The sequence below is a fragment of the Antennarius striatus genome, chromosome 22 (assembly GCF_040054535.1).
Source record: "Antennarius striatus isolate MH-2024 chromosome 22, ASM4005453v1, whole genome shotgun sequence".
Classification (NCBI taxonomy): Eukaryota; Metazoa; Chordata; class Actinopteri; order Lophiiformes; family Antennariidae; genus Antennarius; species Antennarius striatus.
This window is the reverse complement of record NC_090797.1, coordinates 1,764,051-1,887,500: the sequence shown is the minus strand read 5'-3', so window position 1 is coordinate 1,887,500 and position 123,450 is coordinate 1,764,051. Positions and strand designations below refer to the sequence as shown.

General features: G+C 46.3%; 10 protein-coding genes across 16 annotated transcripts; 4 read left to right on the top strand and 6 right to left on the bottom strand.

Moving 5' to 3' along the window:
- Positions 1-8,154: 8,154 nt before the first annotated feature.
- Positions 8,155-17,931, bottom strand: il17rel (interleukin 17 receptor E-like). The gene is made up of 18 exons (XM_068307475.1): positions 15,368-17,931; positions 13,904-13,931; positions 13,402-13,551; positions 12,989-13,095; positions 12,796-12,910; positions 12,483-12,527; positions 12,265-12,404; positions 11,997-12,068; positions 11,865-11,919; positions 11,617-11,777; positions 10,944-10,988; positions 10,524-10,581; positions 10,258-10,403; positions 9,856-9,915; positions 9,721-9,778; positions 9,349-9,468; positions 8,608-8,661; positions 8,155-8,530 (listed from the first exon to the last, which is right to left on the bottom strand). Exons 1-18 carry the CDS (start codon positions 15,461-15,463, stop codon positions 8,412-8,414), a joined length of 1,629 nt encoding a protein of 542 aa, XP_068163576.1. The 5' UTR covers positions 15,464-17,931; the 3' UTR covers positions 8,155-8,411.
- Positions 17,932-18,184: 253 nt separating this feature from the next.
- Positions 18,185-29,161, top strand: LOC137589557 (protein phosphatase 1H-like). The gene is made up of 10 exons (XM_068307395.1): positions 18,185-18,857; positions 21,702-21,891; positions 22,071-22,442; positions 22,624-22,736; positions 22,818-22,902; positions 23,073-23,191; positions 23,995-24,058; positions 24,517-24,624; positions 25,613-25,764; positions 25,866-29,161. Exons 1-10 carry the CDS (start codon positions 18,622-18,624, stop codon positions 26,011-26,013), a joined length of 1,587 nt encoding a protein of 528 aa, XP_068163496.1. The 5' UTR covers positions 18,185-18,621; the 3' UTR covers positions 26,014-29,161.
- Positions 29,162-32,270: 3,109 nt separating this feature from the next.
- On the bottom strand, positions 32,271-44,792 carry LOC137589010 (ubiquitin carboxyl-terminal hydrolase 15-like). Of its 2 annotated transcripts, XM_068306371.1 has the most exons (22): positions 44,699-44,792; positions 43,873-44,000; positions 43,431-43,561; positions 41,519-41,645; positions 41,264-41,409; positions 40,414-40,475; positions 39,981-40,070; positions 37,553-37,700; positions 37,207-37,380; positions 36,963-37,121; positions 36,639-36,863; positions 36,479-36,562; positions 36,207-36,301; positions 35,941-36,129; positions 35,744-35,862; positions 35,382-35,663; positions 35,223-35,293; positions 34,997-35,112; positions 34,764-34,913; positions 34,572-34,675; positions 34,137-34,225; positions 32,271-34,039 (listed from the first exon to the last, which is right to left on the bottom strand). In XM_068306371.1, exons 1-22 carry the CDS (start codon positions 44,785-44,787, stop codon positions 33,701-33,703), a joined length of 3,117 nt encoding a protein of 1,038 aa, XP_068162472.1. In that variant the 5' UTR covers positions 44,788-44,792; the 3' UTR covers positions 32,271-33,700. The 2 variants fall into 2 exon arrangements, with proteins under 2 accessions (XP_068162472.1, XP_068162474.1); XM_068306373.1 differs by lacking the exon at positions 39,981-40,070.
- A 737-nt stretch (positions 44,793-45,529) lies between these two features.
- On the bottom strand, positions 45,530-50,727 carry LOC137589011 (sodium- and chloride-dependent GABA transporter 2-like). The gene is made up of 15 exons (XM_068306374.1): positions 50,571-50,727; positions 49,965-50,156; positions 49,303-49,437; positions 49,086-49,226; positions 48,924-49,011; positions 48,707-48,839; positions 48,498-48,632; positions 48,286-48,389; positions 47,316-47,440; positions 47,127-47,239; positions 46,886-47,023; positions 46,608-46,710; positions 46,434-46,534; positions 46,179-46,349; positions 45,530-46,097 (listed from the first exon to the last, which is right to left on the bottom strand). Exons 1-15 carry the CDS (start codon positions 50,575-50,577, stop codon positions 45,951-45,953), a joined length of 1,833 nt encoding a protein of 610 aa, XP_068162475.1. The 5' UTR covers positions 50,578-50,727; the 3' UTR covers positions 45,530-45,950.
- A 396-nt stretch (positions 50,728-51,123) lies between these two features.
- On the bottom strand, positions 51,124-62,778 carry kdm5a (lysine demethylase 5A). The gene is made up of 29 exons (XM_068306997.1): positions 62,108-62,778; positions 61,628-61,973; positions 60,560-60,637; positions 60,226-60,348; positions 59,968-60,138; positions 59,699-59,884; positions 59,530-59,608; positions 59,337-59,428; positions 59,077-59,235; positions 58,871-58,990; positions 58,613-58,771; positions 58,336-58,517; positions 58,085-58,247; positions 57,869-57,988; positions 57,595-57,789; positions 56,974-57,155; positions 56,779-56,903; positions 56,414-56,685; positions 56,153-56,329; positions 55,897-56,075; positions 55,657-55,795; positions 55,393-55,572; positions 54,758-55,318; positions 54,528-54,686; positions 54,274-54,402; positions 54,027-54,174; positions 53,718-53,938; positions 53,163-53,633; positions 51,124-51,926 (listed from the first exon to the last, which is right to left on the bottom strand). The coding sequence occupies exons 2-29, from the start codon at positions 61,772-61,774 to the stop codon at positions 51,588-51,590; spliced, it is 5,256 nt and encodes a 1,751-aa protein (XP_068163098.1). The 5' UTR covers positions 61,775-61,973; positions 62,108-62,778; the 3' UTR covers positions 51,124-51,587.
- A 504-nt stretch (positions 62,779-63,282) lies between these two features.
- LOC137589328 (aldo-keto reductase family 1 member D1-like) lies at positions 63,283-65,592 on the bottom strand. The gene is made up of 9 exons (XM_068307004.1): positions 65,367-65,592; positions 65,072-65,239; positions 64,860-64,976; positions 64,674-64,751; positions 64,305-64,427; positions 64,071-64,180; positions 63,748-63,913; positions 63,590-63,672; positions 63,283-63,508 (listed from the first exon to the last, which is right to left on the bottom strand). The coding sequence occupies exons 1-9, from the start codon at positions 65,457-65,459 to the stop codon at positions 63,466-63,468; spliced, it is 981 nt and encodes a 326-aa protein (XP_068163105.1). The 5' UTR covers positions 65,460-65,592; the 3' UTR covers positions 63,283-63,465.
- Positions 65,593-66,021: 429 nt separating this feature from the next.
- On the top strand, positions 66,022-73,689 carry trim24 (tripartite motif containing 24). 3 transcript variants are annotated; one of them, XM_068306999.1, is made up of 19 exons: positions 66,022-66,741; positions 67,099-67,214; positions 67,304-67,451; positions 67,796-67,928; positions 68,023-68,139; positions 68,230-68,344; positions 68,420-68,566; positions 68,653-68,767; positions 69,365-69,507; positions 69,584-69,835; positions 69,930-70,055; positions 70,159-70,309; positions 70,392-70,437; positions 70,553-70,679; positions 70,766-71,055; positions 71,492-71,603; positions 71,690-71,764; positions 72,238-72,399; positions 72,488-73,689. In XM_068306999.1, exons 1-19 carry the CDS (start codon positions 66,465-66,467, stop codon positions 73,010-73,012), a joined length of 3,177 nt encoding a protein of 1,058 aa, XP_068163100.1. In that variant the 5' UTR covers positions 66,022-66,464; the 3' UTR covers positions 73,013-73,689. The 3 variants fall into 3 exon arrangements, with proteins under 3 accessions (XP_068163100.1, XP_068163101.1, XP_068163099.1); XM_068307000.1 differs by having other exon boundaries at positions 67,096-67,214; positions 67,799-67,928; XM_068306998.1 differs by having other exon boundaries at positions 67,096-67,214.
- Positions 73,690-74,377: 688 nt separating this feature from the next.
- On the top strand, positions 74,378-81,145 carry LOC137589327 (fibulin-1-like). 2 transcript variants are annotated; one of them, XM_068307001.1, is made up of 16 exons: positions 74,378-74,503; positions 75,060-75,168; positions 75,479-75,614; positions 75,701-75,854; positions 76,211-76,276; positions 76,389-76,478; positions 76,592-76,729; positions 76,808-76,945; positions 77,008-77,151; positions 77,240-77,362; positions 77,445-77,570; positions 77,646-77,897; positions 78,233-78,356; positions 80,011-80,153; positions 80,276-80,416; positions 80,492-81,145. In XM_068307001.1, exons 1-16 carry the CDS (start codon positions 74,440-74,442, stop codon positions 80,629-80,631), a joined length of 2,088 nt encoding a protein of 695 aa, XP_068163102.1. In that variant the 5' UTR covers positions 74,378-74,439; the 3' UTR covers positions 80,632-81,145. The 2 variants fall into 2 exon arrangements, with proteins under 2 accessions (XP_068163102.1, XP_068163103.1); XM_068307002.1 differs by lacking the exons at positions 80,011-80,153; positions 80,276-80,416; positions 80,492-81,145 and adding an exon at positions 78,576-79,069.
- A 2,527-nt stretch (positions 81,146-83,672) lies between these two features.
- Positions 83,673-89,761, top strand: atxn10 (ataxin 10). 2 transcript variants are annotated; one of them, XM_068306710.1, is made up of 11 exons: positions 83,673-83,812; positions 84,158-84,343; positions 84,473-84,558; positions 84,667-84,763; positions 84,841-85,005; positions 85,095-85,175; positions 85,379-85,532; positions 85,640-85,757; positions 85,847-86,025; positions 87,874-87,937; positions 88,439-89,761. In XM_068306710.1, the coding sequence occupies exons 1-11, from the start codon at positions 83,679-83,681 to the stop codon at positions 88,561-88,563; spliced, it is 1,389 nt and encodes a 462-aa protein (XP_068162811.1). In that variant the 5' UTR covers positions 83,673-83,678; the 3' UTR covers positions 88,564-89,761. The 2 variants fall into 2 exon arrangements, with proteins under 2 accessions (XP_068162811.1, XP_068162812.1); XM_068306711.1 differs by having other exon boundaries at positions 88,391-88,495.
- A 139-nt stretch (positions 89,762-89,900) lies between these two features.
- LOC137589166 (protein Wnt-7b-like) lies at positions 89,901-95,624 on the bottom strand. 2 transcript variants are annotated; one of them, XM_068306712.1, is made up of 4 exons: positions 95,391-95,624; positions 94,213-94,439; positions 92,031-92,305; positions 89,901-91,592 (listed from the first exon to the last, which is right to left on the bottom strand). In XM_068306712.1, exons 1-4 carry the CDS (start codon positions 95,471-95,473, stop codon positions 91,113-91,115), a joined length of 1,065 nt encoding a protein of 354 aa, XP_068162813.1. In that variant the 5' UTR covers positions 95,474-95,624; the 3' UTR covers positions 89,901-91,112. The 2 variants fall into 2 exon arrangements, with proteins under 2 accessions (XP_068162813.1, XP_068162814.1); XM_068306713.1 differs by having other exon boundaries at positions 95,401-95,624.
- Positions 95,625-123,450: the final 27,826 nt, after the last annotated feature.

Genomic DNA, 123,450 nt, shown 5'->3' with positions numbered 1-123,450 from the left:
TTCGAGGTGGGGTCGTGACGGATTCCCGACGACTCACCTAGGGGGGCCCCGAGGCCTTCCAGGGTCGCGCGGGGGGGCGGGGGGGGCGTATAATCCCTGGGTTCAGCCGGGTTAGCGGTAATGAAAAGGTTGGGAGGAAACAGAAATGTGAGGCACAGCTGATGTGTAATCAGATGAGAAAATGCCACCTCAGCATCCCTGAAGGTGTGTGTGACCTCAGCCCTCCCCCCTGTGCCCCCACCTCACCAAAATGGCAATTACCAACAGTCCATCAGTGCTGTGGCATTAATGGGCTACCCCCGTGCCCCCGTGTGCATTGTAGTATGATTAAAGGGCAGTCACCCCTGCGGCCGCTCCGGCGTCCAATCAGAGAGGTTTTCTCGGGGGGGGGGGGGGGCGTTCGCAAGCGCACCGGTCGGAATCAGGTTTGTTTAAGCCCAACGTGGCCGCCGAGTGACCACGCCCACTGATCAGCAGGCGAAACATTTGCCCGATCGGAATGCGTGCAGGAATACCCCAGCAGGGGGCGCGCCTTGGAAAGGTCGGGGGGCCAACATGGGGCCAAATCCGGCCCTCGAGGATAATAGTAACAGTTTGGAGGGAGGGGGTGGTGCAGGGTGCAAAGCATGGGGGGGGGGGGGGGGGGGGGATCTGACCATCATGATTACAGCGGCGTTGAATTCCCACTGGGGTTGTATATGAAGGGGGGGGTGGGGCTAGAATATAGGCCAACCATATGGATGCGCTGTGATGATGAAAGGAAACACAATGTGCGCCCCTCCAGCCAAACAAAGCGGCGCTCGGCTTTTCTGTTCGCCATTTACTCCACAAAGGCCAAAGAGTTCATCCGCCATTCCGCCAGCGCCGCAGCGCCGCCGTAGCGTGTGATGGCTGTCAGGGCGCGCCGCCAGCGCCGGATCGTATATCCCAGTACACTCCGAGGACTGGAATGTTGGAACGCGGCCCAAAGCTGAGTCATAGCCTGATTTTTTTTATTTTTTTTTACTGCAATAGATCATCTGCGTAAATGTTTAGCGAAGCCGTTCAGGATGGGCTCGGCTTTCGGGAGGCGAGTCCAGGCAGGTTTTTACGTCCACTTCCACATTTTTAATGCAGATGATAACGAAAAAAATAATATTTGATAGTAGCATCGACGGGGATCGCGGCGGTAGATCTGATCGCAATCCAGAGCGTACTGCAAGCTCGCTGCATCATGGGAAGTCCCCACCAGTCTAAGCGTGCAACATCATAGCTAAGCGCTAGGCTAAGCTAGCTTTTGGGCTGCTAATTCCTAGAGAACAGCTCCACGGGAGAGGAGGAGCTGCCTCCTGTTCTACTTTTAGGGCCTCTCAGGGGTCATGAGTGACCCCTGCATCCTGGGGGGTAACATTCTGGGAGGGTAATAGGGTAGTAGGAGCTCTTTAAGGTATGTTAGTGACTCACGATTGAGCTCCGGACGAGACTTTCGGAGCTAAAATAAGAGAGAGATCTGAGCAGCAGCTGGGGAGCCTTGAGAGGTGTTCAAGGACAGTAGGGAAATATAGGATTCCAATCACAGGGGCCATAAATAAAGAATAAAATAGAGAGCTCTGCCTTGTTATTTACCTGCAAAATGAAAACTGACTGCAAAACACTTATGACACAGATTGCTCAATTGATTGCCGATATTTGACAAGCGAGGAAATGCAAATATTGACCTTTAGAGTATTTAAAACAGGTGATCATCGTTTTAATCAATCACTTTTATCCTTTCGTCAACAGGATGTGAATAAATATTCAATAATTAGGAACGAAGTCTTTTGTCTTTGCGAATTGATGTGTTTTGGAAGTCGTGAGGATTTCAAGGTTTCATTCGTAAAAAAATGAGCCAATAATTTACTTGTGTGGATGAAAACGTGTCGCGCTGGCGGTAAAAAATAGCTGCGTGTAAATGCTAACAGCCCATATGTCCGTATTATGTGATGTGCATGAAAAAAAGGCCCCCATATGGAAGCCTCTTTGGCATCGCCTTGGATTTTAGAGTAGCAGTATATCAGTGTGATAAAGCCGCCGGTTGAAGTCGGCGTCACATGACCACCAGCCTCCAAGCCATATGTGAATGCCGCTGCGCGTGTGTGTGTGCGTGTGTGTGTGTGTGTTTTCTCTCTTCCTCTATCGCCAACCCATCCTGTCTCTGATAGGATCTTTGTTTCTGAGGACGACTGGGGTCCAATGCGGCGGGCCTGTCCTGACAAAAGCTACTGTGCGGGGGGGGGGTAGATCCCTCTGAAGCCATGCCAGTTCCTGTGCCAACGCACACACACTCACACACACATACACACACACACACACACAGTGATTATCAAGAAAAGCCCGACAAGTGTGGAGCTTATGGAACTGCAGGGAAGGCCTGGCACTCCTCCACCCACAGGCCTCTTACCCCAACCCCCACCCTATCTGCTTAGCACGCAGTGGGGGATCAACACACACACACACATACACACACACCATCCACCCCCTGTAAGAAAAAGCAGCATTGTGTTTCCGTGTTATTCTTCTTTTCCGACCAATCCCAGCGAAGACGGGAACGTTTATGATTTAGCTGAGCTTTCGCTAACAAAGACGGGATAAAAGTGTCCGAGCGCTGACACACACACACACACACACACACACACACACACACACATCACATCACTACATCCAGATTGTGGGGTGTTAGCGTAGCGTTAGCCGACTCCAAATCAAACTTTTGAAAATGGGTTCAGGTAGGTTTACTCTTGAAAATATCGCCATGCCGTTCCCATGGAAACGGGAGGAACACATATCCTCAGTGAACTGATTTGTGAAGGATTCCCGACCCGCGACACGAGGGTAACAACAACCTGACTTCATGCTAGCGGACAAACACGAGGGCGGCGACAGAATCCGGGATGAATTCCTCGGCATCTTCAAACTAGCATCTGATTGGCCGATCCGGCCGCTGGTCAACGCCCTCTCTGTGGCGAACAATGTGATTGCTGAGTGCGCTCATCGCTGGTCCACCTTCCACCTCCACAGCTGGCCGGTTGCCTGGCGACCTGACCTCCAGCGCCAAAATGTCACTGAGTGGGAGTGGAGGGGGGGTCACAGGTTGCCTTCCGACAGATGGACTCTGAGTGTGTATGTTTGTTGTGGTGGGGGGTGTGGGGGGTGGGGAAGGACACGGCTTTAACACGGCGTCAAACGCGAAAGTCAGGAGCAAGCCCGGCGTGTGCCGAGGTCAGCAGGGGTCAGAGGTCGCCGACCTCGGGGGCGTTCGCTATTCCCAGTCGTTTATCGCTGCGCTGTAGGGGGGGGGGTTGGCATTTGGGGCGTGATCCCTGAGGTCCTGTCAGAACGAATGATTCCGATTATTAGAATCAGAATCGGAATCGCCATGGCGACAGGGGGCCGAGGAAAAGGCCCTGCAGCATCGTTCGCCACCTTAATCCACGAAACCCTTTCCTCATCCGCCTGCCTCACATTAAACCCCCCCCTCCCCACACACACACACACACACACACACACACACACACACACACACACACACACTCATCCGACTGTTTACCGATGACTCAGGCTTGCCGTTTCTTTCCGGACAGGCGGTCGGCGCTGCAGCTCTGGCACCTCGGGCCCTAATGGACCGATCTGGACTGTTTACAGCTGTGCCCTTTCTAGAGTGACTCACAAAGGAACAAAGAGGCCTCTGTGTGCGGGAGAGCTTTTCCCATCCCTGTCAGGAAGACCCACCGACGAGACGCGTCTTCAAAAATCCCTCCTGTCACTCGTCTTTTTCAACAAACTCCAATTCTCATCATCCTTTCGCCTTACATCTTTTTTTTTTCCATATTAGTGCAAAACATTCAATTTTCTAATTGTTTTTGCATCATCCGGTTCAAATCCATCTTAAAGGCATCACTTTGGAGTCTCCTCACCCCTCCTCCCCCAAATCCATTCCCTTTATTTTCCCCACCCTTGAACCCTTCACCTTTATCCCAGTTCCCCAGCTGTCCTCATGTGTGAGCCTATATGTTTTACTGATACGTGTCTTTCCATGCGTGCCCCCGGGTTGAGTGCCTGATGTTTGCCGGTTGACATCAGCTTTCCACTTTCCACGGCTCTGGAGGCCCGTGTTTGTTTGTTTAGCGCAAAGCCCCGGCGTGAGCTCGCGCTGCGTCGGCGCTCGCCGATTAACCCGCCCGTGAACAACACCCCGTTGGAATGTCTGGAATTACACACAACAAGGATTAGCTCATCCCTGTCTGTTGTCTCTGGCTCTCCCTGTTTGCCATTCTTTCAGGCGCAGAGATGGACGGATAGACGCAGGGTTGCTGGGTTGTTGTTTTTTTTGTTTTTTTGGGGAGGGAACCTGGAGGCGTTTAGTTTCCTTATGAACCGGCGCAACCCAAAAGAAATGTTGAATCCTTTTGTTCTTTCATTCTTTTTCTAATTGTTTTGAAGGAAAACTTCACCAAAGACAGCTGTTGGCACGGCACCTGGCTTTTTTTTTTTTTTTTATCCCTGTGGATCAGCGGCGATGCTTAGACAGCATGACATCATGTGCAGACAATTCCAGCATAGTTACAACAGGGGTTCACTTCAGAGAATGTTTAGAACAGTTTTACACTCAGAGATAGAAATATAGACCTTAACAATCCACTCAACAAGGAGGAGCGGGGATTGTTGATTCGTTACTTTTAGTCCTATAATAAACTTACGAACATAATCGTTCCGAGAGGTTGTTTGTAAGTCGTTATTTATTCAATTTCAATCTATAATCTCCATTCATTTCAAGATCTTTTAAATTTCATTACTACTCTAAATATTAAATTACTATTCCCTAAAGTAATTTTATTTTTATTTGCTTTACTTTACTTATTTTAGTTTTATTTCCGTTGTTTCTCAGGTAACTTGGCCGATAATTGACAAAACAAGACATTCAGAGTTCATCGTTAGCATCAGTTAATGCTTCCGGGCAGAAACCTGACGCAACAACATTGGTTCCGCATCAATTAGCTTCTTACTGAGAGACAACCTGACAACATACAAACATGTAAACAAAAAAATAAATAAAATAAAATAAAATACAGGTCAAGTTGTTCATGATTATATGTCAGTTTAAAAAAGAAGTACACAGAAAAAGAACAGTAATTATCATGTTTATGTCATTTCACCCGACTTTACGTCTGTCCGTCACAAATACTGGACTCTAAAAATTACTAGAAAACCGTTAAAAGCTCATAATATCATGTTACTGTAGAATACTTGATATTAAAAACGTAATTATATTAAAGAAGAGGAAGTTAGCATATAGCTTACCTTTAGCGTGAAGAAACGGGAGGTCACCACTGCCATCATTTTCACTAGCCTTTGCTTTATCATCCATGCTAAACAGTAAATTATCCAAAGTACGAAGCATGACGCTCTGAGACGCTAACAGACAACAACAAACAGCAAAGAGTGTTGGAGCAGCGTGCACGCAGCGGTGCTGCCCCCCGCGGAGGCTGTGGCAGAAGGCGGAACTGCAGGACAATAGTCAGATATGGCGGAGCGCGTCTGTTTTTGTAGACTACCCGTATTTATTTGTTATATATTACTATTTTTATCACTGTTATTATTATTATTATTATTTATTATTATTATATTGTCATTTATTTATGTCAAATATTTTTTATTTGCGTTTTAATCATTTTTTTATAATTAACTATCGTTATTGTATCTTACTATGTCTTCATATTTTTTAGAATTATAATTTTAGAAATTTTATTTTTCATAATTACATTATATAAATACCGTTGGGTTTTCCTGCGTTGCTCAGGTGCGTCTTCATCGTGATCGTGGAGCTGTGCTCCAGGTGATATCTGCTGTTTGAAGCCTCGCCGCCACCTGTCACAGATAATCCCTCATCAATCATTAATCATTCACTGTTCATTTCACACAGATTTCAGGCTTCAGCGACAAAAGACAGAAGCTGACAAACGTTTACAGATTGAAGCGAACGATAAAAACTAACTGTAGAGAATCAGCGCTTAAGAAATCGTTTGATTTGTAATATTTTTATCATAATTTTCCATCACTAACAGAAACGTTGGCGCCTCTTTTGAGGGTTTTTCTTTCAAGCCTTGGTGAACAGCGCCATCTTGTGGTTATTTATGTTCCTGGATTAATCATTTGAGATTATCCATCAGACTTCGAATGCAACTCATATCATTTAGAATAAAATTATTAACATTTAGAATAAAATTATTAAAACACAACTGACCGATAGCCCTATCAATGATCAATAAATTCATTATGACACGTGTATCTGATAGAACAGAATTAATTAAACGACAACACATTTCGTCCCTAAAAGTTAAAAAAACAAATCAAACACTGAATGCTGAATTTCAAACAAATACTTTTTAGTTATAAAGATCTGTAAGTTAAAAACCAGCCAGCAGGTGGCGCTCACAACCAATTCATAGATTGATTAGGACGTATCCTTCCTCTAGTCCAAATCCATCAGATTTCCATTCCTTGAGTAATCTGCAGCGGGATTACGAGGAAACAACTTCTTTCATTCATGCGGAGAGTAAATATAGAAACGCACCAACAAAAATAGAGGATTTATCACGACATGATGGTGTTTAAATTGTAACGGACAAATAAACAAGTGTACTTATTAACTCTCCTGTCATTTCATATGCATCTCCTCCCCTCACCTGATTTTCCCGCCAATCTGCTCACCTCCATTGCACTAAACAATATGGACTATTTACACTGTGCTGTTACTTTAACCTTTCAGCTCAGTTAAGCCAAATTTCCGTGTGATTCCGATCTAATTTCTTACAGGAAGTTTAGCCGCTGTTGTTTCTCCAACAGGTTCAAACCTGCTTCTCTTCCTTTGATGGGATAACAGAAGCTCTGGAGCTTTTCAGGGATTTTTTTTTTGATCGGCGGTGGTGACGGCCCTGACTTTATCGCCCCCAAGCTTCCAGCGGACTCTTCCCACAGGTAGGCCAAGATCTTCATTCCCCGTGGCAACGCTGCTGGAATGTGTTTATCTGCTGTTTTCTTTCCACTCGTTTTTGTCCCTGTGACATTTTTCTCTTAGTTGGAACCTGCTTGGCGTCAAAATCCATCAATCCAGGAATCTAGATCCCGGGAGAACCCGCTAACCTCTGCAGAGGTGTTAGCAGATAGGAGCTAACGGCTAACAATCAGGTCCAGTTGGCCTCCAGATCCTGGATCCTGACCCATGTCATTGGATCCATTATAATCCATTACAACGGATCCATTATTAATGTTTTGCATTTTCCCTTTCTGGAGGTGAGTTGGCAGAAATCCGAGCCGAGGTGTTCCAATCAGGTCCAGGATCTTTGGAGATAAAGCTCCTGCTGTGTCACGATGACAGGCGATAACATAACAAACACAAGCAGCTAAATTTATTTCCTCCAGGTGACTAAGTTCTGATTAAGACATCATAAAAATACCCCGCTAGGAGGAAGCATTCCATCGATAGGAGACGAGAAAGGGGCCAGATTAGACCTCCTCCTCCCCCTCTTTGAGTCATGTGATGAAAGACGTGATTATTTTCTGCTTGTGTTTACTTGTGGTTTACGTTCATGCTTGTTGTGCATTCAAAGCCAATCGAACAAGGAAACGTGTGAACCCGCTTGGGGTTTTACAGTAACAAGTTCCTCGTACATGGGGGGTAGAGGGGGGGGTGAACATAGAGGCCTCAGTTCTGTTTAAAACAACATCATGAGCCTAAGCAGGGCACACAAAGGACAGAGTTAGAACAAGTAAAGCAGTAAGAGAACAGCCCGAGGCCTTCCTTATTACCAGCTTGGGAGGGTGGGGGTGGGAGGGGTATTCCTTTCCGCCTCTTCATTGTTGTGTCGCAGTGAATGTCATCCTAAAAATGGGTTTTAATCTTGGGGGCGGTGGGGCCACACAAATTAGTTCGTTTTTATAATATCGCCATTGTTTGTCTCAGCAGAGTCATCAGCCGCCACCGCCACTGACTGGACTCTAAAAGGGGGTTTGGATCTACACATTTATCTAGATTTTAACGGAGCCGTTTCAGCACAAGAGCCGTGATTTATTTTCTTGTTTTTTTGTAAAGCAAAAAAATGACATGAAAAATAAATTTTCTTTGATATTTTTTATTGAAAATAAACATTTAAATTATAACACAAATTGATGGTTTAGCCGCCAGCTGGATAAAGAGTCTAACTTCACACACATTCCCTCCCAAACGAATCAACACCACGTGACACACGCGAACAAAAACCATGACAACCACACATGCTCAGTAACATATTTGAAATATCTGCGCCGACGTCGTTCGTGGCGTCAAACCGACAACCCGTTCAGTCTGTGTAACATCTTTAGAGTCTCAAACGGAAAAGCAGAGCTCGGTTCTTCAGTCAGTCGGAGATCAGGTTAACTTTCTCGGTGTTTCCACACTGGGGCAAATCTGGGATGAGGACTTCACGGAGGACGGGATTTGATTGTAATACAGGGACCATGCAGTCAAAGTCGAGGTCTGACAAAAAAAAGTTCAGGTTTTAGGTATTTATAGAAGTGTGAGTGTTTGGCAAAGAAATATTGTGAAAATCTCACCTGTTTGTTTTTCAGACGTGCATCCCTCGTGTTTTGATTTCCAGCTTTTACACACTGAAATATAACAAAGGCGATGAGAACAACAGGAAGACAAAGCAAACGGTTCTTCCACTTTAGTGAAATACTTTTAAACAATTCAAAAGCAGAGGAAAATATTGTCATTTTAATTTTTTTCTTTTCTTTTTTCCCCCAAAAAGATCCCCAAGAAACGGATGAAAACATTAAAGAGAATCCTGGCTCCACCCCTTTATCAAAGGGGTGGAGCCTCTCAACCAATGAACTAACAGACATGGATGAAAACATCCTCTAATTTTGATTTGATGCTTCAATTTTCTACAAATTTTTGCTAAAATTCATTGAGCATGTAAAAAAAAAATCTTGATTTATAGAAAGTTTTACAGCGAGGGACCATGGGAGTTGTAGTGTTCACTTTCCAACAACCACCAGTTGTGATTGAATACAGTTGAAGATCCATATTTGAGATATTTTGTTTTGAAAATGTAAAATATTGTATATATTATAACTTTTTAGGGAATCATTAATAGTCTCTTCCGATCTCAGAGCTCTCAAGCCGTTGCTAATATTATCCAAATATTCTCGTACTTGCAGCGACGTCCGTGATTTGGAATAGTTGACACTGTAGCCGGGCTAACATTCAAGTTGAGAACAAGTGCTTTTCACGAGTGTGTCAACAGAGAGGAGGGGTTTGCAGGCCTCAGCAAGTGCAGACTTTCCACCTACCAGTTAACGCCAGCATGACGATTACGATGCCAGAGAGGAAAACAGCAGCTGGGACAATAACCGGGGTCAGATCCCAGGTGGCATGATGGGATACGACGGGTCTGGGGAGTGACGAGTGATCTGTGAGGAGAGATGGGAGTTCAGGATCTGGGTGCATAAATCAAATGCACCCTACATACTGAAAACGCTGTTCCAGGCCAGCTGTTAACACCTGTGTTTCTGTTTAATGCTAAGCTAACCGATTAAGCTACATGGAATGAATGATGCAGGTGCAATAAATGACTTTAACTGTGTGATAATTATCATATAATCTAATGGAGAAGATGACCTCATCTTTAATTTATCATCCCCAACCAGGAGAAACAAACTTACTGCATTGATGGAGACAGTGAAGGATTGTGGGAGCAAAGTTGACATCGAGCCTTTTCACCTGTTCAGGTACAGAACGAGCATTAAAAGCCTGTTCAAAGGCGACAGAGTAGATTAATCCAGATGATCTATTGTTACCTGGAGACAGGCGTCACATCGCTCCCCCATCAGCTTCAGGCCGACAGCTTTATTTTTCTCCTGGGAAACAACAAAAGGCGCCAAAAAACCGCCGTTAGAGCGTTGCCGTGTGGTTTGGTTGTTGTGTTGACAGTTGACATTATAAACTCTTTCACGTATCATCAATCAACCAGCCATTCAGCACCGATGATTGATTCATGAAGCATTACATCTACATCCATTCCAGGAAAAGATCTTACAATTTTTTCATGCGGCCAATGGATTGGCAAAACCCCAAAAACGAAGACAAAACATGACTTTTGATGTATTATTACTTGTAACTGCCTCACGGATGAGTGAAAACCCTGGAGATGAGACACATCCCCGCTGTGGTATCATTAGTTTACTCCGTGTGTTACCCACCACATGCATGACGTGTGTTTCCGTGACCTGGCACCCAACCGAGTCTTCCGACTTCCCGCACAGCTCCACAGAAAACGTAGCGGAGTTGTGCGATAACATCGTCACGTCTTCGTGACTTTCTCCGAGCGTGGAAACCACCTCCCACGCTGGAAGAGATCGGAGAGCCTGCGTCATTTCAACCAATCTGATATCGGCATCATAAAATCTGAGACTGCTATCAGTCGGGTGATTCAATGATACCTCAGATGTGATTAAAAAAGCGGTACCTTGGAATCTGGCATCGGCGAAAGGACACCTGGTCCAGGATCGAGAACCTGCGGTGAACTGAGGAGGAAAGAGGAATTTGATTTTGTTGCAGCTTTCGCGCAAAAAATAGAGAACAGGGTGCAAATAAACAAAAGCATTATCGACTCGTCTGACTTTGAAAATGAACGCTCATAAATCAGCTGCGTAGGATGAGCTTCCCCATTTTTAAAGATGTGATAACACCGCAGAGGAAATGCTAACGGCGTTAGTTCTTCAAAATAAATGTCATCAAATAGCATTTAGCGGGAGGAAAACACCTCTCTGCTGTTTTGTGGAACTTTATCCGACCTTAAAGGTCAAAGTGTCAAGCATGACCTTTAATCCAGTCCTAAAACGAAATTAGCATTAGCATGAGTGACACTCGGCTAATAATGACTTACCTTCATGCACAGGGATGGGTGTGGATCCACTCTGGTGAATGTGATCTGAAAAGCAAAGATTCATTGAATGGTTGTTGATGAAGAGAGGCGGGACAATCGTTAAAGCAACAGGGAGTGACTCATGTTTGAGGTGTTTTTTACGCTAGCTCGAATTAGCTCACAACCGGACGACCGCGTCAGAGGCTATTTTTATATTAATAGAGAATTACCCTCTGAGGTGACATAACCTGGAATTTAGGTCAATGACATCATGTAAAGATCAACGTTATGAAGCTATAATTCAGTAAATACAAACTCAAGATACGAGTTTAATCCGAATCATTAGTCAACATTTCATCAGTAAAAAATAACTAAAATAATTTTAATTTGTTTGAGCCTTGTAAAATAAGTCCCAAAATCCCAAAATTAGAGATCCGGTCTCACTGAAGTTGTATCCATCCGCCAACTAGCGGTGGTATCCTGAAGCATGACTCGTATCTCAGATTTTTGCTTGTATGTTGAACGAAAATATTGACAAATTGATGACTCGTATCTCAAATAACTCTTATCTCGAGGTACTACTGTATGTTTAGAAGAACTACACTTTGACTTCATCATCTGGAAGTCAAAAGTATATTTTTCCTTTCAAGAAGAATAATTTAAAGGTACGTAGAACTCCTGAGGGTACTCGTACCTTCTCCCTGCCGATGTTCCTGGAGGTGTGAGGTAGATCCTCACAGACTTCCTCTCTTTGCTGACACAACGCCACCACGGCGGTGATAGGACAGGACGGCTTCCAGGACAGCGTCCCCTCCAGGGGGTCAAAGTTAATCCCAGACCACAGCTCCTCCAGGCCTACGTGAGTAGCAGAGGTCACAACGTTTTCATGGAGGGGGGACCTCAAACAAGCCGGGGTTACTACAAAACGGGACGAGGACTCACGGTCTTTGAAGGGGCAGACCTGGACTCGGGGGGCGTCCATCACCATCGACCATCCCTGAGACACATTGGGTTTTAAAATCTGAATTCACAAGCTGATTACAAATGGAAAACATTTGTGGGGGAGGGCGTTACCTCGATGCAGAGGCAGGGCAGCGGTTGGGAATACGGGAGTTTGACGACGCGTTCAGGTTCGTCCTTCTTGATCTGGAAGGAAAAGACACACTTAATAGTCAGGATGTACGAGACTCCGATGAGTCAGCAGGTCAGTAGGTTTACAGTAACAGCCGACAAATAGAATGTGAGTCACTGTGGATGTTTTTAGCTTTTGGGCAGACGAGGAATCTCCAAGACTGTCCCCAAACGCAACCACGTGATTCTGACGCTCGGGTTTTGGACTCACCAGTGCGTCGACTCCGGTTCCCATGCAGATGAAGTCCTTGTGGCACAGGCGCAGGCGGTAGTCGTGGTCCTCCAGCATGTCGGAAACACCGACCATCAGCTCCTTCGTCTCCGGGTTTATGTCGTACGATAGTGTCCCCGCTGGGAGAGACACGTCGGCGTGAGATCGAAAGGTGGAACCCCATTACAATAAATCTAGAGCAGTAAATGTGGACTTACTGATGCATTCTGGGATGTGTCTCTGCAGATCTTGGCTCGTGCATTCTGTGGAGGGAAATAACGATATTTACAGTAATAGCCTCGAACGACAAAGCCTGCAACTCCTCGTGAATCATCGCCGCGTTATTGGGAATTGCCTATGTTGGCGACTTCTTTCACTACAAGGAAATACTCGCGCCGCAAGACAGACGTGACTCATGATTTGACTTCCATGCTATTAATAAGTCGCAGCTTCTGCTCGTTCACTTCCTGCCGACTGGCTGTCGCGTTCTCATGGGTGTAAGTTTCCAAAATGATGCAAAGTTGTTCTCACCTGGAGCTTTATGGGCACCCGTCCAGGTTACGCCACAGTAGCTCGGCGTCGTCTTTACCGTTACCGTGACTTCCTGTCCCAGGGACACGTCGGTGCAGTCGCTCTGGACTTCCACCTGCAGGGAAGGACATCGGCAGTGACATCACGGCGTGTAGGGATGTCCAAATGCCAGCGGACGCCGCTGAGAACTCACCTGTAAGCCAGATAGTCTCTCTCTGGACGACCTCCTGAAGGTGATGTTTCGGCATTCCTCCATCATCCCTGGGGAGACGGTGCAGACGGACACGCCGTGGACCGCCTCTGCAAACAAACGAGGGATTGCGGTCTTCAAAAAAGAGTTCGGGTAACGAACAGGAAGTACAGGCTTTATATGATGAGCCGGCAGGAAGTCGTAAAGGTCAGCTGGGCTTTGACCCCTTACAATCAGACGGAACATCGGCTGATCCGTTTGTTTTTTTATCAAAGAGATGTCCTTCCTTGTTGACATGTCTCATCATGATAACCGTCTCAGGTCATTAATCAGCTGGACCGCGACCAGACTTCCTCATTATGGGAGTCAAACCGTTGCCGGGCTGAAGGATGTTGGGTCACGGCGACAGACGTTACCTGTGAGCTGCAGCTGGATGCCGATCCTGAGGTGAAGCCAGCACTTCTGCCTCCCCTCACACCTCATGACGGTGGACAGGCTGACGTTCCTGAAGACGGAGGAGGCGTCTAGACCTTCCGGACGGTTTTGACACGGAGGAGGGAAGAAAGCTGAGGACCACAGAACGCAAAAGTTACATTTCAGCATGTGTCAGAGATTGCCCAACGTCTACCCAGCGTTCCAAGTTGGCGTTTGTTCGAGGACAATGAGACTATCAAAGGGTGTGTTCCACATCAATTCACTTTCCCAAACTGTCCCAATTTAATCCCTGAGATAAAACAAACACGCCAGTATTTCCTGCATCCTCGTCATGCAGCGCTTTGCACTTTGCTTTACGACTGTGCGTGTTCCACTCGTGTCGGGAGTCCACAAAAACAATCGCGTTGGTTGCAGCAATCGCTTTTTCATGCATCTATTGTGCAGAATTGCATGCAAAAGTGCAGATGTAGTCTCTCTACTCACCGTGAGGCTTCGTCCTGCATTGAAGGCCCTACAAGAAGGGGAAAAAAAAGAGTTGTTGGAGCTGCAGGAGCAGAGGTTTCATGAGATAACAGGGAATTCCCAGATAGCAAAAAAGCGTTTTACATCCTCATTGCTCCTCCAACCCGGAGGAGAGCAGTTTGTTTTTCTGCGGCTCCACAGATTTATCAAAGTTCTCAGCTATTAGCTGGGATGTCGGTCTTCAAGCTTCAGCTGCAAGAAGAGTGTTTACACGCAGTTTATTAGCAACACAGTTATGTCGAATATGCAACTCCGCAATTTGCGTCAGTGGATGATCGGCGGTGAGTCACCAGCAGGAAAGTCAAATATTTCAGATATTTCCATGTGGTGCCTGAAGTCAGCGAGTGTTTCCACCACCGTGATGCAACAGAAGCAGTTCCACAGCAAACACTCTGAAATATTGAATAAGAGTTTACGACATTCTTGACAATAAAAGTTGTTTCAGTACCGGGGAGGCAGGAGAAAACCGACTTTGACCTCATGATGCATGTCTCAAAGGGTTTTCTCTTCCCATAAACACTGATTGTCTACCGATTTAAGTTTCTGGGTAGATTTCATGTGTAAAGGTCACAAAAGAGAGAAGGAGAGAGTTTGTTGTGTTTTTGAAAAACACACGGAGAAAAATGGGTTTAAATTGAGTGGATTTAATGACAGTTAGAGCCTTTACTGAGTTTATCAAACTACAAATATGCTCAAAGTTAATTCACGTAAATATTATCAGTTATCTCAACTTAAAATCTGTAAGGTTTAGATATCCCTTAGTAAATCAGACCTCGACAGACTTTTACGCCTGAATAGGATGTATTATTGTTAATATGACTCCGACACGTAATTTTATTGCTTACGTTTGATTTAAGTGAGATTACTTTAGACTTTGTTGACTCCTTAAAACCATTGAATATTTTTAGCATCTCGATCCCGTGAAATTCTCGCTTTGTTAAGAATTTTGTCATAATTCAGTCTCAGATTTTATTATTATTGCACAAATTTAGAGTAAAAAATCCAACTCTGACGTGATTTAAGAAGAGGAGCTCTGGTTGAGACTCAAGTTAGTCAAAGTCTTCTTGACTTTCTATCACTGCTGAGGGGGAAGTAAAAACGCTCCTGTTGTCTGTAACAGTTTGGTTACCTCTTCGGACGTGAGGAATGATTGATAGCTCAGCTGTGTGTGTGTGTCTGTGTGTGTGTGTGTGTGTCTGTGTGTGTGTGTGAACGCGGGGAACCTTTGAGTTCAGCCCACACACTCACCTTTGACACACATTGTAGAAAACACTCCAGGTGAGCCAACAGGGGAGTCATTCTGTGGAGTCGGGTTTTACGGCGTTTCACAGGAGTGTACTCATAAAAGTCATAAAAATATCAGCTGCAAGCGTGTGTGTGTGTGTGTGTGTGTGTGTGTGTGAGAGAGAGAGGATGCAGATTTACCTGAGAACACCTGACCCCACATGATTCTATCCTCTCCAGTTCTGCAGCTCCAGCCAGACCCAAACAGCAGAGAGATACCAACAGGATCATCTTCATCACGCAGATGTCTTCCTCTTCTTCTTCTTCTTCTTCTTCTTCTGCTGTTCCGCCGCTCTTCCTTTATCCTTTCCCTCCCTCCTCTTTCTTTCGTCCCCGGCCTGGATGAGCGATGGGGGTCAGACGGCAACGATGATGATGATGATGATGATGATGATGATCTCCTGCTTGTCTTCTCAGCGTGATGAAATCCGGTGTTTGGTGCACTGTGGCCGAGCCCAGCGCACAAAGTGAAGCAGAAGCAGCAGAAAAGCCTACTTAAATATTCCTCCTGGGGGGGGCGGGGCCTTTGGTTGTCAGGGGTTACATGTGAGGAAACATCAGAGCTTTTCCTCTTTGGCAACGCTTCCAATAAATTAGAGGTGTGATGAACATCCGCTTGCCTACTGATGGCTTTTTAATGATTGGCAGCAATGAAAAAAGGACAAGTGTATTTACCTGTCAGCCATTAAACCAAAGTCAAGTAGCTACAAGCGGGAATTCTGCGTCAGGATTTACTAGAAAAGAAATTTCCCAATTTATGGCACTGAGTGGGACAGAAAAGGTCAGATCCCAAAAGGTTTATTATCTCGTTGGCACTGCCTTTAGAAATGAACAATAGGACTACTTACTGCAAAACCATAATTATCTTAATTTGGAAGGTTGTAAAATAATTTTTTTTTTTTTTAAAGCGAGGGGTTTAACAATTCTATGACTTCAGAAATGCTTTAATTCAATCAAATAATGATAATAATGGGTCTTCATCATATAAATCTTTGATGATTGCGCAGAAACAAGCCCATGCCCTTATATGGGTAACACACGTGCAGTTTGGACCGAACAGGACCTCAGATTTACTCTCCTTTGAGTCGTCATTCAGCTCCAGTGGGAAATTTTAAATGTCAAACTGAGTTTCATCTTATAAATCCCACAATGAGACCGGCGAGAATGAAACCGAACAGGAAAAGCCGGTGATCGGTTCCTGCTGGCTCATCGTTACTCATGACTTTAACACCACTGAGACATTCGACCCGTCGTTGTTCTCAAATAATCATTAAACCCTTTCAAATTAAGAGTATCAAGAACCAAAATGTCTGCTTTTGTGAGGAAGACGGGCTCAAACCAGGTTTAAAAAATCAGGAAAGGCAAAGTAAATTCAGCAGCAGCAAAATATAAACCCCCTATAGGAGCCCAGACACTGGTGGTGGTGGTGGCCGATGACTCTGAAGAGAATGGCATTGTCTGCATTAATTGTGCGCCGTTAGAAAATGCAAATGCTACGCTATGCAATCCAGCAACAACCCCTCTTGTGTTTACCCCCACACATTGCTCTTCTTTTAAACACCGTGTTGCCCAATAACATCAAAAGTCACGACCATAAAAAGACAAGACGGCGCAGATAACCAGGTGACTGTTATTCCCAGTTTCAGTTCTAACACGACACATTCCTGGAATTTCTCACCTTTGAAGCAGGGATGACTTCCATCTGATGAGTACACCTTCATAAAAACAACACAAAGGCGTATCATCACATTACACAAGGCTAATAATAGCACCGTGATGAATACCCATCAACGCTATGTTGGGCGAGCTGCTGAGCCGAACCCTGCGCTAGACGTAAGAAACAAAACACGCACATGGATGCCTGAAATTAAGAGTGATCTCGCAGACGTAAATAGAAATACTGTACGCAACAGTCACACAACAAGCACCCCGGGCGATGGAGTAGTTTCCATCTGGCGCCAAGCCCGGCTTCTGTTCATCTCAGCTTCCACCATTAAAAACAGACAAGATCTCAACCCGACGACAAAAGGACTGTCAACACAAGAATTTATTTACTGAAGCTCCTTCACTTCCTATTGGCTCAATCAAGAGTCCAATAACGTGTTTCCTGAAAAAACACTCATGAAAACAAGTTCTTTGATACCTGAGACAGGTGCTGGGGTTAAACCAGCTAGTTTGATGGCGCCATCTACTGGTAGAAAAGATAAGCTACAACTCAGTGATGACTTCATTTGTTGTGACGATACTAATAAATATAATTGAGTCATTAGTAATTACTCTCATTGGTTTTTAATATAAAACTATTTGGTCTTGAGTTGGGGGGGGGGGTCCCTGTGACCCTACAGCCTTCAGACCTACAGACCTGCTTGACCTTTGACCTGCTGTAGACCTGTAATCTGCTCTCCACTGTAAGAATTATCAATCTTTACTTATTCCACACTGCAAAAAATACAGTTCCTTCCCCAAGATAGATAGATAGATAGATAGATAGATAGATAGATAGATAGATAGATAGATAGATAGATAGATAGATAGATAGATAGATAGATTGATTGATTGATTGATTAATAATCCAGGAGGAAATTGTACATATCCACTGCTCAGGCATTACATAACGAATAAATACTGGATTAAACACCAGGAGAAAAAGAAACACTGACATCACAGGACATACCACAAGACATACACTACACTAACAGACACATGCAGCACTAACAGGACTTATATACTAAACTATAACTAAAATATAAACAGTATAAAATTAAAAATATAACAGTATTACATTAAAATATAAACAGTATAAAATTAAAATATAAACAGTATAAAATTAAAAATATAACAGTATAAAATTAAAATAATAACAGTATAAAATTAAATTAATATTTATTAATTAATTAGATGAATATTTGATTCTAGAATATAATCATCTTGAATTAAAGACGTCTGATTCCTGAACGTTATACTGTAATTTAAATCATAACACTCCAGCCAACTTCAACCACTCCCCCCCAGGAAGGATTTAAATTTAAATTTAAACACGGCTGCTGCACACGATGACCGTATTTCTTGCAGTGTGCTTCCCCTCTGTTGGGTCACGTGATCAGATAATCTTCCGTGTATTTCCGCGTTCACGACGGCCGAGCTGTTGTGATGACTTTCCGTGGGGGCGTGCGGGTTTTCACCTGAAGCCTTCGTCGTGCCCCCCTCCCCGGATGATGCACCAGGATGAGGCTGTGACCGTCTGAGGGTCTCCTCCTCCTCTTCCTCCTCCTCATCTTCCTCCTCCATCCAGCCTGTCGTCGATCAGCGCGGCCGAGCTGGGGGGCAATCCGGGGAAAGGGAGCCGCGGCGCCGCGCACCGGCCGACGGACGCCCCGCCGCGACGCGCCACCAACATGCTCACCCGGGTCAAGTCCGCCGTGGCCGGCTTCATGGGTGGAATGATGGCCGGGGGCGGCTCCGGCGGGGGCGGCAACAACGGATCCGAGCTGCCGATGAAATTCCCCTACATGCGACCCCAGTTCCTCGGACTGTCCCCGGATGAGATCGAGTGCTCGGCGGACCACATCGCCCGGCCCATCCTCATCCTGAAGGAAACCCGGAGGCTACCGTGGGCCACCGGATACGCTGAGTAAGTAAAGCCGGCTGCAGCTGCTCCCGCTGCGGCTGTCGTTGTCTCCCAGGGTGCGCTGGATGGGAAGGCAGGCCCCGGGTGTCTGCAGGTGCCGCCGGGCTGCACCTGTTCCTGGGCCTCCATCCGCCCCCCCCGCGTGGATCCAGCTCCACGCCTGCTTGTTGCAGGTTTGCAATTGCGTGTTTGGTTAAATGCATGAACGCATTCATCCACGGGGATGAATGTGTGTGTGTGTGTGTGGGGGGGGGGTCTGGTCCAGTTGTGCCTCCGGGTTGGCGGCTGGTACCACCATCTAGGCTGGAGATGCAGGACCAGACATCAGTAACAAGGCTTAGCATGTCGGAGAAGTTCAGCTGAAGATAATCTGTTGGCTGGCTGGAAATACATGCTAAATAAAGCAGAGGATCGTCTGCATAGTGTGGAAATGAAATATCGTGAGAGTCAGTCAAGAACCCCTTAAAAGAATTCTGGACCCCCAAAATCTTAGGGGTTGTTCTTTGGGCTGGACGCCGACTCTCCAAAAACAATCCATTCCTAACTTTTTGGGTATTTTTGCCAATGAGGCTCCTAGCTGGAGGTTCTGGGGGTCAAAAAAATTAAATCTTGGCTCCAAATTGGGACATGAAAAGTGGCACTTTTTTTTATTTTGTGAATTTAACGATGCGTCGCATCTATCGTGCGACAGATTGTGGTGTTCACAGTTAGCTCTGTTTCGTAACGTTACCGTGCCTCTGTTGACACGACTGAAGGTCACATCGGCACTGAATGTGATATCGCTTGGAGCTGATAGGAAAGGAATAGCCCCAATATATAGTGTAAGGTCGTGTACACGACTACTGTAACCATAGTAACCGGTACATACTGAGTAGTCAAAGAACTGGACATGATGGTATTTCTGAGAACACATTCGACTTGTTGGTAAACTTGTATTTTGGCAGAAGCTTTTAATCACCGGATTGACGTCCCTTCGAGCACGAACGTCTCCACCCCGATACCAGCAGCGATATCCGAGATTAACGTTTCCCAATAATCCTGAATGGCTCTGATAACAAAAAGCAGATAACAAGGAATAAGATTACGGATGTCGTAGATACGATGGTGAAGTTACTGATACTATTATTGAACCATTTTCTGATAATGACATCTTGGCAAAATGTGCCTCTTCAATAGCATGAATCAGAACATCAGTTGTTTTGTTTTCATCCCTTCCAATAGGGAGACATGTAGCATTAGCCTCATGGATGGTACAACCTTTAATTTATTCTAAAACGAGTTGTATTTTCTTATCTAAAACAGTCACGTTTTCTCCTTCCTGCCCAAAACCACTAGAGAAAAAGGATTTGAAATATGTCTTAGCGTCTCGCTAAGCTTTGTGCATCAGAAAATAATTATCCCATACTTAGGGCAGAGAAACAAAGAGGCCATTACATGTTTGACAATGGAGGCGGAAATTAGCTTTCACCACTAATGGGGGGAGGATAATTGCTCTGAACGGAGCCAAAAATGATCGGCGGGGACATGAGGCCGTTCTCCTCGCGTGTTATTTGGTTTTTACGTTCGTTTTGTGCTGAATCAACAGGACGGTTGTGACATCATTGCATTTGTTGTCAGCAGATTGCGCTGAAGCTGACAAAGACGTGTTCGACCTCAGTGTGGCGGATGATTCAGGGTGTTTTATGGCTGCAATAACTCAGAGGGCATCTTCTGGTGTAATTATGGTCCTGAGGAACCAGAACTCTTTCATACGCAGCGTGCGTGGTGGGTAACGCTTCAAAAGCAAAGTAGCGACGGTTTTAGCTCCGGATGTCCTTCGATACCACCACACTCAGCATAGCAATCAATTTGTTAACACATTACACTCCATTTTCATCAAATTCAAGTGATTTTGAGGCAAATTTAGAGCTTTTCTGAAAGGCAACCTTTTGTAACTGTGATATAAAAAGGATAGACTTCCTCCGCCTTCTTCTTTTCCGTCTTGAAACCCAGAGAAATCGACTCCGATATGGAGATATTTATCTAAATTAGACATTCTATTCTGGGCCGAGACTCATCATTCCCTCCAGGTTTCTGACAAACTGACGTCAAAATAAACTCGGATGAATTTTGTGCACATTCTGAAGCAGAGAACCAGACAGTTGTACATCCAGCGCCTGTCTATAAATAGGTCGGTTTCTCAGCCTCAACGCCTTCGGGAGACGTCTGTCAGATTCATCCGTCGCCACAGTCTCACCTCGGGGTCCATCGGTAACCTGGTTTATTTGTTACTCAGCAGGTTTAGTCAGGTTTTTTGTTATTTTGCGTGTGTTTTCTTTAGATAGTCTTCCTTGTGTCCTAGAGACACAAGGTAGACTATCTGGTCCCAAGCTCGGATAGTCAAGAAGGGTATCTAGCATAAATACTGTGTGTCGTGAGAGGGGAGGTCAATGTCTGGGGCAATTACTACCCATGATCTCAGTATCTGTGAAATCCCGGCCACCACCCATCTCAAAAAAACATTTCAGGCAAACTGAGTCCAGTTTTTGATTCCTATACGAAGCAGGACATAGAGATGTCGCAGCTGTCACTACCTGTAAGGTATCATGTCCCTTTGTGACCCGCCTCATTAATTAAGGGCATCACAGGCTTTGGGCATGAATGTGACAGAGATAGGCCACCCTGTTTGATCTTCATTGGTAAAATGAACGTACCTTAACCGGTGCATAGCTGAGAGCAAAGTCATCTGATGTCGGCTTTCGTTCAAATGCGTAGCTGTCGGATCAGAGAAAAAAAACTGTGTCGCTTTGGGATATTACCCATCAACCCTTAACTGTGAGTCACCCCGTGCATGCACTCCTGTTTCAGGGTAATTAACGCCGGTAAGAGTGCGCTGAACGAGGACCAGGCCTGCTGCGAGGTGGTGGTGGCGAGACGGAGACCCATGAGCTACTGCCCTCCTTCCACACCTAGCAAGAACGCCACGGCCAAGAGACGCAACTCCCTGCCCAACGGCGAGGGTCTGGGGCTCCGCGTGGAGCACAGCATGCTGGGAGAGGTACGCAACATGAGTCACAATGTCGTGCTGAGTGGCAGCAGGCTGGGCAGGTTATTCCAGACTGTACGTCACCTCGAGGGACGCTCGCCGACACCTTGGCTCCGGATCTACCCCGGAGACATTTGTGTTGTTACTTGATTGGGCGTAATTGTTCAATCGATGTGTGTCTTGCCTGACAGGAGAGCGAAGGGTTCGTGTTCCACTACTGGGCCTTGTTCGACGGCCACGCCGGTTCAGGCGCGGCGGTGGTCGCCTCCCGTCTTCTGCAGCACCACATCGCCTGCCAGCTCCAGACAGTCATCGAGATCCTGCGCAACGCGGCCTCCCCGCCGCCGACCATCATGGGCGAAGAGCCTGAGAACAACCCTTACCTCCAGGGCAACACCCCGGGCCCGCACCGGGGCCTGACCCGGGCCACGTCGCTGCGCGGGGCCACCGGCGCGCCGGGTTCCCCTTGCAGCACCCCGCCTCCGCCTCGCTTCTTCACCGAGAAGAAGATCCAACACGAGAGCCTGGTGGTGGGGGCCATCGAGAACGCCTTCAAAGACATGGTGACTGCATCACAGATACTGAAATTAGTCACCACTAGATGGCAGCAGAGCAACGACAACAATCCAACCTGTTCCAGACCCAAAACAAACTGCGTTCAAGATGAAAAAAAAGCACTTTTACATTCAGTCCAGGACGTGATCTTCGTCCTGGAGGTCTGACAGGAATGTTTTTGTTTCGCAGGACGCCCAGATCGAGAAGGACAAGCAGGTCTACAACGTGACCGGAGGATGCACAGCCCTCGCCGTCGTCTACCTGCTCGGGAAACTGTACGTCGGGAACGCGGGGGACAGCAGGTGAGTCCTCTCATCCATGGGATCTATCTGGAGGGTCTGTCGGGGTCACCCCTGTGTTACCTTCACTTTGTGTTTCCGCAGGGCGATCATCATACGGAACAACGAGATCATTCCCGTGTCGGCGGAGTTCACCCCAGAGTCCGAACGACGGCGACTTCAGTTCCTGGTAAGACGGTTCGTCCTTAGAAAGTCTCTACAATCGACGTTTCAGGTCCATCGGTTGTCTGGAGAGGCTTGACCCAACAAAAACGTTCTCAACCGAATGCTTCCTTCTATGCCGATGACATCATCGTCTACGCCAAACGTTGACCCGCTAACACCGTTGCTGTCCTCCAGGGTTTTATGCAGCCTCACCTTTTGGGAAACGAGTTCACGCACCTGGAGTTCCCCCGCCGCGTTCAGAGGAAGGAAGTAGGCAAGAAGATGCTCTACCGAGATTTCACCATGAACGGATGGTAGGAGCCTTACGTTTGCTTCACTCTTGTGCACGAATAAAAAAGGGAAAGCCTCTGTCGGCCTGGAGTAATTTAAAGAAAATCTGATAGTACCGAGAGGAATATCAACAAAGACTGGAGGGAAAAGAGCCAGACGGAGGAAGAAGTTTAGAGGTTTGGGTCAGGAAAAGTACATGTCTGAGTTTTGAGGCAGGAAAATGGGCAGAGCAAAGCTCCGTCCTGATAGACGCCGCGAACCCCGGCCTGATAGGAAGCCGTTTGAAGTGCGTGGTCTCCACTGGCTGGCGACGGCTCTAATCTATCCACTTTAAGCACATCAGCGTCTTTCAGTCCGACATCAAAGCTCCGTTTCGAAGTCTCTGCTTCCATTTGTGCACTTAAGAAGTCCTTTTTTTTTTTTTTTTTCTTGTATTCTCTCGCTGAATTTTTCAGCAGCAAAAACACTTGTTATTACGCTCTGAAGAGACACTTGACGAGAGGACGACGGCGGTGGATGTGTTTCCCAGCCGTGTGATAAAATGACAACCAAGATGTTAACCTTGTACCTTTTTTTTAAAGGTTGAAGCCATTATATTCACGCATTAGCAGCAGATTATTCATCAGGCAGAGCTTCTAAAAACACGTTTATAATAGTCGGCGTGGCAGAAGTGAGGGGCGTCCCCTCAGGTTTACCTCGTAAAAGCCAGGTGGCGACCTTTAACGTGTAAAAAAAGCATGAAAAGACTCATGCAGCTTTAAAATATGTTCAGGTGCGTCATTGAAAGCGTAAATCCATCGCTTTTCCTGTCGTTTCTCAAACGCAGGGCGTACAAGACCATCGAGGAAGAAGATCTCAAGTTTCCGTTGATTTACGGGGAAGGAAAAAAGGTACGTGCGACCACGCCGAAACAGAAAATCACTTCCTGTGTGAGATGAAAGGAGTCATGGACGAATACGATGGAAGAGAAGAAGACGCTAAAACTGGGGAGGGTTTTTTTGTATTCCTTTTCATTTCATTTTCACATTGTCGATTCAGTTTGATGTGAAGTGAGTCCACAAAGAGGTGTTGTGATTCAAAGAACGAATAAAATGAAGACGTTCAAAGAATCGGATGATTAAAAGAGTGGAAAAATAACGGTTGTCGTTCGATTCAGATCAGATTTAGTTGCCATCATGATTTCACATTTATTTAGCAGCCACATAGTGACTCAAAGCTAACCTCAGCTTGGTAATGTGAACCTAGAAAATGACATTCGGTGCACTTTAAACACTTCAGACCGCGGGACAATGTCACGTGTTGGGAACACGTACGACCTCCCTAAATTAAACGCGTCTGTGTGTTCCAGGCGCGAGTGTTGGCCACCATCGGCGTGACCCGTGGGCTCGGCGACCATGACCTTAAAGTTCACGACTCCAACATCTACATCAAACCCTTCCTGTCCTGCTGCCCGGAGGTGAGAATCAGCTTCCTGCAGACTGTCTGTAAATATAAGTTAAATATCGCAGAATGTTTTTTGTAGAATGCTCAGTAGGGCGCATAATATCACTAAGGCACTAAGGCATATAATGTATATGTCAGAAAAAAAGGGTAATATATATTTAAATATTTTTTATATTTTATATAATTTATATTCATTTAATTTATATTAGTATAATATATTAATATATGTAACAATTGATTTTAATAATATAAAAATATAAATTTTATATTATATATTAAGATATATATAATATTACTAAAACATTGCATTGTATGAATGTGCAGCAGCGACAACAAGCTTCCCTCTACACACTATTTTTTTAAATAATATGCAGGGTTAAAAAAAATCTTATAATTCCTGTCGGTGTCAGAATTTGTCCTAAAATCTCTACATATTTTCTTCGGAGTACGAGACAAATGGCTGGAATTCAACTCTTTCATTCGAATCCAGTTCTTTTTGACGTTACTTTATGTGACGTCCCATTCTGAAAGAGGGGTCACATGACCCACCACGTCTACTCCCGTCCTCTCTACACCACAGTTAGCGTTAGTTTAGCGTTTAGCTTCAGTCTGAGCGCGTTTCAGCTCACCCGTCTGCTGTTGTCTGATCGTCTGGAGCGTCTCTCCTCCTCCAGCTCTGTTTGATCTTTAATTCATTAAAACTCGGGTTCACTCCGGGGTTCACCTTGAGATCGAACTCCCGTCGGCGCGCCGCGTCTCCGACGGCATCGCCTCTCTTCCACAAAACTCAAAAAAACTTCCCGAGTGGTTTCTCAAGGTGAATGAAAACTGCGTGGAATTCATTAAGATGCCAAACGCCGCGCCAGTCGGGCGAAGAAAAACATGATTTTTTCTATCGTTTGCAGATGATCGTCTCCTCGTATCGCTGTCGTTGTCTTCTGCTTTATTTTGTGTCACTTTCTTTTATATTTTGAGACGTTCATGTTTTTGCGTTCTTGCAGGTTAAAGTTTACAACCTGATGCAGTACGAACACGGCGCCGACGATGTCCTGGTGATGGGAACCGACGGCCTCTGGGACGTCCTTTCCAACCAGGAAGTAGCCGAAGCCGTGACCACGTTCCTGGCTAACTGCGACCCCGACGACCTGCACAGGTCTGCGCCGCGATCCCTTCTTTCTTTGATTTCCCACTTATCGCCTAAATTCCCGAGTTGCCAAGCAACAGCCAATCAAATCGGCTTCCTGTTCCCTCCAGGTACACGATGGCGGCGCAGGACCTGGTGATGCGAGCGCGTGGCGTTCTGAGGGACCGGGGCTGGAGGATCACCAACGAGCGTCTGGGCTCCGGCGACGACATCTCCGTCTTCATCATACCTCTGATGTACGGCAACCGCCAGCCCTGAGGGGCCCCGATGGCGGCGGCCCCGCGGGGTCATCGACCCCCGTCGGGTAGCGGACTGAGAATCTTCTTTGCGTTTCCATCATGTGGTTTGCACATTTCTTCTCCTCTGTAGTCCAAAAAAAGGACGTGATCGTGTTTGGAGATCTAGAGTTCACATCTCTGTCGGAGTTCGGAGCTTCAGACGGAAACGTTTGATTAACTTTTTTGACTGGAAATAAAAATGTACGCGTCTGGTAATTTAATCGGTCGTGAATCAGATCATCCTGCTGGTGTTAAAGTCGATTAAAGCGACGGCGGAACTTCCTGAATATTGCTGAACTTCTGCAGAGATGTGAATGCCTGAAGAGGCCGATGCTCTTCGTTCCGTTACCCTCTTGCAGTGCTGTACAGTGCTTAGCTCCTCCTCTTTTACCCCCCCTTCCTTTGTACAGTACTCTTGTTTGTAGAAGAAGAAAATACCTCCTCCTCCTCCTCGCGGTGACCTTGGACCAAGCTGACGGGTCAGCTGCGTTTCCGTTCGGCCACAGTGTGGCTTCTTCACGTGGAATCGGTTTCCATGTTTCAGAGAAGGAGGGGACACGCCTGAAGTCGACCTGAAGTTTACACCTGACGGTGGGCGGGGACATGAAGAAGGTCTATACATGTTTTAGCCATCGTCATCAAAATTAGCACTAAAAATAAATCGGAGTTCCCCCCCTCCAAATTAGCCTGTTTGTATTGGTGAGTTTTTCGTTGGTGATTAGCTGTCATAGTTAGCATGTTCGGACTTGTTTTGGTATTTAATGAAGTTTCGAGTCTCTGAAAACATCCCTGAAGATATTTCAGATTATTTCGATGCCACTAGCATATCTGATAATCAGGAGGAGGCTGAACGTGGATTAGCTGGAATTAGCAGGAAGTAGCTTGTTTGGCTCCATCTGATGATTTAAACTATTAATCATTTGTTTAATTTTTGTAGAAATTTGCTTCAAACTTTTCCACAATATTCTAGATTTTTTTTTTTTAAATTTCATTAGCTTTTGCAGAATCCAGTACCTTCCCTCTGAAGACATGGATTTGTCTCTAATAATAACCTAAAGCCGAAGAAAACAGTAAAATACACTTTTTATTGACTGAACGTAAAATGTTTAATTAAATAAATTAAAATTTGCTAAATCTTAGCTAAAAAAAACAGGTTAGTAGTGGTTAAACGCAATGAAATAGGGTAAAAATCAAATTAAAAAATAAACGACAAATTTTACACTATTTACGGAGCCATGCTAGCTGTTTCCCGCTTGTAGTCTTTATGCTAAGCTAACACTTTCCTGATTATACGATTCGACGTCATTACACTCGTTTAAGAAACCAATCGTGTTTCCTAAAATGTGGAATTTCGTAAAAATAAACTCTTTAAAAACCAAACCTGGGATTTAGTAGCTAAGCTAGCGGGTGGCTTGCACTTTAGGCTAACCCCACATGTTATCAGGGAGCCACAGCATGTGGAATGACGAGGCAAAAATTCCAAATTTCAAATGTTGGGATAAAAAAAAAAAAAAAACTTATATGAAATCGCGATGAAGCTTCACGGTAAAAACACGCTGTTATCTTTTGCGCGGTTAGCATATGTCGCGTTGGGGATTCGGTTCGGTCCACGTTTGCATGCAGTGACGCGTTCAAGGCCCGGGAATCTGAGTGTCAGTGCAATGGTTTACACTGCTGTAGTTGTTATGGACCGACTTTGTGTTTTGTTATGTATCAAGGAGTTCGTGAAAATGTTGTTTGTACTTGTGCGAAGACAATGCATATATTTATACATTTGGTTTTTCCATTAGCATTGTTAGCATCCTAGAGATTTAGCATAATAGCTAAGATTGTGATGTAATACGAAGGAATGAAACAGGGAACTAAAAGGTTCATTAACAGACGCGACTATTTTTGTTTTGTTTTGGGGTTTTTTTGCACTTTTTTTATTTTGTTGAATTTTGGAAAGAGAATTTTGAAAAATGTTAACCCAAAACATAAAATCAAAACAAACGTGTTTTAATGGTTTACTGTTATTGTGTGCCGTTAAAGTAATATTCATGGGCTGGTTTAGTTTAGCTTAACAACGGGAGAAAGGGCTAAACTCACTAAATGAACAGTCACTCGATCAAATAATGTGATTGACCAATATCCAAAAGCTGGCATTAATAAAATCCATATTTTCAGATAATTCATCATCGCTGAATTTTTTTCAGCTTTTGTAAAGAAACTCCAAATTTGTTACAATGAAGTCAAGTTTAAGATCAAACTTAACTTAAGCTCTTTCTTTGTTTTTAAGCTAAGCTAAACATATCCTGGTATTGGCTTCATATTTAGCATGCACACACTCACCAGGAAGAAAATAATCACAATTCCTACAAGGGTTTTATGCGAGCTAATTAGCATTTTAGCTTGGAATTACCTTCATTCCTCAGAGCAGCAGTGATTTTTACCTGAAATTCAAACGGTACGTTCTCCTCCTGTACATTCCATGAAGTCATGTACTGTATGGTAATGACATGTCATCATTTTACCAGCTGTTTATTGTTCTCTAATTAATTAATTGAATGTCTTCTTTTTTTCGGCCTCCATCTTTAAATCGTCTTGGCGCGCGTCCCGGTTTGAACGGGGCGTCAGAATGTACGGGATTGTTATCCTCACCCTCATCGTGAAGCCTTTTCTATTCGCTGAATGTCAGAATAAATGTTTTGTTTTTTCATCTGTGCCACCCAAACGCTGCGCATCAACTCAGGTTCAACCATCACGCGTGGAAAACGTTGGACGAGTCCATTCGCATCATCTTTTTTTTTTTTTTAAAGTTCTCAGAGTCCCAGGTTTCCCTTTTGGAAGTTGAGACAGGATGATGTTAGGATGAGGTTCACGCTGGGAAAATGAGAAAATACAGTTGTTTTTATCTGTAGCAGGAGGTTTTAAGCCCCCCCATGTGGAAACGTTTTCCTGACACCTCCTCGCCTTTGTGTTCATCTGTGAACACGAAATGTACATTTTGTAGAAGCAAAGGATGGAGGACAGAACGGTTTTTAATGTTTTCCCCGTGTGACTCTGACTTTTGGGCGGAAAAGCAATGTTTACCTTCAATGTTTCTTTTTTGGGAAATGAAGAAATAGTTAATAAATGTTTAATATCAACATAAAACTGAATGTTTGTGTTATTTAATCAAGGAGGTTGTTGGTTTGACTCCAGATCTGGACATTTTCTCCCTCTGAGTTCCCAAGTCTTCCAAAATTAATGTTTCTAAATTCCCCATAAGTTCAAACGTGTGTGATGCATTCAGGGGTGACCCCGCCTCCCCTTCTGGTGTCAGCTTGGATAGGCTTCTAGCCCCCCCATGACCCTAATCTTAAACTCAATATGCACCAACACCCAAAGAAGGTCCCAGAATCCACATTTGCAGTCTAAACATGTAGCAGTGAGCTTCATCACTCCCTCCTGTTGCTCCTCATCATCATCCTGCAACAGGAGAACCAGCAAAGGGGGGGTGGCACCCTTTACACCACATACCTTCACCTTGTAACCCCCCACCCCCCTTCCCACAGTAAATAAAGACATCTACTTACAGAAGTCCAAGTATTCTAGCAGAAAACCCTGTTTTTCCTGCTGCGTTCAGGAAATATTGGAAACCACAGTTCTCACGGGGGTGTTCACTTATGATCATTGAAGCAGCAGGAAATGATTGTTTTATTCTATATGAACACACACCTGTGTGTGCAGCTTATCACACAACTGAGTTTAAAACCAGAATTCCAGCATTTTTTTGGTTTTGTTTTTAATTTTCCTTTAATTTGTGGAAAATCAGCCGGACTTAAATTGGACAAGTTGTTGATAAAAAAGGAATAAAAAGAAAAGCGACGTTTTAAAATCAATTTATTGCAAATTAAGAGTTTCTTAAAGCATAAAACATTCCGGAACACGTTTCATTTTTACGCGCTGGTTTCTCCTCCTCTTCGGCTCCTCGTGTCGCAAATCACCAGCGCCGACAAGGCAGTAGATTGCGCAGTCATCTCCAAAAGGGGCAAAATAACAACCCGACAAACAGCACAAACTACTACCTCACCCGGCGCGTGGGCTCCTTCGTGCGTCTCCGTTCCGTCGCGCCGTCGTGCGTAAAAGCGCACGGGAACGCTGCGCGCAAAAACGTGTCCGCAATAAAAAAAAAAAAAAACGACACCAAAAACCCCACCCAAAGAGGCAAAAAAACATGTCCCGTGTGTTGCTCCCGCTCCTCTCCCGAGGTGACCTCCGTGGAAATGCCATGTGGCAGGTAGGAACGGCGCGTCCTCCGCCACGAAAAACGGAATAAAATCAGCACAATAGATGTTTACCCGCGCGCACTGGCGTCAGGAAAACAACAACACACAACTAGATTAAAGAAAACACAAAGAAAATACATTTAAAATTTTTAAATAATGCAGGAAAAATGCTTCTTATAGCCGTGGGCGAGTAATTAGATTCAGCAGGAAATCGGAAACGGTTCCACAAAAACATCCCGGGGATCTGATCCGGTCCGAGTCCACGCAGCTAAGCCGCAGCAGCCCGTTTTATAATCTATTGTCTCCGCGCCGTGAGGGGAAACCACTCGACTCCAAACGCGCAGATGCGCACAAATCCTCCGCGGAGCGATCCACGCGTCGTGTTCTTCTTCCCTCGCCGTGTTCTTCTTCCCTCCTCCTCTTCCTCGCGTCAGGTTGGAGTAGAGAATGAGTAGAAACGGAGGAGCAGCGTGGATAGAAATTCGCGGGGAACGTCAGGAAGGGTGTCGGCGCGCCCGGAGAGGGTGAGGAAAAATGCAGACGTCCCACTCTGACGAGTTTTTCAAACACCGGAGGAGAAAAAGAAATGAACGCGCGTCGCCACCTGCTGGTGGGGACCGCAACCGCAGGTGTTCCCTCATCCGGTTTTCATGTTTATAGATAAAAACAAATCACTGATAAATAAGTTGACTCCTCATCGACATAATTTTGTTTTGATTTAAAGGGATCTAATTTTTGTGTTCCTTTATCCAGATTGAATTGTTACATATTTATAATGAAAATCTTAAATCACATTTAAATCAGTGTAATAAAAATACTCGCAGTTCCCGACTGGTAATAAATAAGTAATTTAAGATCGATTATATATTAATTACATGTATTGATATTAAATGAATCCACCGTGTTTCCTACCGGACATCACGGTCGCCGTTTTCTCCTCCAGAGTGATCCGCCGCTCCGCGCGCAGCCGGTTCCTCTTCTCCTCTCTCTGATTGGACGGAAAGACGAGCCCCTGATCCGGGGAACCTCCCAGCCCGGACCGGGACCGGGACCCGTCGGAACCCGGAGAGAACACCGTGTTCCTCAATCCAGACGTGACAAAACTGAGTTTTTCTTCAGGTTCAAGGTGTGACCCACAAATCAGTTGTTGTTAAAAAACAAAAAAAAACAAACTTTAAGTCCAAGCTGTGTCCTAAAGTTTGACTTCAATTCTAATTAAATAGTCAAATCAAATTTAAATCCATGTTGGAGTTCGACTCCTCCAGGCAGGAACAGGAAGCAACCTGTAAACATTTCCTCGTTTCCGTTGATGAGGCACAGGTGCGCCGGATTCCATTTCCTGGGCGTGGCAGAAAAAAACCAGGAAGTCACTCTGCAGACCAGAGGAAGCTTTACACAACTTTATTGAAGATTGTGTATAAATACACATGCACATTTCAAATGTAAACCCAAGTGAACTCAAGTGCGGTCAAACCTGGAACACCCCCTCCCCTCCCCCAATCGATCGATACGTCATGCAAGGATGTCTGGATTGGTTTTTATTTTTTTAAAAAGTCCCAAAACAACAGAAGCATCCTTCAAATTTTACCCCCCACCCCCCACCCCCCACAGGAGATACTAGTCCCGCCCCCCCGACCCCTACCTGACACGTCAGGTCTTGCCAAGTTTTTAAATATATCTGTTCATTAATAAATGCTTACATATAAATAAATAAACTTTATCAAATGTGCACTCACAGAGTGAACTCTTATGTACAATATTATATAAGCCTACAGTCGCGATCTCATCTCAGATGGGACGGGGTGAGTCCGTCCAAAAAAAAAAAAAAAAACGCTAACAGTTGTGCTAATGCCGCTAACAATGGAAAAAACAGGTAGAAAAAGAACGCAACGCTCCACCTCAGTTACACCGATGGAGGAACATCCTGTGTCGTGATCCCAAGAAGCTGAACGCCCTTTTTTTTTTTTTGGGTGGACTCACCCCATCATTTCCTGTTTAGTCCCCGCCCCCTTCGCCCATCGCCAAAAAAAACTCGGGAACACAAAAGATGTGTTATCTATTATCGCCCCTCTGGAGCGGCAACGCGTTTGTTCGGCTGTACCCATGAATTCAAACAGCTAACGTCAAAAGATCGTGAACCTCGTTACAATCACAGTCAACCACACCCAGTGGGAGGAAGCCCCGCCCTAAAGAAGCAAAAATAATAAACGAAAGGCATCAACCACATATGTCTGGTCAGTGTTCGTTTTTGTCTGCGTACATTCTGGCCCTCTGGTGGCGAAGTGGTGCCATAAACGCGAGCGCACAAAAAAAAGAAAAAAAAGAACACCGCTGTCGTCGGTGCGTGAAGGTGTCGAGACAGCGGCGCGCAAAAGAAAAGGCGACTTTGTCAAGAGATTAAGAGTTAAGGCTGAGGTGACGCGAAAACGAGAGACGGAGTCACCGATCCGACAGCGCCCCCTGCAGGGCGAAGAGGTTAAAGCTTAGAGGACGTCAGACTAACGGGGGGAAGTGGAGTGGGAAAATCGACGCGTCTGCAGCTTGTTTTTTAAAGATTTGTCGCCGCCGCTGCGCGTTAAGACACTAAACCTCAAACTTCGGATGAATTCATACGTTTTTTGCTCATTTCCTGCATTCCTTTAGCATTTCAAGGATGAGGAACGAGCGGGAGGAGACGACGCTAAAGGCGGAAGCAGGACCAGGAGTTCCCAATATGCTGATGATGTGTTTCTGTTAGCAGCAGCAGCTCAAAGCTTTTGGACAGTTTGGCTGTTTGACACTTTATTTATAAAAACACGCAACTATTAGCGTCACTTCTCCATGTGGAGTCGAGACTCGTCGGAGCTTCCCAAGCTCCTGATCCGGGGAAAACCTTCTAAGGAAGTCTGGCGATCGCACGTTTTAAAAAACAAAACAAAACACGGATGCTGTCCGGTTTGGTGATTGTGCAAGTTCGAAATGTTTCATCGCATTGCGAAAAATCCGATAATTCAGTGTTTAAAATATTTACAAAAGTCTAAACGATAGTAAAATGATTGGCTGACAGTGCTCTCATGATGATATAAAAAAACAACAACACAGGAAGTCGGAGAGGAGGAGGCGGGTCCAAGGGCATGGACGCCGTCCAATCCTCTGCGCCGGTCGGTGAGCGAAAACCAACAAACAGACGTGACGACACACACACACACACACGTTACACACACACACGGTGATCCACCTCAGAGGAGGGCCCTGATTTCGTTGCGTACCCCGACAACCCCCCCCCTTTAATAGCCGTCGCCCCGATGCGGCTCCGCCCATCGAGGGCCAAGTCCCGGCGGCTGGGCGGGGCCAGTGGCGCCGCTGCCGTGCCGTGTCCGTATGGCTTCGGATGGAGAGATCCCAGTCTCTCTCCATTTAATCCCGTCTCCCTTCGCATCAGTTGGTTGTCATGGTGACGTCACGATGGGGCGCCTGTTCTTCCTCCTCCTCCTCCTCCTCTTCCTGTTCGTTGTCGTTCTTCCGGCGCCTGTTCTCATTCGGGTCCTCCTCGTCGCTCTGGGCGGAGGCGCCGGCGCTGCACGAGGCGCCCTGAGCAGAGGGGGCGCTCTTCCTCTCCTGCCTGCCCTCGCCTTTGTTCTCCTCCTCCTCTTCCTCCTCCTCCTCTTCGTCGTCTTCCTCGTCCTCATCCTCCTCTTCCTCTCGGTCCAGGGCGAAGTAGCCGGTCCCTTTCACAGTGTCCTGGCGCTGGTAGAACAACACGTAGCCCGCTTTGGACTGCAGGAAAGACAACAAGGCACCGCCGTGAGTTGACCAATGACGCGACAGCATGGGAACACCTGCTGAACTCTGATTGGTTGAATCAATGACTCACCACGATTTGATCTTCGTTGGCAGGCGACGCGCTGTTGTCGTCAAAGTTGTACCACTTTCCATCGTCTTTGTTCTTGGCGTAAGCCGTATCTGAACGGACAAGAGCGTAGACGGGTTCCATCATTTAAAAAAAACGCAAAACAATTAAAATTATGGGGAAAAAAACTTTTTTATCTACAAACAGACATTCAGACTTTACCTGTGTATAACTAATTATATATAAGTTAAGATATCGATGATAAAGAATAAAAAAGAAACAAAAGTCACGAGAACACACGAGCTACGTCTTTAGTCCACCAACGAGAACGAGATCCGGTCTCACTGATGTATCCATCCGCCAACTAGCAGTGGTGTCGTATCTCAAACAACAGCTCGTATCTCGAGGTTCTACTGTGTCGCTGCATCAGGTTGGACTTTGACACTTTCAGTTACTCACAGTGGCCTCCCCCCATCCCGCCGTAGTGGTTGGACACAGCGATGAGGTCGTAGAGACAGGGCCCAGCGTTGGGGTTGATCAGGAACTCGGACATGTCCAGATCTCTGCAATAAAGACGACGAGGTCAACGACAGGAAAGAAAGGAATGAAAAAACAAGCTCTGACCTAATGCCAAAACTCCACCTAGCGTACCTGAGCGGGAAGTCGACCAGCGAGTCGAGTTTGTCCCTCATGTAGCGGCTGTAGGAGAAGCGTTTCAGGTGGACCACCAGCACCGGCGGCAGCGACCACAGGTCCAGCTTCTTGGTGGCCTGCTGGTGCTGCTTACAGTTGGGACAGTACCTGAGAGAACACAGACACACGTCAGTTTGCTTGCGGATGCTACCAGTGATGCTAACGGACCGTTGATGCTAAGCGTCGCTCACCAGGGGTCCTCGGCCCCCAACTTTTCCTTGGTGGTGAAGAGTTCGATGCAGTCCTTCAGCTTGAAGAAGGCCTTCTTCTGGGGTTTGTACTCCATGCTCTCATGTTTGTCAAAGTCCTGCAGTCAGACAGGAAGTCACACACAGGAAGCAGTTCACGACACAAACAGGACAGAGTTTGTATCAACTTTATTGGCAGCGTACTCGTAACGTCACAGGTCGGCTTTACCTCGACCGCCGTGTCGTCGAAGTGTTTCTTCTTCAATTCCGGTTCCCAGTCCAAGGAGAGGTAGGACCGGTCTGTGGACAGACGACAGGTCAATCTACTGTTCCAGGACCAGCCTGTAGACTGTATATATCTGTGTGGCTCTCGGGGGGGGGATCCTACCGCTGAGCCGGAGGTGTCCCTCGTCGAAGCGGATCTGCCTGCTGTCCTCCTTGATGAGGGAGAAGTCCGTCTTCCCCATGTTGTTGAACTGGAATGTGAAAAGTCTCTTCCTGTTGAGCCCGGCCGTCTGCTGGATCTTGGTGGAGTTGTGGGGACCGCCCACCCCGTTCTCCAGCTCGTTGTCTCCGCCCACCGAGTCCTCTGATTGGCTGTTGTCGTTCTCGGAGGGCAGCTCCTGATCCTGACTGGACTCGTCGTCCTGTTCGTCGGTCTCCATCTCGCCTGCGGGGGGGCACACGAGAGTTTGAAGCCCCCTGAACAGAGTATCTAGCAACACCTGCAGGCCTCACTGATGGACTCACTCGGCGACCCCTCCTCCAGCAGCCCGTTGGTGGCGTTCCCGTTGACAGAATGCTGTTTGGACGGCGCCGTCTCTTCACAATCCTCCTCGTCCTCCTCGACCGAAGACCTGACAAACCGACTGCGAGAACAAAGACGATTCTTACTCTCCCAACAGGTAACGTGTCGTGACGACGAGCCAATCAACTGCCGGACTCACCAGAGACGAAGCAGCAGCAGGTTGTAGAGTTTGTCTTCGCTCAGCGTTCTCGGGACGGCGATGAGGAACGGTTGTCCGAACAGCGGCGTGCTGGTGTGGTTGTAGCCCGACTGCTTGTACTTCTCCCTCAGGTGCACCGGGATCACCACGTGGTCCGTGTCCTCCACCCTGTTCACCGCCAGCTCAAACCTGGAGGGGTGTTGGGGCGTGGTCAGGTTCGATGGTTTCGATCTGGAACTTCCTGTCAGTCAAAAGCGGACACTTACACGTAGATGTCGTCTCTCTCCATGATGCTGCTCAGGTTCTCGTTGGTGGCGAAGATCCGGTGGAAACGGTGGTTGTAGATATCGGTTACAATCATCTGGGGGCGACAGTAGAGACAGAAGATCTTTGTTAATGTCACAGAAATGTTAGGAAGAGATCAATCATCTGGTTTTGGTTAAAGATGATTGATCAGACATATTTTCTACCTGCTACGAAGCGCTAGCAGCCAATGACTTAAAGATAGCTGGGTTAGTCTCGAGATCCGTGTTTGTACCTTTTCTGCAGGAACTCCAGACAGGTTGGAGAGCGAGGTACAAAGGTCAGAGATGTAGCCCACCTTGGGTACGGTCAGCTTGTACTGAAACACCAACATGGAGGTCAAAGTTCTGCCGTCAGGTGCGGTCAGAAGGTCCAAGAGGAACCTGGTTTTGTACCTGTGTGGGCTTGGCTAGAGGGTCCAGTCTGACCAGGTAGACCTCCAGTGTGCGCTCCTTCTTCATGGGCAGGGGAAGAGTCAAGTAGCAGAAAGGGTCAAACGTCACAGAGACTTTGGAGCAAACAGGGCAAACTAGAGTGGACTTGAAAAGGCCATGGAAAATATCCACGATGATGGAGTCGTTCCTCTTGATGTGGTTCTCCCACGCCTCCTCCGCCACCACCTGTGAAGCACCAACCAGCAGAGCGGTGCGTAAGCATGACTCAACAAAAAAAACGATGTGCCGATTCAACCGAACGAAAGATCGCCGTCTTCATCTCACTTTATCAGGCCTGCCGTTAGCGTCCTTCAGCTGGATGTAAGGCTTCTTCCTGATGCGGTTCAGGTCCTCGTGAAGGCCGTCCAGGAGAAAGGCCAGCAGCTCGTGGGAGTCCTGCTGCTGGTAGCCCGAGAACTGGGGGGCAAAACGGCCCACTTGGGTCTGGAGGAAGGAAAACACCCAATAAAAACCACACGAGTGACACAACTTCATGACCTTTCTAGAGGAGGTTTTTAGGGGTTGTCACCTTGAAAGGCCTCGGGGTGACGTAGCTATATTTGCCAGACCACAGCTGCTTGATGAGCTCGGCGTAGGCTCGGGCGATCTCGCCCTTCATCCCCAACGGGTTGTCCTCGTTCAGCTCGTCCGTGTACTTGTCCTTGAGGAAGTACTCCGTCAGCGGGGGGATATTACTTAAACACTGCGGGAAGAGCGCAAGCAGGAGACGAGTCATCAGCAAAAGGTGGAGTTTTAGAGTTTTCACAAGATCTGCATTTGAAACTTTCAAACCAAACTCTAGACTCTGAATCTGAAGGACTGTCAGGCTACCCCGAAAGACTGTCAGCCCCCCCCCCCGAAGGACTGCCGGTTACCTGCACAGCAGAGTTCATGAAGCAGGTGTTGCCCAAGTTGGAGAGTCCACAGAGACCCGAGCGCTCGTTCTGCCGGCTCTGGTCTGAGTAGTCGTAGCTGTTGCTGTAGGGGTGGTAGGACGGCAGGCTGTAGCTGGAGTTCTTCACACTAGGCAATGGACACAGGGACGCACAAACAGGAAGGTTATGAAGAGTAACCCCCCCCTTACAAGCAGAGGATCAGTCCTGTTTCACACAAACATGTAGATTAAAGCTCAAAACAGTAAAACGATCACAAGGCAAACAAACGAGTTCTGCAATAATCTGAACCCAAGAGTCTCCTAAAAGGCTCTCAGGCTTCTAGACGACCGGTGAGCTAAAAGTTCCGATCTCAGCACTGGGCGGACCTCTGGGAGGGCTGCAAGCCGGTGCCGGCGGCAGCTCCTGGCTCCCATTGGTTGAGGGAAACAGCTGCGATGGCGGTGGAGGCGCCGGCGTCGCAGTTCAGCACGCGATGGTGGTCCAGCTCCACCGCCTCCGGCCTCAGGCACCACCAGCAACACAGGAGCATGACATCTCAGCCCCGCCCCGGCCCGCGCCGGCCCTCATGCCCCAGCGAACGTGGAAGAGCTGCGGCCTGGACGGAGTTGGGTTTCGCAGCATCCGGCGCTAAGGAAGCCTGGGGAGGGGAAGTCTAACCTCGGCCTTCCCCCCCCTGCTGCTCCAGTGGCACTCCCAACCAAGTTTAGACCCAAATTTGACCAGCATACAGTCCTCCTCTTGCTCCCATTACAACTCTTCTCTTTTCTCTTCCCATCCTGTCATACTGTCTGCCTCTGATCCCTTCCCCCTGTCCCGTCCCGTCCTGTCCTGTCCTGTCCTGTCCTCTGCTCGTCTGCCCCTCCCTCTGGCCTGCCTGCTGCTTTCTGCTGCTCTACGGCTACCGGAAGATATTTATAGCAGCATCAGCAGCAAGGATGCTGGAGACTACTGCTACCGAAGCTAGAGGTGCACAGGGAGGGAGAGAGAGAGGGAGGGAGGGAGTGCGGGAGAGGCAGAGGGACGGGGTGGGGTGGGGGGGGCAGTACAAGGAGAGGGAAGGGGGGGGTGACGGAGGAGAAATGAGATGGGGATGGAGGGAGCAGCTGATCCACTGCATCCAGCTGAGGCTGCAGTCTGCACAGGTCACATGACCTCCACCCACACCAAGACACTCGTTCACCCAAAAATCACCCAGTGCGTTTTAAAAGGGGGGGGGGTTCTCTACATAATATATAAACTAATACACGAGGAGGTTGTTTCATCACCGGGACACGGGGGTTTGAGGAGGAGGAGGGGATGAAATATATTCTGAAGGTCACTTAAGACTGCAGAACATGTGCATCACAATCAGGGGACCGGAATCGGTTGAGGGGGTGCTGCAGGGGGGGGGGGTCGTGAAAGTCACCATCGTTTGAGAGGCTGCCAGAAAAAAAGCCACTAAATATCCAAGAAGACACACGTTGTGTAACGCGTGAAAACTTGGTATGAAAATAAAAAGCCCCCCCATGAATAATTCAGGGGCCGCGGCGGCTCTGGCTCCGTAGCCAATCAGGGACAGGAGGGCCGCAGGGAGCGGAGATCCAGTTTCCTCAACACCCCCCACCCCCCGTTACCCAGGAAAACACACCGCTGCTATCAAATGGGATGAAACGACGGCGCCCCCCGGCTGGGAAACAAAAATATGTTAAAAAATAACAGCTGGAGGTTCGCTTCGTCCTCCAGCTGCAGGAACGCGCCGACCTCGCCCTCCTTACGTCAATATTGATCTTTCATGGTGGCCACGCGTCGCCTTTTATTTCTACGCTCCGGCAGCGACGGGGGAAAATAAAGGAATAAAAAATATTCAACGCAGTGTGAATAAAGAGGCACACACACACACACACACACACACACACACACACACTCCAGCATGCAGTGAATCAATCACAGACAGTGGAAGGAGGGGACACTAAATGCTAACAGCAGAAGGGGAAAGCTCCGCCCACTGGCGAGCAGTGCTCTCTAGAAGACGGCGACGCTGAGCTGCCGGGTCCTTCGTCGCTATGGCGACGAGAGCCTGTTTACAAAGAGGCGTTTAGAAAAAACTGGAAACACGGCGAGTCGTTCTGGTGATTTAACCACGAGTGTACAAAATGTAGATTAGCGCCGTCGCTAATTTGCATACAACTTCTTGCTTTTAGAGTTGGAAACAAAATTAGCAGGAATATTCCTTCGCTGGTGAGGAATGGGTTAAGATTCCTCAGGAAAACCAGATTCTGGAGTCTGGATGTGCAACTACAGCTTTATTTTTTATATTATTTATCGTTTATGAAGGTTAAAATAAAGTTGGACACTCTGGTTGTCGGCATCCACACACACCGCACCCCTCCCCATTCATTCGTAAGCCCCGCCCCCTTCCAAGCCTTACTTCCTGCTGTTGAAGCTGCTGTTATGATTGTTTGTGAGAGATGAAGGCGAGATCTTTGGCAAAGCAGAGAGATTGGAAGCACCAGATGACCTTCAAAAGATAAAGAATACACCATGAGTTAGAGAGAAATAAAGGAGCCGTTCCAGGAAGGAGTCAATCAAATAAAAACGGAGATGAATTAAAGTAAACAGAGGAGATATGTCAACAACAAAAAGGTCAGGCGAAAGAGGCAGACCCAGGGAGAGAGGAGGTTTTTGAAGGTGATGAGGTGGCGCGGCGGCAGAGCAACAACTTTAAATCACGTTTACTAGTGTTCTCTTTTGTCTTTTTTCCCCACCAAATGACGAGATGCAGCATCACAGCTTTTTTTTAAAAAATTTTAACACCAACTTGCGTTTTCCCCTTTGGGCTCGGTGAAATGCCGTTCACTCACTTTGGTGCTGTGGAGCCTCGAGGCCACGAGCCGTCCTCGTTCTTCTGCTCGATGACCAGGACCTGTGAGGGCGGTGGGGGTAAGCTTTAACCAGGTCGACATCAGCAGATAAGTTACACATCTTATCAGATAAGTCCTTTTTTCTACAAACACGTTTCCTGGTTTGCTCTTGATAAAGACGTGTTCTGGTTCTACACAAACTGCTGATCTGAGGTCTGCCGGCTCGGCGCCGAGATAATCTGGGGTTTACGTGGAGGCGACGTCTGCTCCAGCAGACATCCAGAGCGCCAGTGTTTAAGAAGCTTAGAAGGAGAGGTTAAATGTGTGAAGCAGCGACACAGATGTTAAAGGACACGGCCAATTTAATATTATATTAAATATATGTATTTTTATATCACAATGTGAGTGAAAACCTGATTCAAACTGTTTCTTTGTCTCCATTAATTCCTGATAATGAACTCTTTAGCAGTAAATTGAATGAAAACCCTTCCTGCTGATCCATCCAGCTAAAAAAAATAATAAGTGGGAGCGTTTACACCCAAGATCGGGCAAAACAACAGAAGAAACGAGTCGCCGCATCGCTTCCGAGGGTTTAAATGATTTAGTGCTGGAATATGAAGTATTTTCATCGGCCGGCCGTCTGTAGGATGTGGTAATCTGTCGGACGGGGGCTCAAATGAAGCAGAAACATCAGGCTGTGGTCGAGCAGGCAGACGGTACAGATCCGTGAGGGCAAACGAAACCAGAGAGAATCTCACTGAGCTCTGGAATAATAAATGTCCACACAGCAGCCCATATTTGGACGTCTGTTGATTCTCTTGAGCCGCCTCTGGGAGGAGATGCCCCCTACCTGCCCCTGGTAGAGGCCGGCGTCCTGAATGGTGCTGTCGGGTTTGTTGAGAGGCTCGAAGGTGTTGCTCATGTACCGGTTCCACAACCTGGTCTCCTTCTCGTTGGGGATGCTGAACAGCTTCCGCATCTCCTTCTCGATCATGTCTGCAGAAAAGAGTGGATATTTAGAAATGTAAAAACACCGACTGTCCCGAGTCGTGAGAAACTGGAACGGACTTCTATTCCCACTCTGGGGGGGGGAGCTGAGGCTCACCTATCGTGTCGGCTTTACTGAAGCGTTTGGGGATCACGTTGTCCATGTTGCTGTCTTCACATAGCTTCAGTTCTGTCAGGTACACCTCCACCTTGCAGTGCTTCACAAACATACCCTGCTCCACAACCTGGAAACCGAGGAATGGACATGAGTTGTGCCTTTAATTACAGAAACTGGATATTTCATTCTTATTACGCAAGATGAGACAATAATACAGAAGCAGTCTTCAGGGTAATCCAAATATTCTCCTCTGCTCGCTCCTATCAGCTGTGTGACATAACGTGACGACGTTAGCCGACTGGAATCATGTCCCAAAGTGCAAAATGTGTTCAAGTAAAACCAAACAGTCTCTGATGTCGGACTGAAAAACATCCGCTCACGCCGGCATAAATACGGAGCTTCTGCAGCTCATCAACAAACTCAGCAGCAAATCCGCCTCTTTATTCTCTGAATAGGAGCTAATTGGCGTCCTAATGAGGCCCCCACCAGGTACGCCTCCTCCCACAAGGCTTTTGCTGCACTGATACATCTGAAATGATGAGTTCATCTAGTGCGTCTGCCCCTTCTGCAGAAGGAAGCGCCGCCTGCTGGTGTCCTGATGGGAGTCAGAGCGAAGCGCCCAAATTAGCAGCACCTCGTGGAAACAGCTGAGGGGTCCCATCCTATTTATTTCAGCGCTGAGCCCCCACGACACACAAACACTCACCGCTCCGGCTGCGACAAATCGACTGAGAACTGCGGCGTATGGACACATGGCTGAGATTCCCACCCAGAACACCCCCCCACCCCACAAACCCAACGGGCCCGACCTACCCCACCCGCACAGCGCCCACGTTTTCATTAACTCAGCGCAAAAACACAGAGTCATCAACAAACGTGGACAGAATTTCACAAATCAAAGTCGAGTCAAAACCACATTACCCCCCACCCCCACCCCCACACAACTAGAGCTTCTCAGAAGCTTCACCGCCGCTTCTCTCAGCGTGACCTCAGTCAACATTCCTCCACTTAAAAAAAAAACAAGGACAAGCAGGAACACTCCGCCGGTGTTGGTGATCAGAACCCAAGAGCGCTGCGGTAGGAAACCCGACAACAGCCCTCCCTTTTTAGCACATCTGCCCCCCCCAATGCCTCAGGATATCACCACCACAGATGAAACAAAGTGTTTAAAGAAAGCAAAAGATAAGAATGAACCTCCTGCATGTTGTGTCTCGCAGATCGCTCCATGTAGCTTTTCAGTCATCCAGAACGTTGGATGAAAATAGAAACCCGGCGGCCACCCGATACGTCTCACGACATACATGGTGAAATGGGAGGGTCAGTGGACGGTGGGGGGGAGACAGAACGGGGAGAGGAAGATTTCAGCAGCCATGATGCCATGACTCGGGAGATTTGGATCGGGGATTTGTTGCCGTGGGTTCCGTTAAGTTGTAGCTCCCATAAATAAACATTACACAGAGTAATCCTTACACGCAGTCATTCAACGGCGTGTGTCACCCGACCAAACTGTGTGAGGAAGCACTCATTAAACCCAAAATAAATAGTACAGCTCGCCATAGAAAGTAACAGACTGAAGGAAATTGAAGGCGATTATTGTTGCTGCATTTTGTTAAGACAAGACAAATAAACCAAGTTTATTAAGAAAAAGGTGTCATTTCCTGATTTATAACATCAACCAGTCAGTAAATGACAGTATTTCTTATGGTTAAACAAAAGTCGACGGCATTTTAAATCCAAGTCACTCCGTATTCAACAGAAATGCTGAAATTATTAGTCAGCTTCTCCACTCAAACTCAAACCAACAAAATAAATCCTTTACAGCCAACAACCGTAACCTTTGTCTGGAGTTATACACCGCCGCGTTCTCCGTTTGTCACATCAGCTCGACCCGATCTCACGACAGAAGCCTCACCTTGCGGGCGATCGGTTCCTGACCCTCCGTCAAGCCGTACCAGCTGACGAGCTTATTCCAGCCCTCTGTTGGGACCAGGATGTAGTCCAGCTCGTCGATGAGGTGCTCCTTGATGGCCAGCACGTCCCCATCTACAGGTGAAGCGGGGGTGAGAGGAGGCCATGTGGGAAACAGCGAGACAACACTTACACCGGCAAACCACACACGGTGTCATGTGACACAATGAAGACAAAGGAAAAATATGCTGGGGAGTTTTCTAGGAACCCCCTCAAAAAGCTGGGACGAGTCAATAAAGATGGTTTTGTTCCCTTTTCCTTTGAGTTCATTGTTATCACTTCCAGAAAGATAATGTCACCCCCACTGAGTGGCTGCACAAAAACACCACATTACTCATAATATATTATTATTACGATATGACTTAAAGATCTAAAGTGTGTCCTACCTCTGAGAAGACCAGAGTTATCAACAGGTCCTGGGTAGACATTCTGGTCCCCCATCTGGTATTTATCCCAGCTGTCAAATCCCACATATTTCTTCCACTGTTTGAACCAGTGACTATCCACCAGGTACCTGTACACACAGGAAGAGCTGCTAATTTAGCTTCAACAAGCCGCACATGAGGATGTATTGCATTTTAAAGTCACTCTCTAATATTCATTACCACACATTAGCCTGAATCAGGTGACTACTACTCTGTTTCCCGTTTCTCTAAACACATCTAGCCGGGCTGAGCTAACATGGCAGACATGACTGGTGGTAACAGAAGGACTGTTGACGCAGCTCCAGTTCAGGTTCCTGCATGCCTGGCCAGCTGGCTCTGTGATTCTGACAGGTGCTTCTTTTCCGACTCCGCCCTGCCGAAGCCGACGGGTGAACCCACTGACTGGCAAACCACTGGAGCTCGGGGCAGACTAGCCAATTAGCAAGCTATTAGCCTGCTAACTAGGTTATACAAAGGAAATGTAGCCCGAGTTGAGGTCTTGTTAGCAGGTGAAATAAGAGATTGCAATTCGAAGTAGCTAATTTAATTAGCAGACTACCTTAATTTACGTAAAAGAGGCGAACGCTTGGCTAGCTAGCGTTAGCATTGGCAGCGCTAGCACAAGCGGCACACATGAAGCTGACAGGCTCCCGTATGCTAGCTCAGGAGCTAGCTGTCAACACGGCCCGTCGGCTTCGCTTCCCCCCGCTCCGTGGGGCTGACAGCCCCGGTGGGGCCACCCGGGGCCAACGCGACATCCCCGAAGAAGTTTCAGCTCGAGTCTCACCAAGTATCTCCTTTCCTCAGCTGTGTTTTCAGCAGAGCCGCGACCTCTCCTCTCTGGGTATCCAGATCAGCCGCTCCTCCTTCCGCCATCTTTGCTCAAGGCATCACTCGGTGCATGCCGGGAAAGCGCGGGGCGTCACCGTTTTACGTCGGGAGGGACGCTACCGTTCTAGCCAATCAGCGGCTCGCTGACAGAAAAGGCGACGCGAGACACCCGGTGGCGAAATTATTCTAGAAAAGTGGTTCGAAAATGCTCGATCATTGTGGGCGCGCGGCCGCGTTCACGTGAACGAGGATTGAAATGAACGAAAATAAATAAATAAAGGAAAAAGCAAAAAGCAATAAATCATAAGGTATAATACAGGGGGGATATATTCAGTCTAATCTAATAAAGATTTAATTTATGCAGCTAGCCGGTTGATAGTAATAATAATAATAATTTTCATTTATTAATTTATTGATTTATCTCAGTTCCACCTAAACTTTCAGTTCTCACTTATTATGAGAGACAGTTCTATTTACTTTTTTAAAGATTACAGTGTGTAATTTGCATGCCAAATATCTCCCTAATAATATTTTATATATATATATATATATATATATATATATATATATATATATATATATATATATATATATATATATATATATAATTCATATAAATCATAAAATGTGTATTTCCAGAACAGCCTGCTGTGCTTTTTAACAGTCAGTAATGATCATGTAAAGGAAAAGTTTCTGCTCTATGATGTTATAATTGTTAAGTTGAACCCCAGCTCATTAAACAGTCAATTCAAGCAAAACTTTTTTTATTTCAATTCTCAGGAAAAAGAATAAGAAAAAAAATATTTCCAGTCAGTTATGATAATAAAATATATGATAAAAAATAGTGGCTGAGTAGCCATAAAATCATGTCACACACAAAAAGCTGACGCCACATAATTTACTTGCAGCTCATCTGTCAGAAATTAAGATAAATACATTATTGATCAGTTTTGAGATTTGCGAAGTGAATTAAATGGTTTCAACCCATTTTCATTTGCACAAACCTCATCTTTACAATGTAAAATGAACAGAGAACATTCATTTATAAACTTCTGCAGGACGTCACAACTCTTCATCATTCTTCTTTTATCACATTATTGTCACGCCTGAGACGCTCAGACGCTGTCGACCCCGACGCTCCGCCGGCCTCTCACCTCCTGCGCCTCCCATTCTTATAGCGCGTTTGATTAAAGGCTCCTCACTGCCGCTCAGAATTCAGAGTCTTTATCCGAGACGGGATAGTAGCTGTTTGTCGTCACGGCAGTTGGATCCGGGGCGAAGATGGCGACCAGCCTCTCCTGCTCCCTCTTGGACTTGGGTAAGGTGTCACACGGTTTGATGAGCAGCCGGATGCGCTGCAGGAGGATGAAACGGCGTCGATGGGTTCCAATCTAATTAGGGACAAGGTAGGGGGCGGGGCAGTGGGAGGGGCTTACCTCTCGGAGCGTCCCCTTGGTGATGCTGATGTTGTAGATCACCCAAGCCGGGATGCAGACCATGGAGGAGATCCCAAGCATCCATCCGATGGCGTAGCCCCACCAGGGGTAGACGTAGACGTTGTTGTACTTCAGGGGGGAGTATTTGATGAAGAAGAATGCGAACACCCCCTGAGAGGTCACATGGACTAATTTAAATATCGATAAAGGGTTCATCTCCAGGCGTTGCCCTCACTTTGACTCGCCGATACTCACGATGCACGAGGCTGGGGAGACGTACAACCAGCAGTACTTGATGTAGGGACTGGGACGGTAGCCGATCATGTCCTCGATGTTGTCGAAGAAGCGATCCACGCCTGGATGGACACAGTCAAGACATTCACTCCAAGTTTTCAGATAAGACGAGAACCAAGGGGAAACGCGTCTCACCGTAAACCCACGAGATGCAGACGGTCTCAAAAATGGCGATGAGGAGGAGACACATCCCGCTGGCGGAGTAGTAATCGAACAGCTGGAAGACGTACATACCCCCCTGCAGACCAATAGATATGAAGTTATAATAGATAGATCTCGTGAATTTTTTTTCACGTAATATAGTAAATACCCAAACTTGTGTTTTAATTACTGTACAGTTAAAAGAGAATAAGACATGACAACATTGATCACAACATCAAAACGTCAGAAAAAGCTCGGTCTCCGAGCCGTACCTCCGTCAGCATGCTGAGGCCGATGCAGAAGTTGAGGGTGCAGATCACCAACAGGAAGAGCTCCCTGCGGTTCTTCCGTCGGAAAACCGTGGGGTGCATGTCGATCACCGAGGCGACGAAGCCCTCGACGCCCACAAACTGACGGGAGAGATGGGAAAAAATGAAGATGACGGATGAAATCTGGGGAAAAGCTTTTCTGTCAGGCTCAGAAAAGCAAAATGAGAACAAAACGTCTCTCTACCTCACTGTCGAGCCCCAGGAACACGATCATGAGGAAGAAGAGGATGGCCCACAGCGGAGCGACGGGCATCATGCTCACGGCGCGGGGGTAGGCGATGAAGGCCAGGCCGGGACCTGCAGAGACGAGCAGACCGGTGAGGATGATGCTGGTGGGACTGGAGGGGAACCAGAACGTGGCTCAGAGCCTCACCGGATTCCGCCACGTCAGCGATGGGAATGTTCTGCTCGTAAGACATGAAACCCAGGATGCCAAAGATGGCGAAGCCCGCCACAAAGCTGGTGCTGCTGTTCAGACAGCACAGCAGGATGCAGTCCCTGCAGGGGAGATGACATCATCAGGGTCAGAGGTCAGGTCAGTCCATGTTTTAAGGACCAGTGTTCCGTCAGACTCATGGGGCGCTGGATGTTTGGTCAGGGCATTTAACGTCGTTAGATGCTTTTTATTTTCATTAAGTTCACTGAAAATAAATCATATGTGTTTTTTTAAAAAACTATTATAATTATTATTACAGTATTATTATATATCTTGTAATATTTCTCTATCATTATTGTTATTGCTATTATTATTATTATAACTGTCTTAAGATTTCAAATTTTTATGATGATGTCTTTTAAGATTTCTAAATATTATTTTTATTATTATCATCATCATCATCATCACTATTATTATTATTAGATTTCTTGTAAGATTTCTTAAGTATTTTATTGTATCATTATAATTATAATATTGTTTTTAGTATTAAATATATTAAATTATTATCATTCTTATTATAAAAAACTCATATGTCTCTCATATCATTTATCATTATTATAAAAAAACTCTTTAAGATTTTAAAATTATTATATTATTATTATTAGTAGTAGTAGTAGTAATAATAATGATAGTAATAATCTAAAAATATAAGATTACTAAATATTTCTTATTACTATTGTTGCTGATATTGTTGTTAAATTTTAATTATTATTGTTATTGTGAATCAATATGTATCTTTTAAACTGTAAACTTCCTGTGTCCATGTTGAACCAGAACAAGATTTATTTATTTATTATTTGAGGCCATCAGGCTTTCAAGCCTAAACCAGCTGATCAGACCCTGTTATTGATTATTTATTGTATTTAAAGCGGATCGTTGTTCAGTGGAAGGGAGAAGCTCCAGGTACTTGTAGCAGTTGTTGTTGTATTTGTTGTAGCTTCCCAGGGCGGTGACTGATCCGATACAGATGGCGAAGGAGAAGAAGATCTGTGTGCCAGCGTCCATCCACACCTGGAATAAAGTCAAGGAATAAATAAAACACGGAATATATTTGTCCTTCTTTCAGTATCACAAGCTTTTTGTGAGACAAGAGGCTGTGGAGAGAGAAAACCGCAGCACCTGAGGGTCGGCCAGGCGTCCCAGATCGGGGTAAAGGTAGAACTGGATGCCGATCAGAGCGCCTGGCAGGGTGAGTCCTCTGATCAGCAGCACCACCAGCATCACGTAGGGGAAGGTGGCAGTAAAGTAAACCACCTGCAAACACACACCAGTGTTTAACATGTAGATTTAAGCTGGGGGGAGGACACACCAAACGTGATCGCTCCAACCTTCCCCGTGGATTTCGTCCCCTTCCAGATGCAGAAGTAGCACATGACCCAGGCCACCAGGAGGCACAGGGCCAGGTCCCAGTTCAGCGAACCCATGTGCTCGATGCCCGGGGAGATCCTCAGCGCTCTTCTTCTGCAGAAACAGACAGGAAACAGCATTTTTCACAAGGAAAAGACTCATCATGGAGGAGGTGTTGGAGGCGTTTGAAGAACTCACTCCCAGAACTCGATGACGGGTGACGTGGCGTTGGGGTTGCGTGTTTCATTGAAGGATTCGCTTCCCCGGTGGAATTCCAGGCAGTTTTCTGTGAAGGAGAGCAAAAATAATGAAACGAACATCAGCGGAGGCTCAGATTGGGTTCTGAAGCGCGTTTGGTACCGGTGTTCCAGGTGTTGTTGCAGGACGACCAGGGCAGGACCCCGGAAAAGCAGTTGGACAGGTAGAAGATGGCCCAGGCCAGGACGATGATGTAGTAGCAGTTTTGCAGGAAGCCGATCACCTGGGTTCCGTAGCCGATGCCTAAATAAACCACAGGTCAGGACCAGAACCAGAAGTCTGCATCACCTTGGATCGGTTCCACACCCGTCCTGCCTACCGACAAACAACGGACTGATCTTCTTCCAGCTGGGGACACACCCAGAACTGGTGTACTGGCCCAGCACCGTCTCCAGGAAGAAGATCGGGACGCCGCAGGTGAACAGGAAGAGCAGGTAGGGGATGAGGAACGCACCTGAGGAAGAGGAAGAGGATACAGTACATCATTACCTGTTCTGGATCAGTGGAGCTGCTCGCTTGTGCAACCAGTCGCTCTGTCTCACCCATGGGTGACTTATTACTTGTCATGTGTAAGCTATCACACCTTAACACCACCGGCATCACGTGAGGGACATTGGGGGGGGCCACACTGAGTTCTGAACTTTGATAGTTGCGCCAACTAAGAAGCAGATGGACGGAGTTTATTTGTACAAATGCAAACGACGTATTAAAACTATTATATAAAATGTTTGGGCCTTTAACAGGCAGCACAGCATATATATTTACTATTATTACTATTATTTATATTTATTTTAAGGTTTATTATTTAATACTGCATTTATTTAATGAAATTACATATATAGATGGAACAAGTTTGGAGGGCCTGATCAGGAAGCCTAAAGGGCCGTACATGGCCCCCGGGCCGAAGTAACCTAAATACCCTATAATACAATAATAAAAGGAAACCTAGGGGGGGTGGGAAACCCCCCCTCCTCCACCCACCTCCCCCGTTCTTGTAGCAGAGGTAAGGGAAGCGCCACACGTTGCCCAGGCCGATGATGTTGCCCGCAGACGACAGGAGGAATTCCATGTTATTGCTCCATTGCCCCCGTTCCTCGATCTTCACCTCTGGGGGGGGCAGCTGCTTTTTGCTGGGTCTCGCTCCGCTGGGGAGGCTTTCTCCAGGTACATCTCCTGCAGGAGGAAGAAGGAGGAGAGGATGAGTGGCAGTTATTTACATGTATTTTAGCCATTTTTATTTTATGTCATATACAATTATACAAACAAGAAACACTGCAAAACCTGCTTCATTCCTTTGTAACTTCTTACTTTAATTTTTATTATTTAATATTATTATACTGTTTGCAACTTCCTGAGATTGATAAAGCATCTATATTAGTGTCTTATTTGTACATTTTTTATTGTAAATAACTTTGAGCCATATAAACATGCATGAAATAAGTAAAACTTTTCTAAAAACTGTCTAAATGAAACAGAAACTCAAGAAAACACAAAATTACTCATGAATTGCTCAAAAGTCAACGTAAAAATATATCCTTGATTAAATTTTGTAAAATAAAAAAAGTTTTGACAGATTGAAATGCTCACCTTTCATGTCTGCCTTGCGTCTCAGGTCTGACGTCTGTGGAGATTCATCTGCAGGATTTAGTGGTTAAAACATCAGCGGGGTGGCGACGACGGTGGGTGGGTTGTAATATTAAACTTTAGGTCAGCCTCCGATTCCAGAAAAGAACGTCGGAATAATCGGAATCAAACTGAACAATGTTGGATTCTCGGTTAATGGATTTTGTACGTGTTAATTTGTAATTTATGTGTCAAATGAAAACAAGTTTGTATTTCATCAAACCTCAGGTAGCTTACCTGAGTTAGAGGCGGGGCATCAGGACAATCCTCAACTGATGCCCCTCCCCAAATCCCTACCTTCATATTTACTGTTATTGAGGTGGAACATCACCTGAAACACGGCTCCGGCACGATTCTACTTTCTAATTGAGTTTAATGATTAATGAAGGCAGAGAAGATTAATCTGATGTTAATGCGACGCTCGGCGCTCAGTTAACACATTTAGGACACAAAGATCCCTAAAATTGGACGTTTTTGTCTAATTTTGTTCGATGGAAACATCAGTCGTCGATCGTTTGACTAGGAATAGTTTATTAAAGATGAGAAAACAAAACAACAACAGCAAAAAAAAGAAAAAAGAGCCACAATCCATTTTTTTTAAATTCCTTAAAAGTATGTACATTATAAATAATTCCACTACAGTACAACCGTTTTGTGTTTGCTAGTCTGGAGTCCTATGTGTTGGAGATACGTTCAGTGACAGACGGAAGAAAGGAACATCCGGTAAACACGATGGGGGGGGGTTAAATCTGCCTGGAGCGGGAGGCGTTTTGTCAGGAAGCGTCACGATGTCCCGGCTGGAGGTTAACACCTACGACTGTCGCTAACGGGGTGACGCTAGGACTCTTCTCCGTCGTCCAAATGTCCAAGCAGGAAGTGCATTTGTAACGGGGCGACGCCGTCAGCTGGACGTTGGGTGGGGGGGGTCGCGACACGCCTTTGGCGTGAGCGTTGAGAGTCCACAGGCCACGGGTCGTGCCGCTAACTGCCCTGCTGGGGCTCTTGATGTGAAGGTGTCGGGTTCAGGTGAGAGACGGTCGGCGCGTGAGACCACGTAGCCACGACTGGCGCCGCCGGCACGCTACCGCCACACAGTGGCGTGGCCAACACCACCACGCTCTCCTGGGCGACCTCCTCTATCGTCACGCCTCCGACGATGACTCCTCCCCCTCCCCCTCCTCCGCCGACGCTCATCCCGACGGCTTTACGCGAGCAGTCCATGCAGATGTAGTCCTCGTTCTCGGCCATCTCGCAGGACACGCCCACACACACCTGGTGGAACCACTCGTCACAGCCGCCGTCGCACTGCACCCAGTCCACCTGGAAACACAAGACGATGTTCTATCATCTGCTAATGAGTGCAAATTCACATCATTCAAAGATTTACGGTCAGGTAAGCGGATGAAGACTCCGCCCACAAAGCTGCAGCCCCACCAGTCCCTCAGCTGTGATTGGTTGCCGCCGTATACACAGAGGAGACGCGGATTAACCAATGATTAACTGAGTCGACAGCACCTTTTATAATAACCATCGTGTTTTACATGTCCTGTTAATCGGTAACAAATAACTCCTCCAGGTGTTCCAGTCCTGCTGACATCCAATCAGATTACTTCATTCTGCTTGAGATGCGTTGACCAGTAACTCACGAATCAAAAGAACACGTGTCGGATGACCAGCGCGAACAAATGGGTTTTTAGTCGACGAGGTCAGAGAAAGTTTAACACGGTGTGGCATCTGGTTTAATTAGGTCAGCAGAATGGGACACTAAAGGCGTCGATGGGACGACACGAGTCACGGATCCTCTGAACAGATTAACCTCCTGCAGAGGAACAGGTAAAGGCTGATTGATTGATTATCACCACTCTGCCGAAAAAGTTGCAAAAGTTGGAGAAAAAGCGAGTGACTGAGTGTTTTTATGCGTAAAAAACAATCAGAAGTTAATGAAGAAAAAGAGACAGATATTACTACAGATATTACTACAGATATTACTACAGATATTACTACAGATATTACTGAAATGTGTGTGTGAAGGTTCTGTCAGCTTGGTGCAGTGTCCACAGGACAAAATATGAATTAAAGTTAAAGAAAACTATTGAGTGAAAAGCAAAAGTGAAAAAAACCCCAAAACTATTACAGCTTTCTTTATTTCTAAAACTGTTTTTTTTAAATGACTACCAGGCTTTAACTTTTTGATAAAACTAATACATAATTTTACTTTTTTTAACAGTTATGTTATTAATAAAAACATTAAAATTAAGTTTGTTTAGTTTTTATATCGTACTATTGGCAAAACTCAATCCTTGCTCACGCTTCCACCGTATATTCTGTTGTTACTTTTGGGATGCACACACGTTTCTTGTAGCGCATCCCAGGGATGCACTACCTTCTGGAGGAAACATGAACTCTGCTGATAGAAGACGACTCTCCAAACAACAAACATCCTGTCCAGAAGACCAACACAAGACTGGATGAGAGGAAATCCAATCGTGTTTCTATCTACGGGAAAAGACGCGTTTCATTCCAGGTAATTGTTTTCCACCAATCAGACGGCCTCACCTTGTCTTTACACGGCCGCTGGCAGTTCTTGGCCGCGCACACGGCGTTCTCGTCGTTGGAGTCTTCGGCTCCGGACCAGTCGTACTTGGATGGGATGTCCAGGATCTTCTTCTCCTTGCGTTTCTCCAGACCCTCCCTGATGGCCTCGGCTTTGGCCGCCGCCTTCTCCTTCCTCTTCCTCTCCTTCTCCTCCTTGGCGATGCGTTTGGCCAGCTGCTTCATCTCCCTGTTCTTGTCCAGGCCCAGTTTCAGCTTCTTCTTCTTGGATTTCCCGCTCAGACTGAGTTCCAGACCGACCCGTTTCAGATCTTTGGACTTGGCCGGTCGCATGTCGCCCATTGCCGACGACCCGACGACGGCGGCCGCCATCAGCATGTGGTGATGCTCCGCCCTCTCCAGCTTCCGCTTCCTCTTCTTCTCAGAATCTTTGAGTTTGATCTTCAGAGGCTTCTCCATCAGGGCGTCGTCAGGCTGTGGAGGAGGAACGGAGGACCGAATGAGGATCGTCGCGACCGGAACGACCGATTCAAACCAGTTTCCCAGCTCCCCCCCTACCTCCATGACTTGGAGGAACTTCTCCTCCGAGGGGGGGTGCGTGGCCTGCAGGATCCTCCAGATGTGCTGGGTCTCGTCCAGCGACACCTCCAGCAGGTCTCCCAGCATCATCAGCTCCTCCAGCTGGGCCTTGGCCTGGGGGGACAGCTCCAGCACCGGGGGCTCCAGGCTGCGGGGGACGAGGGGCGTCTTCCTGGGCTGCTTCCTGGGCGTGCCCACGTCTGAAACGATGACATCACAGGAAGAAGAAGAAGTGAAAGCTCAGCAACAGAAAGCATGATGGGAAGGCGGACTCAAACGTTGCCTCACTTTGCACGCAGGACTTTGACGCCGACGAGTAGGCGTGTTCGGCGCAGAAAGAGGGCGTGGCCGCCGGCCACATGTGGCTGACCACTTCCTCCGACTTGACGGGAATCTCCTCGTCGCAGAATAAATACGGTTTCACCTCCCCGGGGTCCTGGGAGGAAACAAAACCCATCAGGGAGGCGTTAAGAAAAGAACTCCTGCCTGCGTGAACGCGATCGGGACATCACGACTCGCCGCCGCCTCCACTCACCTTCATGTCGTAGCCGTACGTCTCCCGGATGTCCTCGTCCGAGTCCGTTTCCTCGTCGTCGTAATCCGCCGACGGGCGGGGCGACGCGGCGCGGCTGAAACCTGACTGCTGAAACGTCTGGATGTGTCCCTGAAGACAACAAAACCAAAGTCTTCTTGGCGTTCTGGACTCGCATTAGTGCCCTCTAGTGGAGACTTACGGACTCACACAGCGGTGAGTCAAAGGCAGGAAACTTAAGACGGACAAAACCTCACCTGCAGGTCCGGGTTGGCGGCAGCTTTCTGTAACTCGGCGTTGATGATCTTCTCCGTTTTCTCCCTCGCCGCCTGCTCCACCATACGCTGACTCAGCACCGACAGCTTGGCCAGCGCCGACGACAGCTCCTCCGTGGCGAGGGCTTGCCGTGCTCGGTCCTGGTGCGGGTCAGACGGGTCAGGTCGGGTACGTTTAAATTCGAACTAAAGACGCTGTCAGCGACGCGTACCTGCCAGCTCATCGCCCTCTCCGTCAGACACTGCAGCGCCTCCCCCTCGGGGAGACGCACCGGCAGCTTCTGCAGCGACACCAGCAGGGACAGGATGGTCTCCAGCCTCGGCCTCCTGGAGCGCTGACACAGCGGGCAGAGGAACTTGGAGTCTTTGCTGTTGCTCTGCCAGCCGGCCCCCAGCTTCTTCTGGGAGCCCGTCTTGGGGAGGGGGACGCAGGCGCTGTGGAACCAGTCCTTGCAGAGCTCGCACTGCAGCATGAAGCCGCTGGCCGTCTTGCGACACAGGCAGAACTTGACCTCCTCGATGCGGTCCGCCATGGCCATCTTGGCCAAGTTGGCGGCGCGGAGCGAGTGGATGGACTCCACCTCCTTGTGCTCCTTGGCTTTGAAGGCGGCCACCACGGCGGAGGGGTCGCGCGCCTCCTCCGGGTTCTCCTCCAGGTCGCTCAGGGCGTCCGGGTCGAAGCTGCCTCGCTCCTTCTCCATTAGCTCCTTCACGCGTTTCCTCTTGCTCTTGCTGTTGCCGTAGATACCGATGTCCACGCGAGGGCTGAGGACCTGAGAGGAGAAGCAAACGGGGTTGGGGGGGACGGAGGTTTTCCATGAAGCGAAACGTCGCTACGACGACCCACCTGCAGCAGCGTGTAGGTGGAGTTCTTCTTGAGGAAGGTGCGGGCGGTCCGCTCCCTCCACGCTCGCGCCGCCGTCACCTGAGACTCCACCTGGGCCAGCGGATCCAACCGGACGGGGATGGAGCGCCCCCGGGCCAGCAGGCTCTCCAGCTGCTCCAGGTAGGCGTAGCTGCCCCCGCCCTGAACGACAGGAAGCGGTTTAGCCAACGACCTTCTTTAAGGAAAACCACGCAATCAAACGTCGTTACGATGGCTCGGCGGTACCTGGATGGCTTCCACCTTCGCCGTCCACTCCTTCGCCTTCTGCAGCGCCTCTCGGAGAGCCAAAATGTTGGGCAGGTAGGCCGGGATGTTTCTTGCTTCCAGCACGATGCTCTCCAGGGTCACCATGCTGTGTCGAGGCCTGAAGGGGAAGCCGATTGATTATCAGACGTTTGTTTTTTTTTGAGTGAGATACGAACAAAACCGAGAACTTCGATCAGTTGTCTGATCGATCGGCCTCACCTGGCCTGCAGACACGCCCGAGCTTTGTCCTCCCATCTCTCGGAGACGGTGAGGATCTCCTGCAGCTCGGCCATCGCCTTCTCCACGGCGTGATGAGGCGCCAGCCCGACGCCGGAGTCGATCAGACGCTTCATCAGCTCCAGCGTGACGCGGTGAGGTTCCGCCAGAGTGACGCGCACCTGGAACGCGGCGGAGACGCGTCACAATCCCGAACGTGTCGACGGGCCGTTCGGGGGTTAGCGTCGTGTGAGCTCACCTCGTCCAACCAGCGCGCCTGCTGCAGCTCCTGCTTCAACCGGGGGAGTTCGGGCAGCTCCACGTCCAGACCGCTGCCCAGGTCCAGCAGCGCCTGCAGCTTGGAGGAGTCGGGCATCTCGTCGGAGAGCGCCACCTGGGCTCGCTCGTGGAAGTCCTCCACGTTCTCCAGTAACTCCTACGAGTCAAGAAGTTAGAATAAAAATTTAATGTGGAACCCCAGAGCGCTGAAGGAGGATAAAAAGCGAAGGCGTTGACTTGCTTTGACGTGTCGGGCCTGGCTGATGACGCAGGGGAGCCTGTAGAGCTGATCCACGAAGGCCTTGAGCTCGTCCACCGTCAGTTTGGTGCGGTGGCGCCCGCTGTCGGAGCGCAGGCGGCTGCTGTGTCTCTGCTTGCGGCTGAGCAGCAGCTGAGCGACAGACGAACACGTCTCCGCCTCTTTCACCATCTCCCTCAGGCGGCGGAACAACGCCTTCTCGGGATACTTCCTGTCCTCGGCGTCCTCCAGCAGCACCTTCAGCTCAATCAGGTCTAACGGGTTCGAGGGACGAGAACGGATTGTTAAAACGTAAAAAATTTGCATCTGGAGATGTTTTGTGATGTTTTTGCGCTTCGGTGCGAAACCTTTTTTGTTCTTCTGGTCGGCGGCTAAAGCCTCTCCGACTCGCTTCGACCAGGTGTCGTACGACTGAGCCCGGGTCTTCACGCCGTACAGCATGGCGGGGAACTCCTCCAGGTCGTAGCGATACCTGGAATATGACAAACTGTTGTTTCTACGGTGATTAAAAACACAAACAAACAAACAAACAGACGTCTGACCTGAGACACTTGTTGCCCAGCGGACAGTCGCACAGATCCGCTGCGTGGTGGAGGCAGACCAGCCGATCGGGGCTGCAGGAGCAGGTCACCGCAGACAGGAAGCAGGTGGTCTTACACTTGTGACACTGACGCTCGTCATCGGGGAGAAGCTCAAACACCTCCTGCTCTGAGGACAGCACCCCCTGCAGGCGAGGAGGAAAACGAAGCGTTGAGACACCTCTAAAAGCCGTTAACTTCACGTACGAGAGCAAGTAGAGCCTCTGGATACACCACCGCTCGTCGGCGGATGGGTACGACATCAGTGAGACCGGATCTCGTTCTCGTTGGTGGAGTAAAGACGTAGGTCGTGTGTTCTCGAGACTTTTGTGCTTCTTTTCATTTTTTATCATTGTTTATGTAACTTATAAATAATTAATTACACACAGGTAAAGTCTGTGTGTCTATTGGTTGATAAAAATGTTTTTTTTCCTATAATTTAGGCGGTTTGGGGCTTTTTTACAAGACTGGAGGGGATGAAAATGATTTTAGTTTATTTTAAACGGTTAAATGTTGGTGAAGTTCTTCAGTCTCACACCTTCTCCACACACACACACACACACACACACACACACACACACACACCAGTTCCTGGACGGCCTGCCGGAGCTTCGTCTCCTCCTCCATCATGTCTCCCATCTCCTTGCAGACGGCGGCGGCCAGCTCCACGTCCAGGCTCTCCGGATCGGCGGCCATCTTGCACAGCAGCTCCTCGTGGGAGAAGACACAGTAGCGGCGGAGGCGGCGGTAGTGGGCCACGCACTGACGCCCCACGGGCAACTGGGGGAGGAGGAGGCGTGAAAGACGAACAGACACTTTCATTTTGAAAAACGGAATCGGGCTTCGCGTTGACTTTTACCCAATCGGCTGTGCAGAAGTTCACGGCCTCGGCGAAGTTGTATCCCTGGTTGAAGCCGCTGTGGTACGCCCGGGGGAAGGTCACCACAAACTCCCCCGCACACTGATTGGTCCTGTACACCTAGGGGGGGGGCAATAACGAGAAAACATGCGTCATAGTTTCTACATCTTCCCGTTTCTTTCGGATTAATCAAGTCAAAGCGGCGTGACTCCGTACGGGGACGCCGTGCTCCATCAGGACGTTGGGGTTCATGATGGTGACCAGCTGGTGGAGGAGGTCCGGCTGTGAGTCGAACAGCTCCGGAGCCAACTTCTTCATCACCGCCTCCAGCTGCTCGGCCGCCGCCGCCGGAACGCCGTACCAGGTTTTGGGTTCGCCCCTGGAGGGAAACGGAGGAACGGACGCGTGAACCCATCGGTACACAGGAACCGGAACCCGAGTCACGCGCGCTGTCCGTTGCGCCTCACCAGTGCAGGAAGTTGATGGAGTAGCTCCAGTGGTCCTCGATGTGCCAGCAGAAGGAGGAGAAGCACATCCCCACGTAGAGCCAGGGCACCTTCATCCCAGAGATGTCCACGTTGATGTGGGTGAGCACCGACTGCTCCAGCACCGGCATGTTGTTCAGGTTCCAGCCTGAGTTGGCGTACTCCTGACGGGGGAGACAGGAAGCAGGAGGGGTTTGCTTTCGCTTCCTTTCCTGGGAAAATATCACGATTTGAATCCAGAAACAGAAATCGTTGGCACCTCTTCGTCTCCCAGGAGCCTCCGTTTGCCGTCCCTGATGGGAAACCCGCTGCCCACGTCCTTGGAGCTGATGTCGGCGCCGTACTCCACGATCACGTCCTCCTCGATGCTGCTGACCAGACGCCAGAACTCCTTCTCCACCAGCTCCGTCGGGACCATCTGAGGGGGGCGGGAAGAGGAAATGATCCATCCATTTGGGCGCCTCGCCTTTAGGCCGCTGCGCCGGTACGACCTCGCCGGGCGGAGTTTTTTACGTACGTGCACCGGCATGTTGAAATAATCCGACTTGAACTGGTCGGCCATTTCTCCGAAGCTCTGCAGGCTGTACTCCCTCACCGCCTGCTCGAAGCCGAACGCCTCCCGCGGCTTGCTGCACTCCTGCGAGGGCGAGAAGGCGAAGCGTGAAACGTACGGACGCGTCTGGAAGGTTAAATCCCTCCTGGGGGGGGGGGTTTCGGCCTCACCTCGGCGACGCACTTCGGGCAGCGCCAGTCGCCCTTGGGAACGTCCTGCAGGGGCGGGATCAGGCAGAAGGTGTGGTAGCTGTCGTCGCAGCCGTCGCACAGCAGCAGCTTGTCCTCCTCGTCGCCGCGGCCGCACACCAGGCAGAGGTAGAGGTCGATCTGAGGGGGTGGGGGTCATACCAGAGAACACGTGTCGGATCACACTCAGCATTTCATCAGACGTGAGGAAAAAACACACATATGAAGAGCGGGGTACGCACAAAGTTGACCTCCAGCGTCTCCTTGCGGGGCCTCATTTTGATGGCGAAGGCCTGGGCTTTGAGGTAACGCTGCTTCTTGTTGAAGCCGTCATCTGATCGACGGAAGGAACAAAGAGCGCCGCGTTGGGACAGGAATAGTGACAGTAACACGGCTTTTGTTTGTTCCGTGTGTAAAAATAAGAAAACGACTCACCTGCTGAAACGAACTCCAGGCCGACCATTCTGGGACTGGTGCTGAACATCTTCAGGCCTTTGGGCTCCTTGTTTTCCCTCTAGGTAAACAACAACAACAACACCAGTGTGAAAGAGAGGAACCCATCGGGTTTTAGAAGACTTCCTTCTCCTTGTCGTGTTTCTGTCACCTCAGACTTCAGGCGTCTGGAGCGTCTCTCAGGTGGAAGCCGGTGTTTGTTTTGCGCGCCGTCGCCTTCCCCGTCTTTCTCCTTCTCCTCCTCTTCATCCTGGTCCTCTTCCTCCAGCGCCTCCTCGCCGACGCCCTCGTCCAGCTCCTCGCCGTCGTCTCCTTCTTCGTACAGCCGCTGGACGCCCTGGAGGGGGATGAAGACGTGAGCGTTTTATTAAAGAAACGGAGAGGACACAGACGTTCCGGTGTTCGTTTGTGCCGTCTTACGGTCAGCGTGGCTCCGGACTGGAAGAGCTCGTACGGATACAGGATCCTCTCATAGTGAGAGCGCAGCAGCGAGCCGGTGCCTTTCCCGGGGGGGAAGCCCATTCGGCCGGCCACCTTTGACCATCTCTTCTCTTTACACGCCGTCTCAAAGCCGCCTTCCGACGACACGATCTGCAACGCACGAGTGTCTGACGTGAGTCGTTTGTGTCCAGAGGTGATCAATGTAGAAAAATCATGTTCTATAAGTTAAAGAAAAACCTTGCTCAGCTGATAAAGGTCCAGAACCTTCCTCTCCACATGAGGGAAACGGATTTTGGATCCCTGGAGCTCCCAGAACTTTGCGATTTGATCCAAGAAATTGAGCTTAACGCGAGTGAGAGCCTGGGCAGAGAGAGAAGAGAGCTTCTAAATGCATGGGAATACCATCCAGACGTTAAACAAAGGAGAAAACGGTTGAAAAAACACACACAAAGCTGAGAAATCGTGTGAGGACATAAACTCTGCATGCTCTGCTCCTTTCAAAGGCAAACAGCCCAGTGTTTGTGCAGCCTGGTCATGTGGAGAAACTCGTGGATCTTCTTCATCGACTCACCTCAAGTTCATTCAGTCTTTGTACTCGAGGAGTGAAGCGGAAGTTGCGAACGTCGCAGGCGAACGGAGGCTGCCAATCCTGACGGACGAGAACAGAAAGAAACAAAGTCAGCAGCAGAAACTCTGAACAAATGAGTCTTTGACAAAAAAACAAAACAAAAACCACATCTGATGATATGAAATGAGGCTAGAAGCCTATTTGTGTCCTGTGGTAACTTCCACTCAATGGATGAGGAGGATGCAGCCCATCCAAAACAGGATAGAATTCCACTTTCCACACCTGAACATTTCGTGTGATCTCTTCTCACACACTCACCAGGTGTTCTTTAAAGAAAAGACACGAATAAGAACCAGTTCCACTTTTTTTTTTTGGAACCATGTTGCAGCCGTTAAATTCAAATTACGCACGTATTTATTAGAAAAAAAACAAGGCGTGCAATTCGAACATCTGCATTTACAACTCGTTACGCGCATTTTTCGTGTTATTTATTGATTTATTTGACATCTTTTGTTCTGCTGGAACCGGGTCTGTGATAATAAATTAAAAATAAACCCGTAACATTCGTGCGTCACGGACGCTTTGACTTCTGAAATGTGATCCAATCTATTATGAAACTGAATTAATGTTGACCAAAGAGACGCAACACAACAGCAAACAGCAAAAAATAAAGCTCCTCGGTGGATAAACTGCTCTAAAACGGACTTTATCTGTGCGTAACGCGTCGTTTCTCTAACAGGAGAGCCGGGCCTTCATGATGTGGCCATTCTTAGCCGCTAACGACGGAAAACCACCGGATTGAAGGTGGAATTATAAGTGGAACTGGATTTACTTCTCCTCTTTAAAACTTTTCTGAGATTAATGAACGCTAATCTCACCAAAAATTACAATAAATGTTCATCTGATGGGGAATTAATGGAGCATATTTGACCTCTATTGGATGAGTGTCGCGCCCGTCTCCTAGATTCAACCTTCCGTTCCAGGAGTGATTTCTTCACTGGGGGAGGGTGGGGGGGCAAGTCGCTTAAAAACCGTATTAAATCGAGTATTTCACACCAGATGTGTTTTTACCTCGGGGGGTCGGATCTTGCAGATGCCCGTTTTCTCCGCGATGGGTCTGATCTTGTTGATAAATCCCAAAGGATCCGAAAAATCCTCCCAACTTGGCTCAAACACCGGGCACTCCGGGGGAGGGACGAACTCGGCGAATGCAGACATGTTGGTGTGTTTGTCAATAATAATAATAATAATAATAATAAAAAAAGTCTCTAAAATAATATATTTGTTTAAAAATAATGCACTCAGTTGACCTCAAGAGTCCATGATTAATTCCATTGAATCCGGTCGTGGGGGGGTAACTTCCATCACAATTCTTCAGATCTCCAAACGCTTAAAGACAAAAAGTCTCATCGTAGTCCTTTTTAAAAAAAAAATTATTATTATTAAAAAACGAATGAATGAAAAGAGCAACAAGCGCTGTCAGTGCTTCCCCATCGCCCGCAAACACGGGGCAGGGCCGGGGTGTCTCCTCCACCACTCCCCTCAACCTACCTGGGACGGAGGGCAGGATCGACCCGAAAGGGCCATCCTTTTCAAAAGCTTCCGAAAAGTCGAGCTGAAGCCGACCGCAAAATCAGAAAGGAGTCTTCCAAAAAAAACAAAAATAAACACATAAAAATCACTCCGGCTTTACAGCGTCGGCTCCGATGTTAGCTTACGCAAGCTAACATTGCTAACGATGAGTACCCGGATGTTGCATTTCCAAACCAGGTTTCTGTAGCTAGCTAACAACCTAACGTCCACAAGCTAATGTAATCACACCGTCAAAGTAACACTAACGCCTAACTGGGGCCAAACGGGACGCAAACACGGAGGATATTAACGGCAGCGGCCGCGCATCGCTGTCGGTTCTCTCCGCTCCAGGAGACAATCCCCATTCATTGAAGCGTTAATAGAAGACTAGCAGTTAGCTAACTCGACTAGCTAAAATCAGCTTAGCCACCGCTAACCATTGCGCAGCTAATATTGACGTTAGCTGGGAAACTCGGCCGAGCCGAAACGGCAGCAGAGGTTTGACTCGCTTAGTCGGAATCGCGGATAATTAAATGTAATATTCTGTTTGCTTTCTTTCTACTGACTGTCATTTTCCGTATAATTTAACGTCGTCTGGAGGCATTGTATCCGCGTTTGCTAACGTGCTAGCTGGAACTAGCAAGGTTGGGAGACCTGTTATGATACCTTCAGGGACACTCGGATATATTCTTACAACTTCCGAGGTCGCGGGTTTTATAAATGTCATCGCTAAATCAACATAAACCTGGAAACGAATTGTGACTGCCACTGTGATATGAAGTGAAATTGAGAGCCTGACAATTAGGTAGTAATTGAGGCTATAACTGAAAAGCAGCTTTTGCTTGAATGAATTACCTCAGTATCATTAGAATACCTCATCTTCCTGTCGTAAGCAGTGCATTTTATGGCGGTATTACTGACCAAAACATCTGGACGCAGTACATTAGGTATCTATTTCAAATGCCATTCCTAGATACATTCACAATGACAGCTTTATTATTTCAATTATATTTTGCATTTCTGTAGTTGTACAATATTTTACCACAGGCTAAATCAGTCTGGGAGGAAAAGTCTCCTAATTTCATTTTTTTCCACGTCGTCTTTGAATCAACCTCAGAGAATAAACGATGATGAAAAAATAGGTCAAGTTTGTGTTTTTCAAAAAATGGATTTAATCAACGCAGTAAAAAGACTCATATCAGAAATATACCATGAAATGTACAATAATTGGATTATAAAATAATTAAAGAGTTAAAGCACCAAATCTTGTAAAAGCATGTATGCAAAACAAAACAATTTATTTGATCAAGTTTAAATGAAGTCTTGACATCTGGTGTCTAGTATTCATCATGAAATGGGTACTCTGGATGATCTGACCACCTGTTGAATCAGTACATAGAATTATTCGACATATTTATGACAGGGACAGAATGTAAATGTCACACGATCCACTATACCCACATGAGGAGTTCCACAAATCGAACATTCGTGTTCAGTCCTTCGATGGCCTTCATCTCAGCCTCAGTGAGAGAAAAGTCATATATCTGTTGAACACGACAACACAGTTCAACGCCTGTCAACTTAGTGGTGCTTTATGAGTGGATCCCGCACAAACACACCTGAAAGTTCTCCTTGATGCGAGCAGGCGTGAAGCTCTTGGGGATGACGACCACTCCTCTCTGCACGTTGAACCTCAGGGACACCTGGGCTGTGGTCTTGTTATACTTTTTAGCAAGTGATTTCAGGAGGTCATCTTCCAACAATGGGGGACTTTTTGTATTTACCCTGTTTAAATGATGCAACACGCTCTAAATAACACTTTAACAGTTAACTGCCAAATTTAAAAAATACTGGAGGAACGTTATCAGAGGACAGGGTGTGTTTTATGATTATTAGTTGAATATTAACTGAATGCGAGTGAGAGGTCATTATTTTCCCATACCAAGATTCATCTCTTGACGTTCCCAGAGGGCTGTAGCCCACAATGACTATATCTTTCTGCTGGCAATACTCAAGCAGCTTTGGCTGAGTGAAATACGGGTGGCATTCAACCTGCATGCAAAAACAACTTGTTTAACTCAATTTGTTTTGTAAAATTCACTGGCTTCAGGGCATTTGGGTCTCCTAGCTGTTCATTATGTCTGATTATACTGAATTAGCATTCATCTGGCTCTACCTGGTTTGACACAGGTTTGTGTTTCAGCCCAGGTTTGTTTAGGATCAGCTCCAGCTGTCGTTTGTTGAAGTTGGACACACCGAGAGACTTTACCAGTCCGGCATCTTTGCAAGCTTCTAAAGCCTGTATTTAAAATAAGAATGTCAGACAGCAGCATGTAAGAATTTGGACTTTGATCCACATATGTGCACAGCACATTTTACAACCAAAGATTACACTCCTGACCTTCAGCACTCTCTAAATAAATATCCATGACATTAGAAAATACGAATCTAAAAGGAAATGTTGATTTTGCTTTAGGTCATTTTAACATGAACGTGAGTTAAAGTTTAAACTTTAATCTGTTGAATGGAATGTAGAACGTCTCACCTCCCATGTCGCACACAGATCTGTCTCATGATAGATGTACTTCCCATTCTCATCTCTGGGGTAAAATGTGTCACCTGGCTTTGGGGTGTGATAATATTCAGTGAGATGATGTGAAAAGGATTCTGCACTCATTTAAACCTGATAACAACTTTTTACTGTGTCTTTTTTTCATTTGACATGAAATACCTTGAAGGCTATGGGCATTTCAACGATGTAGAGGTCAACATAGTCCAGCTGCAGTGTCTTTAAGGTTCTCTCCAAAGTTGGTCGCACCAATTCTGGGGGATGAAATGTGTTCCATAGCTGCATGATCAGTGCAAATAATAAGACATCAGCTGTTACAAAAGTCTCACAGTCACTTGAAAGCTTGCAGGGAGGTCACAGTGATCTCTGCAAACCTTTCCACAGTAGAAAATGTCCTTTCTTGTCACTGTTCCATCAGCTATCTTGTCTCTTATAGCTTGTCCCACCTCATGCTCGTTGAAATACACCAAAGCTCCATCGATGTGTCTGTATCCGGCTTCAATGGCCACTTTGACTGCTTCATATGCGGTTCCTTTAGGAGTCTATCAAAAGACAAAACTTAATTGAGTTAATGAAGTTAATATTATTAAAGCATCACATAATATAAATAAATAAACTGTGATATTCAGCTATGTCCTATAATAAATCAATTTGAATAATACAACCTACCGTGCGGGGATCCCCATAAGTTCCAAGTCCTATTAAGGGTATGCTGTATCCATCATTCAGAGGAATGGAATGCTTCTCCGCTGTCAGAGCCATGTTTAAGACCAAACTTCTGCAGATTTGCCACTTTTTTTCTTAATGAAAGCGTTTCACTGAATAAACAGTGAAAACAAGTTGACTGAGTTACAAAACGTGTGTCCTAACGCACTTCAACCGCATCACAGCCTCCGGTCAGCTGACGAGAGTGACCTCCCGCTTAGTCATTTTTGAAACATACTATGGTGAAGTTAAGTCACGCCCTCCTCTACTTCTCATTGGCTGATATATGTCACCATGGGTTTTTCGATTGGTTAGTTTTGGCTTCATGGCCAATGATTGTTTAGAAGCGGAAGCAGAGTGGGGCGTCGCCATAGTAAGAGTCGTAATGTCTCTCAAACGAATTCGTAACTAGTGATAAAGCCTTTCATTCGTGTAAAAAACAATTTTAATAGTTTAAATATTGTATAGAAGATATTTGTTACTGTATCTTATTTTCATATGTTTGTAAAACTAGGTTTTAAATCGCGTAAATGTAGTTTGTTCTAAACCGCACGCTGTAGCGTAACTAAAAATACCGCAGGGGCTTCTGGGTAACATTTATTCTCTGTTTGGAGCCAGGAGTCGGGTAGACGAATATTACTCGTTCCCGTTAATGTAAGCGATTAGTTATGCCAATACTGTAAATTTAAGCGTCGTATTGAAATAATTTTTTATGTTTTACTTTCGTCTGTTTAAAAACGAGTTACTACAAGACGTGGAATTTATACCTTTTTCGTTACTAGCGTATAAGCGGTAAGAATACGCTAGGTTGCTAATTAGCTTCTGTAATTTAAAACGTTTTGATTTGACTTAAACTGCTAACCTGTAGCTCACTGAACACTTTTGGTACATCCGATGAACTCAGTCTTAAATATTATAAGGCAAAATGTAAGTACTTATATTCCCTACTTGGTTTGCTAATCGCGATAAATCTAACGTTAGCATCGAAATATCGTTTTCCTTTGTTTCCGACTGAAACGATAAATCGATAATCTGCAAAGAACGGGAAGAAACGGAGCAACAATGGACGAAATTGCCGAAAATGTAGACAACGACGACATAGTCATCATCGTGGAGAACGAGGCAGAAAGTTTGCCAGCTGAGGAGGAGAGGCTGAAGCAACAGGGAACCTTCGGACTGATGGACACCTGTCCCATCTGCAAGATGAGCTTCCACAACAGAGAGCCCAAACTGCTGCCGTGTCTCCACTCCCTATGCAAGAAGTGTATTCCTGCTCCCTTCAGAAACGCTGATCCGAGGCGAGAGTCGCATCTTCCGGTCATCGACAACACCAAACAATGTGAGATTGATTTGCCTATTGGATTAGTTCTTTAGGATTAGCCTGAACTGGAAAGTTTAATTGCTGATTGGGATTGAGGCAACTGAGACGGATTGTGAGCGGTTTTTACTAAGCAAATTATCCAGTCGTCTGCTGGCATGAAATCAATACACACTCATGAGTTATTTTAAACTAAAATCTGCTATAATATTGACTTAAATGGATAGAATAAATTGTCAGTTAAGTGTAGCACAGCTTTAAAGCAGAGCTAGCCAAAGCTTTATTAGTGACAGTATGTACAGTATATAGTCTCAAATTACTCAATCCACACTGCGTGGATGTGGATTTAACAGTGGATCTGCCCTCTTTCTCTAGTAGGTGTCATTCGATGCCCGATATGCAGACAGGAATGCTGGGAAATGGACGTGTTGGATAATTTCTTCGTCAAGGACTCCGCCGAGGTTCCGAGCAGCACCGTGGAGAAAACCAGCCAGGTTTGGTTCCTGTCCTCTGACCCGCCTTGTAAAACTGAATCAACACTGCTTCTTCTTGTCGTTAATTGTCTGGCGTTTTCTTGGCAAAGGTGTGCATGAGCTGCGACGACAACACGGAGGCGACGGGTTACTGTGTGGAGTGTGTGGAGTTTCTGTGCACGACGTGTGTTGAGGCTCATCAGCGCGTCAAGTTCACCAGGGATCACACCATACGCCAGAAGGAGGAGATGTCTTCAGGTAGGCGCACGTGTATCGCGCATTTAATCAACCCAAAAGGGGCAAATTCAGTGTTCTATGCAATCGTGTGGTGATTAAACATTCTGAATGGAGATAAAACGATAGAGATGTTTTATTAATTTCCATGAGAAAATTCAGGAGAATATCTACGTTAAATATTGGAATAAGAAAATTCTGCAAACAGTCTCAGGTTTAGGCTGCAGGCTGTGCAGCTCCTAGCTGACAAGAGCGGCCGTGTCACCTGAAGGATGTTCTGCCTGCCAGATGTGATTATTGTAGAGACGCTGCTCTGGCGGGACGTGAATCATGACTCCCAATTCATTTCCTCGTCGTCTTTATTCCAGAAGCAGTCGGCACTTCCACACAAAAGCCCGTATTTTGCGACGTCCACAAGCAGGAGCCGCTGAAGCTGTTCTGTGAGACGTGTGACCGACTCACCTGTCGAGACTGTCAACTGCTGAAGCACAAGGATCACAAGTATGTTCTCTTTTCTGCTTCTTACAATAAAAGTAAATCAGAGATACCGTCCTGTCCTTCCACATCTCACACTGACGTGTCGTTTTGTCTCCAGCTACCAGTTTCTGGAGGATGCTTACAGAAACCACAGGCAGTATCTGGAGAACATGACCCAGCAGCTGCAAGAGAAAAGAAAGGCCATTGAGGAGGTGTCCAGCTGCATCAGCACGGGGTAAAGTCAGCCGTTTGGTTTAGTCAGGAGGGGTATTTTCCTTGAAAATGGCTTTAAAGATAAATCTATATTTTCACTGTTGATTCCCAGACTCCAGCACGTTGAGGAAAACCGGCAGTTTGTGACCAACGAGATAAAGAGGTCCATCTGCAACCTGATCATGGAGATCAACAAGAAGGGAAAGATTCTGATCAACCAGCTGCAGGTGGGTTTGATCTGCACGCTCACACCACTGAGATATATTTGGTTCTTGCCGTTTCACGCCTGTGATTCCCCCCAGAGCTTGACGAAGGACCACGAGTCGGGTTTGAAAAAGCAGCAGGAAGACGTGAACTCTCTGCGCCGGCACCTGGACCACGTCATCAGCTTCACCAAGTGGGCCACGGCCAGCCACAGCGGAACAGCCCTGCTGTACTGCAAGAGACTGGTGAGCGCCCCGTAACGATTTAATCGATCGAAAAGTCACCGAATGTCTCCGACGTGAAAACATTTAGCTCTGTTTTCGTCTTCCAGATCCTTTTTCAGATCCATTACCTGATGAGAGCCAGCTGCAACCCCTCCATCGTCCCCCAGACTTCAGTTCGCTTTCAGTGTCGCTCTGGATTCTGGGCCACAAACGTCGACCTCGGTAAGATCATCCGGCACCGAATTCCAGGAAATGTTTGTGTGTCGTTTTATTTCGAGCTTAGAGAACATATCATTCTCTTCTATAAGCTCTTTGCGGTTACAATAGAAGTGCAGATAGAAGTTTTGTTTTGTTTTTTCTGTTATGATCCAACCAGAAACTAGAAAATCAGGTTCATGAACAGATGGATACAGGCATGCAAACTGCTCTTGTCTTTGTACCACTGCTAGAATGCACATTCCTTGTCATTCATAGTGAGGTTTACTTCCGTGTGTCTTCCGATAGAGATAGATAGATAGATAGATAGATAGATAGATAGATAGATAGATAGATAGATAGATAGATAATACGTGGGACAGTTTGTCTCTGAGGAGGGGTTTAGGTATTTCTACAGTCAGGGTTGGAAGGTTATTTAGGTGTTAGGGTCAATCTTTGGCAGCTAATGGGTTAACTTCCAGCTGATCGGTGATGAACTCGAGGAGGGTGTTTAAATCGTACTTAAGGGCCGTCCTACCAGACGATACCTGGAAATGTTCCAGACAGATGTTGACACCTGGGGTGTGCCCCCCCCCCTCCTCCGTTTGCTCCTTTCGCCTCCAGGGTCGCTGGTGATGGAGAGAAACCAGGGCCGGCCCCCCATCAGCAGCCAGCAGGTGGGGCCCAGAGCCGAGGCCCCGTCCGGAGGCCAGTCGGTGTCGGCGGCGCAGCAGCGACAGAGTACCCTGGCCCAGCTGCAGATGCAGGTCGGAGTTTAATCCCGGTCGTCTGATTCATTTTAATCCCCGTTTATTTTAATCCCTGCTGCTGATTCAACCTCAGGTGGACAAACTGGCCCAGCAGCCCAACAGGCAGGGCCCCCCCGGCTACTGGTCCTGGTACCAAAATGTCAGGCTCCCGGGTCCCGCCGGTCCCCCGCCCCCGCCCCCGACCAGACCCATCCACGGCGGCTCCTCCCCGTCTCAAGTCCCCCCCAGTTTAGGCCAGCCGGGACGCCGATTCAGCAACTCCCACTGCAGCACGAGGAGCCCCACATCCTCTGCGCTCCACAGTGCGCCGTTCCCCGGCGCTCAGGTGAGTGAGGCCCAGTCGGGGGGTGGGGGGTGGGGTGCCGACGTGGGTGTCAGCAGAGCGTCACATCTAGGCGTGTGATTTCACCCCCCTCCAGTCCCTGAGGGAGCTTATCCAAGGCCCCAGCTTCCCCGGTAAATCCATGGACGCGCCGCAGACGCTGCAGCGCTACCCGCCGCAGGCCGCCGGAGGGGGGGCCGCCCATCACTCGGCACTGCAGGAGGTCAGTGTGCGTTTAGGTCACATGATATCAGAGACTGAGCATCGATTGGGTGTCGATTCACAGTCAGGCCTTTTTAAAAAAAATTTTTTTTTTTGTCCTAAAGCGGAGCTTCATGGATTCGCCGTCAGCCAGGAGGGGGGAGGCGAGCGGCTTCGTCCCGTCCATCACCGTCTCCATCCCCAAACCCAGCTGCTACCCCCCCAGCACCGCCGCGGCGCCGATGGACAAGACCAGCGCGTTCCACCACAAAACAGGTCGCTAGCATTAGCGTTAGCTGTGAGACTCCAGGTGAAATAAATAAAGATCTTCATCCTCACTCGTCTTCCTCTCCTGCAGTTCAAGTGAGGCAGAACTCCCCAGTGGCCAAGCCGTCTTCATCGGGGTGAGATCCTCCACTCTCCATCAGCTTCACCAGCGCACCTTCAATGAACGACTCCATCTGTGAAACGTGACGCTAACCGTTTCCTTTTTCACCCCCCCCCCCTCCGTGTACGAAGGGCTGCCACCTTTAAACACCACTTCGAGTCTCCGTCTGCCCCCACCACCAAACGAAGGAAAAGGGCGTCGCCGGGGCCCGTCATCGTCATCAAAGACGAGCCAGAGGACGAGGATGAAGTCAGCTTCGTAAGAGAGACGCCCCGATTCCATCCCAGAATGCCTTTCAGTCTCCCGTCGGACTTTTTATCGACGAGTCGTTTTTCTGCCCGCAGGTCCAGTCCAGCCTGCCGGACAGCAGCACCGGGTCCCAGTCGAAGCCGCGGCAGCAGGCGAGGGCCCCCGCCCCGCCGCCGCCGCCCCGACCGGAGTCCAAAGCGGCTAAAGAGCAGGACCCCCAGTATCCGGGGAAACCGGGGGCCCAGAAGAGCGCGGAGCCGGACGACGATCCCAACGAGGACTGGTGCGCCGTGTGCCAGAACGGGGGGGAGCTGCTCTGCTGCGATAAGTGTCCCAAAGTGTTCCATCTGACGTGCCACATCCCCTCCCTGAACGAGTCCCCCAGGTAGCCCATCGATCATCAGCTGATCTAAATAATCTATAGGTGATCTATGAAGCGTTGATGAAATGTTTTATCGTTATAATGTTGAATCTGCTGCACAGAGGTTGTCTCCCCCTTCTGGAAGAATGAGGGATGACGAGTGCTGCTGATGTTCTTGTGACACTTCCATCCTTCCTTCTGCAGCCTCCTGCATCCCTCCCCCCAGCTCTAGGCAGCCAATCACGCGCCAGCATAGAGCCGGGAGCGTTACTGTTCTTATTGGCAGCAGTTCAGTCAAAAGTCTCGATTGTTTCCACCTTGGAATTTATATCTTTTCCCAGCTGATGTATCGGTTCTTGACCCCTGTCCGTGTGGGGGACATGTGACCGTAACCAGCTGGCGTCGGCCAATCACAGCGCCTGTCCTAACAACCCCCTCTGGTCCTGACGTCTCTCCGCAGCGGCGAGTGGTTCTGCTCCTTCTGCCGCGACGTCTGTTCCCCTGAGATGGAGTACGACTGCGACAAGAAGGACGACCCCGTGTCGGAGGACTTCACGCCGGTGGATCGACGGGTAGCTCCGCCCATCTTCGACCATATAAGGATTTGCGCTTTAAAAGACAACAGCCGGATATTAACGGTGTGTGTTTCTGTGTGCAGAAGTGCGAGAGGCTGCTGCTGCGTCTGTTCTGCAACGACATCAGCACCGACTTCCAGCAGGCGGCGCAACCTTCTGTAAGTGACTGCATGTGTCAATAAAGTTTTAATCGCAAAGACAGTAAGTGATGCTCACGAAATACACAAATATGTACTTCGTCAGATGTTTGTAAAGAGGTCAAGAACGACGGGATTGTGGATTTGAAATTTGCAATATGAGGAAATTTTATATATTCGTGTTTGAGTAAAGTTTCACCGCAGCGAGGTCTCTGACAGCGATGTGAAAACACTTCCTCGTCTGACGCCTGTGTTTGTGTTGTATCGTTTTACCCTCCTTGTTATTTTAAAATCACGACCGTTTTGAAATACGCAAACGCAGAAACTAATCAACGTGCGAAATCTTTTTACGACACACCGTGTAATTATCCTGTCAGTCGCCGCCGTGCTTCAGCATAAATCCAGCGTCTCTGAAGCGGCTGCCGAAAGTCCGATCGTCACCTCGGACCCGTTAGCGGTTGAACTTTGACCTTTTTTTATTTTGTCTGACGCAGGAGACGAAGAGGTATAAGGAGCTGATCAAGACGCCGATGGATTTGTCCATCGTGAAGCGGAAGCTGCGGTCCAAGGCGAGGGAGGGGGAGTTCTATCAGACCCCGGAGGAGTTTGTCGCAGACGTCAGGCTCATTTTTTTCAACTGTGCAAAATATTATAAGGTATTAGATTTATTTACTGCTAAAACACCCATTTGTGTCGAGAAGTCAGCCCTCATTGGTTGATATTTCTTTGCGCTCCACCAATCAGGTGACCTCAGAGGTGGGCAGCGCCGGTCTGTATTTGGAGGACTACTTCGAGGAGCAGCTGAAACAAGTTTACCCGGACAAAGTCTTCCCTGGGGGGCGAGAAGAGCAGATGATCCCGCCTCTGGAGGACGAGATCGACGAAGAAGAGGAAGAGGAGATGATGGACATGGGCTTGACTCCCGTGGAAGACGACAAAATGCAAGGTCTCCTGGGGGAGGGCATCCCTCCTGTAGAGGAGGACCTGCCTTCCACGGAGGAGGAGGCGACAGCGGCGGAGGAGGGGGAGAAGATGGAAACGGACGTTAAGGTCACCGCCGGCGGCGACGGCCCCTCAACTCCGCCGGCGGTGGGGGCGGAGCAACGAGAGGAGGAAGGCAAAGATAAGGACAGGAAATCCCCCAGCTCGCCCGGGGCGGGAGAACAACCTGCAGACGAACCGCCGACGCCCCCGGAAACCCAGGAGAAGGGGTCAAATACGACGGACAAAACCAAAGAGGAGGGACAGACGAAGATAGAGGCCACATAGAGGAGTCTTCCTCCCCGGGGGGAGGCGTCTCCAGCTGCGAATCATGTTTTTGTAATGTTTGCATTATGATATTAAAAAAAAAACCAAACACCAACGCAATACTAAATAAGTTCGTTTAGTAGAGATGGAGGAAGTTTTTTAAAGTCTGTAACATAGAATGTTATTTCCTGTGAAGGAACCCAGAAGCACGTCTCTGATTGGCTGTTAGCTTCAGGTGTCGCTTACACATAACAGCCCCACGAACAAAATAAGAGAAAAAAAAAATTAAAGATTATTATTTTTTTGTGAGTAACGCATGTAAGACGTTTCCATGGATACAGATTTTTATTTGCATCGTTTTACTGCAATAGAGTCGTTGTTTTCATTGCTGTTTGTTCTCGTGTGCAGCTACAGGCTGATGTCACTCGTTCATCCCAGACGTGTTTTTATCGTCTTCGTTGGTTTAGGTTTTATTTTTCCAGCAGGAGAGTCTCAGATAATGCAAGACGCCGCCATCAGCCCCCCCCCCATGAGTTTCCTCACGCCTTATTGTTGTTTCGGTCACTTTACTCTCCTGTGTGGAAACAAATCAACTTCAGCGCTGTTGTTTTTATTTATTTCACACGGCCTGTATGATGAAATACCTGCATTTACAGTATTTATAATAAACGGTTACATGTGCATCTGACTTATGCTTTGCTTCCATTGGAATTTTTATTTTATTTTACATGAATTAAAATCTGTTCACAAAATTTTATCAAACAACAAATTTTTGAATCTGCATTTTTTAAATTTTCGGGTTATTCTTGAATGTGTAATACCGTTAATACAGTTAGAGGAGGAAGTCATAAAAACATTTAACAAACTTGGTTTTATTCTAATATTTTTAAGGTTTACCTTTCTGATATAAGAAATAGAATAAAATAGAAAATATATAAAAATAATAAAATGTTATGTATTCATCAAGATTATTTAAAGTATTTAAACATAGTATTTAATATATTCAAATATTTTACGCTAAATTTATTAAATTAATATATTAATATTAAATAATGTAAATCTATTGCTATTTTTATTATATATACTATACATACCATTTATATATGATATTAAATATATTTAAGTAATTATTTCGAATATTTATTATTGAAATCAACTTTTTTTTTTTAAATCGCGTTTTCTTAAAAATGTCTCTTCCTGTTTATCTTATTTCCGTTCAACAAACAACTACTTTGGACTTTCTAAGAGTAAATAAATGAGCCCAGTCTTTCTCCCCGCCCCCCCCCCTCCCGGATCCGTCACCCCCACCATTTGGGGCTGGGGGAAGGGGCAGAGGGGGGCCGCAGCCCCCGCCCCCTCAGATTGAGGCGCTCCGGCAGCAGGAGACGCACCGTCAGCTGCCGCCGGTCAGTGGAGAATCAGGCGTTTCAAAGTGGGGGGGTGACGCGATGGCGCAGTGGATAATAATAATAATAAATCTGGGGTGGCTGTGCGGAGTTCTGCGTGGACAAGGTAAGACCAGAACCGGACTGAAACCAGGAGCTAGACGCAGCCATTCTGGGGCCTCAGCAGGAACGGAGATTTAATCAAAGTAAATAAACTGAAAAAAAAGTTTCTGAAAAAATAAAAACAGAAGAGGAAATTAGTAGAATTCAGTCACAAAACGAATGAATAAATTATTAAAAGAGGCAAACGGGCCTCCTGTCTGCAGATGTTTGTGTTTGTTTACTGGAAAGAAACAAGAATTTGTTTTAAAAAGCAGATTTTATTGCTTTTTAAAAAAAAAAAAAAAAAGATGTTACAAATAAAAATGTAGTATGTAATTTAAATTAAACTGTAATCTTGATGGATCTAATGAATCTGGAACCAGACTGGTTCCACGTGTTCAGAGTTTTAACGTCTGACTCCGCCCACCTTAGGGAAGTCTGCGAACGCTATTGGTCGTTTTTTATTTTCATATATAAATTGAGTATATTTAAGCCTTATAGCTATCATTTTGAAGAATCGACATGCTCCTGGGGGGGCTGGATGTTGGTGTAACGCTCATGCCTTCGTCCCAACGCCGCAGAGATCCCGCCCCCCGCCGTTCAGGAGTGCTGCCAGAACGGGAGGACCTGGGGCCTGAGAGGACAAGACTGTACGACCCTCCCCCTCATCTCTTCGTCCCCATTCTGCAGGTAGGTAACACCTGGTTTCTCTAAACGGGGCCCCGAGACCAAAGGGGGGGGTATGCATTTTTGTGAGAAATTGTGCACGATGAAACGTGCACATGGAGAAAGGAGGTCATACCTCCGGGGTCGCGATTGATTTGTGCGACTAAAGAAGAGGATTGCCACATGGTGACTCCGCATTAAGAAATGGCGTTAACTGCCCCCTCCCAGGGTATTTTTTACCCTACAGCTCCCGGTTGGGCTGTTAACACCTGGTCGGTGTCCGGGGTGGAGGAAGAAGGTCGAAGGTCACGTCTTCTTGCTGTTGGTTTTGCAGGATCGCCCAGGAGCAGTGCTGTGCAGCAGCAGCAGGAGACCTCCTCTGTGACGGGGGTATAAAAACGGCCCGCGGTCAGGGGGCATGTGAGCGACCCTTCTTCCAAGGAGACCCCTGGGAAACCAGAATATCTCAGGTTGTCTTCCGATCTTCGACCTTTACTCCTTGCGAGGTCAACTCGACTAATCAATGCGGGGCGTTGTTCCTCCCTCCCTTCCTCAGATGTGTTGCGACTGCTGCCTCCTCGGTCTCATGATGGCGGGCCAGGGGTCGAGTTGCGAACTCCCGGGTTTGTTGCTAGGGCAACGGTGCGGGGTCGCCGCCAAAAGCTGCTGCAGCAAAAACGCCACAGAGGAACCCGAAGCAGCTGATTTAGGTAACAAAAAAGTGAACAAACCTTTAAGTCAGATGTGTCCGACTGAACTCGAGTTTATCTTATCTGACGTTGAGCCAGACTTCTGGAATCCTGAAGAGGAGCAAACGCTCTTTGTTCAATCAGACGGCGTTACTAAGGGCAGATAAAGCAGCTTTGTTCCCATGAAGGGTTAGATAAATGGGGTGACGGTCATTCACAGACCCCCTGCTGTCTGAAGACACCTCGCCAAATGGCAGCAAGGGCCAGCCGGTGTTGGGGTAGCTTTTGTCGGACAAACACAAACACGGGGGGGGACTTAGCGTCACCAGAGACTCCTGGACTCGCAATGTGTGAATATTTCCCCTTCTGTTTCATAGAACCAGTAGAAAAACCCAAATCCAACGTTACTGTCAAACTCGAGGAGGCGCCGGTGGACTGTGCAGGTTCGGATCCTTCGTTTGTCTTCCTGTGATTCCGAACCTGGAGCTGAGGCAACAAAGGTCACATAAGGATGTGTACCAATGTCTTCTTCGTGTGCATTTCTGCTGTTTTCAGACGCCAACTGCTCCCAACTGTGTGTCGGTAACGGGACATGCGCGTGTCACCACGGATACCACCTCCAAAAGGATGGGGTTACCTGTGAAGGTAACTAAGGTGACCCTCGAGGTTTTCATGTGACCCAACCAGCAGGTCAAAACGTAAAGCGCTTCACACTTTAGTTGATAACAAATTAAAAGTCGTCGCCTGTCTCTCATCAGACGTGAACGAGTGTCTGATCGGCGTTCACACCTGTGTCATCGGACAAGCTTGCATCAACACCGAGGGCTCGTTTCGCTGTCAGAGGGAAATCAGCTGCGGGACCGGGTATGAACTCAGAGACGACAACGCCTGTGAAGGTAACCGCGCCAAAAAACACGCGAATCCTCTCCCATGCATGACCTGTAGGTTGTAACGCTTCATGGTCTCTCTTGCAGATATAGACGAGTGTACTTTAGGAACCCACAACTGCGGACCGGACTTCCTCTGCACAAACACAGCCGGATCGTTCCGTTGCCGCCCAAAGGAGACGTGCAAAAGCGGCTTCATCCAGGACGCCATTGGCAGCTGTATCGGTGAGTATATCGCCTTGTATTGTGTTGTACTGCTAGTGTTACTAAAATGCGTTTCCTCTCAGATATCAACGAGTGTGTGGTCCGTACCAATCCCTGCTTGGCGGGCGAGGTGTGCATCAACACGATGGGATCGTACAGTTGTCGCAGGAACACGGTCCAGTGCGGGAGGGGGTATCATCTAACGGAGGACGGCATGCATTGCGACGGTGGAATACCTGATTTTGAGGCAAAAATCCAAACATCTCTTTCTTAAATTTCCCCCCCAAAACGTAACTCCTCCCTTTCCTGTCTCAGATATCGATGAGTGTCACGGCGGCGGCGTTTGCGGCGACCACAGTTGCGTCAACCTGGTGGGCACGTACAGGTGTGAATGCAGACCGGGCTACGCGTTCAACAGCATCACGAAACTGTGCGAAGGTACGACTAGATTGTACAGATTATAAGGAGTTGGGATATGGATGGAGTTTTGCATGCATAGTCTGTCCTTCGTCTTCTTTAGATATCAACGAATGCAGGCATTATCCAGGAAGACTATGTGCCCACAAGTGTGACAATACAGAGGGGTCCTACCACTGCGGCTGCGCCACTGGTTTTAAACTATCCCAGGATGGCAGAAACTGCGAAGGTAACATTCCAATTTATGCTAAAGTGAAAGGGGAATAAGATGAGGACGAATGCGTGAAAACTATCTCCGATCTAGACGTCAACGAGTGCGAGGACAACCCCTGCAGCCAGGAGTGCGCCAACGTCTTTGGCTCCTACCACTGCTACTGTCGTCGTGGTTACCAGCTGAGCGACATCGATGGGATAACATGTGAAGATATTGACGAGTGCGCCCTGCCCACCGGAGGTCACATCTGCTCCTACCGCTGCACCAACACCCCGGGGAACTTTTACTGCACCTGCCCTCCCACCGGCTATACCCTTTCCCCCAATGGGCGCACATGTCAAGGTTGGCGTCATCTGCATATTCGCGAAATCTGTAACACCCCATTACATTACATCTCTATACATCTCTTTACAGTATACATAGTGTATAGAGATTTTTTACCATCCCTTTGTGTTTCATCACATACTTGGTGCTGTACTGTCTGATGTACTGTCTGTGTTGTTCTGCCTGTGTTGTACTGCCTGTTGTACTGTCTGTGTTGTACTGCCTGTCTACCGTGGGTCAGAGACGACTGCAATTTCATCTGTGCTGTATGTCGTGCATATATGGTACACTTGACAATAAAGCTGACTTTGACTTGACATTTCTGCTAACCTACGCCCCTTGTTTGCTGTCAGATATTGATGAGTGTGCAACAGGAAGTCATACGTGCTCCGTGTCTGAAAGCTGCTTCAACATCCAGGGAGGATTCCGATGCCTGTCCTTCGATTGCCCCGCAAACTTCCGGCAAGCATCTCAGGGGTAAGACTTGTGAAGCAAAGTAGGTTTGTCCTTGTGTTAAACGCCATGCTGTCCTTTATCATTCTATCCCGATTTGACATCTCGTGATCTCTCTTGGCATACTTTGGCGGTCCGCATCCGTCCCTCCCTCGATCTATCTGTCAACCCCTTCCTCATTTACCGATGCATGCGGACGTTTTTGCCCACCCTCCAATGAGCATCTCATTCTTTCCCTTTCAGCCGTTGCGAGCGCGTAATTTGCGCGTTGACACGGGACCCCGCGTCATGTTTGTCGCTCCCCTTGAGGATCTCCTTCTACAACATCAGCTTCCCCACCACCACCCCCGTCCCCGTTGACGTTTTCCGGATGGGACCCTCCAATTCCGCGCCGGGAGACAAAATAGTGTTCGAGATAGTTTCCGGAGACGAGGAGGGATACTTCGGCGTGAATCAGCACTCTTACGGAGGAGAGATCTCCCTACACCGGGCCCTGACACGCCCCCGGGACTTCTTTCTGACGGTGGAGATGAAGCTGATTCGCTACGGGACGTCCCATCTCTACATGGCCAAGATTGCCGTGTTTGTCACGCACGAGGAATTCTTCCAGCCATCAAGAACTTTTCCGTTTTACACGTGAAATTAAAGGAAACATTTGCCGTTTTTAATGTCTATTACTATTGTGTTCAGTCTTTTGTTCAAGTAGTGCCTTTCAGTTTCACCCAACCTTTTTTATACCCCCGTAAAATTAAATGAGGCAAAATTTCTTATAGAGAAATTGTGCTTGTGTGTTTTTTAAAAATAAATCACGGTTTTAAGGTCGTCTCTGCTGTTGTGTCTGTACGCTAAAACCAAAGCCACGTAGCATATCTTAGCATCAAGACTGGAAACAGGGAGGGAACCATCATGTTCTTTCCCATGTGGCTCAAAACAGAATCTAATGTGAAGATTTCCAAGCATTACATGACGCGCAAAGTCAAAAATAATCTTTACAAAGTAAGAAAAGGAATTTAGGATTTCTGACAGGATTATTTATTAATGATGGCATCTCTATCGACAGTATTCACACACGATCACACACCGGTAATCAAAAATAAGCAAAGAAAAATAAAAATACGACTATCATACAAGCTATCATTTAATTTGTCGTAAATGATTCCATTGGTGTTGCTTGGAATTTCTCTTTGGAGCAACCATACATAGGTATTTTCCACTGTTTTACTTTCCTCCTGATGGTTTTGGTCTTCAATGGATATGGAACTGATTAAAATTTATAAAAAATATGGACGATGTGGTAAATGTTTTCTGTCCAAAATCCAAAATTACAAAAAATCTAATGGTAATAACTGTGTACTAGCTTGAAGTGGACTTTTTTTTTTGCAAATCCTGTCCAAATCATGATTTTTCCTTGGTTTCACATGTGATAAATGTGATTTTGTTCTCTCCTGTTGCAGAATTTTGTGCCATCATCTTTGTGGCAATGACCTCAAACATAACACCTTGCAAAGGTGTTTTCTCTTTGCAGGTTTTTAAGATTGTGTTCAAGACTGAGTCTTGTCATTATGTTGGAGACTTCCACAGAGTTGAGCGTCCTGTCAAGGCGTATGGTCTTTGGTTACCCACAGAGCTCATTGGGGTTTTTCAGGGGTTGCAACCTTTTCTTCTGTCCTCCCTGCAGATCCACACAAGACGCTTCCACCAGCATGCGTTGCATCAAGTCCTGCCCTCCCAATGACTTCAGCTGCAGTGTGGACCGAGTCCACCTCATCACCCACACGGCCGTCTCTCTGCCCACCTTCAGAGACTTCAGCGAACCAAAAGGTAACCTCAACAAAATAAATCTGAGATTGAGTTTATTTCCAACCAGAGAGCAAATACTCTACAGGACAAGATTGGCTCAAATGTATTTCCTGGTTTGAATCTACAAACTTCTCTTTTGTCAGATGTCATCTACCTGCGGACGGTTACGGTTGCTAACACGGTTCACTCACCTGCCACCACTGATGTGTTTTTTGACATCCTGGCCGCGGACGATGAAGCTTCTTTTGATATCCAGAAGAGTTCCCACCAGGGCATGGTGATGGGTAAGAGTCTCCCGACATCCAGGACATTAATCTGATTCATTCCTCCCGCTAATCCCAATCTGTTTACCACCCCAGGTGTGGTTCGGCAGGTTAAGCCGATCACTGGTCCCGGGGAGTTCGCCCTTGAGGTGGCTATGAGCTACATCAAGTCAGGGGCCCTCACCCATCAGAATGTTGTCATCATCAAGGTCTTCATCTCCGAGTTCTGGTTCTGATCTGATCACGGACAAATAATCAATGCGACACACCTTAAATGACAGTAAAGTCTTCTCGGGTTTTGTATCATCAATCTCTGAGAATCTATGAACAATAATTCTGACCACCTATAATCGACTCTACATTCATTTGCCACTCGGCGTGGAAACCCCAAAGGCTTTGTTGTGGTGGTGTTACCGTTGTCCCACAAACTCTCCTCATGTGAATGGATGTCAGATGTGAATGCAGCTGCAGCCTCCTGCATGTCCAGCACATCTATTTCACAAATTAATGGATGTTAATATTGTGGGTTTGTATAAGTATGGGTGCACAGTGGGTGTAATTACATAAAATATGTGTAACAGGAGCTCTCAAACGTCTGATCTTAATTTCACGATAAATGTAGGCTATAGCATAAGCAAACTGTAGCCAACTTTATTTATATAAAACATGCAATGTAGGGATAACAGACTAAAATTAAAGAACTATATAGTTCTTTATATGTTGATGTTTTAAAATAAACGGAGGTGTGAAAAGTGCAATGTTTGACTCTGAGCTTCATAATTGTCCATATTTGGGTAAATACATAGATGAGTTTAAATATAAATACTTACTTTGATATAAATATGCATACACACATATTTATATGAATACAAGTACTTATTATATTCTGATTAATTTTCTGCACTGCTTATTCCACTTTCGTGGGTCACGGGGGTTGCTGGAGCCTGTCCCATTTTTGCTGCCTGATGGGCATCAGGCATAATAATAATGATAACTTAATAACTTTTTTTTGTTGTTGCTCAAAAACACTTTAATGCAGTTGTTTAAACAAATAAATTCATTAATCATATAAATAACATGCGACAAAATCCAGAACCCCATGCGTGGTCTAGGGCAGGAACCGTCCCCCCATCCCTCCATGGGATGGATGATGGATGATGGATGGATGTGGTGTTTTTTTCATGAGAATGTTTGTGTGCTGATTTGGGCGAACCGGATCACCCGGAGAAAACCCACCATGTAATGAACTCAATCTTTTGGATTTAAATGTGAACATACAAACTCCCCACAGGAAAAAAACCTCTAACCCAAAACCTTCTTTTTGACTGCACCACCTCATAACAGGATAAGATACAGAATAAATTGGCTGGGGCAGCTGTCGATTTGCACGTAACAGCAGGATGTCGTCTACAGACATGTCTGCTGCTCCATTGATATATAAAGAGAATTCCAAATTTTTAAAAAATAAAGAATAATTCCCCCCCCGACATCTCCAGTGGTCCACAAACATACAAACTGCACACAAAGGATTCTAAGTTCTTCGCCGATAAGCAGCAGGGTTTGACCAAACTGGTCGATAAGCTTCACGAAAAATGATCGTGGGCTCACCCCTCAAAACATTTAACCTCTCTATTTCGCGGGTCGGCATATCTCCGGCTCTAGTGATCAAGATATGAGAATCTTGAGGTTCTATTCTATGCCGACTTCGAACATCTCCGCCTCCGAACATCTCAAGAAGGATGGTGACTTCCTTTCTAGAATATAAGCTCAGATGCGTGTCTTCGATGTCTTTCAGGTCTTTGATGTTTTACGTCATCTACTCTCTCTTTGATCTTTCTATTATTACATATCGTTTCCGTTCATTTGTTTAATTAATCTTAATAGAATTCCAAAATATCTGATTTGAAAGCAATAATTGAGGTGTAAAATACAAAATTATATGAGTTAAAAAAAAGATGATGTTCTGCTTTTAAAATCTTTAATAAATTTCAGCACATATATATAAATACTGTTTCCAATTAATTCAAGCTTTCAGTAAATGGTTTCTTGTTGTAATTGTGAACCTTCTGTGTACAGCTTTTATCGCCCCCCTTTGGACGAATGAGGGATGTGTGTTTGTGTAGAATTATGGTAGGATCTCATGTTTACTTTAGATCCCACCTTGTGGATACTTCTAGAATGAATAATGGGACTCCTATACTGCGGGAATGTTTGGATATTCATATACCTCGTCATAAATCTAACAAATTGCTTGAGGTGGATAATTCTTACCACCTATAATCGACTCTCTTCCACATCGACCTGCCTTTAACCACCTCTGTGCTGGGCCAGGCTAGTGAAAACATAAGGGGCATGAACACAGTGAAGAATCCCGGAATCATTAATTTGCCACTCGGGGTGGAAACCCCAAAGGCTTTGCCCTGAGGCTTTGTTGTGGTGGTGTTACCGTTGTCCCACAAACTCTCCTCATGTGAATGGATGTCAGATGTGAATGCAGCTGCACCCTCCTGCATGTCCAGCACATCTATTTCACAAATTAATGGATGTTAATATTCTATAAGTATGGGTGCACAGTGGGTGTAATTATATAAAATAAGTGTAACAGGAGCTCTCAAACGTCTGATCCTGAACTCATGATGAATGTAGGCTATAGCATAAGCAAACTATAGCCAAATTTATTTATATAAAACATGCAATATAGGGATTAGAGGCCCAGATCATCATTCAAAAAAATAAATTTTCTTTTTCATGGAAGGATGACAAGAATAACGTTATTATCTCACCAAGTAGATTATGTCTCAACGAGATTATTTGTTTGTTAGTTGGGTTTTCATCAGAAAGCAGCTGGATGGAGGATTAATCACAGGGAAATGAATCCTGGACCAAACTAGACAATAAAATTAATTTTAAAAAGAACTGCACAGTAATAATACATTAAAATTTATATGTTGATAAAATAATATGTAAATTTAAAGCTTCGTAATTGTCCGTATTTCGGTAAATGCGTATATGAGTATAAATATAAATGCTTATATTCATATGAATATGAATACATACGAATATTTAAATTAATATTTATATAAATATGAGTGTATATGTAATATATACCCATATTCATACATTATATGAGTATAAATACTAATTTTTGCTCAAGTCTTCGTTGCTCATTAATAATTCAAAAACAGCAGCACCGGCTGCGACTCCGCCCACGTGTTGGATTGAACCAATAGCGTGTGGACTTTCTCCGGATGTCCCGCCCCACGCGGGTGCTCTGAAAACAAACATGGCAGCTTCTCCCAGCAGCGTCCTGGAGAACTCTGCTGTTTTAGCTGGAGTTTTAAAGGAAAAGCGCTGCAAAGCGGAACACCTGCAGACTTTAAAAACATTCACGGCTGCGTTAAAGGAAGAAAAAAGCAGGTTTGGATAAAAGTTATTTGACGTTACGTCACGTTTTAAATGGAAACGGCAGATGTTAGCTTAATAAGCTAGTCTGAAATCCAGCTAACAACACAGTCAATAAGAAGAATAGTGATTGTTTACTAATGATGACATTATTGTCACTTTAGACGATTTAAACAGCTGGGTTGAAGTTCTTTTAGCTACCTAGCCATAAAGGAGCTACCTCCGACAATACCCTTTAATATACCTGCTCATTTAACCCACTTGTTTTATTAGCTGTTAGCTAAAGAGTGTCCAGGATCTCTCCTTTTCCCTAAATAAGGGATTATTAATCCACGCTGCCCTCCTCCTGTTTTCTCCCAGAGATGCCGTGGACGACGAGACCTTCTCCAGTCTGTTTGAGTTCCTGTCTGGATTGTGTGATGGTCTTCACTCCACCAGCGTTGAGGATCAGGACCAGCTGTCTGTCTCCCTGCAGCTGACCGCTGAGTCCTTCAGGGCCCAGAGGAACTCCTGCATCCAGAACCCCCGGAACCAGAAGCTGCTCAGGTAGCTCCAGTCTCAGCCAGGATTGTGTGTGCTTTGTCAGGATGTGTTCACGCTTTCTTTACAAGTTCAATACATACAGATGTAATGAAAGGAAAAAGCACAAATTAAGAATATAATTGTCTCTTTTAGGAGGCTTGGCTTCATTGGTGTGTCTGTTAAAATCCTGAGCTTCCTTCTGTCCTCAAAGGCGGACAAAAGAGGTGTTATATTTGAACGTAAGTCTACATTTAGGTAATTAATCATTACTTAGACTATAACAGTTTGTTTCTGGCCGTCTTTTAATGTGTATTTTCCTTATTTTTTAATTCTCACCCGTGGTCCAGCTCTTCGTTGTGGGATCCAGTTTCTGGGGAACGTAGCGGTGGGAAATCAAAAATGTAAAGATGATATTTGGCAGCAGAGTTTTCCAACTCTTTTTCTGTAAGTTTCCGGTCGCAGTCCTGTCTTTACGTCTCCATTCACCTGTGTCAGGATTTCTAACGTGTACGTTTCCACAGGCAGCTGCTAGCTGTTGCTGATGATAAGGCCGTGAACTACACCACTATGGTTCTCCACACGTGTCTGGATGAAGCCAAGGTAGAGCAGCTGTGTGAGTCACAGAACATCCCGGTGGCGCTCAGGGTGATGGAGCTCTGTCGCACCCATCCCGACCTGGACTGGACGTGAGCACGAGTTTATGTTGTGGGAAGCAGTTATGATGAGATGATGTAGCAGATATTATAACTTTTTTCTCTTATTTATTTGCTTACAGGATTCTCATTGCTACCACGCATTTCTTTAACTCTCCAACTCTGGTGAAGAGGATGTACTGTGGGATGCCTCACCTGGAAAGGTACCTAATCTAGGACATATAGATCATCAGTTCAGATGTTTATCTCAGACATGAGCTTAAATGTCAAGACGGGCTTCTGACTTCTTTACATTCACACACCTCCATCAGTACATTATTAAAAATTCTTCTCTGATGTCACAGGTGAAGCTGAATTAGCGAATCTGTTCTGAAACACTCTGACAGACGTGTCACATGTTTTTCAGAGTCTCCCTATTGGAGCTGATTCTTGCCCAGTTGACAGAAGACCCGAACCGTTGCGGTGTCCATCGCAACGTGGCTGCCTTCCTGTCCGATTCCTTCCGGAAAGACTGCGGAGATGTGCTGATGCTCGCCACTGACTCCGCCTCCAGTGAGGAGGTGAAGCGAACCCGACCAATGGATCGTCTCTATGCCTGAACGGTAGAGGAGGTGCGTTTAGGAGGCCCCTGTCAGGCCTGACATCCTCCCTCCTGGTGACCCTGTAGGTCCTGCTCAAGGCGCAGACGGTGACACTTCAGCTGGACATCCTGTGTGAGATGACCTCCGACCTCGGGCAGTTCATGTTCCTACAGAACGACCCCGACCTCCTGAAGACGACTGTTGGTAAACGGAACAAGCCGATCTCTTCTCTGACCAGCTTCAGTTTGTGAACATGTCGGTAGTCGCTAACACCCCTGACATCATTCCTGCAGAGCTCCTGGAGCAGGTTCACGCCGTCGGGAAGGCCAACAGTAATGTTTTCAGCGCTGCACAGAACTTCTCTTCCTCTGATGAAGACTCTTCATTCCGTTCTCCTGTCATCAACTTCAAAGCCCACCTGATCAGGCTGATAGGAAACCTGTGTCACGGCAACGCCAGCAACCAGAACAAGGTCAGGGACGGATGGATGGATGGATGGATGATGGATAAAATGGCCACAATAAATGCTGATAGAAGGGAAATCGGGTAAAATATCTTGAAAGAAGGTCAAGAAAATATAGATATTCCACTGACCTTTCAATAAACAGGAAATTTGTGATGATGATCTGCTTTTACTTAATAACATTTAATATTTAAGTGGGTCCTATTATGAAAAACAAGTTTTTTTCAAATATTCGCTGGGTCATTGTTTCATAAGCTTCTGCGGTGTCACAAGATTTATTTCCGTCCAGTGTTGCATTAATGTTTCACCTAAATCTCACATTGATGACGGAGTCTGGACTTGTCAGGACACACGACCACCTTCCATCGCTGCAGAGTTCATTTCTCAGAGACCATAGGTTCCCATAATCAATCAGTTTTTAATCCAGTTTGACAGTTCTTAATAGTTTCTGCCCTCTCAGTTTTCTCCGCCTGATGCAGGCTGATGATTTGACCCTCCTCTAATAGACCAACGTCTTTTCCTCGACCACAGGATGCGTCTGTCGACATGGTTGTTTAAGAAATGAGAAGCAACTCGTTGCACCAATTCAGGGTTAAATAGCTTGTTGCCACGGCGGCGCATCAATGGGGGCGTGTCGCAGGCGTTGATAGAGAGAGCTCATTAATATTTAATGGCCATCCCAGACAAACAGAACGTTTGACAGAAGACATTAAGAACCACGGATCAGTTTTGGGACAGACTGATCTGCGGTTGGACATCTGGCAGCTGTGTGAAATTAATTAAAAGGAGTATAATATGAAGTTTGGAGAGAGAAAGGAAAATACATTTAGTCCTGAAAATTGGATTGTTACTGACTGTTATCCTTATTTACGCCTTACGTTTAGTTCCCATCGATTCTCTCCGACACAGTGGGGTTAAAGGTCAAGAAGAGGTCCAAGTGGCCCCGCCCGTCTCCCTTTGACGGACTGAGTGATCGTTTTTAAACTGAACACTACCAAACCACGTAACCCTCTGAGGCCTGCAGATGAGTAACCAGAGGCCGGGCGTTCCTGCAACACAACAGCGTTTTACACTAAAATGTGAAACCTTCTCTCCCTCTCTTGGCAGATTTTATTAGTTTTCTTCCTCCGCCACCTGTCAGCAGCTTGTGAGGCGCTGACTATAAGATAAAGCACATAGGGAAAGTTGGCCTCTCTCTGCAGCACGTTATAGACCCAGTCCGACTTAATGGAAACGGATTTGTGGAATGCTTGTGGGATGGCCACCCTCAGACGGCCCCTCTCTCGTATTTATGGATGCTGATCTGTGGTCTGTCAGTGGTCAGAAATCACCCCGTATCTGTTTCCACTAAGAACCCTTCCAGTAAACCAATGTCATTCTGTTCACCTTTGGGAAAGATGGTAATTTAAGATGTGCTGGACTTGAGTCGGTGTCCAGTCGCTCGTTATTTCATCCCGTTATTGGTTTGGACGTCAACGTAAGCAACTCCAGACAATCGCTCTGGACGTGGGGAAAAACGCAGCGAGCGCTCGTGCCGGACGGCACAAAAACGACACAATGCGTTTTGGTGTTGTCGTGCAGTTTGTATGTTCAGAAGGAAACCGCAATGGCAACGGGAAGGCAACAGCAAACAAAGACCGAGACGAGGCCAATGGAATCAAACGCGTGACAGAAAGCAGACCGGCCTGTTGTGACGGCCTTAATCTAACCCGCAACCGCACGGCTGCTCTGTCGTGGATGTAAGGGACGCGCCGTTCTCTGCTGAATCCTGCACAAACAAAGCCCATTGTTGCTTTTATTACTAGTGTAACGCCTTAAATCAGCGTTAAATCAGCGCACCTCTAATTGTTTCCCCAGGTGCGAGACCTGGACGGCATCCCCCTCATCCTGGACAACTGCAACGTGGACAGCAACAACCCGTGTATCCTTTGTTAACACCACTTGATGGTCTGGTAAAACGCGTGCGTCTCTGTTTACGCGCATCCGTCAAGGTTTTTTTTTTTTTTTTTTTTTTCCTTAAAGTAATTTTGGTTATTGTTGGCATGTCCGAGCAGCAAGTCTGGGGGGTTCCCAGCCAGGAATAATCGCCGTTTGGAGCTTTGACTGGTTTTCAAAGAGATTTCAACACCTATTGATACGTAACATCTCACAGCCACTCACCTGATTGGTTGACATTGTCGGCGGCTGATTAATGATGAAATTAAATCAGTGCTGATAGTTTTTGCCCCCATAACGGTGCCGCAATAAACCCAAAAGCGCTTCGTAATGAGCTTGAAGGACTTTTCCTCTCTCCTGATTGGAGGACGTTTTCTGTCAATAAATTTTTTATTTAAGTTATTAACTTTAATTCATAACTTTTTTGAACTTCATGAAGTTTTCTCTGAGTAAATATCTCTTACTGTCCCTAACTGGACGCTGGCAGTCATCACCCAATGGGCCATCTTGGCCATCAGGAACCTCCTGGAGAAAAACCAACAGAACCAGGAAGTGGTCGCCGCCTTGGAGCCCCGCGGCGCCGCCGCCGACTGCTCAGCATTCAGGGAGTAAAGGGTTCCAGGTGGAGCATCGAGGCGGAACCTGGTTCCTCAAACCAAAGGAGAGAGACAGTTGAAAACCTGGGATTTGAACCCTGATCCACGGTGACTCCCGGAGCTCGATGCAATTGACCCACGCTGCCTTACCGAGTTAAATTTACATTCTAAAACTAACTGAAGCACAAGTTTTGTGTGAGATTTGTCATGAGTCATGAGTTTTATTATCATACTGGATAGTACCATCGAAGCTCGAAGGCTATCGGGATTCCGTCACGCATCATCATCTTTAAGCTCCCAACGACCTCCTCTCTCGCTCTGGATTTGAACTTCCCTTGTGTTTGCGAGCGGACCAACGATTCTGGACCACAAGACAACGCGCGAGGGTTTACTGAACCGCACCGGTCCGAAGATTGAGCGAGTGAATGAAACCCGAAGCATTAGCAGAATGACATCCCTCCCTGCTCCTCCCGTTGCTGGATAAGCTGACCGGTTCTGACACCTCAACAATGCGGCGCTTTACCGCCCGGCCCACACCCTGCTCCACCCTGTTTGCTCTGCCTCTGATTTTTAATGACAAAATGTATCGAAACAATCGGCTGGACTCGCCCCTCAATCCGCCGGCATAGTCGAGGGAGCTTATGCGGTTCCGGTCCCCGGGATTTCAGACGGCTAACAAAACAGCCGTTTACTCGCGCTCGACTGGCTGGCTGCAATGCTTTTCAGGCCCACAGGAAAGAAGGCTGTGCGAGTCAGCCGGGCTTGAATGAGGTGGCACTGCCGCGGCCGGCCGTTCACCTCCCAGCACATTAGCATCCGTCCAGGTTTGTTTCCCATATCAGCGTTTTATTCCACCGCCAGCGACTGGATTCTGGTTCTACTGGTCTACATCAAAGGAGAACTCTGTTCGGGGTTCAGGAAGCTAACAAAAACTACATCCGACATAAAACTCAAGAGGCCTTAACAAAAGATGCTCAAATTTTATTGGTAGAAAAGGAGAAAATACAACAGTCCATGTTTGTAAGTGATGCAGACTTTTATTTAGCCACAGAACAAGTAAAGAAACTCATATTAGGTTTTATCCCAAGCAGCGACCGGTGATTTTAGGATGCGAGAAGCTTCAAAAAGACCCGTCCCGTCAAAGCTGCGTAGCTAGTTGGTCTGCGAAGCTTCCAATTCACCATGTCAGCAAATAAACAGTGGTTTCTTCATTATTTCCTTTAACTTCCAGACACTTGATTGCTAAGGATCCTATCGAGACGGACAATCTGGGCTATCTTGTTAAAACAGGTGGATTAATTACAACAAATTTGATCAAAACACATAAATTCCAAATAATTTATAGCTCTCAAGTCTGAAAACAACGACATTAGAAAACACTTGTAAATAGTAACTTCCTTTTCCATCTAAAAATGACATAAAGTGCCACGTTCCTCATATAAAAATATACTCTTCAAATTGTTGTGTAAGTTATATAAAGCCTAAATAAACATTTGTGGATACATTAAGGGTTCGGTCCAAAAATAGCTTGGAGACCTTTGATCCTCTCGTACCCCCTTCTGTGTGGTTAGGGCACATGCCATCCACCCATGCAGGCCTAAACCACGCTGGAAGGCCTTGTGTAAGCAGAGGCCATCATGTGGAATTCCACATCTCTGCAGTTCATGGGAATGTTGGATGTTTCTGAACCTGATTGCACCTCTATGGAGCTCCAGTGAGGCTTACTCGCTTTTCTCCAAAGTCACAAGCCCTCCGAAAACAAAACACCGAAAGCGGCCGGAATGGAAAGTGCCATTCGGAACGGACAAGTTGGGTGCTTAAAATAGTTTGGGAATATTTTCTGCCTCTTTGGCTTGTGGTGCAACAAAGGGTCTCTGGGTTCGGGGTTTGTCCGTGAGAGAGCACAACCTTTCATGAACGGTACCCCGTGGAAAAGAGAACAAAACAAGACTATGTGAGTGCAAAATAAAAACCAATCTACGGAAAAAAAGATGCCGTGGACAACTGGTAACGGATAAAAGAGATGAAATAGCACAGGATTCAGCTGGAAAAGTGGTTCCGCATGACTAAATTGGTCACTCCCAACTCTTTATCAGTAGCAATCAAAGATCGTAAGAGAGGAAAGATGTAAAATCCATCTGAAATTTAGGTTTGAGAGATTATTTTACATAAATAACTTCGTTTAATATTCAGTGTTCAAACAGAATACAGTGTGAGCGTACAGTTAAAGGTATTCCACTGTCCAGTTAGCGTTTAAGTCTTTTCCTTGGAAAGGAGCCTTTTGTTGTTTCCTCTTCATGCAGGACGGCATCTTTGCAAGATGCCATCTTCAAATAGTTTTTGTTAACCAGAGGCAAAAAAAAAAATTAAATCTTTTCACCTGCAATTCACTTCTTGTCTCTTTTCCCTTCCGACATTCTCCCACCCTCGTGTCCGCTTTTTCCTCTCAAAATAGGATGTAAAAATGTGCAAATTGTCGAATAAATACTTGCAAGTCCTTCACGTCAAATTCCACTTTACTGGAACCATCTTTCGCTCGTCCGCAGTCCTTCCTTCCTTCCTTCCTTACTTGCAGGTGAAAACTTCTGTCTTCTCGCTGCAGGTGTTGCATTTGACAAAGCAGCACCAGTGGAACTTGCAGTTGCACTGCCACACGCGTGTGTAGTGGTGCGTGTTGTAGCCCCGGCCGCAGCACATCACGTTACAGCTGTCCGTGTGGGTGGAGGTGCCGTTGCACAGCCTGCCCCGCGTCCCCGTGCTGCCCGTGGCCGTGTCCTCCTCGCAGTAGTTGGGCGAACGCTCCAGGTAGACCAGGTCCGTGTCCGTGGGCTTCTGGTAGCCCCGGGCCTCTTTGAGGCGCAGGAAGGAGGGCTGGCGGAGCCGCGAGGCCCGGACCGGCTCCACCTGAACCGCGTCACTGTAGCGTTCCTTCAGAAGATAGCCGATCTCTCGAAACTGGGGGAGGGTGATCCAGCAGGTCTTGGTGGTGCAGGAACCAGAAACGCCGTGACACTTGCATTCCAGCTTCATCCTCTCCTCTAGAATCTGACACGGAGACAAGAAATTGAGGATGGTTGCATAAAAATGTTAAATACATGTGTGTGCACCTTGTTTGGATTCGAAAGACTATCTCAACTGGACCCTGTGCAGAGTTTTTGAAATTGGGGCTTTTTGCCGAGACTCAGCGCACCAAACAGCGCCAACTTTATGTCAGGAACCTGGGGAAAATAAATCATACCCCATGACTGTGGTTTCAGATTAACTTTACCTTTCGTCAGACCTCACGATGGCGTGACCGCCCGAGAAAACTGACCAGAGCCGCTGTGCAACCATACGTGTATAGGATTTCATTGTGGTCTGAGACAAATTTATATTATACTGTCATGCAAATATCCTGAGACAGCAGTATTGACAGGTGGAAGTCTTGGCCGTGTGGCTCAGCTTGATCTCAACGACCTCATTTCTGAGCATCTGAATCATTACCTTCCGCCCCGCCTCGTTGTTGTGCAGGTTCATCAGCCGTCGCGCATTTTTCTTGATCTCACGGGCATCTACGAATCGCCGCGAGAACTCCACGCCGTACTTGACGTCGGCCGAGCAGCCGCCCCACTTCCAGCCTTCCTCTTGGTAGTCATGGTAACCTTGCTTCTCGCGGTCGCAGCCGCATTGGCTGAGATTGCCCTGACTGCAAGCTGTCGTCACCGCGTGGGCAACTCCAGCCGCGGTGATGGCGTAAGTGAATGCAGCCTCCCTGCTACCTAAAGAGAAGAAGAGACGATTGATAATCCAACCAATCAGCAGTCTAATGGTGTTGATCATATTAAAAATAACGTAATTATTGATTAGGAGACAGAGCACGTAGAAGTATGAGTTTCGTTCAAACTACTGAATGTTTCTGCAACCAAAAATAGAATACTGTTGCACGACTTTGTTCCAGACATGCCAACAATCTGAAACAACTGATTTCAGAGTCTTTGTCGACTTTTGACAGCGATTAGGCTCTTGAAGACGACAGACGTGGCATCTTGAACTTTTCCGTCAATGGGATTTCTCACGCGGCTTAAGTATCGTTGTGTGTCCGTCTCAGGCGCTGCACGTTATTGCAGAAAATGATACGACTGTGTTGCATGTTGAAATAATCTGTGGCCGGGCTTAACTGAGATGTTCCCGTTTCCAAGCTTTTGTGTGTCACAATCTGAATTTGAGAATAAACACATTTTATATTTATGGCACGAAGGGGAAAATGAATTTATTGGCACTCCGTCTTGTAACGGGATACCCTCCAGCTGCAATCAGGGTAACGCTCGGCCCGCCGCTCTTCACAGCCCTCACTATTATTAATGCGTGGCGTCTCTCGCAGAGGCGATTCTAATGGCTTCCCTCCAACCTGACAAACTGGCTCGACGAGGCGATCGAGTCTGCGGTTCACCCGGACCATAACTCAAAACAAACTAAAGTCGTCTCTCATCAAGGCGAAATCCCGCGACCCTCTCGGATCCGTGGTATGCTTAGCATTTCTCAAGGCATCAAGGCGCATGCGATGGCCAAACAGCCATCTCCCCACGCTGTGATTTGTTTGGATTGTACGGCGGGGCATGCAGGGCTCCATTGTTGCCATCCAGCTACAGGAGCTGACTTCAATTAGTGGTAAGCATGAATCTCCCTGGTCTTTCTCAACGCTTAATGAGCGCACAGGCCCAGCAGGTCTATCGAAAGAAGTGGTGGAGGGTGCACAGGCGATGCAAGAGGCAGTATGGCCCTGGCTTGAGTTGCTTTTTTATTTGCAACCAATTTTGCAGCGACTCCACGAGACTGAACTCTCAGGATTTGTGTTTTCACCCTCATTAAAGTGCTAAATGAGTTTTTATTCGCATCTAATCTTCCAGAAAACTCTAATTCAATGACTCGGAGGAGGAGATCAAGTGTCACTCCCTCACGCACCACAAGAGAAGAGAGACATTTCCTCTGACAGAAGAAACAAAAGGCATCCAGACGTCTGTCTTTCCGTCTCCCGTGTAGAAGAAAGTGATTGCTCCCAGAGCCGCTAGATTAAACGTGGATCCAAAGCCACAGCGAGACCGCAACAAAACATTTCAGACTGAAACACAATTTACATAAGAGGCTCACATTAGGAGGAAACAGGCTTCTGTGAGAAACGAAAGGGGCAGGAATGTTGCCCGAGACCAGGGAGACGTGTTCTTAGGTATCGTTTTGGTTTAACATTGACTGCACATACATACGAAACCGACACGGCAAACCCAAAAATAATATTCACTGTTCTCTGCACCATCTGGTGCCGTTGTCTTTGCTATATTTGGTTTTTTTGGGACGTCTTTGGATTTGTCATTGTCTAAACGATGTAGTGATGATTCCTTTTCTTTCGTGTCACTTAGTCAAGCGATGCTGCAACTTTTCTTCCGTCGACAAAGACCAGAGAGTCAAGAATGACGAGCGTTCCGCTGAATTACCCATGCCACACGCGTCTTACCCGAAAAGTAAGACTTGTCGAACATTTACCAGGTCTGGCCCTGAGGTACACCTCCCGTCCATCTTAGAACGGGAGGTGTAACTTCTTTGCAAGTGTTTTCTAGTCAATTTATCAATGATTGTTGAGAAAAGTACTTCTAAAACTCGGAAAAAGAAGCGGACTTCCAAACAGACTGACCTACTCTCAGCTCTTGTCCGAAGACGGTCCTCTCGCCCAGAGCCGAGCAGTTCCAGCGGCCGTATCGGAACTGGTACTGACACTCGTTGATGCCCAGCTGGGCGCCTTCGCCGATGACGATGATGGCGTCAGGGCGACTCTGGCAGAGGGCTCTCTGACGGGGGGCCAGTCCCGGAATCTTGTTACAGATGATGTTGGCCCCCAGAGCTACCACGGAAGACAGCGCCCTGGGTAAAAGGGATATTAATAAGGGTGATTTAAAAAAAATATCCATTATTGCTTAACCAAATAACTTTTCTACACAGTTTAGTTACTTGTATAAAACCAAATCCAAGCAGTGAGAGACTCAGCTGCATCCATCCTCACCCGACACCCTGTCGTACGACCATTTTTTTAACGCATAAAAGGGAACAATAGTCAAATCGTGTCCAAATCCACTTCATTTCTGTGTTTCTTTCCTCTCCTTGTAATAGAAAACATGAACCACCACAGCTATTTTAGGTTTCTGGACCTGCCCATGTTACGAATGAGAGGCATGCATGGTGCAGCAATCATCCTCTCCGAGAGGGGCCTGGCTTTTTTAATGTCATAAGAAGGAGCTCATTACACCTCAAGGCAGCGCTCCGAGCCTTCCAGCGCGACTCTTTCCCAGATGCTGCGCTCCAATCACGGCCTTTGTCTGACGAGCTGCTCCAATGACGGAGCGGTTATGGTGTAATGTGTAAATCCACCAGAGCAGGTTCTCCCATTAGCTCCGCACACGTCAAAATGTGGGGGGATATTATTTTTCTTGACTCCATTTATTACCATTTGATTTACGCGCAATGTTTGAATTGAAATGACGCAACTGCTCTTGTTATGGGAATAAAAGCAGCAGCTGTTGTGGTTCCATAGTGGATATAAATGATCAGGCTCGCGTTTCGGACTCGCCCTGATTCAGTTTTGGTTGACTTCATTATTCCAGCTTTTTTTTTTGTTTGCCACATCAGACAGGAAAAGAAAATCTGCAAAAAAAAAGATGAAAATGTAACGGCAAACCGAGATGATTTGCTTCCCGTTTGGCGCACACCTGTGACCAACAGCTGTTTTAATTTTCCCTGTGCGTAATTGCGCATTGTCAAAGTTAGGAGCCGCAAATTGTGCTCGGAATTAAGCAAGTGCGTTAATCAGAAACCTACAGGTAGCTACCGCTGGTGAGGATGAGGAAGATCTGCGGGTAGTAGATGGACAGCAGCGCACTGCGGGAACAGATGATGAGCATGGTTGCGCATTGAACCCGACTGGTTCTGCTCTCTTTGCGGTTCGACAGACGGGAAGAAAAAAGAAGGTCAACAGGTAAAATCCTCTAAACTGAAGTCCCAGGAGGAAACAAACGCATGAGCGTCGGGTCTTCTTTGCGTCCTCAGCTCCTGGAGCCGTTGCGCGCTGCGGCGGCTCCAAACTCCGCAGTCCGTGGGTCGGAGACGAGAGGCTGCATCCCACGGCCGAAACGCGCTCTGCCACCTGGACTGATAGAGGACTGGGTGGGGAATGAGAGAGAGGGGGTGGGGGCGAACGGGGGTCCGGAGGTACGATGCGCGCCGCTCACGTCTCCAAAAGCGAGACTGATGTGGAATCAGTGGAGGGTTTGGGGGTGGGGGGCAGTTACCGCCCCCCGACGCTCCAGCCCCTGGGATGAATCCCGAACCCCGCATCCACACCCCCACCCAGGACAAACCTCCCACTCTACCTCCCTCTTTATCATCAATATCGCGCTCACAGTTCTGTATTTTGCTGGAGGTTCGCGCGTAATTCCACAGTTCCTGACGCACAGGGCGGCGGAGGGGTCAGACCAGCAGAGTGGGGGAAAATATTTAACCAAAAGTGTAAAAGTAAATTCATAAAACGCTCATAATTAATTCACATTTTCATCCCTGTAAACTACAGATAACTCATGTTATCGTTACCAAATAAGGTGAACAAAGGAGAAAAAAGATGAGAAGAAGAACAACCTGAGGTCTTGAATGATCGATTGTCTCATAGGCAAAGGATTTTATGTCATTTCAGACTTTTCATTGTCAAATAATATATTTTGGTTTTGCGTCAGATGCTACGTCACTTCCTTCTGATTGGCTGCTGCACCTTTATCATGTGACACAGGTTTGATTGTCAAATCAGGTCAGGACAGTATATGTTGAACTCTGCTATTAGGTTGGTTATGTAGCCTCAGTAAAGTGATAGTTTTTTTTGCAATACATCATAAACTCCCAGAAACAACCTGGACATGTTCATTGAGAGGACTGGACACACGTTATGGATGTTAATAACCCTCCATAAATGACTATGAAGTTGAATTTTTGTTTGATGCCTCTGCATAAAATTTTCTGTCTGACGGATGAGTGAAACACAAAGTTAAAATCATTGTTGCTGGGGTGATAAATGGAAACTGATTAACCGAAATGTTTCGTGACGTCACACACCTGCAATGGATCAAGTTGACAGTGAAGATGCATCTCATACTGAGAGGTGATGGAGGGAAAATGGGAAGGAAAATTAACTGACAAAGGTTTCATGTTGATGTTTAAAAATGTGCACAAAAAAGTTAAATATTAACCACCAACCTTCAAAAATCAACCAGTTTTGCAAACTTTTACCTCTAAAAATAAGTGTGCAAAATCTGGCGCATACACCATGAGGTGGATCATCCTCAAAAGAAACTGCTCAGAGTCGTATTTGATTGTGGAGACAGTGACAAAAGCACCTGACCCGTGATGGTTTACACAAAGCAGAAACATATTGTTCCGTAATGTCAGCAGGAAAAAGCTTTCAAAAGGAAATCTGTCTTGAAAAAGGGAGCAGCATCTGTGCAGCAAACCAGCGACACCTACAGGCCGGACCCGGTACTTCAGAATGGACTGTTGAGAGTAGGAGGGCATCCATGCCTGAAAATGTAAAACATATCCAAGCTTATCCTACAGCAACGCCTTCAATGAATGAATTATGAGCGTTTTATAGCTGCATGAATGTACCGGAGCGTCTGTCGTTTGTAATTCATGTGGTGTCGCTGACGGAGGAGAAGCATAGAGGAACATTTCATGGGTTTGGTTTTGGAGTTAGAGCAACAGGATTGCATTCGGCATCTCTGAATGTGGTGTTTTTTTTCCTGAGAACGATTTTGAATGAGAATGTTTGGCGAACCGAAGTACTCGGGAGAAAACCGACATGCAATAAACGAAATCTTTTGGGGTTAGATGTTAATTATATCAAGCTGGAGAACCCAGGCAGACACGGCAAGAACATACAAACTCTGAACCTTCTTCTACCCTCTTTCCCACCTCATGACAGGAAAGGGTACGGAATAAATGACCATGGGCACCTGCAAATCTGTAAATAATATCAGCGCTCCGTCGTCGGTCATGTCTCCTGCTCCATTGATGTATAGAGAGAATTCCATGTTGTGAAAGATGAACGAACGGTTGTGATCGCCTGACGAGTACATCTCACTAGTGTATCATTGACCTCCATTCTTATATAGGCCTATGGGGGAGTAAGATGTAAACATCAAAGACTTCATTTTAGTTTTAGTTTTACATCATCTTACGTGTTTGATCTTTATATTATTTTCAAGGAACTGGTTTTCTAGCTTAACACTCATGCAAATGAACAAACGACAAAACGTAATTATAATGTAGATGTGGAATAAAAGTTATTGTGCCTTGTTTCAAACAGGTATCTTAGCAACAACAGATATAAGGCACTCAAAATACGTCTTAGAGACACCAGTCACTCTGAAAAATACAGTAGGAAAGATGTACCAACATTTATTCTACATAAATTACTGACAAACTTGAAAAAGCTCAATTGTCTGTGAGCAGCTAGCGAATTTTCATACGCTAGCAAACAGATACGTCACATCAAGTTGAGGCTAGGACACTAAAAGCTACCTGTGCAGACATATTTATTCTCTTATCTATTCTCTATTACGATTTCTTTTTAGCTTTTTTTTCCTTATTCTGACATTTTCTATGTTTTTTTTCTGGAGCAGAACAACTATAACGAAAACCGATTCCCCTCTCAGGAATCAATAAAGTATCAATATAGCTCTTTACTCATACTCATGAGCAACTGTAAATAGGGATCCTATGTACAGTTAGATATTGCTGTGTCCATAAGGTTTTTGATGCTGCTGCTGCGTCACAAATGATGCGCCCCCTTGTGGTGTCATGAAGAAATTGTCGCGACAGGTTGTGTTTCTACCTTTTGAGGTACAGGATTGTTATAAAAAAATGTCTGTCAGACTCTTTTTCATTCTGCAAAAACCAGGAAAAGTTTTGTGAATAATCACTACTTTGGATATCGTGAAGAATCTGGGCCGTCAGACCATCTCCATCCACCACTCTGGCAAAGACAAAAGTGTCGGTGTTCCCCCCTCCCTCCTACTACCTCTCGGGTTCTGTCAAAATAATCCGCCTAAACCACAATTTCCAAGCCAAGATAGCACTTAAGCAGCGTGGACCCGCGGGCAGAGGGGTCTGGTTCTTATCACGTTACGCACCGGGGGCGAACGTGCAGAATCGGAAAGTTTTGGGGGCTGCGGAGGAATTCTTCCTCAGGATGTCAGATCGGGTTTGACAGGAGGAATAAAATAAAGAACACGACGTTTGGTTTCAGGACATGTGTGTTTGACAGGAAACATGTTGGGATGTGGCAGAAACCAGAGGGTGCTCTGAAGAGTCCGGATTAATGGGGGGGAGTTATTGGCCCTTTGTCTTGAGTCCATCATAAAGATAAACATCTGATCAGTCTACCTGCACAAGAGAACAAAAGTGGTCAACATGAGTTTGAACATGACAATCGCTTCCACACACAGTGGTGATCCGAGACACTGAAGGATCCTGGGTAAAGAAGCCTCCACCCCCCATTTATATATATACAAGTAGTCCTCAACATACAAACATTCGGCTTATGAACATTCAGTGATACGAACAAACGACGCCTCCACATCCGACTGCTGTCCTGCAGTTCCACTTTCTGCCACAATGGCCTCGGGGGCAGCACTGCTCTGTTCACGCAGCTCCAACACTCGTGTCCCCATCTTGTTGTTGTTTGTTGTTGTGTCTGTTAGTAATGCTTAATGGTAGATATTAGAACTATACGTACGTATTTTAATATGATTACATACAATGATTATTATTAATATATAATGTTAGCATACTTGCTTAAGCAGAGTGCTTAAATCAATGTTATTTAGCATAGCGCTAGTCAGACAGAGCATTGAGGTCACACTTGATCCACATCAGCTGCTTCATTGATGCCACATGAAAGCTTTAGATTGATTGAAATTTCTAATTATTTGACATCTTTAGGACTTTTTAAACAAAATCTGCTCTGAGAAAGAAATGTTTGAAATAAGAAAAAACGTTTCTGGTTGTAAATGTTCTCACTCAGAGTGTCACAAACTGTAGAAACAGTGCCGCATTGTCCGATAGAACGTTTCCAGACCGAAACAACAATAGAGCGACGAAACAAAGACTGACAATGAATAATAAAGATGTTCTTTTACTATCGTCGCCATTACCGCGACCAACTGAGACAAAAATCCCAAAACACTCGACAATCACTACAAAACGACACCACATTTAAGACACAAAGGCTGGAAAAAACATCGACCGTCAGTAAAAGATAACTTTTAAAGTTCAAGAAACAGAAAAAAACTTTAAAAAGTTCCATCCTTATTTCAACAAAAACAAAAAAACACGTCTAAAAATATTTAGTAGGGGTGCATCACCTCCATTTTAACCCTTCAGACTATTTCCTCTGGGCTTCCTCCTTCCTGATCCGTCAGGCTTTGATGTCGATCTTAATAATAAAGCTCAAACTCCAAGAAAAGTGTGTAAAAACGTCTTCATTTGAAAACTCAGGGCCTGGACGGGATACGCCGTAAACCCCAACGCCGCCGTTTTCGGCTGCAAGTGTCTGCAGACTTTTTTTATTTGCTTTTAAGAAAAAACAATTAAAAAAAGAAAAGAAAAGAAGCACATTGTTTGCTTTGCCTTCTTCAACATGAACTGTTCTTCATCCCAGTTACCCCAGTCTGGTGTTCATCTGCAGCAGAAAATACACCCCATATGTGCAACCCATCCCTAAAAAAATGACATAACATTAATTTTTTTAACATTTAACAATAAAAAAAAGTCACAAACCTCGAATTTTAATGTGTATTAAAGGCCTGGGTCGTCTTTATTACGTGTGTCTCTTTAATTCTTTGAGGTCACACACCTATAAATTGAGCTTTATTCTACGTTATATGTGCTGCTAAGTGATAACAAGACGCACAAATGGTAACGATAAATGTAAAAGGGTAATACGCTCCCTGGAATGCCCCAGAAATCTGAGTCTGGTTAAAGAAAATGAACACGGTCCCTTGGTCTCCAAAGGATTAAAGGGTGTCTCTGATAAACTACAAGCAACGAGAGTATTTACGACAGAACATAAAGACGCAGGCCTGTAATCAGCTCTAATTTACTCTGTCCCAGCGTCCATGAAAACCAACGAAGCTGACAGAACACCATTCCACCGTGGAGCGGCTATTGTCTCCGCAGCATCTTGAACCCTTCTGAGAGCAGATGGGTATTTTCAACGATACCGTGAGGGATCACTTTTAAAATAGAAAAGGATTCTGAGACATCAAACATGTTGCAGATGTTCAGAATAAGAGACCAAAAATACTAAAAAGAGAGACGACAGACGGAAAGTTTCATTCCAAAATGAAAACATATTTCAGCAAGTGGGAAAATCGTTTATTTTTATGAAAAATGAATCTAATGAATATCTAATCTCAATAAACTTCCCTCTTTATTATTTCTTTTTTTTGTAGAGGACTTTGTAGTTACACAGACATCAGAGCAGAACCTTCAACTTGCATTTCCACTCCCGGCCAGCAGAGGGCGCCACAGCACGGGGGAACTACTTTAACAGGTAGATTCGGTCCCCTCACGTCGATCTGACACCACATTATTTCTTTAACGGCGCGATAATAGTAGGTATTGTGAGTTTTGTCACAGCAGAGGTGATAAATATGCTAATAAAGGTTCCATCTTCAAATTGTTTCATTTGAACGGTGGATAAATTATTCAAGGGGTTCAATTATTTTTCCCTTTAATCTCTTCTCAGATTAGGAGATTATCACTGGATGTTGAGTTGAATCTGACAGGATTTGAGTTTAAATTAATCGCTACGAGATCCTCAAGGGGGCTCTTTACTCTGGTGTTTCACAGAACATCCACCCCCCCGGTTCCCACCATCCTTCAATGGTTCCAGCATCTTGGTTCCTACTCTGGAAATGTCTCAAAAATTGATAAATAAATCAATATACATATTAAATATATTAAATTAATAAATTAAATTAATATATTTTTTCGGGTTACATGTTCTCTGAAAATTTTTTACTACTCTCAAAATAAAATCACACTTTTATTACATGTAATGAAATTAATTTTGAGTAAAAGCACAGAAATAAAAATATATTTACACACTAGAGCTATTTATTTCTCCAACATGTTAATAACAAATAATGAACTAATAATTTCAGTTCATGCGTAATCAAATGTAGTTAATCTTATTACAGGTTTGTTCTAGAGCTTTTATCCATGTGTGTCATCTTGGGTTCAAATCCCATCCGATAGAGTTTTGACTGGAATCCAAGTTTAAATAGATTTTTAGTTGTGATTATTTCAAAATCTTTTTTTAAAATTAATTTGACTTCTTGTGGTTTATTTGCTTCTTGGTTTTTTCTTTTATACGGGGAGTCATGGAAAAAATATTCATCAGCATACTTTTTTAAATATAGGAAACCACTTAATATTTATTAATGTATTTAATTTTATCATTTTCTTTAAAATTGTCAGAGTGAATTTTTTGGGGGATTTTTTAAAAAATTCTCTGGGAATCCTGCTCAGATCTCACTCGCTCTCAGTGTGTGTGTGTGTGTGTGTGTGTGTGTGTGTGTGTGTGTGTGTCCAATAAAAATTGGATTGATTGAATGCAAAGGGACTTTCTCCTTTCTAGATCCTGATTTATTATTTTAATTAAAAGTAAAAAACACTTTCAACCCTTTCATTTTAAATAAAAACACCTTCAACTGGAAGAAACTTTTATTTTTTCTGTAGCATGAATTCTATTCCTTTACATCCCATAATTTTCCCCCCCTCCTGCTGTTCGGATCAAATGATCTGATCTGTTTCTGCTTCATTGCTGCGAAGCTCTGGGAGTCAAACACGTGCTTCACGTCTGAAACTTTCTGTCCTCTTTAGAAAGTTTGGCCCGTAACGTTTCAGGCCTCGTCTTATTGTCAGAACCTGTCCTCACACACACACACACACACACACACACACACACACACACACACACACACACACACACACACACACACACACACACACAGATCTAGATCGTAGCTGGAATCCGACGGCGTCTCAGCGCCGATCTCTGATTGAGTTTGCCAACAATCACACGGGTCAGAACCGGGGTCAGACCCGGGGACCGTTTAGCTTAATGGCTACTTCCTGTCTGCTCAAACGCATTCGCCACATCGAAGGAAATGGGGGTGGGGGGTGGGGGGGCTCATCGTCCTGGGATGCAATGCAACGTGGGAAAGGGTGTGTCGAGAAAGAAAAGACAAGACGACACCTGGAGATTCCAGGGGAAGCAGGAAGATGGACGACCAGGACCGGGGCGAGGAGGGGTGGAGACGACGGCTAGTGTTGTGGCCCGTCTGTGTCACCAGCACCCTGTTGGGACGACAGATGTGCCGATGATGTCATGTGGAAAGGGGATAGGGGTGGGAGGGGCGGAGCCATGGGAAGCGCGGGAAGACAGTGGAGGGGCGGAGCCTCAATCCGAGAGAGAGAGGGAGGGAGGGGGGGGGGGAGCAGGAGAGACAGCAGGCCCTTCAGTTGCCTTGAAAGTGTTTTACCAAAAAACGACCCGGAAAAGCTGTGTCCGTCGCAAAATGTGCTGAGGCGGCAGTTTTACCCCGGCCTCTCCGGGGGCATCAGGACTATAATTTACTCAGTGCGGTGCCGTCCCCCCCCCCCCCCATAAGAACCCAATTGTTCCAACGACAATGGCCGCTTGTGGTCGTCCGGCCCCGAAGAGGGACAGGGGAGAAATCGGAGCGATACGATCCGGCGATTTGCTCCACTTATACTGCTAACGATACGGCCGGGGTCAAACTCAGAGCGCCAGGGGCGGGGTCACCACCAGGAGACAGGAACGTGGCTCGGTGGCGTTTGAGGTGCCAAACCCTTCCCAAAAACGACGCCATATGCAACCTTTCAGACCGAAAGCGGGAGAATTTGAGTGAATCGGGCCGTCGGATGTTGTCCTACTGGCGTTGCTGCACAAACGCGGCCATTCCTGGCATTGTTCTGTGTCGGGGGGGTGGGGGGGGACTGAGAGGGTTTGTGCAGCTCGCTCTGGCGCAGGAAAGCAGCTATTAAGTGAGACAACCTGTGGGAATCGACCCAAACCCGAAGAGGACTGAGGCACTTTTTTCCCTCCTCGCTATTTCCGTTAGCTTCGCGGGGTTTTTTTTTTAGTGTTTTTTTTTTAGGCCTGCTTGTAAACATCGTCGTCATGAGGATGGCGGTCAGGCCGCTGATTCGCCCCCCCGTCGGGTCGGTGGGGTAAGAACACGTGGCGGTGCCGCCGAGCCTGCAAGACAAGGTGAGCAAAAAAGAAAACCACAGGCACAAAACCTGCATTTCCCTGTGGGAAATGACCGCTAGCGTGTCGCTATGCTAAAACAGAGTGCTGCTCCTGAATGGTAGCACACACACACACACACACACACACACACACACACACACACACACACACACACACACACACACACACACACACACACACACACACACACACACACACACACACACACACACACATGCCAGGAGTTGCAGACAGCAGCTGCGGCCCACAGTTGCCCCGCTCTCGTTGGGCGGCGGCTCTGACTCGACCGTGAGGACACCCAAGGCCCTCTGGGTAATCATTGACCCGTTACCGGTGGCAACCGGCGGCGACGCGCCACGCAACCGGCGTATTGCTGATGAAGCGATAACGCGGATGAAGTCGGGTTCTGACCCGGCGCCGGGTTTTCCTTTAGTTCCCTAAAAGGGGCGTGGCTGTAAAAAGAACCCCACAACCGCTGACTCAGCCGACCTACTTCTACAAACACAACCGTAATGGAGCGCAACCCGGTGGTGATATGTGATTGATCGGTTCTTTTGTTCCCAGTTGGTGATTGATTATTCTGTGGGTTGGACTCCTGAGGTTGTCCTGTTGCCCCCCCACCCACCCACCCAAAATCTACCCCCGCTCCTCCCCCAATCAGAATGATGACCTCATATGACCCTGCGGCGTCGAAGCCAAACGAATCCGCGGGAGTTCCACGCCTGGAAAAACGATCAGAGCAGAATTCGACAACAAAGGTGAAAAAGGTCGCGATCGACCTCGATCGTCCGGCGTCGCCATGGCGCGGGCGGGGTGTGGCACTGCAGAACTTCGGAGGGGGGAGGGGGGAATAAACTGGGGTCCTCATCCGAGGGGAGGGCCCACAAGAGGAGGCATCAGTTTGTCCTGAGATCAAGGCTCCTCCCACTTTTCTCCCACCCCGCCTCCCCCAATCAGAGGCCTCGGTTAGCCGCTAATGCTATCTGCGTGTCAGCTTCAGCTTCAGCTTCATCATGAGACACGAAAGGAGGATTTAACCCTCTCCTCTCACCTTTTAAAATCAGAGCTGATGCTTCCTTTTATTTCATTAAACTTTTACAGTTTAGATGTGAAAAATATTTTTTTATCCCGAATCTGAAGCCAAAACAAAAACCTGTTGTTTCTGGTTTTATCAGATCCAGAAAAGAGGAAAAGAAACGATCAAAAAGTCACGACTGAACAGTTCAAACAGAAATAAAATAAAATAATTTATTTAATAAATACACAAAAAGAGACGAGTAAACAATAAATCTATATGTTTAAAGGTTTATCGGCCTCCATCTATATGATCCATAAGGAGAATGAGAACAAATGTAATAAATATAAAAACCACAGAAGTTCAGAAACACTAATAATTATTTATATTAAGTCATTTTTAATTATTATGAAAGTTTAATAATGTTTAGTTAATGTAATGAAGTTAAAAATATTTATTTTTTCTCATTGACTTTTTTTGGACATATATAATAATATATAATAAAAATAATATATAATAATGACCCTCTTTATTGAATATAAGTTTAAATAAATAACTAAAAATGAATCTTTAATTTTAAAACTATTTAAATCTAAACTTAAAAAATATCTGTGTGTGTGTGTGTGAGGGAAAAAGAGAGAAAGAGTGTATGTGTGTGTGTGTGGGTGTGTGTGTCACCAAGTGAATTTAACTCACCTGTTAATCTCTGCGTGCTTCATCCATAATGCTCAGCCTACACACACACACACACACACACACACACACACACACACACACACACACACACACACACACACACACACACACACACACACACACACACACACACACACACACACACACACACACATACTGTAGGCCTACTGTACACAGCATAAGGTCACTGAGTTCATCTGAAATATCCTCTATTAATACAGACGAACCTCCCAGTACATTGTCCTGTGTGTGTGTGTGTGTGTGTGTGTGTGTGTGTGTGTGTGTGTGTGTGTGTGTGTGTGTGTGTGTGTGTGTGTGTTTTAAATGTGAACGACTGGTGCACACAATAAACAAACATCACACACACAAACTTTATTTTTTTTAAATCATGTTATTAATTTGAAGTGATTTTTTTTCTCCTGTTTTGATCATAATTAAAAAATCTTCTCATCCTGGTTTTATTTTCTGTTTTTAATTTCGATTTTTTTTCTTGTAAACCAATTTTTATTGCACAGTTACAGAACTTTTAAAAAAATAAATAAATCTATAATTCACTTTGAGGGTATTTTTTAAATTTCAATTAAATAATTGATTTTAGCTCCTTATTTCCTGTCAGTGACGTCACATCAGTGAGTGAGTTTAATGCCTAAATCTGGAAACACCAGACTCTATTATTTATTTCTTAAATGTTAAATGTCTGTTATTACATTAAATTAAATTATGAACACATAACATTTAATTACTTCTCTATCATAAAAAGTGCTGGAAAAATATCTACTAGAAATGATGTCTTTGCGCTTGTTTTGAACAGAAAATTCCAAAATTCAGGATACACAGATGGAGAAGTGCTCTGATTCAAAGGAATATTTTTCCTCTCTGTTCCCAATAAATAAAATATCCCCAGACTTTTCCCTTCTATTCACACCAAACCAGCAGAAGAAGCTCTAAATTCCCCTCCATGTTGCTTTTAAAGCTCTTTTTTTTATTAACTTTTTGGAGTCATCGGTTTCTATATTAGCTCCTCATCTCCTCATTGATTAATCAATAAAGGCTCGTTGAGGCGGATTGAGCCCGAACAGGTCCGGACTCGTCCTGAACTCACCTGTGAACCCGCGTTAATGTCCAGAGCAGCTCATTAACGCAGGTAAGCAGGTGTGAGACGCGCTGAAATCCTGTTTTTATTAGCTGGCATGAGAGGAAAATAATGAGCTGCTGAGCTGCGGTCGGACCGTTAATGTGATCCAGACAGGATGGAGGGACCGTTTAGTTCATGCTAATTTTATTTAAGGTCCTTGTGACTTCAAAATAAGGAGGAAAAAAGAACAAGTTTATTTTTATTTGGAAGTGTCTGAACTGAGGTTTTAATTCATCCACTTCGCTGCGCGCAAACACCTCCTGGTTCATTTTTAATCCGAAATAACCGGGATTAAAGAAGTGAAAACGTGACATCAGGTGAGTTGATATAAAAGAAAATCGTTTTTTTTTCCCCCCCCGGTAACTTGTTGTGCTTGCCGACCCGCGGAGGGGGGAGCCGGAGCCGGAGCCGGAGGCGGGAAGGGAAGCGTTCCCGTCACCGTCATCCCGACGCAGCCCGGGTTTTTGCGGACGTTTCCAACGCGCCTCTTCTCCAACCTATTAAACGTTTAACGCGCGGGGGCCGGTTGTGTAACAGTGGTGGTGTTGGGGGGGGGGGGGGGGGGGGGGGGTTCACCTCAGCTGAACTCCGCGCAGCTGAGCCGAGCTGCGCTGATCGGTGGCGCAAGACGCGCGGCGGCGCAGTCTGCAGCGCCGTGTCCCCGGTGAACCAGCGAACCGGATGACCGCGGAGAGAGAGACGCGCAGACGGGAGAGGAGGAGGAGGAGGAGGAGGAGGAGGGTGACGGGGCAGAAGAGGGTGGTGGTGGTGGTGGTGATGGTGCTGGTTGGGGGGGAGGGGGGGCACACGACGCCTTTCCCGGATCGGAGAGCTGTGCGCGGATCTCCAGACGAACCCGGAGAGACTTTCTCCAAAAACTCTTTGTGCGTTTTTTTATTTTATTTTATTCCGGCTCCAGACGCGCAACCTTACGGACTTTCGAGTTGGACCCCCCCACCCCCACCCCACCTCTGGAGGAAGATTTCAACTTGAGAGCACTCGGTGAGTAGCCTTGAATTCACCTTTTCTGTCTATAAGGCTGTTTTTAGGGGGGGGGGTTCGTTTGCGTAAAATGCGCAAAAAATGACACGGAGGTGTCGTCGTCATTTCCAGCGCACCATGGGTAAACACATCCTGTATTTGCCCCAGTCTGGGGGCATTGTTGGATATTGACACTGTTATGACTGTATTCCTTGAAGAGGGGGGTGGTGGAGTGGGGGGGGGGGGGTGGATTCCATGGTGCGAAAAACAACAGCTTAAAAGCTTAACATAATCGGACGTAATTTTGAGAACAAGGTCCACACATCTTCCAGGGAAGATGAAATGGTCGCCGGGGCTGTTACCCCCCCACCCCCACCCCCCAGCCCAACTACCCCCCCTCCCGATGGTAAGAAAGGAGGTCGCCTTTTCGTGTCCTAGTTTCCCTTCGCGCAGAGCCATAATCTTCCCTCTTTGTTGTCTCCGATGCAAACAAAGATCCGCAGCCCGGGCTCTGCGCGTCGATCCGGGGGGAGGAAAAATTAAAAAAAATCTCCGAGGCCTCCGGAGTGCGTAATTTCTAGGATTTCACCCCAAAAAAATGTGCGTTTAATTACACCCCCCCCCACACACACACACACCAACTCGAAATAATCAAGAGTATGTAAGACAGGAGGACATATGGTGGAGCTGCCCCGATGTGTCACTGCCCCCCCCCCAGCAGAAGTTTTTTTTTTTTTTGATGGAATTAATTCAGTGAAACGCGAGTGGAGCGGATCCGGATGTATTTTTAATGCCCCCCACCCCCCAGCACCCCCGGGCTCAGGTGCGCGGTGCGTTCACGGAACGTTGAAGAGACGCGAGATTTAATCCGGAGTGTTTCTGGAGAGAAATGAAATTAACGCGTGTGGATGTGCGCAGTAATCTGGAGTGGATTTATTCAGGGATTTATTTATTTATTTATTTATTTATTGGGCTTTACATTCTTACTTCCCTGCGTCATGACAACTTCTCGTTGCTTCCTTTGATAATAACCTGCGTGTGACTTCAAATATATTTCTTTTCACTGCTGTTCTCCTCATCTCTTTTTTTCCCCCTGAGCGATCCGACTCCTCGGTTTAGTTTTCGGCACAAACCACGAGGAGGATTGCTCTCCTTTCCTCTGCAGGCCCGACACGATCCCGCCGCCGGTCTGTCACTCCAAACTACAGCGTGGAGTGTTTCCCATAAGGAGCTACGCTGGAGAGAAGCTGCTCTGAATTCACACTCCTTCCTTCCGTCCTTTTATTCCTCTTTCGATCGGCGAGAAGCCGAGATGTGCTTTGGCATCGGCGTGACCTTTTGCCCTCGCCCCCCTCGGCCTTTTTACCATGTGTTAGAATGTAAAATATCGCAAAAGGAAAATGCGTCTGAGCTTCGGAGAAATTTGGGGGGTGTGGGGGGGGCACAGGTGGCCTTCAGACAAAGGGCGGGGGTTCATTTGGAGTCGGTGGGACGAGGGGAAAGCAGGGATTCTCAGGGAAAAATTAGCCCCACCTCGCTGGCAGCGTCCCATATGAAAAGGATTCACACAAATTCTCTCATTTGCTTTCAGCACAGCCCCCCCCCCACCACCACTTTGCCTTCCGCTCCCCCTCCCTTATCTCACGCAATTGATTGAAACCCTAAACGGTGAAATGAGGCCATGTGCGACCCAGCCTCTCTGTGGATCGTCGATTGGAGGCGACGGCGGCGGCGCGTCGTTCCCGTCAGATGGCGAGGCGGTGGTGGGGGTGTGGGGGGGATTTTCAAGGGCCGCGGGTGGAATGATCTCGGCCGTCCCGTCCTGAGCTGCGTCGTCCGGCTGAGTGTTTGCACTTATCGCACGGAGTCCGACCTTTGACCTCCTCTAAAGAACATCATTTATTTTATAAGCCTGGCTTTATCTTTAGGGTTGTTTCACTGCAGTAATCGAGTAAAATAGTACTGGATTACTATTTTACTGCATTACTGTCTGCACAAAGAAGAACGTGGGCGTTGTTGGAAGATATTTCTCACTTTTCACACTATTAAAACCCGAGAAACTGGACTAAAACGATCAACTGATCGGGTATCAATACAGCACTGATCTATGTAGGAGTCAAAATAATTAAAGGATCAATAATAATAATATGGAATAGTCGCTGTTCTGATCGGTATTAACCAATCAAGGGGCGTTGTCTGTCTGTGGTGTTGTTACGCATTCAGACATGTGCATATGCTAAATTAGCGTGCTAACCTGCATATTGATTGCAGATTATTGGTTAATGCTAATTTAAAAAAAAAAAAAAGTTTTGTCATTCGTGCAAAGTTTCAACAAACAGGTGTGCTAACGTTAGCCGCGGTTTCTGCAGGACACGCGGTTAGCTTCAAGATCAGACACGCTGTTAGCCCGCGAAACATGACGCGGCGGCTAATCTCTCTAGATTACGCGAAAAAAAATGAATGAAAATTAATTGATTATCTTTATAAATTAATGTTTGCATGTTCCCGCCTTCAGTCTCATCTTAAAAAAAAAAATCATTTTCCTGAACTTTGGTGAAGCTAAAGCTAAGCTAACTCCATCCCTTCATCTAATTTCTCTTCTTGTTTTTAACAAAAATTTGGCGCCGTTAAAAAAAAAAAAAATGAAAAAAAAAAGTTCGGTCCCCAACTTAGTGGCATCTGCTTTTTAAAAAAAAAAGTTTTCGAAACAAATACACGTCGCTACGGTAACGTCTGTATCCAGGAGCGACCGCCCCCCCTCCCCGTCCGTCACCAACCCAACGCTTGATGTTTTAAAAACCTCCACACGTCGCGGCGCGGGGGCATTTAAGTACTTGACCTAATTTCTCCGGCGGAGCAGAATCCACCAAGTGAAGGCCTTCCTCTGTGTGTTTAGTGTGTGTGTGTGTGTGTGTGTGTGTGTGCGTGTGTGTGTGTGTGCGTGCGCGTCGGTCGTGCACGCGCGCGTAGCTCTGAGTGTTTCCTCCTCGCCTGTCTAACAGGAAGCTGATGTCGAGTTCAGCCGAGGACAAGGAAAAGGCCTTTTCTTTCCACTGTGAATCATTTGAGAGGGAGAAAAAAAAAAATTCTACCAAAAAAAAAGAAAAACACCCAGGAGAAAAAATAAAAAAGGCCTTTTTTTGCTTCTCTCTCTTCTACACCTGATTGTCTGCTGCCCTTTGCTCCGTTTGCTCTCTTTCTCGCGTCGGTCCCGAGCGGCGCCGGCGTTCTGCAGGTTTACCCAGAGTTCAGCCGGTTGTCTCTAGCTGAGAAGCGAATACAGCAAAGCGAGCGGGTGAGCGGTGCAGGTTCTTCCTGTTCGGGGGTTTAAACACAACCACAGCAGAAAAAACAAGCATCATGTGCTTCAATACTTTTTTTTTTTTTTTTTTAAATAGTCAAACCGGGACAGGGTGAGGGATCCTTCGATCGCACGGCGAGAAAAGACGTAAAAAAATACCCGATAAACCCGAGATAGCTGGAATATTTCACTTGATTTCCTGCTGCAAAAACAAAGAACGAACGTGATTGGATACCGGGTTGTAATTATTCCAGTCGCGATGAACTCAGGTGCCTCAGGTCTGAAGGTCACCGGGTTCGCCTCTCCTGATGATGACACTCACCTCAGGAATTAAACGCAGGTCGAAACCCAAACCCTAATTGTACATCAGCTGACTCCGAAGACTTGTCGTACAGGTCGCCGCGATGGCGACCTGTACGACTTGCAATTAAATAAGACCTGATATTTTCACGGATGCCGCCTACTCGGCATAGTTTATGCATTGGTGAACTCTAAATGTTTGGTTTCTGCTCTTGAACGCCTCGTTTATTTGAGAACAATGAAAATGCTGTTTAATCTTTATGGAGGTGTCACGCAAAGGCCTTCTCTTATAGCGGCGCCGACCGACCTCCCTAAATGCTGCAAATTGAAGAGTGTTTCCTTACCAAACGCACCAAAACGGTTTCACGTTGCTCCGAAACGACAGCTCTTTTTTGCACAGCGTGTCTCCGAGTACTTTTGCTTTCTTGTGACTTGGATCAAGAAAAAAACAGGGAATATCAAAGCTCCCACATCAAAAAAATGCACAAAGAAGAAGGTAAAAAGTTCCAACGCGGGAGTCAGAAACGAGATAAAAAAGTTGTAGAAGGACGGAAACAGAGAGGTTCTTCAGGGAATGTCGGATATGTGGGAAAACGTTTTAATCAATCACTGATTTTGATGAGTTTTTCACGGGGCAGGTCGAGGCAATGGAGCAGGGACTTTCCACATGTTAAAGTGTGATGGGAGTGCTTTACTGCGTCATTTTTTTGTTGTTGCTGTTGTTTTTTTCCGGTCCGTGTTGTCGGAGCAGGGCGAATGAGGACAGAGGCCGATGCGGACGAGGACCTCAGACGCGGCGGCGGTGAATCCACGGTAGAAGTAACACGCGGGGGTCCGTGGCGTAGGCGTGAACAGACGCACAACTCCAACTTGAGTCATCACATCTGACTTATTTAGCGGAAAACTAGACAAAAGGATTTTTAGCAACTGTTTTTTGCAACAAAACTGTGCAGAGTTGCATTAATTCTTTTCAAATTTTGAAGAAAAACAATGCTCCCTGTTAACTGACTGCAATTATTATCTGATAAATGATTTAAATTTCAAAACCAAATATATTGGTAACTCAAAAGACAGAAAGAGGAGCGACGCATCCGTAACCCCGAAAGATCAATTTATAACCGCGCTAAAGAAAAACGCAAAATTTAGAAGTTTCTTTACGATGCGTGAAATGTTTCATGATTTATTTGAGCATTTACCCTCTCTCAGTCAAGACATCTCCAGATTAATTCAACCAAATTCTAATCTAGAATAATGGGGAATAATCTGGTGATATCAAAGAAATGAATCTTTATGGACACAATTACATTCCCTGGAGTCCTGCTGTCCAATCCGTTGCATTCTCTCGATGCGTCAGTCCAGATAAGTGTATTTTAAAAAAATAACCTAATAATCTAATCAGATTAGCGCTATAAACCTCAGTTTGTCCAGCAACAGCGTCACCACTTTGATTTTCCAGATGAAGTTGAGTCCATGTCTGCCCTTTAGTTTGGGGGCGTCTGAGATTTATAGGGAATTTTTTTTTTTTTTTTTTAGAAATAAAATTTTTTTGCTTGATAATTTACGACTTTTATTTTCTGTTTCTCCCTTTCATCCTGACGTGGTGACGTCTTCCTCCCCCCTGTAAATCAGAACACTGCGTCGCAATCGTGGAAGTGAAGCCCTCTGGAAAATGTGGTTTTGACTGAAGCGTTCAGGGAATCTGCAAGTTTTCACTCAACAGGAACGACTTCGGTTCTTCTGTTTGCGTTTAGATGATATTTGATATTTTCTTCAATCGTAAAATACGTCCTAATTCAAGCCATGTTTGGATAGTTGAATGTTTGCATTGTTTTAATCTCTTTTTTTGTCTTCTGAAGTTTAAGGGCATTATTGGTATAGGTTGTAATTCTGTATTCATGTTTTATGATACATTTTATTGATCAACGTAGGCGTTAGCTGGAACACCTGTCCACACAGTTGCGGGTAGTTAATTACGGTCATTTTTAGCTAACTGGTGTGGTATAATTACTTACACCACAGATCAAGTTTAAGATCAAGGTCATTTAAGCTCATATTTTTAAGTGTTTTCCTGGTGAAGAGAAAAAAATAAGAGCTTTACGTCTGATATAAGGACAATCCGCGAGACATGACGGTATTAAATTCTCGCGCTGATGACAAACTGGGTCCATAAAGCGTTTTCTCACGTCTTTCCCATCAGTCATGTGGGCTGGAACAATGGAGTGGGGTCGCTTTTAAAGGTTTGATGTTGTTGTGGTGACACGTCTAGTAATGTTGGATGGGGTTGAGATACGACTTCAGCCCATCTGGGACGACCAATGGGAAACCTGTAGGTAGTTAAATCCTTGTTTTTTCAATGAAGGAGGAGAAAAACATTCCCAGAGTTAAAGAAAAGCACCTTTTAGTGAAGGGGAAGTGAAGCGAGGCATCGTTTTGTTTTACTTGAGCTTCACGCGCTTAAACCAGCGAGTAAAGTAACCGTAACATTAGCAGACCGATAAATAAAAGAATTAAAAGTCATTTCTATATTAAAAACTCCTCAAACTAACGTTAATTGTTCTTAAAAGCTGTATATAAATGCAGAATTGACCTCAACTGGGACCTCAGCTCTTAGTTCATGTGGTATCCCTGAAACAAAACATATATTGAATTCTTTTTTACGTCTTTTATACATTCAAAGTTAGTAAAGTATTTTTTTTGGGGGGGAGATGAGGCAAACTTATCCACCCCGGATCAGAACAGGAGGAGTCCAGAAGTCAGCCAGGGGATCTGAACATGGAAAATGTGACGCTGTACCGCCGGGCTGACATCATGTCAGAACTCCCAGTCCCGGGCCAGTTGAGGTGACGGCGGTGAAAGTCCTCAAATCAGAGTCGAGTCCTTAATACCCTGGCCGGAATTATGGCACCTGTCAATGAAGTCATGCTGGCCATCAGTCGGCGCGGGGTGGCGGCGGTGGTGGATGTGGTGGGGGTTTTTGGGGACGTTGAAGTGGGTGTTCACCGGCTCGATCTTGAATTTCGCAAACAAGAAAGAGAAAATGGACACACACTGCAGCCTCGTCGATCACTTTGAAAATGGGGACGGGACCCAAGAGGGTCTCGTGTTGCTGGGCAGAGACGGACCGGAGAACGGACCAGTAAAGAAAACCCTGATGGTCAGGAGGAACCCAGACGAAAGGCCGGTGCCGGCGTCAATCTGAGTAAGAATGGGTGGACTGTGGTTCCCGATCAGACAACTTCTTACCTGGACCCGTTAAAGAGGTGTGGATCAGTCATAAACACCATCCAGACTTGGGTTGAAGGTCCACTAGGAGTTGGAGGACCAAATGGGGCACCTGGGTGGCTTGTTCCATGGAGGACCATCCCCACCGCAGGATCTGCAAGCCTAGACGAGATCCTGTGGGACTCTTTTCCGGCGACTACTTCGATGACACAGGAGGTAGGGAGGGTCGGGTTCTGCGAAAGTACCCTTGATATCTCTTTTTGGTGGTTCTTGAATAATCTTTGGAAACACATCCCTAGGTGGATCTCCTAGATTTGTGATCGGGCAATTCGGGACAATAGCAGGACCAGATTTCCTGCCTAAGCACAAAAGCGACAAGCCAAACCTGGAATATTTGCGGCGCACCGTATAAACTGTGGATTATTACAAATATATCACGGAAATTCCAGAATAATGTGCTGTTAGCACGCACCTCTCAGGTGCAGGTTGTGCTTGTGAAAGTTACCCAACATGTACAGGTGAGGAGATGTCTGATCGACTCTTTCGGGTGGATTATTGACAAACATCTTCATTGCAATTTGAACCCAAGGCACCAAGTCCTAAAATTAGGAGTCAATGTAAGTATTGAAGAATAGACATTGACAAGAAATGAAATTCAAACTATGCAGAGGAGAATTTTTCAGATGTACTTTTACCACGTATTGAAATAAGAGGACGTATGAGGTGACTTGCAGTTGTTGGTTCACCTCCTACCTCGTCCTTGCTTTTGAGATCAGGTGTTGTCCAGGCAGACCGTCCTCAGGCTCATCTCTGACTGCGAAGAAGAGTCAAACCTCCTACAAGTTTTAAAAACGCTTCCTTTTTGTCGGTCTTTAGCGGAGACTGCGTCCTTTCATGCAGTAATAGTCTATCAAATGTGGTTTCTCTTCGCACGCTGCTGACGGTCTTCTTCTCGCAGCTCTTCACGGCGCCTTTGTCGCATTCCTTGTCAGCGATGACGTTTGCGCGCTCGAGCGTTTTGTTCTTGCGACCGAGTCAACCAATTTGTTGGGTGACTCAGAGTCATATCTCTGTCTGAGTAGGTCATGCTTTGTCATTTTTGTTGACTCTGTCTTACTGGGGGATATTTGTTTGTGCTGAAGGACTAGAGGAAGGCAGTGGGAAGCTGCGTTTTTAGGGTTTCTTTATTTTTAGCTTCTTGCTCTATGAGGTCATCGATAAATTTGTGCAAGACTTTTGTCTTCAGGTGGTCTCTTGATTCATTCGTATACCTGAGATGAACAAACAAGGATATATTAGCCACCATCCAGGTGATTTTATCGTCATCTCGTTCTTCATATGGAGGAGAAGCAGCGAGTGGATGGCTACTCTTCACCAGACAACCGGAGTGAACTGTATAATGGCCCAAAGAATCTCCCCCTCAGTCCGGGGGCCGTCCTGCCTCCACAGTGCACTCGGCCACTACGGCATTGTGGGCCGGGGCCTCATTTGAATGGGCCTTTAGTACTTTAGTGTGAACAAGTCAGCGCCATTTGCATTTGTTCCAGTCACAAAGGTTTAACAGGTCAATAGGGACTCCCTGGCAGACAACTAACACCTCCCATCCCTCACGTCCGCTCCATCGCTGTGGTTGTCACGCTCCAGCTTCTCCTGCTAGTATGTTACTCAGGTATGTGTGTGTGTGTGTGTGTGTTTAGGACATACAATGTCAGAAAATATAAGCTAAGTCTCCTTTATTGACGAAGCTCCAAACGTATCCAAACCCAGCTCCAACAAACAGTCTGGGACAGGTTCCTTGTCCTCCGTTGAGGTTTCTTCAGCGTTGAGGAAGAGGAGACACAACTTTTATCTTTTTTTACAAGTTGTTTTTGGGCCTTTATGATGAAGAGCTTGATAGAAAACACGGGACAGACCATGTGGCGAGGGACCACAAGAGGTCTTGCCCTTCATACGTCCCAAAGGGAGCTAACTGGTGCCCCACTGCACATTTTCAGTTGAGGGGGGGCAAGGCCTAGACAAGTGAAACCTGTAGAATATGGATTTGTTGTCTTGCTGGAAAAAGCAGATTTGACAGTTGTGAATTTCCGCGTTGACGGTACCTCTAGAGACGTGCCAGACCGATCACTAGCCTCTTTACCTGCGGACAGGTTCAGCCAATCAGAGCAAAGCGCTTCGGTCAGACGTGTTTTTGGGGGATTCTATGAGGACAACTTTTGATGTTGTCTGTGTTGCTTTGGATTGAAGTGTGTCAGGAGGCCGTTCAGTTTTATTAATGTTTTACAGAGTTTGCCAACCAACCGCCGTAGCATGTAGTCCTGTGTGTGTGTGTGTGTGTGAGAGAGAGAAAGTGAGAGCAAGCAGAGACTTTGTTTGCACACACACACACACACACACACACACACACACACACACACACACACACACACAGTCTGCAGGCCTCTGTACTGGTGTGGAACAATAGGAAACGATATGTGGGAGATAATTACACCTCAGGCTTCTAACGCGACGCAGACGTGAAGACGTGACCGTTCTGTTAGAAGATAACAAAACATTTCGCTTGAAAGGCTTGAAGTTTGTCAGTTATTCTCTTAAAAAAACACGTTTTGTATTTAATGGCAACAAAAACAGAAATTTAAAAATTCAAAATGAGAGCTATTTGCTTATATATGGGGCTAAATGAGTGCTAACTATGCTAACATGCAATTTTTCATTGCACACAGAAAAATGTTCTGAAAAAAGCTTGATAAGTGAGTCATTTTTAATAATTATTTAATTTGTTTTCATCACATAATAATTAGAGTAATGTCTGACATCATTAAACTGTTAGCTTTATGCTAACAGGCCTATTTCAGGAGGGAATGTTGTCTCAGTGGATGGATAGGGGTGTCCCTTTTTATTAGAGTTAACCCGATCCAAAGAAATAACGTCATTAAATTCTGACTTTGTGATTTTTTTTAATGACGGTGACATCACCGACTCTTTTATCGCTCTCTATTTACAGAACGTCTTTATCAGAGTGTTATAACCTTCTGCAAACACTGCTCCACATTTAGCGTTTAGCGCCGTGACATTGACCCAATGAAACTTCATACGCTCTTTAATATCCAACGTTCATTTGGTTTAATTACAGGTGGAGCAGCGTTTTATTCGAGATGCACACCTCAGGTTTCGTTTGCATTTATATCAGAATGTGTGCATCCATCCGTAATGACAAAAAATGATATTGATCGTGCAAAAGCTGCAGAATGGATGCATGTCTGAATGCAGGAAGTGCATCCTGTATGAATGCCGTTGCGTGCCGATATGTATATATATATATACATATATATATATAACATCCAGAGAGAGTTTTGTTTTCGGCGTCCACAACAGACGATTCATATCTGGAGAGAAAAACTGCGAAAAAAAAAAGTTTTCTCGGTTTTGAAGGTTTGTACTCTCGGTGTAAAAAGCCTGTTCCAGACATTAGCTAGTTTAATCACTGTGTACACTAACATGCACACTATTAGGAACTTGCCTAGGAGACTTGGCGCATGTAGTGTAAATATAGCAGAATATACAGACATAGTGTATACAGTAGGTTCCAAAACTATGTACACATCATGTGCGACGGTACGCATGATGAAAACACACGCCGCTCATATTTACATCATCGCCTGAAGAGTTTGCTGCACGAGAGGGAAGAATCAAATGTTTTCGGATGTGTGTTTTACGACGCGTCGAGTTGCACGTTGTTATCTTTCCAAAAAAGAAAAAAAAGATGGAGGGCGAAGCGAGGAGTCCAGCATCAGGTGCTCCGAGCTGCTGGTTCGGCCCGCAGCCAGTCCCAGAACCGCCAGACCTGGCAACGCGGCGGCGACGACGTGTGAAACCCTGCACACACAAAGAAGCTCCGTCCATCTGTATGCACCCTCCATAGGCGGGCTGTTGTCGCGGGCGACGGGCACATGACCGCCAGCATCTTAACCCCTGACAGCCAGCGTCGAAGCTGCAGCGGGGATGTTAGAGAGTTAAACGCTCCGCAGGAGGAACAAGTCGAAGCGAGTCCTTTTAGTCGTCATGATGCTTAGAAAATAATAGAAAATGAATTGAAATGAGAACAGCAGGTACCCTCAAACGATTCCAGATAAATCACCTCATTTTATTGACACTCATGCTAACGTAGTTAGCATGAGAGAAAAGGGGGAAGATTTTTATGCAAAAATATGCAAAGGAATTCTTTCTTTTGCTGTTTTTTTTACATTTAGAAATTAAACCAACTAATCAGGTTTTGGATATTTTTATGTTTCAGCTTTAATTGCTTTTTTTCTTTCTCGCACGTTTTGCTTCAGATTTTGAAGGACGGTTAAGGAACGAGACCGCCGACTCCCCCGCTGGGAGACCTCTCCGCTAAAAAAATCCAATTAAAGATAAATCAGTCGCGTCAGGAGACGCCCCGACCTATTGGCGCTTCTAATTTGTCGATTTTAAGAGCGTCACGTGAACGTCTTTGATCAGAATCACACGTAGGCTCTTTTTTTTTTTTTAACGTGTGATGATTTAAAAAAAAGAAAAAGAAAAACCATCTCCTGAATCTTTTTCTTGCTTGCATATCAACAAGACGAAGCCGGGTTGTTGTTTTTTTGTGTTTTTTTTTTTGTTGGTCTAGACGCGCTCACGTGTTCAGCGTCACCTCGGTTGACCCAGACGGCGTGCCTTAAATAAGAAATCCAACAAAGTCTATTTTGGAGTTCTTAATCTGATATATCTGAAGCAGGCGATTGAAACGGTGATGCCACAGACGTATCTCGACGCGACACCTCCGCTATCGATGACGCGTGCGTGAACGATCCGGAGGTGGGTGGTGGTGGTGGTGGTGGGGGGTGATCTGTCTGAGCCGGGTCCAGCAGGCCCGTTTCCAGGCGTGCGTGACTCGGTGACGTGGCAGCGAACTGGAACCGAACGGCGGAGGATGGAACCCTTTAAGAGGTGGTACCACTCCCTCGGAATACCAGAGAGCTGCTGGTGCCGTCAGCTGATGCGTGATAAGAGCTGCAAAAATAAGCATCCAGTTCGCACAGCAGCAAGTAGCTGGGAATCACGAGAGGTGTGTGTGTGTGTGTGTGTGTGTTGGGAAGAGGGTGGACAGGAAGGGGTAAGTTCGAAATCCTACAAAAGAGCATCCGAAAATATTACTCATGATCTTTTTTTGTTTTGTTTGTAACCTGTCGATTTGTGTTTGTTCCTCGTCACATTATTTATTGTTGCGTCATTTATTCCTGAGCAACGCTGCAAAAAAAGGTAAAAAGTTCTGAGGGTAAATCCAGAATATTTAGAGGCATTTAATGCAAACTTGAATGAAACAAAAAACAAAAATTAATGTTCGACATATAAAAATTGCCACCCTCCAACCTTCAGATGAAGAAAAGTCCCTTTTATTCTCCTTATAATAATAATTCCTTGTTTTTATATCATCAGGATGTATTTCAAATTGGAAAGTTTTATAAATCTGTGAGGAAATGTAGAAAGAGAAAAAAGAAGGAGGGAGGGAGAGGGAGGGAGAGAGAGAGGAAGGGAGGGAATCAGCTGAAAGTAGGACAGCGATCGTCCCGTGAAGCCGAAGCCCCGACCGAACGCCGCAGGAACGGGTCGAGCTGCTGAAGTCAAAGCGCTGCTTGTTGGGGATTTACTGTCTGTTTAGCTCTTTTTAAAAGTTGTTTGGGACACTTCGTCTGCAGCCAACACTCGTCGTCCTCCTCCTCCTCCTCCTCATCTTCCCTCTGTTCTTCCCTTCTGTCCTGCTCTCCTGCAGGATCGGCCCTCCTCGCCGGGACGCTTTCCCTCCTAGGTGAGTGTCGTATTAATAATTATTAATCGAATAAACCCATCGGAGTCGTGGCCTCCATGGGAGCAAAGGGCGTTTGTTTGATATCCAACTTCAGTCGGCCGCTTCTTCCTCTTCCGACGTGAAGTTTTTGAGACATTTATGTGCAGAATAAATAGCATTTAAGCATCTCTTTTAAAAAGTATAATTTCTAATTTGGAAAAGAAGAAGCTGTTTTCAAAAAGTTCTGTTTTTACATGAGATTAAATTCCTGTAAAACTAATAATAATTAGCATAATTTTCTAGAGGCAGGTGGCTGTTTGTTTTTTCCTCAGTGTCAATATATTTTAATATTTCCAATCATTCTAAAGTTTATTAAGAAAGGTTTGTGTGTGAGTGTGTGTTTCTCTGGTTGTGAAGCACACTTTTAAATACACACATTAATTTTTTTTATTCCATCGGAAAATGTCAGTCCACAAGTTTATGAAATTCCCACATCATTACATTTCAGCAATATTTTGATAACTTTATTTTAAGATGGCCTTTATTAATAATTGGAATCTTTTTTCCCCATGAAATTTATTCTGAAATTTTGCTTTACCAGTTTTCATCGTTTCGTTCTTAAAAGAACTTGTGAGTGAAATTAAAAAATGCGCTTCTGTTTTCTTTTATTTTGCTCGGTTGCATCCAAATTTATAATTTAATCCTCCAGGATTTAGTTTGAAATGAAGTTTTTTTTACTCTATCAGTGATTTCATAGGTGCATAAATTCATTCATTTTGGAAAATCATTTTAAAGCCTGTTTGACTTATTTTTTAAGGCATCAAATGCTGTTTCTGCTCTCATGTTGGCCTTTTTTCAAACTTTATTAATTAAAATATTAAATAAATCACATATTTCTATGCTTATACAAATAATACTTTACACACACATATATAGATTTTACATATTTTTGTCTTTTCCTGCTTTAAAATAAATTTATTGGCTCAAATTCATTCCACAATGAACTGCTATAACAGCTCAAACTTGAATTCTCTCATTCTGACATTAAAATAATTAATTTAGTCTTGTTTTAAACAGAAAATCAACAATTAAAATACCTTATTTGGCCCATTATATTTTGAAAAAGTGAGACATTTCAATGAAAATAACAGGAGTGAATAAAAGTGGGAGAAAAATGAGCAGAAAGTGAGGGACTAGTTTTTTGTCGGGTCATCGGAGGCTGCTTCCTGTCGGGTTGTGTGTCTGTGTGGTGTGTGTGTGTGTGTGTGTGTGTGTGTGTGCATCACCCGGGCCTCCATGTTGTCTCCTCCTGTCCTCCATTTTGTGATTCTCTTTACTCACCTGCCCCCCCCAGCCCGCCATCGGTGGCGCCCGGCGCCGTACGTTCCCTTGCGTACGTTGAATTTATTCCTATAAGCCCTGTTTGTTTGTTCCATCCTTGCAGAACTCTAACTCTGCAGCTCCTCACTAACTTCCTACCTTTGACTTCCTTCCTTTAGAAAATGTAATCTGATTACTCTGGTGAGGTGGAAGCAGGCGGGACGGACCGAACGACCTCCTCGACGGCTCCTCCGTGTGATCCGTAGCGCCCGTGTTGGCGGTTTTGCACGCGGCATTAGGTTTTACCGCTCCGCTGCGCAAGCGACTGTGACCCGTGGCCCCATAATGGCCGCCGGGGGTCACGGGGGTTAATAGAGACTGATGTATGGGGCCCCAGAGTGACATCCCAAAGGAGATGGCCCCTTAATCCTGATTAGGCCTGTGTTAGCGATCCTTACCTTTCAAAGCAAACAGCACGCTCCCTTTGGTATGGGGGCCCCGGCCGGCCCCCGGCGTTACACTTCTGACCCCGGGGTCGTGGCCTTTGTTCACAACCCTTCAAAGACTGACCCCGGGGTCACGGCTGTAATAGAGAAGTTGTTGAGGCGCGTGCCGCGAGAGGGGCCCCCTCGGCAGACCACTTTGTAGCGGTGCCCCCCCCCCCCCCCACCGGAGCGAGGAGGGAGGAACGTATAGACGGATGTGAGGAGTTTTACGAGTTATTAGCATCGTTAGCGACGTCTGACGCTCATAAACACGACCCCGGTTTGTTATATAACACTCAGCGAGTTGCGTTTTCACCGGAGAAGCTTTATGATGGCGTTTAGCGAGCATTTCTGTCAAATAAACACATCAGGCGTTTAAAGCATTTACATTTTTTTTGTTTAACTTCGAAAGGAATCGACTTTATTTCCGATAAAAAAAATCAGATTTTCATCGAATTGCATGCAACTTTTACGAAAAAAAAAAGAAGATTTGCTTGATTTTGTAATTTTCATCAGCTTCGTTTTTCGATGCGCAGTCAGGCGTCGATATCGTTACTATCTGCAGCCCCTCCTCTTCCTCTCAATCTAATCACCTTTTTCAACCACAATTTACCGCCGTAAATCGGCGGCGATTGCGCGACACTCTTTCGAAAACATGCGCTGCAAACGTTCGGGTCGAGTTTTGATGATCGTAAATTGCGTTTTAGTTGGTGGCGGTGTCATAAACCGGTGGGGTTGTTAATGTCAGATTTTCCTCAATGGCAGCGGTGCGCTGGCTGCTCCTGGAAGGGCGAGGCCTCGCAGAGCGCTGCAGCGTCAGAAGTTGGCAGCCGAGCCAAAACCACAGTCGTATCCTCAGATGAACTCTGCACAAACGTACGGCGCAACAGGCTCTGCCAAGTTTTTTGAATTCCTGCCACATGTTAGATGGTAAACAACTGACTAGCAGCGTCTTAGATAGATGAGGACGACCAGGGGGACTCTTCAGATCGCCGATAAAACACGCATTTGTTTACCTCATTGTTTGATTTATATTCAGGTTTTTTTTTTGCACGCAGTGCTCAGGGGCGATCGCCGATTGGCTCGGCGACGTGGCGAGATGTGACGTCACGGGATTCAAATCCGATGACTTCTTTTGGCGCCCTGTTCAGTTTTTTTTTCCTCCTCATCAGAGGTCATGCGTTTATTATTCCTATCTTGATTTAAAAAAAAAAAGCGGATCGGAGGATCGGAAATCTTTCTGATCGGGAGTCACCTGACGATTTCACA

Bases quoted from the DNA above. Each gene is read 5' to 3' on its own strand.
- LOC137589166 (XM_068306712.1), bottom strand. From the start codon at position 95,473: ATGCTCATCATCTGTTCCCGCAGTGCGCTGCTGTCCATCTACTACCCG. The intron at 92,306-94,212 runs GTCAGTCTGTTT...TCTTCTCTTTAG, and splicing joins CGGACAAGAGCTGAGAGTAG to GTAGCAGGGAGGCTGCATTC. The intron at 91,593-92,030 runs GTAATGATTCAG...TCTCCGTGTCAG, and splicing joins ACAACGAGGCGGGGCGGAAG to ATTCTAGAGGAGAGGATGAA.
- trim24 (XM_068306998.1), top strand. From the start codon at position 66,465: ATGGACGAAATTGCCGAAAATGTAGACAACGACGACATAGTCATCATC. The intron at 68,140-68,229 runs GTAAAGTCAGCC...GTTGATTCCCAG, and splicing joins TCCAGCTGCATCAGCACGGG to ACTCCAGCACGTTGAGGAAA. The intron at 70,680-70,765 runs GTAAGAGAGACG...TTCTGCCCGCAG, and splicing joins ACGAGGATGAAGTCAGCTTC to GTCCAGTCCAGCCTGCCGGA.
- LOC137589328 (XM_068307004.1), bottom strand. From the start codon at position 65,459: ATGGCTCTGACAGCGGAGAAGCATTCCATTCCTCTGAATGATGGATAC. The intron at 64,181-64,304 runs GTAGAGCCAGAT...TTTTGCATGCAG, and splicing joins ACAAACCTGTGTCAAACCAG to GTTGAATGCCACCCGTATTT. The intron at 63,509-63,589 runs GTGGGTATAGTG...CTGATTCAACAG, and splicing joins CGATTTGTGGAACTCCTCAT to GTGGTCAGATCATCCAGAGT.
- LOC137589327 (XM_068307001.1), top strand. From the start codon at position 74,440: ATGGCGCAGTGGATAATAATAATAATAAATCTGGGGTGGCTGTGCGGA. The intron at 77,152-77,239 runs GTGGAATACCTG...TTCCTGTCTCAG, and splicing joins GGACGGCATGCATTGCGACG to ATATCGATGAGTGTCACGGC. The intron at 78,357-80,010 runs GTAAGACTTGTG...TCCTCCCTGCAG, and splicing joins TTCCGGCAAGCATCTCAGGG to ATCCACACAAGACGCTTCCA.
- LOC137589557 (XM_068307395.1), top strand. From the start codon at position 18,622: ATGCTCACCCGGGTCAAGTCCGCCGTGGCCGGCTTCATGGGTGGAATG. The intron at 21,892-22,070 runs GTACGCAACATG...CTTGCCTGACAG, and splicing joins AGCACAGCATGCTGGGAGAG to GAGAGCGAAGGGTTCGTGTT. The intron at 24,059-24,516 runs GTACGTGCGACC...TGTGTGTTCCAG, and splicing joins TTTACGGGGAAGGAAAAAAG to GCGCGAGTGTTGGCCACCAT.
- kdm5a (XM_068306997.1), bottom strand. From the start codon at position 61,774: ATGTCTGCATTCGCCGAGTTCGTCCCTCCCCCGGAGTGCCCGGTGTTT. The intron at 58,991-59,076 runs GTGAGGCCGAAA...TCGCCCTCGCAG, and splicing joins GCCCGAAGTGCGTCGCCGAG to GAGTGCAGCAAGCCGCGGGA. The intron at 57,156-57,594 runs GTGTGTGTGTGT...CCTCGCCTGCAG, and splicing joins GGCAGGCCGTCCAGGAACTG to GGGGTGCTGTCCTCAGAGCA.
- LOC137589010 (XM_068306371.1), bottom strand. From the start codon at position 44,787: ATGGCGGAAGGAGGAGCGGCTGATCTGGATACCCAGAGAGGAGAGGTC. The intron at 41,410-41,518 runs GTGAGCCTCAGC...TCTTTTCTGCAG, and splicing joins CAGTAAAGCCGACACGATAG to ACATGATCGAGAAGGAGATG. The intron at 40,071-40,413 runs GTGAGTGAACGG...TATCTTTTGAAG, and splicing joins CGAGGCTCCACAGCACCAAA to GTCATCTGGTGCTTCCAATC.
- atxn10 (XM_068306710.1), top strand. From the start codon at position 83,679: ATGGCAGCTTCTCCCAGCAGCGTCCTGGAGAACTCTGCTGTTTTAGCT. The intron at 83,813-84,157 runs GTTTGGATAAAA...GTTTTCTCCCAG, and splicing joins TTAAAGGAAGAAAAAAGCAG to AGATGCCGTGGACGACGAGA. The intron at 85,176-85,378 runs GTACCTAATCTA...CATGTTTTTCAG, and splicing joins GGGATGCCTCACCTGGAAAG to AGTCTCCCTATTGGAGCTGA.
- il17rel (XM_068307475.1), bottom strand. From the start codon at position 15,463: ATGAAGATGATCCTGTTGGTATCTCTCTGCTGTTTGGGTCTGGCTGGA. The intron at 10,989-11,616 runs GTACGAGTACCC...TTTGCTTTTCAG, and splicing joins GGAACATCGGCAGGGAGAAG to ATCACATTCACCAGAGTGGA. The intron at 10,582-10,943 runs GTAAGTCATTAT...TTTCCTCCTCAG, and splicing joins ACCCATCCCTGTGCATGAAG to TTCACCGCAGGTTCTCGATC.
- LOC137589011 (XM_068306374.1), bottom strand. The intron at 46,711-46,885 runs GTACGGCTCGGA...ATTGGTCTGCAG, and splicing joins GCCTCAGCATGCTGACGGAG to GGGGGTATGTACGTCTTCCA. The intron at 46,098-46,178 runs GTAAGCCCCTCC...ATCCTCCTGCAG, and splicing joins CCAAGGGGACGCTCCGAGAG to CGCATCCGGCTGCTCATCAA.